This window comes from Macaca fascicularis, chromosome 16 (assembly GCF_037993035.2).
Source record: "Macaca fascicularis isolate 582-1 chromosome 16, T2T-MFA8v1.1".
Lineage (NCBI taxonomy): Eukaryota > Metazoa > Chordata > Mammalia > Primates > Cercopithecidae > Macaca > Macaca fascicularis.
The window spans coordinates 83,561,388-83,687,259 of record NC_088390.1 but is presented as its reverse complement, the minus strand read 5'-3'; the positions used below and the strand labels follow the sequence as shown (position 1 = coordinate 83,687,259).

The 125,872-nt window shown below is 48.3% G+C and overlaps 1 protein-coding gene, 1 long non-coding RNA gene and 1 pseudogene across 8 annotated transcripts; 2 read left to right on the top strand and 1 right to left on the bottom strand.

The window, feature by feature from the left end:
- Window positions 1-15,597: 15,597 nt before the first annotated feature.
- LOC123569552 (uncharacterized) lies at window positions 15,598-21,447 on the top strand. Of its 2 annotated transcripts, none has more exons than XR_012426215.1 (3): window positions 15,598-15,856; window positions 16,036-16,203; window positions 21,112-21,447. It is a non-coding gene; the product is annotated as an uncharacterized lncRNA (long non-coding RNA). The 2 variants fall into 2 exon arrangements; XR_012426216.1 differs by lacking the exon at window positions 21,112-21,447 and adding an exon at window positions 17,309-17,829.
- Window positions 21,448-45,141: 23,694 nt separating this feature from the next.
- On the bottom strand, window positions 45,142-121,078 carry SEC14L1 (SEC14 like lipid binding 1). 6 transcript variants are annotated; one of them, XM_065532048.2, is made up of 18 exons: window positions 120,972-121,078; window positions 119,383-119,487; window positions 118,481-118,573; window positions 70,651-70,800; window positions 70,395-70,526; window positions 67,728-67,856; window positions 66,350-66,584; window positions 64,948-65,057; window positions 60,900-61,089; window positions 57,861-57,949; window positions 56,200-56,270; window positions 55,087-55,258; window positions 54,637-54,771; window positions 52,042-52,176; window positions 49,297-49,548; window positions 47,998-48,176; window positions 47,473-47,574; window positions 45,142-45,698 (listed from the first exon to the last, which is right to left on the bottom strand). In XM_065532048.2, exons 3-18 carry the CDS (start codon window positions 118,541-118,543, stop codon window positions 45,683-45,685), a joined length of 2,160 nt encoding a protein of 719 aa, XP_065388120.1. In that variant the 5' UTR covers window positions 118,544-118,573; window positions 119,383-119,487; window positions 120,972-121,078; the 3' UTR covers window positions 45,142-45,682. The 6 variants fall into 6 exon arrangements, with proteins under 6 accessions (XP_065388120.1, XP_073876758.1, XP_073876756.1 ...); XM_074020657.1 differs by lacking the exon at window positions 67,728-67,856; XM_074020655.1 differs by lacking the exon at window positions 119,383-119,487.
- LOC123569677 (U4 spliceosomal RNA) lies at window positions 109,546-109,678 on the top strand (annotated as a pseudogene).
- Window positions 121,079-125,872: the final 4,794 nt, after the last annotated feature.

Below are 125,872 nucleotides of genomic sequence, written 5' to 3'. Positions count from 1 at the left end.
AAAAATGAGGCAGGGCACTGGAGCCACACCCAGGGGTAGGGACAGGGCTTCCCAGCCGTGTACCTGGAGAGGGGAGGAAGTAGCCATGGCCTCAGAGCCCGGGCACCCAGGGACTCAGCACCTGGATGGCAAAATCCCCAGTAGGCCAGGAGGTGGGAACTCTGAGCCAACAACACACGACCTCACCATGTGGGGGAGAGAGTTAGGGGGAGAAGGTCGGGGGAGAGAGAGAGAAAAAGAGGAGAAAGAGAAAGAGAGAAAGAGGAAGAGGAATAGGAAGAGGAAGAAAGAGAGAGAGAGAGAGATTAACTGAAATGAGAGAAGCATTTACCCAAGATAAACCTACACACCTCACCCCAACCACATGGCAAAGCTGCTGGTAATAAAGACAATTAAGAAAACCCTTAGGCCGGATGAGGTGGCTCACACCTGTAATCCCAGCAGGTGAGGGTGCCTGTAGTCCCAGCTACTTGGGAGGCTGAGGCAGGACAATGGCGTGAACCCGGGAGGCGGAGCTTGCAGTGAGCCGAGATCGCGCCACTGCACTCTGGCCTGGGCGACAGAGAGAGACTCCATCTCAAAAAAAAAAAAAAAAAGAAAGAAAGAAAGAAAATCAGCCCTTAAATCACTGCAGGTGAAATGGAAATAACGGAAGAATTGGAAAATGATTTCAAATTAAAATGTTTAGGATCATCAAAAGAAAACAAGAAGTTATAAAACCAAAACTGGTTTAAGCTGGGCACAGTGACTCACACCTGTAATCCCAGCACTTTGGGAGGCCAAGGCAGGCAGATCATGAGGTCAGGAGTTTGAGACCAGCCTGGCCAATATGGTGCAAACCCCGTCTCTACTAAAATAAAAAATTAGCCAGGTATGGTGGTGCGTGCCTGTAATCCCAGCTACTCAGGAGGCTGAGGCAGGAGAATCGCTTGAACCCAGGAGGCAGAGGTTGCAGTGAGCCGAGATCACGCCACTGCACCCCAGCCTGGGCGACAGAGCAACACTCCGTCTAAAAAAACAAATAAACAAACAAAAAACTGGCTTAAATGAAATAAGAACAGGTGGTCATGAAAAATAATCAGTGATAAATCCTGGAAGTTAAAGGTATGATTTTTATTTATTTTATTTTTAGTTTTTTCTTCCTTCTAAAATTTTTTCTCTTCTATTTTTTAAAAATGCTTTACATGGGCCAGGCATGGTGGCTTACACCTGTATTCCCAGCACTTTGGGAGGCCAAGGTGGGCTGACTGCTTGAGCCCAGGAGTTTGAGATCAGCCTGGGTAACATAGTGAGACCTCATCTCTACAAAAAAAATTTAAAATTAGCTGGGTGTGGTTGATGCATACCTGTAGTCCCAGCTACTTAGGAGACTGAGGCAGGAGAATCACTGGATCCCAGAAGTTTGAGGTTGTAGTGAGCTATGATTGTGCCACTGCACTTCAGCCTGGGTGATAGGGTGAGACCCTGTCTCAAAAAATAAAAAAATAAAATAAAATAAACTTTACATTTTAGTATTTATATTTATTTTACATTTTTCACCCTTTGTGGTCTGTGTGCAAAAGGTATGATTATTGAAATTAAGAAGCCAACAGACAGAATGTAGTTGGCTGGATACATTGAAGAGAGAAGTTAGTTGGCTGATGTCACTGAGAGTGTGGCAAAGAACAATATAGATGAAACAGGCTGGGTGTGGTGGCTCACACCTGTAATCCCAGCGCTTTGGGAGGCTAAGGCGAGTAGATCACTTGAGGTCAGGCGTTCGAGACCAGCCCGGCCAACATGGTGAAACCCCATCTCTACTAAAAATTCAAAAATTAGCCAGGTGTGGTGGTGTGCACCTGTAATACCAGCTACTCGGGAGGCTGAGGCAGGAGAATCACTTGACCTAGGAGGCGGAAGTTGTGGTGAGACCATGCTACCACACTCCAGCCTGGGTGACAGGGCGAGATTCCATCTCAAAAAAATAAAAGGAGCAGGATTGCTTGTTCACCTCTTTCTCTGGGCAAGTGTTGAGTGTTGGCAAGTGTGGTCCTCAGGCCAGTTTCTGTGGCCCCAGGACACGCTGCAAATGCATGAATAATGGGTCAGGACCCACAGTCTCGGTGATTCAAAGCTCACAGGTGATGCACGCTCCTGCAGAACAGAAAGAAGGGACAGTCGTGGCTCCTGGTGGCGCTGATGGTTTGTTTTCATAAATGTCCATTTAACAGCTGCGACAGCTAGAGGTGATTGTTCCTGGGGCATCTCGCTCTACCCTAACTATGGTCCCTCTGAGCAGCCCCTACAAACACGGGAACGCACCAGAGGCTGAAGAGCCCTAGAAGCCCTAGAAGGGACCAACTTTGGCAGTCCCATAACTGCACTAAATTCCTGTCTTATTGTCCCCAAGGCAGATGGTTCTCTTGCTCCCTCCAGGGGACCCCCATAGCCCCAAGGGGCCACCTGGCTGCAGAAGGCCCCTGCACGGGGATGATTCTCAAGATTCTAATTTAGTCATACTCTCTCTATATTTTCCCAGGCCCTATTCTAAGATGCCAGGGATTTTGTGCAGGGCACAGGGCAGAAGCTGATGTGAGATATGGGTACCTCCTGTCTCTTGAGAAGAGCTGTGCTCGCTGGCTGCACATGGTGGATGAGGGAGGGGTGTGTCTTAGTCCGTTCTCATCCTGCTATAAAGAAATTCCCTGAGACTGGGTAATTTATAAGAGAAAGAGGTTTTTTGTTTTTGTTTTTGTTTTTCTGAGATGGAGTTTCACTCTTGTTGCCCAGGCTGGAGTGCAATGGCATGATCTTGGCTCACCACAACCTCTGCCTTCCAGGTTCCAGTGATTCTCCTGCCTCAGCCTCCTGAGTAGCTGGAATTACAGGCACCTGCCACCACGCTCAGCTAATGTTTTGAATTTTTAGTAGAGATGGGGTTTCACTATGTTGGCCAGGCTGGTCTGGAACTCCTGACCTCAAGGGATCCACCTACCTGGGCTTCCCAAAGTGCTGGGATTACAGGCAGGAGCCACCGCGCCTGGCCAGGAAAGAGGTTTAATTGACTCACAGTTCTGCATGGCTGGGGAGGCCTCAGGAAACTTCCAATCATGGCAGAAGGGAAAGCAAGTACCTCCTTCACAAGGTGGCAGGAGAAAGACGAGTGAAGGAACTTGCCAAACGCTTATAAAACCACCAGAGGTCATAAGAACTCACTCACTCACCGTCCTGAGAACAGCACGGGGGAAACCACCGGCAAAATCCAATCACCTCCCTCCCTTGACACCTGGGGATTACAGGTCCCTCCCTTGACACGTGGGGATTATAAATCGAGATGAGGTTTGGGTGGGAACAGAGCCAAACCATATCAGGGTGCCTTGACAAGGAGAGAAACGGGAGATCCCAAGCCGAGGAGAAGTTGGAGGTTGATCTTGAGGGCAGTAGGGCTGGCCTGGGGCATCTCTGAGGGGAATAGCCATATGGTGCCTGCGGGAGGGGGCCCAGGACTGGGTGCTAGTCTCTCCAATGTGGACACAGAGCCACGAGGCAGAAGGTACCATGAGACTGTGACCATGTTTGTTTCAGCGGACCCAGCCAGGGTGGAGAGTGATCAGGGCCCACTCTGAAAGGCCTGGGACCTTTGCACAACCACGGTGGTGGTGACAGCTGTTGGGGGGAGTTGGGAGCAGGAACTCTAAATGACAGATGGTTTCCTGTCCACTCAGCAGGCTGAGGGTCCACCTGGAAGATGCCAAGGCAATGAGCTTGGTGCCATCCTGAGTTTGCAGGCCGAGGCTCACGTGGCTCTGCCAACATTTACGTACAGTATCCACGTAAGCCAAATAAAACTCCCCGAACTCAGGACAGGCAGCTCCTTGCCGTGGGCCACACACTGGCTCGGGAAGGACCAGTTACTCAGGGGCTTTCATTGTTCCAGATCAAAGGCTGAGTGTGGCCAAGTGAAGGAGAAAGCCCCTGTGTGGGCACCTGCAGAGGCATCAACCCTGCCCAGGGGCCTCTGGGGACGCAGCGACTCAGTGACCAGTGAGCACAGATGGGCGACTGTACCTTTCTGCTTCAGCTCTTCATGGCCAAATGGAAGGACAATCCCCACCTTTCAAGGTGGCATCAAGGACTGAGAAAGAACCGGCACCAGGCCTGGCCCCCTAAGCGCTGCTGGGGTGTGGATCCAGGTACCTTCCACTTTCCACCTGGCAGCACTAATGTTTCCTCCCCAGCTGCACTGGCCCTTATCTGGGGGTCAGGAACTCATGTGCTGGATAAGGAGGAACCCTTTCCCAGACAGGAATGTTGGGTATGGTAGGGACAGGCACTGGGGCCGAAGTAGCTTTTCCAAGGAGACGGTTTGGAGTGTGTCTTCCAGAAAGGAGCATGGTAAGGTCAAGGAAAGGAAGCTGGAGAGGGCGAGGAGGGCTGTTTCAGGAAATGAAGCTGAGGGGAAGTGGCTCAGGATGTAGAGGTGGAGGAGGTGATGGGGATGGAGGAGGTGATAGAATGCAGGAGGTGATGGGGATGGAGGAGGTGATGAGGATGAAGGAGGTGGGGAGGTGATGGGAATGGAGGAGATGATAGAATGGAGGAGATAATGGGAATGGAGGAGGTGATGAGGATGGAGGAGGAGATGGGGATGGAGGAGGTGATGGGGATGAAGGAGGTGTGAGGTGATGAGCATGGAGGAGGTGATGGGGATGGAGGAGGTGATAGAATGGAGGAGATGATGGGAATGGAGGAGGTGATGGGATGAAGGAGGTGAGGAGGTGATGAGGATGGAGGAAGTGATGGGGATGAAGGAGGTGATGAGCATGGAGGAGGTGATGGGGATGGAGGATGTGATGGGGATGAAGGAAGTGGGGAGGTGATGGGGAAGGAGGAGGTGATGGGGATGGAGGAGGTGATGGGGATGAAGGAAGTGATGGGGAAGGAGGAGGTGATGGGGATGGAGAAGTTGATGGGGATGAAGGAGGTGGGGAGGTGATGGGAATGGAGGAGGTGATAGAATGGAGGAGATGATGGGAATGGAGGAGGTGATGGGGGTGGAGGAGGTGATAAGAATGAATTCCACTCTGGCCTTCCCTCATACCCTATGGGTCTCCTTCATCACCTTCGTTAACAACTTAGGCAGTTCCCAAAACTGTTCATCTAGCTTCAGCAAATGAACCATCTCATCTTGGCCAATCCAGGTTTGCTCACCCATATTAAAATAATCAAACCAGTCTAAGTCAAAACTTCCATCTCACATCTGATAGCAAGCTGCCGGGGGCAGCAGTGGGGATCAGCTCTTCCACCTCCTTGCTCCCCTCCACCCTCGTGCATGCCTCCTCTCCCCCAACCCCTGCAAAGGACATCCTCCAGGGCACCCCTCCCCCAGGCAGCCCCACCCACCCCAGCTGCTGGTCCTGGTGGTTCAATGCCATCCAGGCAGTGAGCCCTTCATGAGCCTCCCACCTGACCTACCCTCCTGGTGTTGCAACTTCGAGCATCTTTCCCTGGGAAACGCTGGAAATGTGGAGGGTGACCAGCCCAGGCAGCTCCAGCCACCCTTCAGAAGGCTTCAGTGGCAGGGCTGCTGTGTCTCTGTACCCAGCCCCAGCCGCAGGTGGCCAAGCCCTCCCAAGAACGCTCCCCACTTCTGCCTGGGGCCAGGACTCAAGTTCAGAAAACCACCGGCTGAGGCTCCTCTGCCAGTTGTGCTCGGGAGGGGCCCCCTCTCCTGGTTTGAGGCCCTTCACAGTCCCATCTCTATTCCTCAAAACTTGCCTCTAGCAAGCCCCTTTGATTTGAGCCCTTGCGCGCAAGTGGCTTTGGCTCTGGGCTTTATGCTGCAGATTCACTGACACCTCATCACAGTTCCTCTATCACCCATTTCACAGATGAGGAAACAGAAGCACAGAGAGCTTAAGTCCCCTGCCTGAGGTCTCACAGCTTCTCAGCAGGGGAGCCCAAACTCAGTTCCTGGCAGCAGCATGCTTCTCGGTCTGTAACCCCACTGCAACTCTCTGCTGGGGCCTTATGCCACCTTTTGAGATGTCAGACACATCAGGCACGCTGTCTGCACTGAGTAGGCACGCCGGGCGCCCTGTCTGCACTGAGTAGGCACGCCGGGCGCCGTGTCTGCACTGAGTAGGCACGCCGGGCGCCCTGTCTGCACTGAGTAGGCACGCCGGGCGCGCTGTTTGCACTGAGTAGGCACGTCGGGCACCCTGTCTGCACTGAGTAGGCACGTCGGGCACGCTGTCTGCACTGAGTAGGCACACCGGGCGCCCTGTCTGCACTGAGTAGGCACATCAGGCACGTTGTCTGCACTGAGTAGGCACGTTGGGCGCCCTGTCTGCACTGAGTAGGCACGCCGGGCGCCCTGTCTGCACTGAGTAGGCACGCCGGGCACGCTGTCTGCACTGAGTAGGCACGCCGGGCGCCCTGTCTGCACTGAGTAGGCACGCCGGGCGCCCTGTCTGCACTGAGTAGGCACGCCGGGCGCCCTGTCTGCACTGAGTAGGCAGGCCGGGCGCCCTGTCTGCACTGAGTAGGCACGCCGGGCACGCTGTCTGCACTGAGTAGGCACATGAACATTCTCTGCTTTCCAGCTTCATCCAAAGTCCCAGGCATCCGGGAAAGTCCCTGGTCACAGGGAGCCCAGCCATTCCTGGCGTGGGAGGGTGAGGGAATAGAGGAGTGGTTCTTCTCCACCCTGCCTCTGCCCTGAAAGACTTATTCACTGGCAACGTCCCCTAGAAAGAGGCCTCTGAGCTCCTAACCACAGGGTGCAGGACCCAGGAGCTCATGTCTGTGCCTCGTGCAGGGTGGCACGTTGACCCAGCTGCAGCCAGCCAGCCAGCGGTGACTCAGAATTGGAAATGACAGGCTTCTATGGAGACAGAGGGCGCCGGGGTCGGGGAGGCAGCCCACAAGGAGCCTAAACCCCCACTGGGGGAAGGACAGCAGGACAGAGCTGGATGGCAATGCGAGAGGCCGGGGGTGGGAGTGAGGCCTCTGCCCACAGGTGACCAGGGTCACACCTTCCGGGAGCCACAGACAGGCCCCAGCAGGAGGAGCTGGGGAACACACACAGGCCACAGCAGGAGAGGTGGAGTGGGTGCAGGACAGGCCTGGAGGGCAGGGGAGGGGCTGAGCCTCCGAAGTGGGCAAGAAGATTGGCCTGGCAGCGCTGACGGTCAGGAGGCCTGGTCTGCTACCCCATGCTGTGCGCCTATGAGGCCCCACGGGCCTCAGCTTCCTACTGTGACAGGGAGCAGCCCTCTTACCTGGCCAGGTGCCAACTGAGAGAGAGCTTGGCCCTGTGCAGGGCCACCTTCCTGTGTGACGAATCATTACCTGGAGGCAGGACTGGAGAGTGTTCTCACTGTATTGCATTCCTGGGCCCGCGGAGCTCTCACAGGGCTGAGCCGTGGATTAAGTGCTTATGAATTGGCACAAAGAGGGGGCCGGGCCTGATTCATCCGTGTGCCCCATTCGCACCCCACACAGGATCGGGCACAGAAAGACATTTCCCACGCTTACGGGAGGAAACAGAGTAGGATGGGGAAGAATTGGCCTCTGAGGTCCCTCTTTCTTCCCACTCTATCCCCCAAAAGTTGCCTTCCTGGACCCCCTGCCCCCATGTCACCCACATAGGTGTTTACACACTGATCAGTGACGGAGATTCCAGGTAACAAGGAGCTGGGAGGCTGAACAGGTGCTGGAAGCCAGCAGCCGATCCCCCCGGAACAGAGGCCTGTGGCCGAGCTGTGAGCTCTCTTAGGTCTCCAGCTTATGGCTACCATGAAGGGCCTTGCCCTCCTGCCAGGGGCAGGATAACGATCTACCCAAATGCCCGTGGACCCCTCTGCAGGCTTGTAAAGACCCCACCCCTGTTTGCTGCGAACTTACCAGGCTCAGCCACGGGGGCAGGGGGAATGTGCGGCTGGAGCGCAGGGAAGGAAGGTTGGGTCTCCGGAGTCCACGGGCATGGGGGGCTACCTCCCAGGTCTCACCCTTCAGCTTTTTTGTTTCCCACTCCAGGGCCACTCGTCCGTCGTTCTGAACCCCCAGTCATATTGGTAACCATCATCATGGGTTCCCAGTGGCCCCATTGTGGGATCTTTTCCCCAGCGGTCTCCGCTGGGGCTTCTCCCTCTCCTCGCTTCTGGCCATCCCCTTCACTGGGGAGCAGTTGGCTGCTTTTCCCCAGCCAGTGCCTTTCACAGGCCCAGTTGATCCTATGAGATGAATCACGGAGGGGCAAATGCAGCCTGGGCTCCTCCAGAATCCAGGGCGCCCACCGCTGTGCGGAGATGCTACCAAGCGTTCAAGTCGTGCGGGTTGTGGAAGAAACTGGCGAGCCCTGGAGTTGGGCCTGGAACTCGGAACCCAGCATGAGTCAATTCCTCCGCTTTTCACCCAGAAAAGTCTTCCTGGCTCAAGGTCCTGGGTTCATCACTTTCCTTCAAACAAACACTCAATCAAACACTTAGAGACTTTCAGTCTGGGTAAGATGGCCAAACCCGACCCTCCCTGTTCCTGTCTGCTAAGCCCTATGCAAGAGGCAACCACAAGAGGGCCCCGAGGTGGAAGGAGAAGGATCGCTGGTTAAGGACCCCAAGGCTGGCTCAGGAATGTTTAGCAGCAGGGCATCATGACACCCCTCACCCCCACCCAATACAGGACCCACCCAGGCATGCATTTCCCAAGTCCCAACCTAGCAACAGAAGGCAGCCCAAGCAGCCTCCTTTCTCTCCTAGATTAAAGGCAAGTCGCCCCAACGCACTAGGCAAATCTGGGCATGATTGCTCACAGCTGTAATCTCAGCACTTCAAGACGGGAGGATCTGTTGAGACCAGGAGTTTGATACCAGCCTGAGTAACCCAGCAGACCCTGTCTCTACAAAGAAAACTTAAAAATTAGCTGGTCATAGTGGCACACACTTACAGTCCCAGCTACTCAGAAGGCTGAGGTGGGAGGATCACTTGAGCCCAGGAGGTCAAGGCTGCATTAAGTTATGATCACACCACTGCACTTCAGCGTGGGCAACAGAGTAAGACCCTGGCAAAAAAAAAAAAAGAAAGAAAAAAAAGCCAGGCGTGGTGACTCATGCCTATAATCCGTAATCCCAGGGATTACGAGTTTGGGATTTTGGGAGGCCGAGGTGGGCGAATCACCTGAAGTCAGGAGTTTGAGACCATCCTGGCCAACATGGTGAAACCCCGTCTCTACTAAAAATACAAAAAATTAGCCTGGAGTGGTGGTGGGTGCCTGTGGTCCCAGCTACTAGGGAAGCTGAGGCAGGAGAATTGTTTGAACCTGGGAGGCTGAGGTTGCAGTGAGCCCAGGTTGTGCCATTACACTCCAGCCTGGGCGACGGGAGTAAAACTCTGTCTCCAAAAAAGAAAACAACAACAACAAAAAACCCACCAAGCAAGCCAGGCAGAACCACCAAAGGGGTTGGCCCAGCAACCTCCTGCTAATTATCGGCCAGGGTTAACCCTCTCCTCCTCACTGGGCCTGAAATTCCGCTTCCCCACCCAAAATCACTGCACAGCAGAGAAAGGGGGAGACATTGATGGCAGGGAGAAAGCCCACCACAAGCAGCCTGCCTGGGAAGTACTGTCTGTCCCGTGAGCGGAAGACTCCCTTCTCCCACCTGGAGGCAATGAACGTCCAGCCTGGGACCAGCCTGAGAAAGCTCCTTCTGCCCACTTAAGCAGCACCACACAAGCCGAGCTGACCTCAGCAGCACCGCAGAGGCTCTGCAAATTAGATTTTCATTGGAACCACAGCCCCGCAAAAGTCGCCCAAGACCTGCGTGCTAAACCTAAGCAGAGCAGCTGCTACTAAAATAAAAAATGTAAACAGGACCTGGAGCCTCCTCACATAATAGCCACAATGACCAGGATACAGTGAAATTCACTCATCCCACCAAGAACTTGGAAAATCACAATGTGAGTGGGAAGACCGTCAACTGAACACTCAGATGAATCAGATGTTGGAGTTATGTGACCAGGATTTTACTTTTTTTTCTTTTTTGGAGACAGAGTTTCACTCTGTCACTCAGGCTGGAATGCAGTGGTGCGATCTCAGCTCACTGCAACCTCTGCTTCCTGAGTTCAAGCGATTCTCCTGCCTCAGCCTCCTGAGTAGCTGGGATTACAGTTATGTGCCATTATACACGGCTAATTTTTGTATTTTTAGTACACAGGCTTTCACCATGTTGGCCAGGCTGGTCTCGAACTGCTGACCTCAAGTGATCCACCCTCCTCGTCCTCCCAAAGTGCTGGGATTACAGGTGTGAGCCACTGAGCCCAGCCATGTGACCAGGATTTTAAAGCAACCATCAAAAAACAAAACAAACAAACAAACATAAAAATAAAAAATTCAACAAGCAATTACAAATTCTCTTGAAACAAATGAAAATATAGAACTTCTCAGCAAAGAAATAGTAGGTATTAGAAAGAACCAAATGGAAATTACAGAACTGAAAAATGTCATTGCAGAAATTTTAAAAACTCCCTGAGGCTCAGTTGTAGAGTGGAAATGACAGAGGACAGAATCAGTGAATTTGGGGACAGATCAATCGGAAGTACCCAATCTGAACCACAGGGAGAAAATAGACGGATAAGAAATAAACAGAACCTCCAAGTCCAATGGGACCATAACAAACAAATCTGACACTCACATCACAGGGGCTAAGGAGGAGAAGAAAGAGAGAGAGGCTGAAGGAGTATTTGAAGAACTAATGGCTGAAAACTTTCCAAATTTGGTAAACAACAGAAGCTTACAGATTCAGGAAACTGAACTTCAAACAGAATAAGCCAAAGAAATCTACAGTAAGATATCATCATTAAAATTCTGAAAACTAAAGACAAAAAAAGCTCTTGAGAACTGCCAGAGAAACAATACATTACCTATAGGGACACCAGTTCAAATTATCTCATCTGAAACTACGGAGGCCAGAAGTGATGTGATGATTGAAGCAAACAAGGGAAAGAAAGAAGGCCGGGCGCCGTGGCTCACGCCTGCTAGCCAAGAAGCCTGGCAGGCTGAGGCAGGTGGATGACTTGAGGTCAGGAGTTTGGGACCAGCCTGGCCAACATGGTGAAACCCTGTCTCTACTAAAAACAGAGAAAATAACCAGGCGTGGTGGCATATGCTTGTAGTCCCAGCTACTTGGGAGACTGAAGCACGAGAATTGCTTGAGCCTGGGGTTGGCGGGGGCAAGACTGCTGATGGGGGTGGGTTGAGCTGTGGTCGTGCCACTGCACTCCAGCCTGGGTGACAGAGTGAGACTCTGTGTCAAAAAAAAAAAAAAAAAATCAGTAACAGAAAGACTACAGGAAAATCTCTAAACACTCGGAAATTAAACAATACACCTCTAAATATCCACGTCAATGAGGAAGTCTCAAAGAAAATTAAGAAATCTATAAAACTGAATGATAATTAAAGGACAGCATACCAAAATATGTGGGATGTAACCGAGACAATGCTGAGAAGGAAATTTTCTTATTTTTATTTTTTATTATTTTTTTGAGACAGGGTCTTGCTCTGTTGCCCAGGCTGGAGTATAGTGGTGTGATTACAGCTCACTGCAGCCTCGACTACCCAGGCTCAAGCAATCCTCCCACCTCAGTCTCCTGATTAGCTGGGACTACAGGAACATGCCCCCCATACCTAGCTTGCTTTTTTTTTTTTTTTTTTTTTGGTAGAAACAGGGTCTCACTTCGTTGCTCAGGCTAGTCTTGAACTCCTGGCTTCAAGTGATGTTCCTGCCTCAGCCTCCTTAAGTACTAGGATTACCAGCGTGAACCACTGTGCCCAGTCGAGAGGGAAATGTATAGCACTAAATATTTACATTAAAAAGAAAGATATCTCGGCCGGGCGCGGTGGCTCAAGCCTGTAATCCCAGCACTTTGGGAGGCCGAGACGGGCGGATCACGAGGTCAGGAGATCGAGACCATCCTGGCTAACACAGTGAAACCCCGTCTCTACTAAAAATACAAAAACTTAGCCGGGCGAGGTGGCAGGCGCCTGTAGTCCCAGCTACTCGGGAGGCTGAGGCAGGAGAATGGCGTGAACCCGGGAGGCGGAGCTTGCAGTGAGCTGAGATCCGGCCACTGCACTCCAGCCTGGGTGACAGAGCGAGACTCCGTCTCAAAAAAAAAAAAAAAAAAAAAAAAGAAAGATATCTCTAGTTTCAGCTACTTGAGAGGCTGAGGCAGGAGGATCGCTTGAGACCAGGCATTTGAAGCTGCCATGTGCTGTGCTGGCACCTGTAAGTAGCCACTGCATTCCAGCCCGAGCAATGTGGTGAGACCCTGACTCTAAAAATAATAAATAAATACAAATTAAAAGAGAGAAGTCTCGGCTGGGCGTGGTGGCTCACGCCTGTAATCCCAGCACTTTGGGAGGCTAAGATGGGTGGATCACCTGAGGTCAGGAGTTTGAGACCAGCCTGACCAACATGGTGAAACACTGTATCTACTAAAAATACATAAATTAGCTAGGTGTGGTGGTGCACACCTATAATCCCAGCTACTCGGGAGGCTGAGGCAGGAGAATCACTTGAACCCAGGAGGTGGAGGTTGCAGTGAGCCAGGATTGCGCCACTGCACTCCAGCCTGGGCAACAAAGTTAGATCAATCTCAAAAAAAAAAAAAAAAAAAAAATTAGCCGGGCGTGGTGGTACATGCCTGTAATCCCAGCTACTTGCGGGGCTGAGGCAGGAGAATCGCTTGAACCCGGGAGGCAGAGGTTGCAGTGAGCCGAGATCCGTGCCATTGCACTCCAGCATGGGGGATGAGAGCAAAAATCTGTCTCAAAAAAAAAAAAAAAAAAAAAAGAGAGAGAGAGACAGAAGTCTCAAATGAACCATTTATTGAGGTGGGTTCTGTGCTTGGTGCTGAGATGATAATTGTGAAGGCCCAGTCTCCTCCAAAGGGGCTTACAGCTTGAATGGGCGCAGAAACAAGGAAAGAAGGAATTCACACACAGTGTGGTCGGGGCATTGGTCGAGGGTGGCCTAGGCCTAGGGTGTTGGCTTAGTCAGGTCAATACAGGCAGATGGCATCAAATCCGGGCTTGGGGAGCAAAGAAGTCTTCTCAGAGGAGAAGCTGCACCCTGATAGGTGAGGTGGGCCCCCCAAAATGGGGAGAGGGCTGTCCGGGCTCAGGAAGCTGGAACACACAAGAGTGCTGAGGGGAAGAGGACACGGCCCATCAAGGCACTGTCAGTGTGGCCAGACAAAGCAGGCAAGGCAGGGGAAACCCTGGGAGGCAGAGCCAAGCCCAGAACAAAGGGCCCCTTCCCAGACTCTGAAGGAGTTTGGGCTTCATCCTAAGACAATTCAGAGCCAATGAAGAGTTTCAAGATGACAAGGTCTCATCGTGTTTTGAGAAGACCCTTCTAACTGTTGGAGGAGGGCCGCTCCTAGATGCAGGGGGGCCATTTGGGAGAGGTGGATGCTGGACAGGGCAGGGGCGGTGGGCAGAGAAGAGGGGTCCACGGCTCCTGGGAGAAGATTGCCAGGATTTGAAGATGAGATCTGGACATGAGGGCCCGGGGACATCCAAGCTGAGCCTGGGCCAGTGGGTAAATAAGGGATCATTCACTGAGTAGGGGACATGACAGGACAGATGGAGACGCTTTGTGTTGCCTTCGGTGGGGACAGAGCAGAAATACAATGATGGCACTTCCATCTGGGAGATGGCACATCAGGGGCCAGGAGGCACATCTTAGTTGGGACATGGAGGTGACCTAATTGACATGTGACTGTGGCTGCAGTTGGGGATCTGGGAGAAACGCCACTGAGATGATTCAGAGAAGAAGGGCCGGAGATCAGGTCCTGGACCTGGGGATGTCCACCTTTAAGGGGAAAACAGAAAAAGAAGAGCTGGGGGGAAGTCAAAGAGCCGGGAAGAAATCCAGGCGAGAACTGCACTAGTAGCCAAGGGACAGAAGGTTTAGAGAGTGACATGCCAGGGAGACCCGCAGATCGCTGGGTTAGCAGAAGGGGCAGATGGTGAGTAGGGGGAGGTCATGGAGGAGGGATGGGGTGGAGGGGCAGGGAGTTCACAAGAGAGAGGAGGTAGATCTGGGAGAGGAGACAACTCCTTGCTTTTAGAGCAAAGCGCCTTGACAACATATTTATGCTAGGAGAGAGAACGTCTAGGCTTGAAGTGGGAGGTGAGGGGTGATGGCACAAGGCTTCCAGCAGAGGACAGACAGCTCGGCCTGGAAAAGAGAGGGGGACGCAGCTTCCACGGAGGTGGAGGAGGGGACACAGTCCCTCGTCTGTGATTGGATGTCAGTGGAATCCAGGCACAGGGGAAAGGGGCAGCACCTGCCCTCTGGAGGCTTCCAGTCTAGCAGAGGCTCCTGAGTGGGAGGCAGGTGCAGAAAGATGGGGATCAGGCCTGGGAAGCAGTGCGGGAGCTAGGAACACCCAGCATTCTTCCCGTCCCTGGGGTGCCCAGCACCTGGGAGCATGAGTGGCGACCAGAGGGGCAGGTGGGTCCCACCTGGTTAATGGGAGAGTGGGGGAGGGCAGATGGAGTGGGGAGTCTTGAGTGACAAGCCAGCGCCCCGGCACCCATCTCTGAGTATGGCAGACATGGTCCTGCCTCCACGGTGCTCCAGGCCTAGCTCAGCATCTTCCTTGGAGGGACACCCCCAGAGGGCCCCCAGCCACATCCAGTAAAAGATGACCCTCTGACCTGGCTCTTCCTCCATAGCTCTCAGCCCCCTTGGAAATCAATTTATATTGTGCAATTAAAGGTTTGGTTCACTACAAAGGGCAGGTGAACAAGACAGACACAAATGATCCTTGGGAGCCCAGGACAAGGGGTAGAAGGCGGACAAGTAAACAGACTGTAATGATCCAGCCTGCAGAGGGCGGGTAGGCCCGCACGCAGCAGGAGCGCCCACCCTCGTGGAGGGGGAGGGAGGGCTTCCTGGAGAAGGCAACATCCAATGCCACCCAAAGAGTAAGCAGCAGCTCATGAGTTAGGCTGGTGAAAGAATCTTCAGGCAGAGAGAACCACAGGTGACGGGAGCCAACACGCTTAGGTTCCAATCCCAGGCCCTTTCCACCCCGACCCCAGGCGGTGGGACTGCTCTGTGCCTCAGTTTCCCCCTCTTTAAGAGGGAGCCAGAACAGCACCAACTCCATAGGTCTGAGAGGACCGCATACTTGGAAGACAGCCCTGCGTCTACTGTGGCAGCCACTCTGAGAGCGCCCGTCACCATCGCCCGGAGGAGGAGGGAAGTCGCTGTCGCCAAGAGCCCGAGGACCAGAACCGGCGGTCAGACCCTTCTCCACGCCCTCCGGGTTCCCGGCCTCAGTCCTCAGAGGGCAACGGCAGTGGGCCCTTCCTTCCAGAACTGCTAAAACGTCGCCCTGCGGAAAGGGCCCCTTGCCGCCCCAAGCGCCGGGGAAGCGGTGGAGGCTCCGGAGACCGGGTCTGGGGTCTCGGGCGCAGTCCCACGACCTTCGGAGCCCAGCCCGGTGCACAGACGCACACACTCCAGCAGGTGGCGCTGCCGCCCCTGGAACGAGGCGTGTCCCGCAGGCGGTGCTCGGGGCGGGAGGGCGGGGAAGGGAAGCACGGGAGGGCTGGGAAGGGAAGGACAGGAAAGCGGGACGCTTCCCTCCGCCCCGCCGGCCCAGGCGCCGGGTGCGGTCCCTGCGAGCCCCTCCCCGGGAGTTCTCATTGCCTCCCCCTGCCTCAACTCCCGGCCGCTCCGATGCCTGTGCCAACCGGGGTCCTGCGTCCCCCTCACCTGGGTGCGGGCGCGCAGGGTGACCTTTCGCGCCGGGCCAACCCCAGTACCCGCTTCTCAGCACACCCGGCTCCCCGAGCGGGCCAGGTGATTCCGTGGGGGCGGGCGCCATCCGCACAGCTGGGCTGGATGCCCGCACACCTGGGGCTGGCCGCGCTGAGGGTGGGCGCTCCTGTCGCTCCTGTCGGGCTCGGGTTCAAGTCCTGGCCGTGACACCTGGACCCCTCCGCAGTCCTGCGGCCCCTCACTTTCCCCCCTGTAATAAGATCCCTGCAGGGCTGGTTAGAGGAGCCGCTCTAACGCACCTGGAAGGTAAAGGGCCGTTCACAGTAGTCGTCCACGGACACCTGTCGCCTTCGTGCTGAAGGACTTTGGGGACAAGCGGGCCTCATCCAAAACGTGGGGAGACTGACCATTGTCATCCCAGGGAAGAGGTAAGAGGGAGCACAGGACTCGGTAGGGGCAGTTGTTACAGGGATGAGATGGAAAAGAGTCATGGGACTACCTATGGCCCTGTGTCCCCACAGCCACATGCCACAAATATGCACACATACAAACGTATACACATATGCATAGAGACACACATACACATGCTCATATGCACACATTCATACACACATATACAAACATACATGCACACATACATGCACACACACACGCTTGTATGTACACATTCATATACACACATATAAACACGTGTGCACAGATATACATGCACACACATATGCACACATTCATATACATATATAAACACACATGCACAGACACACCTACATGCACACACACTCATATGCACACATTCATATACATATATAAACACACATGCACACACTCTCATATGCACACATTCATATACATATATAAACACACATGCACACATACATGCACACACATATGCACACATTCATATACACATATAAACACACAGTCATACATACCTGCCCATACACATGCTTATATGCACACATTCATATACATATATAGACACACATGCACATACAGACACATGCTCATATGCACACATTCCTATACACACATGTACACATACATACACACGTGGACACAAACATACACACTTGCATACACATACACATGCTCATATGCACACATATAAACGTAAACACATACACACACATACACATGCTCATAGCACACATACATATACACATACATGCACATATACGTGGGCAGATACACACATGCTCATATGCACACATCCATATACACATAGGTACACATACACACACATACAGACACATATACTCATGTGCACACATATGCACATGTATGTGTACACAGATATACACATATATGCATGCACACATGCTCATACATACACATACTGATATACATACATACTCATATAAACATATGCACACATACAGACACACACACCAGGCCAAAGGCTGGTCTCAGCCACAGGGAAGCCCAGGGCTGCTCCCTGGGGCTCTGTGGAGGAGAGCGAGGGGTCTGGGTCTGGGGGGCGCTGTGCGTGCGCTGTGTCCTTCCAAAATGACTTGAAACCTTTCTCTCTTCCAGGCACTGTGTTGTCTCAGTCACATCACCTCCTCACCATGCACTTGACCTTTGCAGAGATGAACTATGACACTTGTCCCTCACCTGCACGAACTCTCAGAGTCTGGCTGGGCCCTCCATATTTCCTTCCCAAAGCTCTGACCACACCCCCTCTCCTTTCCCCAACTCCCTCCGCTCCCTCTCTTTTTCTCTCCACCCTCCTCTGTCTTCTACAATGTTGATCACCTCTGCCCTCCCCTCCACATCCCCTCTAGCACCCTACTCTGATTCTTGTCACTCTGCTCCAGGCTCCTGACTGAGCCCCCCAGTCCAGCCCACCCTCCATGCCTCACTGCTCTGATCATGTTAAAACCCCACTAGGCCACAAGGTTTCAAAGTGGATTTTTTTTTTTTTAATTTTTGTTTCATACTAACATCATTATGGGGATTTTTCAAAAGTAACTTATTTTTAGTTATGATTATTATTACTTTTTGTAGAGACAGGGTCTCACTGTGTTGCCCAGGCTGTTCTAGAACTCCTGGCCTCAAGCAATCTGACCACCTCAGCCTCCCAAAGTGCTGGGATCACAGGGTTGAACCACCGCATCCGGCCTTCAAAGTGGATTCTTAAGGAACCAGTTTTATAGAATATGATACACAGGTGGCCCTGAGGTTTGGAGCCAAGGCTGTAAATGCATCTGGGGACCTCCTTCCATTAAGAAATGCTTTGAATGCTGGAAGAACGTTTATTATGTAGTGGGGTGAATGCTCTGAGCCCACATGGGGTTCAGCCCCTGGCATGATGAGCGTGCAGGGAGAGACTGTGGAAGCCCAGCCATGTGTTGCCATGGATTGTTTTGGGGTGAGGGGATATTGGTGACAGACTGGCAGGGAACGGTCACCCTGTGCCAATGTGTCCTCCCGGGTTTACTTGGTGCCCTCAATAGGGAGAGGTAGCTCTAACGATGGAGAGGACCAGCTTTCACCTCAAAACTAGGGACTAACCTTAGAATCCCGAGAGTCATAATGTGCCTTCATTTTTTTTTTTGGAGACAGAGTCTCACTCTGTCGCCCAGGCTGAGTGCGGTGGTGCAATCACAGCTCACTGCAGCCTCAACCTCTTGAGCTCAGGAGATTCTCCCACCTCTGCCTCCCAAGTAACTGGGATTACAGGCACATGCCAACACACCTAGCTACTTTTTAAAACTTTTTTGTAGCAACAGGATCTTGCTGTGTTGCCCAGGCTGGTCTCAGAACTCCTAGGCTTAAGCGGTTCTCCTGCCTCGGCCTTTAAAGTGCCGGGATTACAGGTGTGAGCCACCACATCTGGCCCGTAATGTGCTTCTGATGACCTATAAGACCCTCTGGCCTGAAAGTCCAACCTTAATCTTATCAGACCTAGTTTAGCTCTAACTTCGACTTCATAGGCCACATCAAGCAACAGAGTATGTATACCACAGCCAGAGGAGGCAGCCAGGCTGACCCTGAAGGTTGGATGCCTTGCAAGCCCACAGCCCCCCTAACCCAGTCTCTTCCACAGTCAGCCATGAAAACAAAGGACGGACGGCTGCGGTGGCTCACACCTGTAATCCCAGCACTTTGGAAGGCCAAGACGGGTGGATCGCCTGAGGTCAGGGGTTCGAGACTGGCCTGGCCAACATGGTGAAACCTCGTCTCTACTAAAAATACAAAAATTAGCTGGGCGCGCTGGCAGGCACCTGTAATCCCAGCTACTCAGGAGGCTGAGGCAGGAGAATCGCTTGAACCCGGGAGACGGAAGCTGCAGTGAGCCAAGGTTGTACCACTGCACTCCAGCCTGGGCAACAGAGTGAGACTCCGTCTCAAAAAAAATTAAAAAAAAAAAAAAGTGGCAGCATATTAAAGGTGATTAAGAAATGAAACCACCAAATGCATTGCATTTGCCTATCAGGATCCTGGGTTTTGTTTATTTTATTTTTATTTTTTGAGACAGAGTCTTGCTCTGTCGCCCAGGCTGGAGTGCAGTGGCGTGATCTCAGCTCACTGCAAGCTCCTCCTCCCAGGTTCAAGAGATTCTCCTGTCTCAGCCTCCCCAGTAGCTGGGATTACAGGCATGCGCCACCAGTCCCGGCTAATTTTTTTTTTTTTTTTTTTTGTATTTTTAGTAGAGATGGGGTTTCACCATATTGATCAGACTGGTCTCAAACTCCTGACCTCAGATAATCCACCCGCCTTGGCCTCCCAAAGTGTGGGGATTACAGGCGTGAGCCACCGCACCCAGCCTGGGACCCTGTTTTGAACAAGCCTAGCGGGAAAAGCCATTTGGGAGACAACCAGACAAACATGGACCGGGCAGGACATGACATTAGAAAATCAGGGTTAATTTTGTTAGCTGTGATAATGGCATTGTGGTTCAGTAAAAGAAAATGTCATTTTTAAAAGAAAATGTCTAAAAAAGATTTAGGGGGAAATGTCACACAGACAGTAACTGACTTTAGTTTAGAAAAGAAAACCAGATGAAGCAAATATGGCAAAATGTTAGCAACTGTTAAATATAGAGGCTGGATCTGGAGGCGTTCAGAAGGCTGCTGTCTGCACTCTCCCGAGGTTGAGATTTTCCATAATAAAGAGTTGTTGTCAATGTTTAATAAAATGTGCACATCACAGGGGAGGACGCAGGCGTGAAAGGACGATGTTTAGAACACATTTAAAGTCACACAACAATAGAAAGCGAACTACCAGCTTTCCGGAAGAAGTGACTGGGTTTGAAATTCCACATGGGTGCCTGGGGGAGTGTACACTTGTCAGAGGACAAAAGGCCTCGATGCTCCTGTAGTTCACTCAGCAGCCATGGTTCACACGCCCCACTGCGAGTGCTACGAGGGGGACAGACACAGGGAAATGGCCCAGAAATGGCACAGGGAGGTGCCCAGGCTCCGAGCAGCCCGGAGGATTCTGGAACCATGGGGAAACCACCGCCAGTGGAGCCTAGTGAGCTCCTGGGACAGCAGCGCCACTCCCCAAGACCCCTCCACCCACTTCATCACTTATGGCACCTGCTGCAGGGCCAGGTGCCCGTCCACCTGCCAGGCTTCTAACCCAGTTCAAGCTGTTCCTCCAATCACATGACCCTGCAGACCAGCCCTGTGCCCTGCCAGGGGGTGCCAGTCACCCCAGCTCACTTCCAGTGCCCTTGGGAGGGTTTTGTCCTGTTGTTTGAGGCTGGCAGAGGTTTGTTGGGACACAGTGGGGTATACGACAGGCCCCCCGCCGAGCCACTTCTGTTGAAGAGGTGTTTACTTGCCCTCCCAGTTACTTCCCAAGAGACTGGAGGTGTTGGAGTCTTGTTAGGAAAAGTGTGGATAAACTGTCAGCGCCTAAGAAAGGTCTCTGGACTGGAGGCTTTCTGGTGGTGGTGGCCAAAGGGTCCTCCAAGGCTAGCTCCCCACAGCGTGCAGAGCAGGCTAGTCCACAAAAGGAGCCACACTCGCTCATCTGTCCCCACGTCAACATCCCCAAAACCGGACTCAAGGACAGAAGTCTCTTAGGAGCGCGGGCTAGTTCGGGGGCCGCTGTGTTTACCTGAGGTGCCGCTCACAGCCCAGACGTGCTGGGGAGTGAGCCATTCTAGGGCTGGCCCTTTGGAAACGCCAGAGGTGTCCTAGCTCGGGGGCAGTGCCCCCAGGAAGAAGGCCTGGTCTAGGGGGCTAGACTCTTGATTTTTAATGATCCAGTGCAATTCGATAGATATTGGAGAGTGAATTTTAAACTGTTGTGGTCATTAGCTTGCCTCTCAATTATCAGCAGAACTTATGGCAGGATAGAAGTTGATTTATGTTTGTTTGCAGGGAGGGACCCCTAAAATCCCACCCCGCTTCAGCCCTGGACGGTCCAGTGCCTTTTCTAAGAGACGGAGTGGAACAAGCTGAGTCACCCCACGCCGGGCCCGCTTGGGAACGCCGGAGTGGGGGCACTGCTCGGCTGAACCCCGGGTTTGGGTTTGCTGAGCAGGGTGGACAGGCCCACAAAGGAGGTCTATCGAGGTGCTGGGTTGGGGAGAAGCAGCGTCCAAGGGGGCTCACTGGAGAGAAACCTGGTGTCCTCTAATGGGCTCCCCACCGCCCCGCACCCGCTGCCGCCACCATCTTCCCACAGTGTGTTCAAAATAAATTCTCACTAATCCATAATGGAACTGGTTCTCTTTGGGGCCACATCAGAACTGAGAACAACCTCAAGGCAGATGCCGCTGAGAGGGACTGCCCGCTGCGGGCGCCACCATGCACACTGGGAGCCTGCCACGTCCAAGGGACTGGATATACTTCTTCATCCCACACCTGCGCCCCCCATCCCCAGATGGCTTCACACCCTCAGCAGCAGCTGGAGAACAACCTGGAGGCTCAGATAGTAAACTCCTAGAGGCACAGATGACGCTCCTTAGGAAAATGCAAAAATGAGGCTCATGCTTTCATCCAGGCTGAAGTCCCTCTTGCTTGAGCACCTAAGCCCATAGGGGCTATTTCCCCAGGGGGAAACACGGATTCTTACCATGCACACGGTTGAGGCTCCATGTTCTACTCCCTTCCTCATGGAAGAGATGATCTGACTTTTAAAATGACAGTATGCAGGCACGGTGCAGTGGGTCACACTGGTAATCCCAGCACTTTGGGAGGCCAAGGCAGGAAGGTTGCTTGATCCCAGGAGTTCAAGACCAGCCTGGGCAACATGGTGAAACCCATCTCTACTTAAGGCGTGGTGGTGCACATCTGTATTCCCAGCTACTCGGGAGGCTGAGGCAGAAGGAGCGCTTGAGCCCACGAGATCGTGGCTGCAGTGAGCCCTGATTCCACCACTGTACTCCAGCCTGGGTGACAGAGTGAGACCCCTTTAAAAAAAAAAAAAAAAAGAAAGAGAGAGAGAAAGGAAGGAAGGGGGAAGGGGAAGGAAAGAGGGAGGGAAGAAGGAAGAAGGAAGGAAGGAAGGGAGGGAGGAAAAGAGGGAGGGAGGGAGGGGAAATTTGGTAGACCTTCCCATCACTGGCAGACACAGTAGAAGAGTTAGACACAGTAGAAGAGTTAGCACAAAGCACGTCCCCAGGTAGCAGCATGGATGTGTGTTCCAGTGATGGACTGCCTGGAGGATGGCTGAATTCAGATTTTTTTTTTTTTTTTTTTTTTTTTGAGATGGAGTCTGGCTCTGTCACCCAGGCTGGAGTGCAGTGGCGCGATCTCAGCTCACTGCAACCTCTGCCTCCCGGGTTCTAGCTATTCTCCTGCCTCAGCCTCCCAAGTAGCTGGGACTATAGGCACCCACCACCACACCCGGCTAATTTTTGTATTTTTAATAGAGACAGGGTCTCACCTCATTGACCAGGCTGGTCTCGAACTCCTGACCTCAGGTGATCCACCCGCCTTGGCCTCCCAAAGTGCTGGGATTCCAGGCGTGGGCCACCATGCCTGGCCACTGCATTCGGATTTAGCCAACTGCTCCTTGTTCCTTGCAGCAGCCTAAGCTTCAGGAGGTCCACCCAGCTCACACCTCAGCCTCTCCAAAGCTGTCCTGTGGCAGGAGACCTGCAGTCAGGCCTGTCCTGGGTCCTGCCCCTGGCTGTGACTGATTGTCCCTGATTGTCTGAGTCCGTCAGATTCCCCAGCCCGGAACTTTGAAATTGGGACGGAGAAAGCCCGGGAGGTAGCGCAGGCCCACCACGGCCTTTGCTGTAAGCTGGGACGCGCTAACCATTGCTACTCTGTGTGGAGCTGGAGCAGCAGAAGTTGGCCCAGCTGCAAGGAGAGAGAAGAACCACGCCAAGATGCATTTGGGAGCAGGCCTTTGAAATGGAGCCGCAGTGCAGGCAGCTTTCTGGCTCTCCATTCTAGGTCCTTCTGGAAGCCTGACTTATTCCCACCCCTGGGCCCCAAGATCTCGTCAATCACCGTATAATAAATATCCCCAGCCCCGCTGACATCTCCTTTTCTTTTTTCCTCAAGTGAGTGCATTAGTTTCTCATTGCTACTGAAGCAAATTACCACAAACTTAGTGGCTTAATACAAGACCAGTGATCTGTTGTATTTCTAGGGACCAGAAGTCCAAAACCAGTCTCACTGGGCTGAAGTCTTGGTTTGAGCAGGGCTGGCTCTCTCTGCGAAATCCGAGGGGAGACTTGTTTCCCTGCCTCTTCAGCCTCCAGTGGCCACCGGCAACGCCCACCACAAACACGCGTCTGAACACAGAGCTCACTAGCTCCTGCGGTGGGTGTGAACCAGGTTTCTCAACACAGTGCAATTGAGATTTGGGCCCAATCGTTCTTTGTCACAAGGGCCTGTGCTGTGCATTATAGAGTATTTAGGAGCCTTCCTGGCCCCCACCCATACGATGCCATTAGAAACACCCCCCCTCACACACAGACACACACATGTGCACACACTCCATGTACACACGTGGACTCACACACACACATGTTCACACACTCCCCGTGTACACACGCAGACTCACACATACACACAGACACACACGTTTACACACTCCCCCATGTACACACGCACACACAGACACACACACAAACACAAACACACACGTGTACACACACTCCCCCACATACACACACACACACCCACCTAGACACAGACACAGGCACATCACACAGACACACACGTGCACACACTCCCCCATATACACATGCAGACACAGACACACAAACACATACTTGCACACACACTCTCCCATATACAAACACACACCTAGACACAGACACAGGCACATACACGTACACACAGCCACACTCCCCTGCATTTAGACACACATACACACCCTTAGACACAGGCACACACAGTCCCACAAGTTGTGACAACTAAACACGTCTCCAGGGTGAAGAGCCGCCGATGGTAAAGAACGGCCCCTGCCCTCGGCAGCTTCAGTAAAGAGGGACGCGGAAGGTGTGGCCGGACACGGGGCTGAGTTCCTGGGAGCACAGAGGTGAGGAGAGAGGACGCCAAAGACTGAAGCCCCCGAGGCTCCCGCAGGTCGGCCTGTGTGCTCAGCCCTGCTAGGTCCTGGTGGTCAGCGTGGGATGTGGAGAGAGAAAGCAGGCAGGTGGGGCGGGGGGACAGGCCGGCTGGCGCCAGGATAACCAGCGAGGCCGAAAACCTCATCTCATGTTCTGCTCCTCCACCCACCTCATTCCTCTAAGACCAAACGGGCTTCCTGCTGGCTGTGAAAAGCCAGAGCGAGAGGAACAGCCCCGCAGACAGCCTGTGACAGCGCCCAGCACACACACACACACACACACACAGACGGCTGTGCGAGGGACTCGGGGGTCCCAGCTGCAGCTGAGCCTGCGGAAGATCCGGATCCGTGGTTCCCCTCTGGGAAGGGACTGAACCTTGAGCGTGGGATCGGAAGGGCGTCGAGCGTCAGGCCTGAATCGTCATCGTCCTCCTCCTGTCACAGCAGCTGATGTTCACAGAACACCCATTGCCAGGCCGGAAGTGAGGCACACTGGGCGTGTGTGTGCCAGGCCGGAAGTGAGGCACACTGCGCGTGTGTGTGCCAGGCCGGAAGTGAGGCACACTGCGCGTGTGTGTGCCAGGCCGGAAGTGAGGCACACTGCGCGTGTGAGTGTGTGCGCTGGCTTTCACCGGAGAATACCCTCTGGAGATTTAAAGAGGTCTGGAGCTTCCCCAGGGTCGTGCCTCTGGCTGATGGCAGAGCTGCGGACTGCAGCCACACTGCCCTGCAACCACTCCCAGCAGGAAAAACGCCCACACCGGGGCTGCCCTGTATCGGTCCAGCCCAGCGCAGCAACCTAGTCAGGAGGCAGGACTCGGCACTGACCCAGCACTCTAGGAGGAGCTGGGGGAAGCTAAGAAACTCCCGGCCGGGCGCGGTGGCTCACGCCTGTAATCCCAGCACTTTGGGAGGCTGAGGCGGTTAGATCACGAGGTCAGGAGATCAAGACCAGCCTGGCCAACATGGTGAAACCCCGTCTCTACTAAAAATAGAGCCTGGAGGACAAAGCGAGATTCCGTCTCAAAAAAAAAAAAAAAAAAAAGGACATTTCGACCGGGCGCAATGGCTCACGCCTATAATCCCAGCACTTTGGGAGGCCGAGGTGGGCGGATCAGTTGAGGTCAGGAGTTCAAGACCAGCCTGGCCAACATGGTGAAACCCCGTCTCTACAAAAATACAAAAATTAGCCAGGCGTGGTGCCACATTGCTGTAATTCCAGCTGAGGGAGGCTGGAATCGGGAGGCTGAGGCAGGAGAACCGCTTTAACTCAGGAGGCGGAGGTTGCAGTGAGCTGAGATCGCGCCACTGTACTCCAGGCTGGACGACAGAGCTGGACGACAGAGCTAGGCTCCAGCTCAAAAAAAAAAAAAAAAAAAAGAAACTCCCATGGGCTCTGTTGCATGCCTGCCGGGGAGGCTGGTGAGCCCAGCCTGGGAGTAGAACCTCCGCTGCTCAGTGCTCTCCACTCTCCATGTTTTGTGCCAGAGTCACTAACTATAGGATTCTAAAATCGAATGCTTGCATGAATTCATGGATCCTGTCCTAGTACAGACTCAATTCTTAGGGTATGTCTGATCCCCCAGTGCACACACACCCCCGTCTCCAGAACTCTTTTTTTTTTTTTGAGATGGAGTCTCACTCTGTCGCCCAGGCTGGAGTGCAGTGGCGCGATCTCGGCTCACTGCAAGCTCCGCCCCCTGGGTTCAGGCCCTTCTCCTGCCTCAGCCTCCTGAGTAGCTGGGACTACAGGCGCCCGCCACCATGCCCGGCTAATTTTTTGTATTTTTAGTAGAGTCGGGGTTTCACTGTGTTAGCCAGGATGGTCTCGATCTCCTGACCTCGTGATCCGCCCGCCTTGGCCTCCCAAAGTGCTGGGATTACAGGCGTGAGCCACCGCGCCCGGCCTCAGAACTCTTAAATAAATGTGTGCGTTTAGAAAATTCCATACCATGTGTAATTTCACATATTAAACAGAAAATCAGGAAGCGATCACAAGAGAAGTCTGGCATTACAGAAGGATTCTTACTGGGGGTTCTTTCAACAGCCTTTTCCCAGAACACATTTTAAAATATGAGTTCACGCACTGGAAAGGTGTTTATTGAACAGACTGCGGTCTGCCTGCCTCACGAGAGCAACATGGTATGCATCTGCATGTGGTTGAAGTGCTTTTTTGTGTTTTTTTTTTTTTTTTGAGACGGAGTATCGCTCTGTCACCCAGGCTGGAGTGCAGTGGCGCAATCTCAGCTCACAGCAGCCTTAGCCTCCCAGGTTCAACTGATTCTACTGCCTCAGCCTCCCGAGTAGCTGGGACTACAGGCGCACACCACCATGCCCGGCTAATTTTTGTATTTTTAGTAGAGATGGGGTTTCACCATATTGGCCAGGCTGGCCTCGACCTCCTGACATTGTGATCCGCCCACTTGGCCTCCCAAAGTGCTGGGATTACAGGCGTGAGCCACCGTGCCCAGCCTGAAGTGCTTTTTTATAATGACGAAGACACCACCATGAAGCTAAGCGACAGAAATAGGATGGACGCTGGCATTATTCAGAAGTGAACCCTTTGCCATCTGTCCCCAGCGTCCCAGTTCCTGATCTGGAAGGCTATGTTCGCTGCCCCATCGGGACGTGGGCCTTCCATCTTAGGAGAAGCCGCTCAGATCATGCCAACAAGGACAGGATCTGGTGGGAGAGTGTCTAACATCTGCCGAGCCCTTGGAAAAAGCTTCCGAGGGGGCCTGGAATGGAATCATGCTTGGCTCTTTGTATGACCAAGGAGATGAATGTCCTGTCTCAGCATTGTGACCTCAGGTCGTCTATGGGAGAATTCGACCTTAGGTGGATTCCAGTCTCATATTTCATCAAAATCATGCACACCACACCTGCTGCCCCGTTTCCAGAGATGGAGCCCCAATCTGTGAGCCTGCTCTAGAGGCCCAGCCCCAGCTCCATCCCTAGGGCTCACTGTGTGACTTCGGGCAAGTGTCTTAACCTCCCTGGGCCTCAGTTTCTTCCTCTCAGTGCTATAAAAGTGCTAGATTAGATCAATGATTCCTAACTAGGGGCAGTTTTGCTCACACAGGGAACATTAAACAGTGTCTGGCCAGGCGCGATGGCTCACGCCTGCAATCCCAGTACTTTGGGAGACCAAGGCAGCCGGATCGCTTGAGGTCAGGAGTTCAAGACCAGCCCAGCCAACACGGCAAAACTGTCTCTACTAAAAATACAAAAATTAGCCAGATGTCATGGCGGGCACCTGTAATCCCAGCTACTCAGGAGGCTGAGGCAGGAGAATCCCTTGAACCCAACCCAGGAGCTGAGATCGCACCACTGCACTCCAGCCTGGGTAACAGAACAAGACTGCATCTCAAAAAAAGAAGAAAAAAAAACCAACAGTGTCTGGAGACATTGATGGGTGGGTGCTAGTGGTATCTGGTCGGTAGAGGCCAGAGATGCTGCTAAACATCCTACAGTGCACAGGACAGCTCCTCCCACAGATAATGACCCTGTGTAACACATCAGCAGTGCCTGCTGATAAATGTGCCATAAACAAACCCAGCCCATTGCTGGCTGCCACCTGGTCAGGACAGCCCAATAGCACCAAGACCATCCCTAACTCTCGATGGGCAGGACTTGAACTAGGGAGGTGGAGAAGGCTCACTGCCAAGCTCACCACTGTCCCTGATGCCTTCCAGGGAACTCTGGTGATATTCCAGTAGGATTACCTTGGAAACATCCTCCTGCTCTGCAAACACTGGAGATTGCATGAGGAGCAGTTGGCTGAGCCCTGAGCACATGACAGCCAGCGCTGGGAACTCAGTGGGACAAAATGTCACACTGGGGCATCAAGGTGAGCTACCACGCCCGGCATGTTTGTTTGTTTTTTGAGACAGGGTCTCTTGTTCTGTCACCTAGGCTGGAGTGCAGTACTGCAATCTTGGCTCACTGCAACCTCCACGTCCTGGGCTCAAGCGATTCTCCCAGCTCAGCCTCACAAGTACCTGAGACTGCAGGCTTGTGCCACCATATCTGGCTACCATGTTCTATTTAGTTTTTTTAAAATTAAAATCTGGGCTGGAAGCGGTGACTCACGCCTGTAATCCCAGCACTTTGAGAGGCAGACACGGGTAGATCACGAGGTCAGGAGATCGAGACCATCCTGGCTAACACGGTGAAACCCCGTCTCTACTAAAAATACAAAAAATTAGCTGGGCGCGGTGGCGGGCGCCCGTAGTCCCACCTACACGGGAGGCTGAGGCAGGAGAATGGCATGAACCCGGGAGGCGGAGCTTGCAGTGAGTGGACATCGTGCCACTGCACTCCAGCCTGGGCGACACAGCGAGACTCCTTCTCAAAAAAAAAAAAAATCCGCATGCCTCTTTCAAATCTGTGGTGGGAATCAGACCCTGCACAGGAAATGTCCATCACCTCTAGGGGCCCAGAAATGACGGTGGCCAAAAACACGTGCCTGGCAGAGCCGAGCTGGTTTCCGGAAGGATGTCTCAGCAAAGCATCCCCACTTTTCTCCAGCTTGCATTTTCTCTTCAGCTTTCTCTTACGCTTTTCCAAACCACACAGCTTCTTGGGAGGCATGTTGAAGTGTTTAAAAATGAAGCAATAAAAATAAATCACTTGTTCTCAGAAGACAGCCGGTTGGTTATTTAGCTGCATGTTTCAACGGACTAAATGCTGACACAGGTGTTACCCAGGCACCCAAGCAGCTGTGCCTGCAGACAAGGCGCCTCAGAAAAGACCATTGTCACGTCCACCAAAGGACATTCTGCTCCCTGTGGTGGCCAGAAACCCCTTCACGCTGGGGCTGTGCAATGTGATGTTAGCACTGTGCTTTATTCCTGGGATATTGCCACACTCCTTTTTTTTTTTCTTTTGGAGACAGAGTTTCGCTTGTTGCCCAGGTTTGAGTCCTATGGTGCGATCTCGGCTCACTGAAACCTCTGCCTCCCAGGTTCAAGTGATTCTCCTGTCTCAGCCTCCCAAGTAACTGAGATTACAGGTGCCCATCACCACACCCAGCTAATTTTTTGTAGAGATGAGGTTTCACCATGTTGGCCAGACTGGCCTCAAACTCCTAACCTCAGGTGATACACCCACTTCGGCCTCCCAAAGTGCTGGGATTACAGGCATGAGCCACCGCGCCCGACCACCACACTCCTTATAATTGTCTAATTGTCCCAGGCAGCCACCAGCCGGCCCTGGCCCTCCCTGGTGATCTGCTGGGGCTCCTCTCACCACCCCTGATGCCCTTCCCACCCCAGACCCAGTTCCCTAAAGGGTTTCTCCAGAGGGTTTCAAAGAGCTGGCCATAACCTTTGTCATGCAGGCACTGAATCTAGAGGACCATTTGGGACTCATTAAAAGCTCGACCTCACTCCTTACACAAAACCCACCAGATGCATCAGGGATTTCAATGTAAAAAAATAAAGCCATGAAGGCCGGGTGCGATGGCTCACGCCTGTAATCCCAGCACTTTGGGAGGCCAAAGCGGGAGGATCACTTGAGTTCGAGACCAGCCTGACCAACGTGGTGAAACCCCATCTCTACTAAAGATACAAAAATTATCTGGGCATCATGGCACGTGCCTGTAATCCCAGCACTTGGGAGGCTGAGGCAGGAGAATCGCTTGAACTAGGAGGGGAAGGTTGCAGTGAGCCGAGATCACACCACTGCACTCCAGAATGGAGTGAGACTCTGCCTCCAAAAAAAATAAAAATAAAATTTTAAAAAGTCATGAAAGTACCAGAAGAAAAGGTAGGAAAATTAAACATGCAAAAGTCCTCTCCAAGCTGATACAAAACCCAGAGGCTACTGAGTAAGAGAATACATTTGACCTCATAAAAATTACAACTTTCACTGCAGGGGGTGGGGGTGAGGGGATGAAGTCAAAGTCAAATGACAAAAGGCAGCTGTTTCCCACCTCACTCAGAACTCAAGCCAAAAAGCTGGTGTCCTTACCAAGACCCATAAGGCCTTGCAGGACCTGACCGGCCCCCTACACCCGCCACGTCCCTCTGACCTCATTCCTGTATTTGTCAGAATGAACTCATTTTTGCTGACCTCATCCCTGTATTTGTCAGAATGAACTCATTTTTGCAGTGGTGACAAATAAGGCCTGATGTCTCCAAGACGTGATGTGCTACAGATTTACTTCTCGCTGACGCTAAGTCCCGAGCGAGCCAGGCCCCTCCCCAGAGCAGCAGCGGCTCCACGTGGTGACTCACCCCTCCAGGCTGCCACAATCTCGTGCTTCAACAAACTCAACACGTGGCCTCCAGCGATCATCAAGACACAGAAGGAATGCCAGGCATCGCTCACCTGTTCCTCAATGCCTCTGCCCAGGAGTGGCCCATGTTCCTTCCCCTCGTGGGGGCCTGGGCCAACTGTGCAGTGCCGCCTGTCTGTAGGGGGCTGGTTATGGGGTGGGCATGAATTATTTGGTGAACGTGCCTTTCTGTCCCCATCTTCACTGACTCTGGGTCTTGTGGCAAGAGAAGGTGCACAACACCGTCACCAACTGAGCACAGGGAAACGCGGCGCATCTCCTCAGCTAAGTCCTAATTAGCTTAGTTCTGTGGTAGCAAAACCAAATTCCACAGGAGTGGAGAGTATCAAGAGGGTGCCGTGCACAGAATTACAGTATGTCCCTGTCCTTGCTCTTCTTGCAGAGCTCAGATGTTCTCTATTTTGCTTTCAAAAGCAAAGGGCCTTCCACCCCTTCCATCCACTGAACTCTCCAGAGTCAGCAAAGATCAGTAATTCCTAAACCAGGAGCACAGTAGCATGTGGGTCCTTCATTCATCTACACCCTGAAAATGTTCTTGAAAATGTCTCAAGCAAGAAGCCAACAGCTCCTCTTCCTGTGGCCCCAGCAAATCTCAGCAGCGCCCCAAAGGCTGGAACCAGCTTTGGAACCAGACAAGCGGTCCATGCACCCCCATGTCCTAGAGCAGGAACCTGGGCCACTGCTGCAGGAATCCCTGAGGATCAGGAAATCGGTTCACCAGAGTGGCTCATCATCCACCCCCCTACAGGCGGGTTTCAGATGAGTGACATTCCCAGAAGCATTTCCTCTCCATTCCCAGGTCACTGGCTGTATTAGCCCATTTCCACACTGCTATAAAGATACTACCCGAGACTAGGTAATTTATCAACAAGGGAGGTTTAACTGACTCACGGTTCTATGTGGCTGGGGAGACCTCAGGAAACTTACACTCATGGCAGAAGGGGAAGCAGGCACCTTCTTCGCAAGGCAGCAGGAGAGAGAGAAGGAAAAGGAAGGGAGAAGAGCCCCTTATAAAACCATCAGACCTTGTGAGAACTCACTCACTATCACGAGAACAGCACTGGGGAAGCTGCCTCCATGATCCAATCACCTCCCTCCCTCCACACGTGGGGATTACAATTCAAGATGAGATTTGGGTGGGGACACAGAGCCAAACCAGATCACCTGGCTCACCCAGACCTGGGACCTGGATGCCCCCTGACTTCTCAGTGTCAGGCTACTCCTCCATAAACAGGCATCCAAGGACCCTCAAGGACCGTCGGTGGCTCCCTCCCTCCTTCCATCAAGCCTTCACCTGGTGGTTGGCCCCAAGACCCCCACGCATGGCCCCTGCCTGCCGCTCTCTTCTGGGTTCCCTGTGCTCGCCTTCACAGAGCTCCCAGCCTTCTGGCTATGTGCCTCAGAGTCCGGGGCTGTCTCCTCCCTCGGGGTCCTGGAATTACCTTTCTTGCACCTGCCCCCTCCCAGGCAGGCACCTCTGAAGTCCCCCGAGTTGGGGTCCCTTGTGGTCCTAGGGCTCCTTTCCAATCCACTGCCTGCTGGGGGAGGGATGCATCCTCAGGGGCCCCACCTGTACCTGGTGAAGCCAGACCACCATGAAGGCCCATCTCACCTGGCAGAGGCCTGGTGAACACCGGCTGGCCACAGCACCACCGAGCCTTCCAGAGGCGGGGTGCCGTCTCCATAGGCCGGCACGGGCAGCATCTGCTGTTTCCGCTCTGGCCAGCATGAAAGAATCCCTCCCTGAGTCCCAGGAAGGGAGGGAAAGTCCAGACTAGCATTGAGACACTGAGGGCTTTGGGGCGGGCAGGGGCATGCAGGGGAGAGGCTGACGCCAATTCCCCGACTCCCCTGCACGTCTCAGCGCTTCCCTACTGTGTCTCCCAGGAGCAGCTGTCACTATCTGCTCCAGAACGTTCCTCTCCATCTTACTCCATGAGGGCAGGGAAATTGGACGGTCTATTTGCTGTCATGTCCCCGTACCTGCAGTGGGAGAAGCTGAGAGGAGCCAGGGCCTCGCCTGGCTGGGATGGGCCTGCCAGGAAGGCTGCTGCTGGTTCCCTGTCCCAGCTGTGGGCACGTTCCCCGTCCTCCGGTCGGGCTCTGTGGCGGGCCCTGAGGAGCACCCCAACCTCTGGGCCCCGGGTGGGAAGATAAAATAGAGGTCAGCAGAGCAGGGCGTGGGGCCAGACTGGATCCTGTTCTCCATTTTGTTGGCTGAAACTGTGGGTAAATTTCCCCAACCCCTCCAAGCCTCAGTTTTCCCATCTGTGCAGTGGGAACAGTAGGACTGACTCTGCAGGGATGGGTGGGGACTAAAATGGTGGGGGTGAGGCACTGAGCTCAGCATATGGCCAGAGGGAGGGCTCCGGGCACTCCTGGGTTGGGTTGTTCAATCAGAACTGCGGGAGGGCCGGGCGCGGTGGTTCACGCCTGTAATCCCAGCACTTTGGGAGGCCAAGGCGAGTGGATCACCTGAGGTCAGGAGTTCGAGACCAGCCTGGCCAACATGGTGAAACCCCGTCTCTACTAAAAATACAAAATTAGCCAGGCGTGGTGGCACATGCCTGCAGTCCCAGGTACTCAGGAAGGAGATAGGAGAATTGCTTGAACCCAGGAGGCAGAGGCTGCAATGAGCCAAGATCGCACCATTGCACTCCAGCCTGGGCGAGACAGGTAGAGACGCTGTCCAAAAAAAAAAAAAAAAAAAAAAAGAAAAGAAAAGAAATACTCTGGCCTGTGAATGCAGACTGAGAAGCCTGGACTAGAAGCAGTTCAGCTTCCTTCCACATCCCAGGCGCCCACCCCTGCTGTGGCAGGACCTGTCCTTCTCACTGGGGAAGGGAGGCCCTTCTGACCTCCACCCTCCAATGCACCAGCACCTGCTCTGTGTCCAGCGCACCTTGAGGACCCAGTCACACAGAGGTAGGAAGGAGAAGGAGACAGACCTGGGACAAGTCAGTTCCGTGAACATCACAGGACCGGGCACTGTGCCTTTTGGGAGGCCAAGGCGGGAGGATCACTTGAGCCTAGGAATTTGAGACCAGCCTGGGCAACATGGTGAGACCCTTTCACTACAAAAGATAAAAAATAAAACAAATCATCACAGCGTTGCACAAAAGTCTGTGCAGGGGACAAGGGGGACACAAAGGGAGGCTGGCCAAGCCCCCACAAATGTCTTCAGAGAAGAGCTTCCTGAGTTCTCCTTCTCGAGGGGCGGGAGCGTCCCAGGCAGAAGAAACAGCAGGAGCACAGCGCTGGCGGCCTGGGTGGGGAGGGGAGGGGTGGGGAGGAGAGCGGCATGGTCAGCCAGGGACCTGCATGGAGCTCCCACGGCCAGGTGACACTCAGCAAGCTCAGATCCTTTTACAAATAACCAGCTGCTTCTAGGAGAGAGATTAGTCCAGATTCCCTGGGAGCTTTAGACTTTCAGAGTCAACAAAGGATAAATGAATGCATCACTCCCTACTCTTTCGGAGAACACATGTCTAACCGCACCGGCTGCACCTTTGAGGCTGAGATCAGATGGAGCAGCTGAGGACCCAGAGTGATCCCGAATGAGCGACTCCGGGAGCTGGGTGAGACGGGGCAGCAGGGAGGGTGGCCGCCATCCATCATGACCTCTGGCCTTCCCGTCCAGCCTCTTCCAGCACTGTGTGCCCCCGAGCTCTCCTTACTCTGGGGACGGCAGGAAGGCTGAAGCCAGGAGGCTCTCAGGTATGTCATGAGTCAACCTGGGCAGAAACGGAAAACGAAGGAGAAAGGAGCAGGTGGGAGGGAGGGAAGACCTGGAGGGCCATGGGGAGGCTCAGGACAGGGGTGGCCCCAGCCCATCACTGGGCACCTCACTGAGACATCACACGAGGGCTTCGCTAGCCGCCCCTGTCTCCCCAGGGCAGAGAATGTGGGCAGCCCAGGCAGAGCTGTCCTGATGCCTACACCCTCAGCACCCAGCCCTTCCAGCTATGCCACAGGAGGCTCATCGAACGGTGCGGAGAGAAGCGAGGAACAGGCCACGACTCACTGAAGGTCTCCAGAGGCGTCTCCCGACCAGCCGCGGAGCCTTCTGGAAGCATTTGGTCCATGTGCTCCTCTGATGCCGCCAGAGCTAGGGCTGGCACCTCCCGCAGGGAAACAGACAGCATGCGGCCGGAGGGGCGGGTGCCAGGCCTAAGAAAGCGGCAGCCCTCCAGGAAGCTGAGCCCCATGACCAGCCCGGCCCATGCCCAACAGCCGGCTCACCTCTCCTCCTCTCCTCCAGAGCCTCCCTGGCACAGCTCACAGTGGCAATCCGGGCAGACTCTCCCAGGAACGCCACAGCTGCCAGATGCTGCCCCATCGGGGACGCAGAGGGTGAGCACAGACCCAGCACAGCCCCACACCGACGCCCACGGCAGGGGGCGAGCGGAGGCAGTGCCCTCCCTTCAAGGAAGAGCTTGTTCAATCTTTCCCCAGATTCTAGGTTCTGGGAGCGCAGAGGGCAGGGCTGGCTGGGGCAGGACTCAGGGACTACCTGTCTGTTGTCCAGCTCGGCCACTGACCGTGACACTGGGCAGGTCCTCTTCCCTCCAGCTCCACAGAGCAGGGCTGGGGGCTCTGAGGAAGGGAGGAGGGCCACCTTCTCCACTGGGCCCATGATCCTTTAGGGGTCCAGAAAAATGTTGTAATTTTCTTTTTCTTTTTCTTTTTTTTTGAGACAGAGCCTCGCTCTGTCCCCCAGGCTCAAGTGCAGTGGTGTGATCTCGGCTCACTACAACCTCTGCCTCCCAGATTCAAGTGATTCTTGTGCCTCAGCCTCCCGAGTAGCTGGTATTACAGGCACCCGTTACCACACCCAGATAATTTTCGTGTTTTTAGTAGAGATGGGGTCTCACCATATTGGCCAGGCTGGTCACAAACTCCTGGGCTCAAGCGATCTGCCTGCCTCAGCCTCCCACAGTGCTAGGATTACAGGAGTGAGCCACCACAACTGGTTGGGATAAGCCTATTGATGGGGAGAAAAACCCCATACACACACACACACACGCATGCACACACGCACACACACACACATGCACACACACATGCACACACACGAACCAAGGAGAGATGATTCCAGATTAACCCATTTTTTGTAGAAGTCAAAGGTTTTGCAGTGCCAGGATTTTGGAGCACACTTCCTATAGAAACAGAACAACAGGATGTATGTACATATGTGTAGAGAGAGACAGAGAACCACATACACACAGATGATAAGGATTTGGCTCATGTGATTTCAGAGGTTAAGTCCCAAGATCTGCCGCAGTCAGCAAGCTGGGAGGCCCAGGAGGGTGGACCACATGGTTCGTCTGAGGCTTGAGACCCAAGAAGAGCCAGCGTTCAAGTTCAAAGGCAGGAAAAAGCCCCTGTCCCAGCCTGAAGATAGGCAGGCCGGAGAATTCTCTTCCTCTGGGGAGGGTGAGCCTTTCTGTTCTCACACTAGGGAACACAGTCAACTCTTCTCCCTGGTACTCTACTCTACTCCACTGGTTTAAATGTCAAACTCGCCCACAAACACCCAGAATAATGTCTGAACACACATCTGGGAACCCCGTGGCCCAGTCAAGTTGACACATAAAAGTACCCAGGTAAGGCTGGGCGCAGTGGCTCAAGCCTGTAATCCCAGGACTTTGGGAGGCCGAGGTGGATGGATCACCTGAGGTCGGGAGTTTGAGACCAGCCTGGCCAACATGGTGAAACCCCGTCTGTACTAAAACTATAAAAAATTAGCTGGGAGTGGTGGCAGGTGACTGTAATCCCAGCTACTCAAGAGGCTGAGGCAGGAGAATCACTTGAACCCGGAAGGCAGAGGTTGCAGTGAGACAAGATCACGCCATTTCACTCCAGCCTGGGTGACAAGAGTGAAACTCCGTATCAATAAAAAACAAACAAACAAAAACTCCACACACAAAAAAAGGACCCAGGTAAGACTCCAGTGGACATGAGGGCTGGAGGATCTCCCCCCCGTGGCTCTGACTCCAAGGGCAGAGCTAAAAGGGCAAAGGCTGTCACTGCCCCAAGCTCTGAGAGCTTCAGCCAGGTTACAAGAGACACAGGATAGTGCCGGGGAGGAGTGGCTCTTGGCAGAGCCAGGGCCACCTCCAGAGGGCTCCACCTTAGGGGGCTGCTGCTTGACTTCACTCTTGGGTGTACACGGGCTGATATGGTTTGGATCCATGTCCCCACCCAAATCTCATTTTGAATTGTAATCCCCAGTGTTGAAGGCAGGGCCTGGCAGGAGGTGACTGGATTCTGCAGGTGGTATTCCCGTGAATGGCTCAGTGCCATCTAATATGGTTTGGCTGTGTCCCCACCCAAATCTCGTAATCCCCATAGTCCCCGTGGTGAGTGGGACCCAGTGGGAGGCAACGGGATCATGCGGGCAGTTCCTCCATGCTGTTCTCATGATATTGAGTTAGTTCTCATGAGATCTGATGGTTTTACAAGGGGCTTTCCCCGCCCTCACGCTGTATTTCTTCCTGCTGCCATGTGGAGGGCCTGTGTTTGCTTCCCCTTCCGCCATGGTTGTAAGTTTCCTGAGGCCTCCCCAGCCATGCTGAACTGTGACTCAATTAAACCTTTTCTGTTTATAAGTTACCCAGTCTTGGGTATGTCCTTAGCAGAACGAGGATGGACTAATACACCATTCCCCCTTGGTACTGCATAGTGAGTTACCAAGAGATCTGGTTGTTAAAAAGTGTGTGGCGGGCCGGGTGCGGTGGCTCACACCTGTAATCCCAGCACTTTGGGAGGCCAAGGTGGGCAGATCATGAGGTCACGAGATCGAGACCATCATGGCTAATATGGTGAAATCCCATCTCTACTAATAATACAAAAAATTAGCTGGGGGTGGTAGCACCTGCCTGTAGTCGCAGCTACTCGGGAGGCTGAGGCAGGAGAATTGCTTAAACCCAGGAGGCGGAGGTTGCAGTGAGCCGAGATTGCACCACTGCACTCCAGCCTGGGCGACAGAGCAAGACTCCATCTCCAAAAAAAAAGAAGGAAAAAAAAAAAGTGTGTGGCAACCTCCCTCTGGCTCTCTCTTGCTCCTGCTCTGTCTTCCACCATGAGTGAAAGCTCCCTGAGGCCTCCCTGGAAACAGATGCCGCCATGCTTCCAGTAGCCTGCAGAACCGTGAGCCAATGAAATCCGTTTTCTTTATAAATTACCCAGGCTCAGGTATTTCTTTATAGCAGTGCGAGAGCAGACTAATACACTGGCCTGGCAAAGTGGAAAGCGCAGGGCTTGGCAGCCAGACAAGGACTTCACTTTCAACTTGGGACTAAACATGCACTCAGCAGACATGAGATGGCTCTGCAGATGGAGCCGGAAGGGTCTCCCTTCTCTCCGAAGCCCCTGTTCTCTCCATCAGGAGTTGCACCAGGCCTCTTGCCCTCACTGGTTCTCAGGTCAGAGAGGGCAGGCAGCAGGTTTTCCTCTCCCTCGTGTCTCTAATCAGACGTAAAGTGGCTGGGGCCAGTGCAGAGACTCGGTGAGGGTTCATGATGATTTGTCACTGTCAAAACTGGGTCCTGTCCTGGTGACAGTTTCTTAAGCCCAAAGGCAAGGTCGGAGTGGGAAATAGTCTGGTTGCTTCTATCTGACGGCAGGACAGGTCACAGACAGCACACCGCAGGGGACAGAGCTTTACTTGGAACAACCTCAGATTCTCTCGTGGGGAACAGAAGCGACCACGAACATGGAAGCTGCCGCCCTCGGCATAGCCAGCAGGCACACCGGACCAGACATGAGCTACTGCAGGGCACATCCCCGATGGCACCTGTACCACAGGTCACAGCAGCCCCGTGATTTGGATAGAAGAAGAACACCTGAGTTCCTAAGTAAATAACCAGTGTTACTTTTCTTCAAGACAAGCTAACCTGTCTAAAGCCGTTAACCAAAAACAAAAACAAAAAAACAAAGAATAACAAACCTTTTTATTGTAAAATAAAACACAGAATATAAAACACAGAAATGCACAAGCTGCACAGAGGACCCCAGGAGCCCGGGCTGCCCAGACCCCACACCACACACAGCCTCCCAGGGAGGAGCCGCCTTCTGGCTGCTGTGATGATCACTTCCTCGCGTTTTAAAACTTACAATAGATCTGCTGTAAGGAAAAGAAAGGAATTGGGTGGGACATTTCCTATAAATTAAAGACACAGCTTTCTGGCCAGGCAGGGTGGTTCACGCCTGTAATACCAACACTTTGGGAAGCCGAGGCGGGTGGATCATCTCAGGGGTTCGAGACAAGCCTGGCCAATACGGTGAAGCCCTGCCTTTACTAAAAACAAAAAAATAGCTGGATGTGGTGGCATATGCCTGTAGTTCCAGCTACTCAGGAGGCTGAGGCAGGAGAATTGCTTGAACCCAGAAGGCAGAAGTTGCAGTGAGCCGAGATCGCACCATTGCACTCCAGCCTGGACAACAGAGTCAGATTTCATCTCAAAAAAAAAAAAAAAATGATAAAGATAAAAAGCCCGAGCCTTCTGACTTCAGTTTCCCACAGTGCAGTTCAATGGGTTCCTTGGTCTCTATTTCTTGCAAATTGGCAGCTGGATTCACAGACTGGATCTACCCAAGGTTGGATAACAAAACTCTAGCAAGACTAGATCTCTAGGAGACACAGGACATCTGCTTGTCTTTTGTGTGTGTGATCTTAGCAGCTGATGCTTAATACCTGTATCTATTTATTCATCGGGATTACAGAATGATGTTATTCTATCATTTCTATAGTTAGTGAAATTTGGAATACTTTCATAGATACTAATCTTCATCTATTGTGCATTTAGGAAAGGCTGGGATAAATGCTTGCTTCTTATTTACCAGTTTTCAAAATAATTGGTTCCCTATCACTCAGAATTACATTATATATTAAAATTATGAACTCATGAATCTTAACATTCAATGGCGTCCTGCAATTATTATTATAGGACAATAATAATTGGGACAAGTTGAACTCGTCTCGTTGCTGGCCAGTGAAAGCCTCTTTGAGTCTGCTGAGTCCTTTTGACATGAACCTATTTTTTTATTTTTTATTTTTTGAGATGGTCTCACTCTTTCACCCAGTCTGGAGTGCAGTGGCACAATCTCAGCTCACTGCAACCTCCACCTCCCAGGTTCAAGTGATTCTTCTGCCTCAGCCTCCCGTGTAGCTGGGATTACAGGTGCCCGCCACCATGCCTGGCTAATTTTATATTTTTAGTGGAGACAGGGTTTCAACGTGTTGGCCAGGCTGGTCTCGAACTTCCGGGCTCAAGCAATCTGCTACGTTTGCCTCCGTAAGCCACTGTGCCCACCCTCTGATAGTCTTTGATCGCTTCTTTCCCAACTGATATATGACAAGATGTCCCAGGCTCATCTGGTACATTTCCTGTCCCAGACCTGGAATGAGCCATTTTAACAGGAACGCCTGGGTTCAATCTGGATGCTAGAGATTCTCTTTGTAATGGGCTTGTTTCTAAGTAAATTCACTTAAATACACGCCCACACACATTTAAAGATAAAAATACCTGAGTTCATATTAACCTTCCAATTCAAATCTGAGATTACAGGGCTTCTTTTTATTTATTTATTTTTTTGAGACGGAGTCTTGCTTTGTTGCCCAGGCTGAAGTGCAATGGCACAATCTCAGCTCACAGAAACCTCCGCCTCCCGGGTTCAAGTGATTCTCCTGCCTCAGCCTCCCGAGTAGCTGGGATTACAGGCGTGCACCACCATGCCCAGTTAATTTTTGTATTTTTAGTAGAGATGGGGTTTCACCTGGCCAGGCTGGTCTTGAACTCCTGACCTCAGGTGATCCGCCCACCTTGGCCTCCCGGCTATGGGATTACAGGCGTGAGCCACTGCGTAGGCGACTATAGGGCTTCTACTTAACTGCTCCCTGCTGTATCTTCCACACAGAGAACCTTCAACACAGGACCCCGGGGAAAGCTGGCTGAGGACAGCCCCTAATTACTCACTTGTTACCATACAAAAACTCAGCATAACAATGTTAATGTTGCCACTAATATAACCACTAAAACAACAGATGTTTGCAAATGTTCCCCCTATTCTCCTCCCACTTTAAAACACAATTTCCCGGGCCAAGTGTGGTGGCTCAAATCTGTAATCCCAGCACTTTGGGAGGCCAACGTGGCAGGATTGCTTAAGGCCAAGAGTTCGAGACCAACCTAGGCAACACAGCAAAACCTCATCTCTACAAAAATAAAAATAAATTAGCTGAGTGTAGTTGCACATGCTTGCAGTCCTACTTGGGCAGCTGAGGCAGAAGGATCATGGGAGCCCAGGAGGTTGAGTTGGAAGCTGTAGAGAGCCGTGATTGTGCCACTGCACAGTCTGGGTGACAGAGCAAGACCGTCTCAAAAAAAAGAAAAAAAAAAAAAAACCGGCCAGGCATTGTGGCTCACCTGTAATCCTAACACTTTGGGAGGCCAAGGCAGGTGGATTGCTTAAGCCAGGAGTTCGAGATCAACTTGGGCAACATGGTGAAATCCCCTCTCTACCAAAAATACAATAATCAGCTGGGTGCAGTGGTGCATGCCTGTAGTCCCAGTTACTCAGGAGGCTAAGGCTGGAGGATTGCTGGAGCTTAGGATGTTGAGATCACAGTGAGCCATGATTGGTCTACGGCACTCCAGCCTGGGCGAGAGCAAGACCCTGTCTCAAAACAAACAAACACTTTTGTGTGATCAATACATTGTTGGAGCCACTACACACTGTCCCCTTGCCCTCATTAGTCTTGGCTGCACAGATGAGCAGGACCCTGAGCCCGCCGCCAGATCTCATCATGGCTCTCCCCGACACTACCCGAAGCCCAGTTGCTGGATAGCTCAGGAAGGAAAGGTGGCAGGCCCAAGCTGCTGCACACTGATAGCTTTATCAGCGCCAACCTTTTTTTCTTTTTTTTTTTTTGAGATGGAGTTTCGTTCTTGCCGCCCAGGTTGGAGTGCAATGGCGCAACCTCGGCTCACCACAACCTCAGCCTCCCGGCTTCAAGCAATTCTCCTGCCTCAGCCTCCCGAGTAGCTGGGATTACAGGCCAGCTACCCACCACCACTCTGGGCTACTTTTTGTATTTTTAGTAGAGATGGGGGTTTCACCACATTGGCCAGGCTGGTCTCCAACTCCTGACCTCAGGTGATCCGCCTGCCTCGGCCTCCCAAAGTGCTGGGATTACAGGCAAGTCAACGTGCCTGGCCTGTATCAGTGCCCTTTATACTTGGAAGTCAGTTTTGCTGGACATAAAATTTTTGGCTTACTCTTTCCTTGAAAAGTCTTAATTAATCCATTTTCTTCTGGCAGAAAGCTCAGTCCTCAAAAAAACTTGATTCCCAGGATGCCCCAAGGATTTTTTTTTTTTTTTTTAAGTCCAGCACTTTTCCTAAAATATTCTTGGTGTTGGTCCTTCTCAGGCCCTCGTTCTTTCAATGGCACCCATGTGTTTGCTTATTTTCAACAGCATCCCTTTTGAAGGCTTTCCATCCTTTTATTTTGATTTATAAAATCATCCTCATTTTTCACTTGGCATCGTTTTTTCACTTTGTGTTCCCTCTAATTTGTCTCAATTTCTGAAAGGATTCCTGCATTTCTAATCTTTCTTGAGTTCTGTCACTTCATTTCTGAGTTTTTCTGACTCTGATTATGCTTTTCACATTTCATATCATTTAATGCTTTTTAGTTCATTTAAAAAATTATTTTTGAGCTGGGTGTGTTGGATCACGCCTTTAATCTCAGCACACTGGGAGGCCATGGCAAGAGGATTGCTTGAGCCGAGTTTGAGACCAGTCTGGGCAACACAGCAAGCCTTGTGTTTAAAACAAAATAAAAAATGGGCCAGCACGGTGGCTCACGCCTGTAATCCCAGCACTTTGGGAGACTGAAGTGGGTGATTACGTGAGGCCAGGAGTTCGAGACAAGCCTGGCCAACATGGTGAAACCCCATCTGTACTAAAAATACAAAAATTAGCCAGGAGTGGTGGTGCAAGCCTGTAGTCCCAGCTACTAGGGAGGCTGAGGCAGGAGAACTGCTTGAACCCAGGAGGCGGTGGTTGTAGTGAGTGGAGATCACGCCACTGCATCCAGCCTGGGCGACACAGCAAGACTCCGTCTCAAAAAATAAAAAATAAAATAAAATACAAAATAAAAATAAAAATAGTTTTTGAATGTGTTTTCTTTGGTCTGTTTTGCAGGCATGCCTTTCTGGCTTGCTTTCATTGTTGGTGGGAGTGTTACTCTACTCCCCAGTCTGAGCCTTCTATAGGTTTGACTCTGCTACTTTCCTGATGCTCAGTTTTATGGAAAAGTATTTCATAAACATTCAGAATGAAGTATGCTTCAAGAAAGCTGCTCTAATTTTGCAGTGCTCCCTCTCTGTTGTTTTGTGAAACGTTTAAAACACCACGTCCCATCTGCTTTCATGGCTGCCCTCATGACCCTCCCAGGTACTTGCACAGACTTGGTCCCCATCTTGCTTGACTTGATTCACTCCAAGTGGTGGAACATGCTTTATTTCCTCACTGTGAGGTTCCTTCCAGAAGTGAGACTTGGCACGTCCAGGGAGTCCAGAGGCAGGGCCTGGTCTGCTCCCCTCAACCCTATCCTCTCTCCAACGGCCTCCATGTCCCCAGGCTCCAGGTGCAGCCCAGTTGGTCCGTGTCACCTGCTGAGCACACACTGGCCTTCCCCTGGGGTTCATGTGCCTCCCACTGGGGTTCATGGGGCCTCGTGGCTTCTCCTGCTCTCCCATCCATCAGACATTGTGCGTGTATCCTCTGCGTTCTCCTCCAGACGCAGATAACCTATGGGTCTGGTAGGTCTGGGAACTATTGGTGGTTTACCCCAACACGCCTCTAGTTTGGGGTTTATGGGGATACTTTATCACCTAGTTTTGCTGTAAATGATGTCCATAGGTTTCTCTATTACTGGCTACAAAACATGTAACAAACGCCGCCATTTCAACCATTTTAAAGTGACAATTCAGTTGTCTACAGGTTTTGGGTTTTGCAGTCTAGTTGTACTACCATCTTCCCAGAATCCCTGGCTTTCCAAGGCCTTCGCTTTTCAAGTAAAACTGATTCCAACTGGTTTGTTTCATGATGACATTAATAAGAACACCTCCACCACAACTTAAGAACTGGAAGACAACCTATGGTTTGGGCTCTGCCAAAGCTCTGCAGAGATGGAGTATTAAAGGAAACATGATGTATTTTAAGAATCATCACATTGGCCGGGTGCAGTGGCTCACGCCTGAAATCCCAGCACTTTAGGAGGCTGAGGCGGGTGGATCATTTGAGGTCAGGAGTTCGAGACCAGCCTGGCCAACATGGCAAAAACCCATCTCTACTAAAAATACAAAAATTAGCCAGGCATGGTGGTGGATGCCTGTAGCCCCAGCTACTCAGGAGGCTGAGGCAGGAGAATCACTTGAACCTGAGAGATGGAGGTTACAGTGAGCCGAGACTGTACCACTGTACTCCATCCTGGGTGACAGCAAGACTCTGTTTCAAAACAAAACAAACAAACAAAAAAAAACACAAAAACACAAAAAAACACAACAACAACAAAGAACAAACGCATTACTAATGGTTTGGTGGCCCAATATAAACACGCTGCTGTTCAAGATACTCCATTTCCGCGTGGCCCTTTCTGAAGGTGGTCAGGAGACGGGCTGGAGGATATCATCCTATAACCCTCGCTGACTTTCCAAGCTGCCGCTGGCTTCCACCCTGAGAACCGGATCGCCAAGCCAAAAGCTTGGTAACAGCAGGTCCAACTTGACAACAGACACAGAAATATGAGGACATAAAGGGAATCCAGGTAAAAGGCCTCTTCCTTCCTTCCATCGCAGGTTGGCTGAGTCATCAAACTTCAGCACAGCTAAGATCCTGCCTGCCTGTGGACACACTCACAGCCCAGGCCCAGTATGGACGTGCAGGGCACCCTCGGTCTCCCCTGCTTCCCACCCAGGTGCCAGCCAGACCCCTTGGCTGTGTCCTACCAAGGACTGACTACTAGGAAAGTCAATGATCCTGCAGTTCCCAGTTGGGGAGGAACTGGCTTCTGCACCTTGGCACGCTGCCCTGAGCTGCCTTCTGGTCTGCCCTGAGCTTCACCAAGCCAGCAGCCTGCTCTGCCCGCTGAGTTACGACCGGAAGACCCACTGACTGGCAGGGGAGTGGAGATAAGGTAACCCAGGCTTCTAAAGGTCCACACCTGCCTATTTTATTTTCTTGGAGGTGCCTGATGAAAGCAATCCTTTTTACCACGACAGAAACATCACAGCGGGGACCGCCCCATCACAGCGATGTCTGATCTGGCTGCGTTTAAGAAAAACCATGTCATGTCTTCTTACAGAAGCGAGGATTTCAAACACTGGGTTCGCTTCTGCATCAGCAAACATATGGCTGTGACCTGAGGACGGGCCACTCACCTGTGAAACAATCCCACACAAGCTCTGGCTTCAGAAGCTCTCTTCTTTCTTCAATCTCTAAAATTCTCCTAAGAATTTCAAACTATTCAAGGGAAACTGGTGTTTCACAATAAGAAAAAGACATTCTTTTCTTTAAACAGTTCACATTTATTATTGATAACAATAAAAAAATCTTTTAAAGACTATCAGTATTGTATTACCAAGTGAGGTAATATGTTTACAAAACATTTACAGAATTTGATATGCAAATAACAAATTTAGGAAGGAAAGTGAATTAAGACATAAGTAATAGAGGGAAAATCAAAGAATCATTAGTACTAAGAAACGGGAAATGACAGCAGCGTTTTAAAAGAGTGGCAAGGTACTAAAAGTAGAGACACGATGCCAACTGCATCCTCAAACCATAGCTGCCCCAGAATTCCCTTACAAGGGGAGTGAGCCTGGATTACTCAGGAGGAAACCCTGTAAGCATTTGTGCCATCATGTGCTTTGAGCTCTTCACGATGCACTAAACTCTTTGGGGAGAAAAGAATGCCACTCCCGAATCAACTTAAAAAGAACAGATCTTCAGCCTGGGAGGGGGCAGGGGATGGCTGCAATTCAAACAGTTCTATAAACATCTCTGGGCACATGAGGACTGTTCAGTGAAGCATTTTCTTGGCAGCTGTCAGCAAAATCGCCATCTGAGACACAGAGAAAGAGAGAGAGAGAGAAAGCAGGGACCATCTTCAGGTCCTTGTGATTTGGGAATAGGAAGCACCGGGTGGAAGCAGCACAGATGCACTACTAACCCTACCTACTAACCCTACCTACTAACCCTACTGCGCTTTCTGGAAGCAAGGCTTCGGGTACCACTGAGGAGCTCGATCTCTAAGAGCAAACACACAAATGTGGTCCAAACGCAGGCGATCACAGCAGAGGCCCCAGGACATCTACAGTGTGCAGGCAGCCACTAGGGCAGACCCGGCCGGGCCAGAAGGCTGCTTGGTCCCTCCCCTGCCCTCCTGATCCCTGCACGGGGCGCACACAGCCTCCACACAGCTCTCCAGTCACGCAGCACCCACCCAGTGCCTTCAGAGCGGAGCTGAGACGGCACAACCAGGATTTCCATGCCTACCACGCACACAGGTGACAGCCGCGTGGGGTGTGGCATGACAAACACGTCCTCTGCTGCACACAGAAACACACGTTCCATGTCCTTATTGTGGAGGCCATCCCCTATGCAACTTCCGGACAGATTCTCAAATAACCTGCTTTCCCATAAAAAGCTGAAAAAATAAGGGCCTGTACCAGCTAGAGCAGGCTTTAAAATCAGGAATTAAACAGAAAATGTAAAAGGCAAACAAATCCCATATTCTGATTTGCTTCTATGAAGACTCCTTCATTACTCAAACTAAGTTTCTACTCACCCCGTCCCCCCAGCACCCCCACCGTCATGCACACATGCACACACACAGTACATGCACGCACACACACGCATGAGTCCGCAATTCCCATGTACACAGAAGCAAGGCTCCTACACACCACAAGCCACCCTGAAGTGGACGCGGGAGATGCTGCTTAGCTATTAATAAAACCCCGTGGACAGTGTCAAGCGGCAAATGCGACTTGCTGGTTCCAAGACGGCCTCCTAGCGGCTGAGGACAACGAGCCACCAGAGGGCACAGAGGAGATGGGCTGCACCGGGCTGGGAACTGACTGCAGGTGAGAAGGGCGGAGCGGAAGGAAACAGGGAAAGAACCCCCCACCCAAGTTCACATACAGAAAAATCCTGCTCTAAAAAGTATCAAAGAGATTTGAAAAGGACGAAAGAGAAGGTCACGTTTAACGATGGCAGCATTTTCCTAGAGTCACCAGGAGTCCCCGAGAGCCCACTTCAGGACAGTGGGTGGTGTGGGTGGGTCTGGCCCTGGGGCAGGGTGCTCCGCAGGTGGCCTCTGAATCCTCAGAGGAAAAGGGCCTCAAGGGCTGGCCCTAAGTCCACAGACCATCTCGACTGTGGCTGGAGGCGTGGGGGCCGCAAGGCAGCTTGGGGGCAGCGAGCTGGCAGCTTCCGTCCTGGGTGAGGAGGGGCCATCTCTGGACGGTGTCACAGGAATTCATTCACTAATGGACAATGTGGAGTTCGTTGGAAAAATTTTTTGCATCAACATCTGAGACCACGTCAATCCTTTAATTGGTATAGAAACTACTTTTCTTTCGAGAGAGCCCTTGTGCTCTGGTTTGATTTTGTGCACAACGTATACAAAATCTATGGCTATTGAGTTAAGTTAGGATCAGAGTTAAAACTACCTGCCAAGGTAGTTTTGGGATCAAATGACTACATTTACCATCTGAGAGCTATCTGCTATCTAGAGGTGAGAGGAGTCTGTACAATGTCGCCCTGGGCGGGCAGGCGCAGCTGGCTGTCCGAGGAGGGGCGGCCGTCACACACTAGGTGCAGGCAGCGTGCACTACCTGGAGATCATGGAGCTGGAGTGGGACTGGCTGGAGGAGGTGGTGGCGGCACTCAGCTGGGAAAAGCCGCTGTGGCTGGACTCCAGGCTCGTCATGGAACCTCTGTAATGGCACAGGGAGGGGCGAGGCGTGAGGACCACCCTGCCAACCACCCGCATGCCCACACTGCCTGCTGGACTTCGTGGCCCACCCTGCTCTCTGCTCACTTCTCAACCCCATCAGTGCTTGCAAACGGGGGATGGACCTGAGTAACCCACCCAGGGGGCCGGCTTCCCACAGCCTGCACACAGACGGCAGCGTGAGCGAAAGCAAAGGCAAAGTCGGCTCTGTCTCTGACACTCTCCCTCTGCAGACATGCAGGGAGTGACGGTGCCAACAAATGACCCCCAAGCCACTCCCTTCTGGTCCCCCGAGCATCCCCGAAACCCGACGCCACTGCTGATCCTGCACACAGCGTGGGACTGCAGCCTCCCTCCAACCACGCCCAGCCGTCCGCAGCACCTGCTGTGGGGAGAGCGGCCGCACCTGAAATCCTCCGAGCCGATCACCTCGGTGTAGTACATCACTTTACACTTGTGTGAAGAGACCTGCAGGGATGCGAGCACGTCGTCCACCCTGGGCAGGCTGCTGGCAGCGCACGCGGGCATGCTGTGGAATTTCCACTGCAGGATGTAGAAGCCCGGCCACCTGGTCACATGGGAACCCTAGAACAAGTAGAGCAGTGGCAGCTGAGGGCAACCCACTTCCGACCCCTGGCCCGCCACAGGCTGTGACAAGCGCCAAGGGGGACTGTCTTTAGGATTTCATGTAGCTACAGGAACTATCTCAACGGGATTCAGAACTTATTTTGCTTCACCGGCAGGTTTGACAATGTCCTTCCCTCTACTGAGTGTAGTCACTCCCGGGTGCTGGGAAGCCCAGAGGGACAAGCTCCGTGTCCGTGGCCCTCACGAGGCCACCCCAGCCCACCCCACCTATGAAGGCAGGAGCCTGGTGGGCTGGTGGTGCTCATGCTGGAGGGCGGGCTCAGCACAGCCTCCCTGGACCCGGCCTCACTTTCTCTGACATGCTGCCAATCATCCAGCATGTTCGGGGCTGAAGGTGCGTCACCCTAGAGAGAGACGTCAGTCCGCGGAAAGCTCCTTCTCCATTCTCTCTGAAATTCGTGACTGTGGTAACACAGCTTAGCTGTTGTTTTTAAAATGGACAAAGGATTCTTTTACTCTGCCTCTAAGACCACTGAAACACTGACAAGGCTTACCCCTGAAAACTGTAAAGGCAGCAAAATGATGCATCTATTATGAAGGCCAGAAGCAACCCCCGCCCCCGCCCCAGGGCTACTGTGAGCATAGGCACCCAAAATAACCAGCCACAATGTGAAAAGGGAACTGAAAGCATTTGAAACAAATTAGGAGGTTTGGTAATGAGAGTTAATAGTTCTCTAAATACTTGTCCCTCTTACTTCTATTTAGGGTGATTTTCCTTTGAAAAAGACAAATGCAACCCGGTGAAATGAGGCTGGGGGGAAAATCCTCTGAAGCCCAGCTGGGCCTGTGCGTGCGATGCCTTCCCTTCCTGTCACACGCTGCTTTTGGGAAAAGTCACAGACTCTGTCCAAAACCACTGCGAGGCCTGAACTCTTTCCTGGGAGACCCACTTGGCCTTCTGATTCCCTCTGCTCCCCCAGGCGAGCTGCTCCTCCACAGGCAGTGCCTCAAAAGCTACACAGGGCTGCTCAGGGAGCGAAGCAAAGACTCCTACTCAAGACAGAATCAGCAGCCGCAGGGAGTCACAGATGCGCGATCTGCCCGTGTGTGGTTTTACCTGCACGCTTTCTCCTTCTTTGCAGATCAGCGGCGACTCCACCATGCTGTAGTCGCGGCCCAGCTGCCAGACTTTGTCTATGAGCTGCACGTTGTTCCCACCTGGAGAGGTGATGCTGTGGGCTCCCAGGGAGTCCTTTTTGGCTGGCTGTGGCGACCTCTTGGAGTGATAGATGTTAAAGACAATGTCCCCTTTGCACACGTCGAAATCCCAAGTGATAACTGACGAGGCATCCACGATCTGAATGAGAATCTGAAAAAGAGGCAGCGTCAGGCGGCCACGATCCACGAGCACCAGGCCACGTGCTGCCAGCGCACCGTCCCCCCAGGGGCTCCGGCGTGCAGGTGCTGAAGCTGGGGAGGGAAAGGCTGAATGTGTACGGACGGATCTCTTTCCCCAGAGTCACACGCCACCATCCATTCAACTGCCGGATCCCGCTACGTGTCATGCACCAAGCTCTGTGCTCTTTGTGACCTGCACCTATAGGCCCAAGATCTCCCATACACCATCTTCAGACACACTCTAAGAGGCCAGGTCTTAGTAACACCAAACACTGTGAGCTCACACATGAGTGGTTCAGAGGATTGCCCTCGGCTGGAGAGAACAGAAGGCCCTGGAGAAGGTGAGAGCTAAAGAAACAGCAGGCGGGGGAGCCGGAGGACAGCGTTCCCTGCGAGCGGGAAGCAGGGGCACGGAACCGGGCCTCCCGTGTGAGGCTCGCACGGGAGAACAGTGGCGAGGCTGGGTGAGTGGGATGAGCCCCTGGCATGGTAGAGGTGGGGTTGAGGCGGTCAGCCCCTGGATGCTGAGAACCAATCGAAAACTGAACTTAGACACAGCGCCGACAGAGCTTCCCCACAGGGAATGATCAAAGTTAGTTTCAAAGATTAGTGAGGGAGGGACGTGAGAATTAAAATCAGCTGTGCAGAGTTCTGCCCTCACTGAAAACTCCACCTAAGGAAGCAGCAGAGCCAGGCCCGCGGCCCCTCTCGTCAGCCCACTGCACACTGCCTGCTGTGCCCTTCGGCAAGTGGCTGCTCTACAAGCCGGGCTCCCTTTCAATCCCGCCACTGCCACCTCACCACTGAAATGCCACTTCGGAATGTCCTTCCACGGCAGATTCAGTGAGGTCCAAGAGTCCTGTCTAAGAACAGCAGGCAGCACTGTGTGGCACAGCCTGCTCTTCAGCAAAGCGGCTCCCCAGGCAGCTCCATCCTGAAGCCTCAACCCCCTGTGCTGGCGGCACCTCTTTCCTGCATTCACAGTGCGGCCTCTGCTTCAGCCTGCCTTTAGGTTTGTTGCCATCTCGGATCTGTGCTTTATTTAATAGCCAAAGCAGAAGTGAAGTTTTTACCATGTGGATGTTTACGATGCCCGATTCACATGAAACACACTGCATCCCAAGTTCCTGAAACATGGACAAGAGCGATAGTGCCTGACAAACAAGGAACAAGGACTCGGCCCCTGGAGCCTGCCCTCCTGGTAAGAAACGAATACAGAGAATCCTCAAGACGTTATGAAATCTGAGATTCCCCTGCGTGTGTATCTACAAGTAAGGCACACCAAATCTGTCTCTGCTCGTTCAAACCATGGCAACAGCATTCCCTTATCCACCTGCCTGCAAGCACCAGGTGAGCTGCTCAGGAAGACACCCCAGCAGAAGCCACTGGCAGATGGCTGACCCAGGCGCCACCACGGCAGGAAGCAGGCCGTAGTCAGCTCCTGACCAGCACCATTGCCCAAGCCAGCACCACATCCTCACCGAACACCTGCTCTGCACAGAGCGTCACCGTCCTCTCCAACAACTCTGGGCCACGAACCTTGACCTAGCTGAGAAGGGAGATTCCGGTGCAGGCCCCTCCTGCTTCAGGTCACTCGTGACGCTACAGGACAGACAGACGGCGTGCACAGGACCGCGGAATGCCCGGCTTCTCTACCGAAAGTGACAGCAAGAAAGGAACACAAGAACATGCTCCTTGCTCCATTAGACTTACAGAAGCAGGAAAATCCCCAAAATATCTATAAACAACCAAAATTCACTCAAGAAAAAGTAGCAAATGGGCCAGGCACAGTGGCTCACACCTGTAATCCCAGCACTTTGGGAGACCGAAGTGGGTGGATGACCTGAGGTCAGGCGTTCGAGACCAGCCTGGCCAACATGGTGAAACCTCTCCTCTACTAAAAATACAAAAATCAGCTGGGCATGGTGGCGGGTGTCTGTAACCCCAGCTACTTGGGAGGCTGAGGCAGGAGAATTGCTTGAACCCGGGAGGCGGAGGTTGCAGTGAGCCAAGATCGAGCCACTGCACTTCAGCCTGGTCGACAGAGCGAAACTCTGTCTTAAGAAAAAAAAAAAAAAAAAAAAAAAAGAAAAGAAAAAGTAGCAAATGAAGCCTGTTCAATATAACCATGAAATAAACTAAATTCAGGAGTTAAGTGCTGCAACAAGGAAAGATTAGCTATTCCTATCTCTGCGTTTGGTGGCTTTAGTAAAATGGAGGTCAAGAGATCCATTTCCTTTCCAGGCACTCTGACCAAGCACTGCTAGTTTCTATTCTGAGAGAGACCCGCTCTTCGATGTTGACATTTACTGAAACTAAGTATCGAGTGTCAACAAAAGCCTAAAGACAAAGAGCAGGAAAACAAGTGGACTTTTCTGAAAGAAAGGCTGCCAGGAAGCCCTGCGAGTGCCAGGCTCTCTGCTGAGGAAGGGCCCGCCCAGGTGCAGGAAGGCGGAGGACCTACCTCGTGCGGGGCTCCTTTGAAGACACTTGCAGACTGGTAGATGGTCTCAGTCCAGAGCTTGAGGTCTTCGTTCTCCAGCTCCTCCGCAGTCCGGTACAGAGATTTGGGGACCAGTCCGCCCTCTGGCACTTCGCACTGGAAGCAGAAACACAGTGGTGAAACCTGTGCAAACACAAACCAACCCCACGAAACCCCGACACGCCAGCCAGCACCATCCTCCTGCGCTTAACTCCTGGAAGTTGCTGAGAAAACGGAAAACACTGGCAGGGTCGTAAAATACTCTGCACTGCTGAGCAATATGTTTTTAAAAACCACTTAAATACATGTGTTTTACTTTGCATAAACAGGAACAAGTTGAAGCTGAAGTAGCACAGAATTCCTACTAACACGCGTGAGGCACTGCCCCCAGTTACTGAAGCTGGCTCACAGAAGCACTAGCGTCTTTATAATGCGCTATAAAGGAAGCGTGTTACTTTAAGAAAAGAGTTTTGCTCTCAATAGCCACAGGCATCATTTTTATGGTAGGAAATTATAGTCAAGATATAGAATCAATGAATAATGTTTTGTGTCTCAAGTCAAATGACTGGTCTATAACACCAGCCAAAAACTAATGAAGAACTTCTTTTGAATTTGCCTGAAACAAGTTGAATTAGAATTTGTACATATCATAAATCTCCTAATTGACCTTTATACAATGACTCCACAGTAAAGTTCATAAAATCGAAGTCCTCCTTTCTATTAGCCTTGGGAAGCAACTACATAGAAAAACACTTCAGTCTTCAGCCTGCAAAGTGTCAAAGCAGCGATGTCGTGTTGGAAAAATACCAAACTGACCCCTGGTTAGTAACCTCTAGCCACCAGAGAGCAGAAGTGAACAACCTCCTTTCAACTACCAGCCTGAACAGCAGCTCAGGAGGGTGGTGAAGAAGTCTTAGAAGGCCCGAGTTTTTAGACAGCTCAATTAACCACAGACACGCTCGGCATTACAAACACACTACGGAGGTCGGCATGTGACAAACAGGTGCGACTGGCGGTGAGGCAGGTCTCCTTGTGCTCCGGCTCAATTCTTTGCGTCATAATTGAACAGCAACAGCATGGGACGGCTAGCTCATATGAAAGGAGTTCAGAGGTTTCTACAAACCTGAGCCTGCAGTTTAACCTCACAGGCACTTGCTAAATTCTGGTCCTGTAACTTTTACTGTAACTTACTTGCTCTTTGCATTGCACTGTGAGGATGCCTGTAATTTCCTTAAAGTGGAACTGATGAAGGGAAAGCTAAATTCGTTTTCTAAATTTCTCGAACCATTCAGAAAGTCCAAAGTCCCGAATGTCCAATTCATTAGCTAAATACCTGAGTCAAACCCAGTGGGTACACATCTCTAACGGGTAACTGTATATGACGGATGACTAGAGAGCCCTTCTGATAAGAAGCTTCACCCCCTGTGCGTTTAGCCGCCACAGTGTGCCATGGAACAAGTCACTGGGACTTCTACAGGCTTTGGCTTCCGCAATGCTCCCACGGCACAACGGTGCGCCATGGGCTAGAAGCCTACAAGGACCCCAAGGTTCTGAGCTTCTCTGAATACAGGGTAAAGAAGAGAAAGCCTCTGCTTCGTCACCCAGCAACTCAGTGTATTAAAAACCCCAAACATACGTTGAGAACCACTTCCCTTCGTGTTTTTACTTTAAAGATGTTATCCAGGCCAGGCGCAGTGGCTCATGCCTGTAATCCCAGCACTTTGGGAGGCCGAGGTGGGCGGATTACTTGAGGTCAGCAGTTTGAGACCAGCCTGGCTGACATGGTGAAACCCGGTCTCTACTAAAAATAAAAAAATTAGCTATGGGTAGTGGCACATGTCTGTAATCCCAGCTACTTCAGAGGCTGAGGCTGAAGAATCGCTTGAATCTGGGAGGCAGAGGCTGCAGTGAGCTGAGATCACGCCACTGCACTCCAGCCTGTGCAACAGAGCGAGACCCCATCTCAAAAAAAACACAAAAAAACAAAAAAAAGTCATCCAGCCTGGGGCAATATAGTGAGACTCTTGTCTCTACAAAAAATTAGCTAGGTATGGTGGTGCACGCCTATAGTCCCAGCTACTTGGGTGACTGAGGTGGGAGGATCACCTGAGCCCACGAAGTCAGGCTGCAGTGAGCTGTGATCGTGCCACTGCACTCCAGCCTGGGTGAGAGCCGGACAACGTCTCCATAAAAAAACAAGGAGGGGGAGGGGCAGGTGGGACATTTTGAGAACATTCAATTTTTTAATAGCATTTTTAAAAATATGACAGCTCCTCTAAAATGGTTTAAAGATCTGATTCACACAAAGCCGTGTGAATAAAGCAAGCTACAATTGTATTATATTCTACAACAAATTCTCATTTTTATTTAATAATGAAGAAATGTACAGTATCAACAATTACTTAAATGGTTCTCTTTAACTTAACCCTGGATCAGAGAAATGGCGGCCAAAAGAAACAAAACAAAAACAAAACATCCAAATGACTGGAAGTTCTGAAAATCATTTGCGCAAATCAACACCGACCTCTCCCACCTGCAAAAGGGGCCAAATGTGCAGTTCCTCGCCTCAAGACATACCATGCACTCTCCACTCAGGAAATCTGGAATAATCTCTTTGTCGATGTAGTCCAGCAGGCCTCCAGGACCCTGGTAGTCATTTCCGGCATAAATGAGGAATTTCCTTCTGGTGTTGTCATCAATGAACGGACTAACCTGTGAGGAGGAGAAGGCCATGCAGTCACATTTCTCTGCTGCCTGAGTGTCCAAGATTAAAATGACAATGTGGTATTCTGAGTGGGAGGGTGGGGGGAGGAAATTCAAGTTTATATACTTCTTCTGTAAAGTCTAGTTGCATGGCATTAGGACACTCAAATTTTGTTTTTCCCCTCTCTTAATTTGAAAAATCTTATAGCTTTGCATGCTTTTTTCCTAAGTAGTCAGGACTTTAGGTCACAGACACATATATGAATGCATGCGTGTCTGCTTTCCAAATGGCTCACAGTTACTGCAAAAAGCATCTCAACGCACCAGCGTCCAGAGCACAGGAAACACCCTGGGCGCCCGCAGGATGAGCAGGCGGCCCAGTGTCTCCGGGTAGTTGGCCTCCACCACCTCGATGATCCGCAGCAGGGCTTTCACACCAGGTCTCCACAGGTGGCGCATGTTCAGCCCTTCCAAGTCCACCAGGCAGGTCCACGAGCTGCGGTTGTGCAGAGAGGTGTTTCATTCGACAGACAGCACACTTAGCAAACTACGTCTTCTTATTTTTTTTCCTTTTTGGTCATTTATAGCTATTTCCAAATACATCATAATCAGTTTTTTAAAATTATAGTGCTATGAACTCTGTTTATATCTACTTATACAAAACACACAGGATCAGTGTGGTAGGACCAAGGCCTGAAACTGCAATTAAGGCTGATTGATAATGCATGAAAAGCTCTCTCAGATATGCTCAGTGAGCCGGCAAGCAAAGCCACACTGTGCTGTCCTTGACGTGCTAAACCGCCCCACTAACCTGCCATCAACAGGGCACACAGCTGGTATTTTAACACATATTGTGTCTGAACTGCAGTGGGCTATGCTTCAACAGAGAGAGAGAGAGAGACAGAGAGAGAGAGAGAGAGAGAGAGAGAGAGAGAGAGAGAGAGAGAGAGAGAGAAAGAGAGAAGCGCTGTCTCAGGAGCTGAGAATACAGCAATCAGCAAAAGGCCCTCAAAATCCCTGTTCTCACGGAACTTATATCCCAGCGAACCATCTACACCCTTATCAATGTCAACCTTTGAATCACTAAACATTTTCAGAACTCTTTACTATAACTTAAAGCTTGGTTTAAGAACACAGAGTCATCTGAGTGGGGAGGGGAGGCAAAAACAAGCAAAGGACCTGCAGCCCTGGGCTCCCACAGCCCGCGCAGACTAAGCAGACAGGCCAACCCACTCAGGCTGATGTGACAGCAACGCCTGGGGTCAAAAAACCCTAAGTGTTCTGTCCCTTGTCACTAGCATATTACATGTTCACCTCTTTTCTACCTTTTAGAGCACCCTGGAAAATAATAAGCAGATTTTAATTCCAAAAATCAACTAGAAATATTTAATGCGTTTTCTCAGTAAGTTGAAAGGAAAAACAAAATCCCACATCTACCTGATAGGCCGACCGAAGACTTTTGTATTCTCTTCGCATCGCCTTAGCCCTTCTTCATTTATGGAGAGAACCTACATACAAAAGGGCATGAAAATTGTCCATGATTAGTCTAAGACTAAAACTACCCCGTCCAGCTATGGAAGAGGGACACTAACAGCGTATTACAGATAAGTATGTAAACCAAAAAAGTGACCTATGCAGATTTTCTTACACATTCACATGCGCTAACTAAACACATCACCACCAACAAAAATATTTTACTCTTGACAGAGAACAAACACTGTCGTGTGCGGCAAATCAAAGGTAACGACTATCCAAAGTGAGGTGCAGAGGAATCCCCAGATGAGCAGGGGCCTGGCTCTGGGGCTCTGTCTTCAGAACAAGCGCAGGGGAACAGCAGATGAGCGTCTGTGAGTGTGGGAACACTCTGATACCACATGTGCCAGCCAAGAGAAAAGGCAGCCTTAGAACAGACGTAAGGCATGGCTCAAGCGATCCTTTGCTTTAGGTTAACAAACCCTTCCCCTGTAGATAAAGACCATCCCCATTTTTATGTGTGATCGTGTGCATATGGGGATATATAAACACACATGGCGGTGGGGGCAGACTAACACAATACACAAGGGAATACCAACAGTGAGCCAGGCTCAGTGGTAGTGTTTGTAGTCCCAGCTACTAAGGAGGCCGAGGTGGGAGGACCGCTTGAGGACAGGAGTTTGAAGCTGCAGTGAGTCGTGATCACACCCAGGAATAGACACTGCACCCCAGCCTCGGCAACAGAGTCAGACCATGTCTCTTTAAAAAAAAAAAAAAAAAAAAAAGCTGGCCAGGCAGGGGGAGCTCATGCCTGTAATTCCAGCACTTTGGGAGGCCGAGGCGGGAGGATCACCTAAGGTCAGGAGTTCAAGACCAGCCTGGCCAACATGGTGAAACCCTGTCTCCACTAAAAATACAAAAAAAATTAGCTGGGCATGGTGACGGGCACCTGAAATCCCAGCTACTCAGGAGGCTGAGATAGGAGAATCACTTGAACCCGGGAGGCGGAGGTTGCAGTGAGCCAAGATCACACCATTGCACTCCAGCCTGGGTAACCAGAGTGAAACTCCATCTCAACATAATAAAAAATAAAGTCAAAAGTGCATATTTCAGGATAATGGGGTTATAAATGTGCCTTTTTAGTTTGTTTGTTTTCAAATTGAAGGACCATCATCTTCTCTGCGAGGGGGACGCACCGCTGCCAATGGCAGCAGCAGAGGAGCGGGGCCTGGCTGGAGTCAGCAGGCATTCAGGACGGTCTAGAGAAAGATGCCAAGAGCTCGCGTTAAGGGCCAGTGGAAAGAAAGCTATCAAGAGGTCTGCTGTGAGTGGCGTCCCAGGAGAGGGCAATTCCATGTGGCAGTGAATAGAAAGACTCAGAACCGCTGCTACACAGGCATCTCGGGGGAGACCTGACTGCCGCGCTGATGCTTCCACTGTGAGAGACACTGTGATAACTTCTGCGTCTTCTTTTGAAATTTTAAGATGATATTAATGTATTTTCAGTTCTAACTACAAAAGCAATTCATGTTTGTTTTAACAGGTTGGTTAACACCCCAATCCTACTGGCAGAGAAAGAAAGTGACGCCACAGTGAGGCCTGGAGTCTCGCAGCCGCGCACTTACGTATCTCAGCAGGGCTTCCTCCCCGAGCGCTCTCACCAAGCCTTTGGTGTCCATCTGCCCCAGCCTGAGCACGTAGAGGGGCCGCCCATCTGCAGAGGAGGGGAGGAATGAGTTATCGGCACCATCCCAGTTGAAACTGAGGATACAACTCTAAGACCCTTAACAGGGAAATGTGTTCGCCTATATTCTAGGAGTACTTGAAGATCTTTCTGATTCTCAGAAGCAGCAACTGATTTATGTGTGTGATGGGGGGTGTGTGTCCAATATTTACCCCAAAAAGTTGTAAATGAGAAAAACAAAAACCAACTGACAGAGTAGCTGTGCAGGGTCCTGGAAATAGAAGGCTGTGCTGGGACGAGGGGAATCCGGCTGGAGCTCAGCTCGGGCTGCCTATATGCTGGGCTCAGTCTGAACCACTGCCCATAAGCTGGGTTCACCTTGAACAACTGGGGCTGCCCAAGAGCTCTGATTTTCAAAAGCAAGGGAACATCAAACTATCCAGACACTTCTATGACTACAGAGTACTTTTAAATTTTTCTTTTTTAGAAAATCATTTTTTTTCATATCACAGATTACTAAAAACTGAATGCAAGATTTTTAAAAGCCAGCTTCCTTCAATTCCCACTCTAAGGACCAAGATAAATGAGAACATTCTAAAAATCCTTAAAACCCCACCAGGCAGCCTGTGTTGGCTCGACTGTTTTTTTTTTTTTTGGAGACGGAGTCTCTCTGTTGCCCAAGCTGGAGGGCAGTGGTGTGATCTTGGCTCACTGCAACCTCTGCCTCCGGGTTCAAGCGATTCTCCTGCCTCAGCCTCCCAAGTAGCTAGAACTACAGGTGCACGCCACCACGCCTGGCTAATTTTTTGTATTTTACTAGAGATGGGGTTTCACTGTGTTGCCCAGGCTGGTCTCAAACGCCTGAGCTTGGGCAATCCACCCGCCCCGGCCTCCCAAAGTGCTAGGATTACAGCCATGAGCCACCGTGCTGGGCCTCCTTTTTTTTTTTTTTTGAGACGAAGTCTTGCTCTGTTGCCAGACTGGAGTGCATTGGCACGATCTCAGCTCACTGCAACCTCCGCCTCCCAGGTTCAAGCAATTATCCTGCCTCAGCCTCCCAAGTAGCTGGGACTACAGGCGTGTGCCACCACACCCAGCTAATTTTTGTTATCTTTAGTACAGACGGGGTTTCACCATGCTGGCCAGGATGGTCTTAAACTCCTGACCTCAGGTGATCTACCCGCTTCGGCCTCCCAAAGTGCTGGGATTACAGGTGTGAGCCACCGCACCTGGCCTCCATTTTTTTTTTAGTAGAGACAATATCTCACTGTGTTGCCCAGACTGGTCTGGAGGTCCTGGGCCCAAGCCATCCTCCTGCCTTGGCCTCCCAAAATGCTGGGATTACAGGAGTGAGCTATCGCACCTGGCCTGGCTCTACTTCTTTATAGCCTGGAGGTCTAATGGGTGCCGCCTGAGAGAAGCCTAACTCGTCCCATACTGCCCTATCATCATGAGCCATCCACACAAAGGGAAACAGATCTTGGTGGCCACAGTGTATCCCCGGAGTCAGCACTACCCAGCCTCCTGCCGCACTGTCCCAAAAGGGGCAGCAGAAGGAATGCAGACGGATCGTGCTCCTGAAAAGGAACCAAGACTTGTCTTCTGTGGTTAACAGAGGACCAGCAGTGCCATGCTGACATGGGACGGAGGGTTGAAGGGTAACATTTATCTTGTATTTGTCACCTAGTGAACTTCATCTCCCAGGAGAATCTAGCTCTAGACCTGGTCTACTTAAAGCAAAACATTTTTATGTGCTCCAAAATCTTATGGAAAGGTCTATTTACAGAAAGTTTCTCCCAACGTTTAATAAGACACATTTGTTGAGGCCAGGCACAGTGGCTCATGCCTGTAATCCCTGCACTTTGGGAGGCCGAGGTGGGCAGATCATGAGGTCAGGAGTTCAAGATCAGCCTGGCCAATACGGTGAAACCCCATCTCTACTAAAAATACAAAAAGTAGCCGGGCATGGTGGCGCATGCCTGTAGTCCCAGTTACTCAGGAGGCTGAGGCAGGAGAACTGCTTGAACCTGGAAGGTGGAGCTTGCAGTGAGCTGAGACCTTGCCACTGGATTCCAGCCTGGGCGACAGAGCGAGACTCTGTTTCAAAAAAAAAAAAAAAGACACATTTGTCAATGACTACAAACTTTTTAACCTTTTACGGGCAGGCCTATAACAAAGTGGAATAATATAAATATACATATTATGTTTCCAGTAAAAATTAATAACGTTACAATTAACCTGGAGAAATACAAAACATGAATTGGTAATTCCAGACAAAGCAGAGCTTTGAGCAAGTCCTCTGAAAGGACTTGCTTAGAGGGAAAAAGCCAGTTCTACAGTGCTTCCCTCCCGCCGATGCTTCCAGTTCCACCCTGCCCAGCTCTCAAACTTTGGCTCAGGAAAGAGAGCGTAGTTTTGACAGTGAGGTCTTCCTGCAAGGCAGGGTATGGAAGGCATTCGGGGAACTGTGTTTCACGGTTCTCATTTAAACCACTCTTCATTTTAGGTGCATCACCTTCATCCAGGTCTTACTCCCAAAGCAGAACTGAAGTGCTCACGGCTGTGATGTAGAAAACCTGGCTGAACCTTTTTAAGCTCTCATAGGGTTTAGGTCATTGAAAAGTCCCTTTGTTAACACTGCGCTACTGAAAACACTCTGCCATAGGCACTGCTGCCTTTTTAATAGGTCAAAACAAACTGTACTGCACCGAGGAAATCAAGTCATTTGCCCAAGGATGACGAGCATCCATGAGGAAAGAGCAGTCCCAGGCCCTTCCTGCCTGCCCAGGGCGGGATGGGAGTGTGCCCGCGGGGAAGCGTATCAGTCTGTTCAACTTGGGGAAGGTGCCAAATTCTCAGAGTGAGGAGAAACGATGCACTCAAGGGGCCCCACTCAACTCCAGGGAAGGAGGCCTTGGAAGATATCTTCAACCACACATCAAGACAATGACGGAAACACAGTTTCAACTCCATCTGGTACCTTTGTCGTGATGATGCCAGCCTCCTGCGTAGTAATCCTGAAGGACCTGAGGAGGGGTCCAGGTTTCAAGAATGTAGTCTACCTGGTGCTGCTTTCTCCACGTCAAAGACTGACACATGATCTCTCTGGCTTTGTCAATATTAAAATCCCGCGCACGGAGAAACCGAAGAATATGCTCATCTTTTGGAATCTATTGAGAGAAAAAGATGTTTCTAAGCAACGTTAACAGATGTGAAGGGAACTTTGGGAGGCCGAGGTGGGTGGATCACTTGAGCTCAGGAGTTCGAGACCAGCCTGGCCAATATGGTGAAACCCCATCTCTACCAAAACTACAAAAATCAACCAGGCATGGTGGTGCATGCCTGTAATCCCAGCTACTCAGAGGCTGAGGCAGAAGGATCACCTGAATCTGGGAGGTGGAGGCTGCAGTGAGCTGAGATCACATTAACTGCACTAAAAAAAGTTGTTAAGGGAATAAGACCCTAAAATTTCCACTTTTCTTTTGCAGACAGGGTCTCTCATTCTGTCACCCAGACTGGAGTGTTGTGGCACGATCTCAGCTCACTGCAGCCACCAACTCCTGGGCTTAGGCAATCCTCCCACCTCAGCCTCCTGAGTAGCTGGGACCACAGGCACACGCCACCACACCCAGCTAAGTTTTGTATTTGTATAGATGTGGTTTCCCCACGTTGCCCAGGCTGGTCTCAAACTTCTGAGCTCAAGCGATCCTCCTGCCTTGGCCTCCCAAAGTGTTGGGATTACAGGCGTGAGCTACCAGGTCTGGCCTAAAACTCCCACTTTTAATCAACAGTGAGCTGCATTATTATACTATTTAAAATGAGCTGGTACCAGAAAAATCTCCCTTACTGCTCTAGAGAAAATCAGCATTATCAGTTTGAATAATCGTTATGGTATTTCATTTTAGTTTCTGCAAAGTAGAGCGAAGGCATAAATAATTCCCTAAACATGAAATGCTTCAATTCTATGAACGGATCTATGAATGACTATGATCTGTGCACTTTTCTGTACACATACTGCATTTAAATAAAAAGTCAGAATAAAGAGAGAGCAGGACACCTGGCTTCTGAATGGAAACCTTCATAGTGCCAGCAACAAAAGAGAATTAAACATGGATGATGTTGAGAAAGGCAAGATTTTTGTTCCGAAGGGTGCCCAGTGCCACACCACGGAAAAGGGAAGCAAGCACAAGACTGGGCCACATCTCCACAGTCTCCCTGGGCAGAAGACAGGCCAGACTGCCGGATTCTCTTATATACAGATGCCAATAAGAACAAAGGCATCACCTGGAGCGAGGACACACTGATGGGGTATTTGGAGAATCCCTGGAACAAAAATGGTCTTCACTGGCCGGGTGTGGTGGCTCATGCCCGTAATCCCAGCACTTTGGGAGGCCAAGGCAGGCGGATCACTTGAGGTCAGGAGTTCAAGACCAGCCTGACCAACATGGAGAAACCCTGTCTCTACTGAAAGAACAAAATTAGCCGGGTGTGGTGGTGCACACCTGTAGTCCCAGCTACTTGGGAGGCTGAAGCAGGAGAATCGTTTGAACCCGGGAGGCAGAGGATGCAGTGAGATGAGATCGCACCATTGCACTTCAGCCTGGGGAACAAGAGCGAAACTCCATCTCAAAAAAAAAAAAAAAAAGAAGACGACGACAGAAAGGGCAGACTTGAAAGTTTATCTCAAAAAAGCTACTAATGAGTAGTAATTGGTCACTGCCTTATTAGAAAACAGAAATGTCATAACTTTTTGATGTGTATCATAATTTAATAGATCTCATACACAAGAATTCAGATCATGAACGATCATCAGAATATTTTTGTTGGGCAATCCTGATTTAACTAAGGCTGGCTTGTGGTTAAAGGACTATGTTCACTTTTTTGAATTTTAATAATTCTGATTCAGTAATGCTACACTGCTTTCCCCTTCTAAAGACATGATTAGACTTCACTAGTAATGTTCAACTTTCACAAAGATCGTAAATGCCATCTTAAAACCTACTGGAGATTGGTTTTATATCTGGGTTTACATAACTGGCTATATGACTCTATTTAAATACCAAGGAAATCCCTTCACTGCCTCAGAATCCAGCAAGACTCACCTGTATTTTCTATTTATTTGCCTCTTAAAGGCAAAGGCTGAAGATAAAGCAGCAATATTTACTTTATATTTCTGGCCTTAACTATGGCAATCTAATTAGAATTTCCTGTATCCAAAATGGTTCCCTTTACTTATTAAAAGGCATTTTAGTGTAGTTTATGTGTAATATCAAATAAGGAATATTTAACACTTCTCACATTTTATAGATAATCTATAAGGTCAGATGCTTTTAAAAGTCAGTATGACAAGAAATAGTAGCAAGTTAAACTTCACTTTTCAATTCTTTACTACTTAAGTCAGACTAAGTCATAATTTAGCATTGTCTTTAAAGTCATTCGAGGCTGGGCCCAGTGGCTCACACCTGTAATCCCAGCACTTTGGAAGGTTAAGGCAGGTGGATCACTTGAGGTCAGGAGTTCGAGACCAGCCTGGCCAATATGGTGAAACCCTGTTCTCTACTAAAAATACAAAACTTAGCCAGGAATGGTGGCAGAGCTAATCCCAGCTCTCAAGAGGCTGAGCCTCAGCAGGAGAATAGCCTGAACCTGGGAGGCAGAGGCTGTAGTGACCCAAGACTGCACCAGCCTGGGTGATGGAGCAAGACTCTGTATAAAAAAAAAAAAAATTCAAAAACATAAAACTGTAGAACTACCATGTGTCTATGTGATTGGCAATGGTGCTTTTGCCAACTTATTAGAAAGATTAAAGTAGAGGAGATACACACACAGTTAAAAATTATGACTGATCATAAGACTTAAGATAATTAAAAACAAAAACCACAGAAAAAGTCAGAATACAAAAAAGCATGTTGGGTTTTCATGGTGTGGCAGTATTGCTGACTAACATATAGGAATCTTCTCCAGATTCCATTACTGTCAATCAACAGGTTGGCCTCCCGGAATGAAGAACAAGACCAAGGCCATGTTCTGAGTGTCGCTGGACTAAGTGTTTTCCTCCGTGGCCATGTGCTCACCAACTCAGAGGCTGGCCCGTCAGGAGAACAAGAAGGGGGTGGGAACATGAGCTACTCATGACCCCAACTCCTGGGAAATAACTCAAAAGCATGTGGCCTACTGATGTGGCATCATCTTCACTCAGAAAGGACCACACTTACGTGGAAGTGGTTAAGAATGTAGGTTCTGGAACAAAATGGCCTGGGCTTAAATCCTGACCCCACCACTCGCTGGCTGTGAGACCTCAGGCAGGTTACTTCACTTCTCTCTGCCCCAGTTTCCTCATGTGTAAAACCAGTGGAAAACACCACCAGAGAGAGCTGCTGGAAGGACGGAATAAAGGCCTGAAAACAGTGTCTCATACGCAGTAAGTAGACAACAAATGGCGACCATCATTACTGCAGCGGTTTTCTTGATGACTGGTATTCAACGGCACTCAGTTATTTGTTCTGTAGCAACCAGGCTGACAGAATTAGAGATCAGGCCGACTACAAGTCACGCCTAGTTTTCCTTTACTAAATAATGCCAATAACTTGCTAGATACATACCAGGCTCTGCTCACTACAAAAGGCTTACCATAAAAATCTACACCCTTATGAGGCTAAAATTTCACCAAAAACCTGAAAATTAAAGCTCAAACATTTCTAATCTCTGATAAATCTCTGAACTCTTTTTACACCTTCTGAAAATTCGAACGTATGAATACTTGGAACACATGCTGCTTTGTGATGTGACACTGTCTGTAGCCAGACCCTGCTCTGTAAAGTCTAGAAAAATGTAGTTAGTCATGAATCATCACTTGCTATGAAGGACTTAGATTCCACAGAGACACAAATTCAATGACTTCTAAACTGGAAGAAAGCTTCCCAGCTGTGGAAGTTGGGAATATTACTCTTGGTGACCATGAGCAGGAAGAGATTCCATGATTTCACGTAGCTCTGGCCCTGCACACTGGGCATGGTACCGACACTCACTTTGCCCTTGTGGGTCTCCTGGAGCCACTGGCGAAGTCTAATGAGGCAGCTCTCCTGCAGCGGAGTCAAATCGCCCAGGTATCTCTTGATGTAGTCGGCATCTAGTTTGTCTGGAATGTAAGTGACATTTATTTACAACAAAAACACTGGAGCTTTAGGCTCCCAAAGTCTTCCTGCTCAGTGGAGTTAACGTGTGGTCCTAGAGTCTTAGAGGCAAATGAAACCACAGAGATGGCAGATGTAAACCAGATACCCTAGAGGACTCTAGGGACAGGCTTTGAGATCAATCACTGACTAAACCACAGGTCAACTTTCTGACTCAATTATCTTTCCCTGATTACCACTGAGTTACCTCTATTGCCAAATCACAATACTATTCGTGACTATAAGAGATATTAATGACTGTTTTAATTTCAAGAGGAACATAACACAAAAAGGACTCACAAGATATAAAATTTATGAAAAAAAAAATCCAGGAAATCTAAATCTATTTTGAATAAAGCTACTGTGTTCAAGAATGTAAGAAATCTGGTGGCTCACGCCTGTAATCCCAGCTACTCAGGAGGCTGAGGTGGGCAGATCACCTGAGATCAGGAGTTCAAGACCAGCCTGGCCAACATGGTGAAACCCCATCTCTACTAGGAATATAAAAATTAGCCAGGCATAGTGGTGCATGCCTAAAATGCCAGCTACTCAAGAGGCTGAGGCAGGCGAATCACTTGGACCCGGGAGGCAAAGGTTGCACTGAGCTCAGATTGCACCATTACAGTCCAGCCTGGGTGACAGAGCAAGACTCCACCTCAAAAAAAAAAACAAAAAACAAAAATTAGTCGGGCATGGTGGCACATGCCTGTGGTCCCAGCTACTCGGGAGGCTGAGGCAGGAGAATCACTTGAACCTGGGAGGTGGAGGTTGCAGTGAGCCAAGATCACACCACTGCACTCCAGCCTGAGCAACAGAGTAAGACTCCGTCTCAAAAATAAATAAATAATAAATAAACAAACAAATTCCTTCCTTAGGCCAGGTGTGGTGGCTCACACCTATAATCCCAGCACTTTGGGAGGCCAAGGCAGAAGGACTGATTGAGCCCAGGAGTTCAAGACCATCCTGGGCAACACAGTGAGACCCCATTTCTTAAACAAACAAACACCTTCCGGTATCTATAAAAGAATAAAAATAACTTGATATAACCCTTCCAACCTATTAACAAAAAATCTAATGGAAAGTAGAATGAGTGTGTTACATACGTTAGAGGACAAGGGCCAGAAACGAGAGATAGGTCTTTTCTTTATGAGTTATCTAATGTTCCAAGGAAGCGGGAACAGGCAGAGCGAACAGAGAGAAAGCGGCCATGCTGACTTCCCTAGCCTTGCTCTCGGGATGAAGTCCCTGCCAGACCCACCGTCAGGGGTGCCCACCACGGGCTCAGGCGCACTGGGGCTGCTGAGGGCATCACCACTCAGCCCCTCCTTGAGGGCAGCATCTGGGATGACGACGGCCATGGACGCTGCTTGTTTCTTGCAGGATGACAGAGATGTGTCTGAACAGGGCGTGATGGAAGGCGCAGTCCAACGGGGCACAAAGGTTATGCCTTCTTCTTCTAACTGGCGAAGGTAGTATTCAATGATTTCCTTTCCCTTTAAAACAAAAGCAATTTAAAGGTGAATATATATTCAATATTCAAATCATTCATCCCTCCCAAGATTTTTCTTTTTTTCTAGCCAACAGAAGATGGTGAGCCTCAAAAGCTTTTTTTTTGAGACAGGGTCTCGCTTTGTGGCCCAGGCTGGAGCGCAGTGGCATGATCACAGCTCACTGTACTCTTGACCTCCTGGACTCAAGCCATCCTCCTACCTCAGCCTCCCCAGTAGCTGGGATTACAGGTATGTGCCACCGCATCTGGCTAATTTTTGTGTTCTTTGTAAATATGGGGTTTCGAAATGTTGTCCAGGCTGGTCTCGAACTCCTGGGCTCAAGCAATCTGCCCACCTCAGCCTCCCAAAGTGCTGGGACTACAGGCACGAGCCAGTGCGCCCAGTCCCTCACAAGCTTTTTAAACACCAATAAAACTGAATTGCTACCAAATTAAAAAAAAAAAAAAAAAAAAAAAAAAAAAAAAAAAAAGGCCAAATGGTTTTGTGTGTTTATTTTACTTGTTCTTTTCCAAGGTTTAGGAACTAATATCTAAAGAGATGGAATTTTTATATGACTATTTTAAAATGCTGATTTATGGTACTTGTACTCAATATATGATTTCTGTCTCAATTTCAATTCTTTTCAACGCAGTACCCTGAAAATGAGCCTTCAAAAACCACTCCATAATCCCACATGGATAGATTTCAAAACCACAATTCCATAACAACTGATGAGCAACAACACAAAAACGAGAAAGGAAGGTCTTCCGTGGAAGAACTGACAATCCAAGGGGGGCAGCCTGCCTGGCAAGCACCTCCCCAGGCCCCCAGACCTCCTCCCGATCCTGCTGCAAGGCCTGGGTGCTGTGTGCCAGCTGCTGCTGCCTCTCCCCAACTTCTACCTCTCTCAGCAACTCCAGGCAGACAGTGTCATAGCGTGAGCGACAGGCACCTCCTTCCCCCATCAGCAACCAGCACCACCTTAACCCCTATACCTAAAGATGAGGCGGGGGTAGGGATCACAGCGTCTTCCACCCAAGAAATGCTGCAAATCCTTCGCTAAACCCACCCCCAGCCTTCCAAAAAGACGGGTCATCTCAGAGACTCCTGCCCACCCTCTGCCACAAAATCCCAAGATACACTCACTTTTTTAATGTTGCTGGTATATTGTTTCATTGCAATTTTTTCCACAGTACTTTCAAAACCAAAGAAAGATTTAATATCTAAACTTGCAGACTGTTCAAAACAGGTCCAGTCTTCATTTTCAGGGTGAACCTGCAGATAAAGAGAAAGCACTCTCACTGACTGAACTGACAACAGAACATCATCTCACTGACTGAGCTGACAACAGAACATCATTTGTCTGCTCCTCAGTTTAACCAGGAACCAGAAGAAACACTTACTTTACTAATAATGCTACTATCACAAAGACAGCAGATGGAAAAAATGCCAAAATCATGTTCAAAATCAGGACCAACATTCGAAATCATGAAGAGATCCAAATAATTGTTCAAAAACACTTCAAAGATGACTATAAAAAGAGAGCTTCGGCCAGGTGCGGTGGCTCACACCTATAATCCCAGCACTTTGGGAGGCTGAGGTGGGCGGATCACGAGGTCAGGAGATCGAGACCATCCTGGCTAACACAGTGAAATCCTATCTCTACTAAAAATACAAAAACTAGCCGGGCAAGGTGGCGGGCGCCTGTAGTCCAGCTACTCGGGAGGCTGAGGCAGGAGAATGGTGTGAACCCAGGAGGCGGAGCTTGCAGTGAACCGAGATCGCGTCACTGCACTCCAGCCTGGGCGACAGAGCGAGACTCTGTCTCAAAAAAAAAAAAAAAAAAAAAAGGAGAGCTTCATTTTCATTCTTGCTTCATTCATTCAACATACTCACTCAATAGTCTTCTCCATCATGAACAAAAAGGTACTGGCCTTGGAAGCTTTCAACAGAGTCTAACAGAGGAGACAATCAGCCAGAAACACAGTATGTAAGAAAATTAAAGATAAGTAAGTGCTATGGAAAAAAGAAACCTTGAAGCAGGCTGAAAGAACCAGGGATAGGGGTCAGGCACGATGGCTCACACCTGTAATCCCAACACTTTGGGAGGCCAACGTGAGAGGATGGCTTCAGTCCAGGAGTTTGAGCCCAGCCTGGGCAACAGGGCAAGACCTCATCTCTACAAAGAAATTTAAAAATTAGCCAGGTGTGGTGGCATGTGCCTATAGTCCCAGCTACTTGGGAGGCTGAGGTAGGAAGGATCACTTGAGTCTGGAAGGTGGAGGCTGCAGTGAACTGTGATTGTGCCACTATACTCCAGCCTGAGTGACAGGGCAAGATCCCATCTCTGAAGGAAAAAAATAAAGACTGGGGGTTGGGGTGTCGGGCTGCAGAATTAAATGGGTGGCTGGGGCTGGCCAAGAAGGGGTAACCTGAGCCGAGATGGGAGGAGGTGAGACTAGAGATGTAGGGAGGAACAGCACAGCACGGCAGCGAGCACCTTGGAGCCAAAGCCCCTGAGGGATGCCCACCGCATGGCAAGGAGGACAGGAAAGGTGTGACCAGGAGAGAACTCAGGCCCTTGCAAGCCACCATAAGGACTCTGGGCTCTTCCCCTGGGTGAACTGCGGAGACACTCCAGGGTTTTGAGCCCAGAGAAGTGACTTGATCTGACACACTTTAAATAGATCACTTTGAATTCAGTGTTAAGGATACACTGCAGGGGAGAAGGGCAGAAATACAGCAATCTGGCAGCAGAGTATTCTAAAATTCTGATAAAAGAAGTTCTTGACACAGGGTGGTAAGCAGTGAAGACACTAAGACAGATAAACACTCGCGGCACTAATCTTAAAGGCACACATCTTGGTACTTCATTAGATATTTCTAACACATTACAGTGAGACTAGAAAAGAAGTGGCATATGAAAGTAATATTTAAGGCTGGGCGTGGTGGCTCATGACTGTAATCCCAGCACTTTGGGAGGCTGAGGCAGACGGATCACAAGGTCAGGAGTTGGAGACCAACCTGGCCAACACGGTGAAACCCTGTCTCTACTAAAAATACAAAAATTAGCCAGGCGTGGTGGCAAGCACCTGTAATTTCAGCTACTTGGGAGGCTGACAAATGAGAATCACTTGAACCTGCAAGGTGAGGTTAAAGTGACCTGAGACTGTGCCACTGCATTTCGGCCTGACTGACAAGAGTGAAACTCCATCTAAAAAAGAAAAAAAGAAAGGAAAGAAAGAGAAGAAAGAAAAGAAAAAAAAGAAAAGAAAAGAAAGGAAAGAAAAGAAAGAAAGAAAGTAGGCCAAGGGGTGGATCATGTGAGGTCAGAAGTTCCAGACCAGCCTGGCCAACACGGTGAAACCCCTTCTCTGCTAAAAATACAAAAATCAGCCTGGCGTGATGGCGTGTGCCTGTAATCCCAGCTACTAGGGAGGCTGAGACAGGAGAATCCCTTGAACCTGGGAGGCGGAGGTTGCCGTGAGCCAAGATCACGCCACTGCACTCCAGCCTGGGTGACAGAGGGAGACTGTGTCTCAAAAAACAAAACAAAACAAAACAAAACAAAAAAAACAAAAGCAAAACCAAATCAAGGCATCACTTAGCTGCCTTAACTGCCACAACAACATAATCTACTCTGCAGGAGACCATACCTGGTACCCTTCCTCCTACACATGAGAAATAAGTGACAACATCTAATGAAGAACTACCCTCTAAGTCAAAAAGATGCACTGTTTAAAATGGTGATCAAACAATCCTCAGAAGCCACATGTCAGCAGAACGTCTTCCACGGAGTGACAGATTACTCACGGTGTAGCAGCAATGCTCGTTAATGATGACCCGATTGGAAAATGTTTCATTATAAGCCTCAATGTGCAAAGTACGTTCCCGAGAATTCAGTGAGTTTTTCTGGACAAAATAAACATAATCAACTCCTGCAATCTTAAAAAAAAAAAAAAAAAAGAGAAAAAGTGTTAACTAGTAACATCCAATTGCACAGAAGCTGTAGTGTAACTTCGTGTTGTCTTCGGGAGGTGCCCTCCAAGACGCCCTTTCTGCCCGTTACCTTCTTCAGCAGTCTGGGTGCATCGACATCCAGCTTGCAGCGCCTTTCAATGACATGAATAGCCCCATCTTCACTCTTGAATTCATTCACAGTGTCACTGCCCACGAACATCGGAATCAAAGGACACGTAGGGAACCTCCTTTCATAGGCCTATAAATTTAAAAACAAAAAAAGCGGAAGTGAGCAAAAGACACATCCTGATGTCCTGCCGCTGAACGTGTTCTCCCTGGAACAGCACCTCTCGGTGCACGGCAACGGGCAGCGCCACAACTGTCTGTCTTCACATCTGAAGCTTTCATTAAAGAAGAGAAAGACACCCGATGTCCATGGATTGGAAGATTCAACCTAGTAAAGATCTCAATTCTCCCCATAACTAACATCATTCCTAACAAAACCCCAGCAAGATGTTTTGGTAACTATAGATGAGATTGTTTTAAAATTTATATAGAAAGACAAAGGAACTAGAATAACTAAAACAACTTTGAAAAGATGAATAAATTGGGAGGAATCAGTCACCCCAGCATTAAGGCTTACTATACAACTACAGTAATCAAGACCGTCTAGTATTAGGAGAGGGGTAACTGACATACAGATCAATGGGACAAAATACAGAACCCAGAAACAGACTCAAACAAATACACCCAACTGATTTATTTTTTAGTATCTGCACCTTTGTCAGGAAACACCAATTGATTTTCAACAGAGATGGAAAAGCAATGGGGAAAAGAAAGGAGGCCAGTCTTTTCAACACGTTACTGGAGCAATTACACATCCATAGGCAAAAACAATAACAACAATGAATCTTGACCTAAACCTCACACCTTGTATAAAAAGTAACTCAAAGATCAGGGACTTAAATGTAAAACACAAAACTAAAACTTTTAGGAAAAAAGATAGAAAATCTTTGGGATCCTGGGCTAGGCAAAGAATTCTTGGATGTGACACCAAAATCACAATCCATAGGAGAAAAAATAGATAAAATGAACTTCATCAAAGTTAAAAACATTTGATCAGCTAAAAGACCCTGTTAAGGCCAGGGGCAGTAGCTCACGCTTGTAATCCCAGCACTTTGGGAAGCTGAGGCGGGCAGATCACAAGGTCAGGAGATCGAGACCATCCTGGCTATAGACACGGTGAAACCCTGTCTCTACTAAAAATACAAAAACATAAACTGGGAGTGGTGGTGGGCACCTGTAGTCCCAGCTACTCGGGAGGCTGAGGCAGGAGAATGGCGTGAACCCGGGAGGTGGAGCTTGTAGTTAGCCACTGCACTCCAGCCCGGGTGACAAAGCGAGACTCCGTCTCAAAACAAAACAAAACAAAACCCGTTAAGAGGATGAAAAAACAAACTACAAAATGGGAGGAGGTATTTACAAACCACGTATCTGACAAAGGACTAGTGCCTAGAATACATAAAAAATTCTCAAAACTCAACATATGTATAGTGAACCAGGAGAACACTGGTTTGGACTGAGCTCCTGCACCAGGCCCAGCAGACCAAACCAAAATGGAGTCCCTCTTGGTAACCTCCACACTACCAAGCCAAAAGTAAGCTGTTTATCTGACTTCCCAAGAAATCAGGAGAGAGAGAACAGCGAATCCCCCAAACGGGCCAGTTTGGGCCAGCGTGATAAGGAAGTCCCCTCTGTGTTAACCTTTGCAAGGAAAGCCACTCTGAAACCACCCATCTGCTTGCTGTTCTCTGTGCCTGTTTCCCTCACCCCTTTTCTGTCTACAAAGCCACCTTCCTCTGCTGGGCTCATGAAAACACTCACTCTATTTCACAGAATTCTATTTTATAGAATGAGGTGTTGCTTGATTCTGGAACCAAAAAAGCCAATTTAGATCCATACACTAACATACACTAAATTTGTTGTAATTTTGTCTTTTGACACACAATTGAAATTTAAAAATGGTTAAGATGGTAAATTTCATGTGCTTTTACCATGATCAAAAAAAAAAAAAAAACTCAAGAGTTTACAAAAGTCCAATTAGAAAATGGGCAAGAGACAGAAAGTGGTATCTCACCTGAGAGGATACACAGATGGCAAATAAGCACACGAGAGATGTTCATTAGAGAAAAGGGCCATTGGCCGGGCACGGTGGCTCAAGCCTGTAATCCCAGCACTTTGGGAGGCCAAGATGGGCGGATCATGAGGTCAGGAGATTGAGACCATCCTGGCTAACACGGTGAAACCCCGTCTCTACTAAGAAATACAAAAACTAGCCGGGCGAGGTGGCGGACGCCTGTAGTCCCAGCTACTGGGGAGGCTGAGGCCAGAGAATGGCGTGAACCCGGGAGGCGGAGCTTGCAGTGAGCTGAGATCCGGCCACTGCACTCTAGCCTGGGCTACAGAGCGAGACTCCGTCCCAAAAAAAAAAAAAAAAAAAAAAAAAATCACAAAGGAGTATCACTATACGACTAAGAGAATGGCTAAAATAAAACACAGTGACACCACCAAATGCTGGTTAGGATGTGGAAGAACTGAATCCCTTACACATCACTGGCAGGAATGTAAAATGGTGCAACCACTCCAGAAAACAGGTATCTTCTTAAAACCTACACATGCAACGGTATACAACCCAACAACTGCGCTCCTGGGCATTTATCCCAGAGAAATGAGAGCTTATGTTCACACAAAACCCTACACAGAAACATTCACAGCAGCGTTCCTCATAATAGAAACTGGGAACAACTCAGAGACGTCCTTCCTGAGCGAGGCTAAACGAACTGCACCGCGGCCACACCAGACAACACTGCTCAGCAAAAAAAAGAATGAACTACTGACACATGCGAGGAACTGGATGGATTGTGGGAGAATGACGCTAAGCTAAAAAAAAAAAAAGCCTCAGCAGTTACATACTGTATGATTCCATGTCCAAAACATTCTTCAAAAGACAAAACTTTAGAAACCGAAAACAGATGAGTGGTTGCCAGGGGCTAAGGAAGGGGTGGGGGCAGGAGGGAAGCAGGTGTGGCTGTAAAAGGGCCACAAGAGAGACACCTGGGCGCCTGGGAAACACGCTGCGCCTCGACTGTACGCACGGCAGCATCCTGTGACAGTGCACGCAGTTCTGCGAGATGTTATCACCGGGGGAAGATGAGTAAAGAACACATGAGATCTTTCAAGATTATTCCTTGTGAATAATTAAATTATTCAATATTATTCCTTGTGAAAAATTTACTCTGTAGCAATCCACAAAGATTACCAAACTAAAGATGTTGCAGAATTCATATTAAAACCTAATTGATCCAGAGGCCCAGGTGTGCAGATCACTTGAGCCTGGGAGTTTGAGACCAGCCTAGGCAACACAGCATAACCCCGTCTCTACAAAAAATATAAAAATTAGCCAGGTGTGGTGGTACATGCCCGTAGTTCCAGCTACTCAGGAGGCTGACATGGGAGGACCACCTGAGCCCAGGAGGTGCAGGCTGCAGTGACCTGTGACTGCACCACTGCACTCTCCAGCCTGGGCAACAGAGTAAGAGTAAGACCCTGTCTCAAAAAAAAAAAAAGGAAATCCAGTAGCTCATGGTGCATGTGAACAGGAAACCATAGGATATAGGGTAATAAGGTCGGGTGCGGTGGCTCACGCCTGTAATCCCAACACTTAGGGAGGCCAAGGCAGGCAGATCATTTGATGCCAGGAGTTTGAGACCAGCCTGACCAATGTATCAAAACCCCATTTCTACCAAAAATACAAAAATTAGCAGGGCATGGTGGCACACACCTGTAATCCCAGCTACCAGGGACGCTGAGGTGGGAAAATCACTAGAACCTGGGAGGCAGAGGCTGCAGTGAGCCAAAATGGTGCCACTGCACTCCAGCCTGGGTGGCAGAGCAAGACTCCATCTCAAAAAAAAGGGGTGAGGGGGGCATAGGGTAGTAAGAATCTAGGCTGTAAGAAGGAACCTGAAAAAGGAAATCCAGCGCCTGCCCCTATGGTTAGCCTCATTATAAAGGAAGGTACTGCAGGATGACTCTTGCTTGACTGATAGATGTCACCCCTCTGTAAGACTATATGGGTTGAGCATCCCGTCTCCAAGATGCCTGGGACCAGAAAGGGCTTCTGATTTCAGATTTTTTTCGGATCTTGGGAATAGCTCTATTATACTTACTGGTCAAGCACCTCAAATCCACAGATCCGAAATCCAAAATGCTCCAATGAGAATTTCCTTTGAGCATCGCGTCAGTGCTCAAAAACTTTCTCATCTGGAGCATTTCGGACTTCGGACTTTTAGATTTGAGATGCTCAACATGTACTAAAAAATGAGGTGGGGTAAAAACTGTGAATTCCCATCTTAAATTAATCACAACCAAAAACAGAGTTAAGGAAGAAACCTCTGGTGTTAAAAAATATTAACGAAAATGGCACAAACGGCTTTGATTTTACTTCTGACAAGTTACAAGTAGCTTCAGAGCATTATCATACTAAAAACACTCCCTTTCTGGCAGCAATTCCCTGATGTTTACCTTCAACAGGACTGCCCTTCTGAGTAGAAGTAATACACAGATCACAAACATTGCCGCCAAGATCCCAGAAGGACTAGAGAATCACAGGAATTCCTCCGCCTAGGTTTTGACTACAATTCCTTCAAAGTCACCCTCAGTTTTCTTGCGTGTATCTCACTTTCTCTCCACAACGTTACAAGGTTAAATCAATGTGAAAAGCACACGCTACACTCCAGCTGCCTATGTACAAGGGACCAAGCTAGTCAGTACAGGAGGGAGGGAAGGGAGTCAACAGCATCCATGAGGGTGAGAAGGATAAGCAGCTGCCAGGAGGCAGAAGAGGGAGAACATGCTCTGCATGGAGGGGTGGGGTGGGGAAAGCCTTGAAAGAGAGGAGGCACACATGCTGAGCCTCGAAGCGTGCCAGGGTCTGTTCACAGTCAGCGAGGTGGAGAGCGTTTCCAGGAAAGAACTCAGGAGTGTGACTGCAAGGCGACCTCCAGTGGGGGCACGGACCCAAAGCCCCCACGGGAGGGAAGTGGTGGGAGGTGAGGCCAGGGGTCTCTGTGGTGCATGACGATGAGGCACAGACCATGCCTTGCCGGGCGCAGATAGAAGGCCCTGGCCTTCCTCTCCAGGAGCTGGGATGGAGGGAGCGTGAACAGGTGGCCAGAGTCACATTTTCAGAAAATTAATATCAGAGTCAGGCGCAGGATGGTCTGGAAAGGATGCAAAACCTACATGTGGTGGCCAATTATATGTGTTTCTTAAGTGTTCTTACTTTGGAAGTTAAAAATATATTCTTTTTTTATATATATACTACTCCCCTCTTCTACTCAATATATCTACTCCCCTCTTCTACTCAAACGTATTCTGAATCCTGCCAGAGTCTTGAAAAATCACTCAGTATCTGTCTCTTTATGCACTTTATGTAAACAACACTTAAGAAGTTTAATCACCTGCTCAGATCCCACCACAGATAAGTCCCATTCAAAGGCCTAAGAATTTATTAAGTACCGAACAAGAACAATCCAGGAAAACAGGTTGGCTACCATTTGTTCTACACGGACACTGAAAACCATCTAAACTGACTTCCACTGCACTCTACTTAAAAAAAAAAAAAAAAAAAAAAAAAAAAAAATTGGCTTTGTACATTCCAGTACTATGACGTACCAAGAAACTGAGACAAAGGTTTCAAACAAAATGAATCTTTGTAAGTGACATAAAGGGCAGAGTAAGCACTTACTAAGATGTAGCCTTAGCTAGGGTCTCTCCCATTTAAGCACGTGAACTAGGCCATTTTCAAAATACACACACCATCCTTCCAAATCTTGAAATAGAGTGGTCAGCAGAAGGTGTCACCCACGCAGCCTCACCTTGAATTTCAACGACACTAAAAACGTTCCCTTCCCTGTAAAATTATCCATCCATGTAGACTCATATTTGCATAGACATTCACTCTACCTTGGCATGACCAACCAGATGGCATTTAAGGTATCCAGGCTAAGGAGCAGCTAACTCAGAAGCTGCGCTGACCTCTCCAGAGCTCTGTCAGTGTCAGGGGCAGTTGGCAAGCGCCTCTCTCACCTCCTCCACATTCTCTTCCCAGCCTGTCACTCTGCCACCAAATGCACTGCTAGGCTGCAGGGCAAAGACTTTTTATCCTCAGCAGAACGAGGACTTCAATGCCTAAAACAAAGTCATTGTTCAATAAACATGTTTTGAAGCATAGAATACAAGCTTACTCAATAAAAAGATCAGTCCCGCCTTTTGTTTCTGCACTCTCTTACCCTGACTGTCTTTCAGAGATATGTTAAGGTCAGTGAATTCTGCATACTGTCAGCATATACAGTTCTAACTGTGGACGGTTCTGGAAATGAAAAGACTGCAAAAAGTCGATGTAACTTTCATCTCTGGGGTGGCTTAGGTGCCAGAACCAGAGTTTTTCAGCATGAGCTACAAGCCACGAAAGTGTCTACTAAGTGTGTAAGCAGGCCCTGAAAAACAGAAGCATTCTAATTTGATTAAAAACATCAATCTACGTCCTAGCTCCTAGCTCCTTCCACTGGAAGGGGCGAAAAGCAATGACATCTGAGTTCCTGATGAGCACACTTGGCAACCAGATCTTGATTTCCAAATAACATTCCCTATGACAAAGGAATCCGTGCTGCTTGGAGAAATGGTTGATTACGCGTCTGGAGCACGGGAAGGTCAAGGTGAGGTAGAAACGTTTCCCACCAGGAGGCGAGGGAGTGCCCAGTGACAGACAGGGATACGCCTAAGGGACAGAGGAACCAGCCTGAAGGGGCTCCACTCACCAAGTGTGGGATAATTTGAATACCAGAAAGAAAAAAGGTGGCAAAGCATTATAAACCACACAGTGATACTCAACAGGGGAGAAAACTTTACAGGTGAAAAAATAATCTAATAAACACAGAGGGAGTGTTTAAGAAATCACCATTTTCCAGCCGCCAATGTATAATAACTGACTCAGACAAGGATCATCAATGACGCTAACGAAAGGGGTTCAGAAGAGACAGAGTCTCAAATTACCATCCTGCAGATCACAGATAAATTTAACACAGGAACAAGGGTGGGTGCCTTTACAATGGAAAGACCTCACGGGCACCACCTTCACCAAATGACTGAACTGAGCCCCAGCGACAGGACAGCCGGACAGCCGGACAGCCGGACAGCCTGGCGCGACGCAGCAGAAGCAGACACAAACACCAACACCACAGGCTTCTGCAGCCCTCAGGACAAAGATGGTTGGCCCTTAGCTAATAACCATGAGGACATCAGGCCGGGTGCAGTGGCTCATGCCAGCACTTTGGGAAACTGAGGCGGGCGGATCACCTGAGGTCAGGAGTTTGAGACCAGCCTGGCCAACATGGTGAAGCCCTGTCTCTATTAAAAATACAAAAATTAGCCAGGCATGGTGGCACATGCCTATAATCCCAGCTACTCGGGAGAAAATCATCAGACAAACCCAAATTATGGAACATTCTACACAACCACCCTAGACGCTTAAACAAACAAATAAACAAACAAAAATGTCAGTGTCTTAAAAGATAAACAGAAAAAAGCAAGGAACTGTCTAGAATAAAGGCATCTAAAGAGAGAACAACCAAATGCAATGCTGCATTAGCTCTTGGATTAGAGTAAAAATAGCTATTGAAACATCTGGGGAACAACCGAGGAAATGCAACCATGCGTTTCATATAATAACATTTTTTATTTTGTATTTGTATTCTTTTGAGACAAGGTCTCACTCTGGTCACCCAGGCACAATCTTGGCTCACTGCATCTTCCACCTCCTGGCTCAAGCGATCCTCCCACCTCAGCCTCCCAAGTAGCTGGGACCACAGGTGCACAATTCTTTGCCTGTGATAAAAATCACAGCTAGACAGAAGAATATCTATTCTTAGGCAATACATGTTTTAGTATTTAGGGGTAAAGTGTCATGATATAAAGCAACTTACTTTCAAATGTTTCTACAAAATGTATGTGCACATGTGTTTGTGAAAGAGAGAGAGAGAAAGCAAAGGCCGGGCGCGGTGGCTCAAGCCTGTAATCCCAGCACTTTGGGAGGCCGAGACGGGTGGATCACAAGGTCAGGAGATCGAGACCATCCTGGCTAACCCGGTGAAACCCCGTCTCTACTAAAAAATACAAAAAACTAGCCGGGCGAGGTGGCGGGCGCCTGTAGTCCCAGCTACTCAGGAGGCTGAGGCAGGAGAATGGCGTGAACCCGGGAGGCGGAGCTTGCAGTGAGCTGAGATCCGGCCACTGCACTCCAGCCTGGGTGACAGAGCCAGACCCCGTCTCAAAAAAAAAAAAAAAAAAAAAAAAAAAGAGAAAGCAAACGTGCTAATTTACCTAGGGGACATGCATACAGGTGTTCACAGTACTTCTCTATCAACTTTTTAAAAAATGAGCATTACTCATAATAAAAAGTCTGGAAAGACATCACTAGTATGAAAAAGGTAGCTTTAGGGGAGAAAGTCCACATATAAAATAAAACCTGCTTTTATTACACAAAGTCAGAGCGTACACAGATTGGTACAAACCAAGAAACCAACCTACAGTTTTTACTGTCTTCTGCAATAACTGATTAAATACACCACCACAACGTTTTAGATGTGAAAACGTGTACAAATTTTAGGTCTGCCCGAAGCTCTGGCCGAGGTGGTGGCAGGCCTGGTGAGCAGCACAGCGGGACAGGGCCTTCTCCCGGGGCCTCAGCACCGGCTCCAGCTCCTTGGGGTTCGGAGGAGCAGCAGCCTGGGGAGCTCATGCTTTTCAAGCACAGTCGGCAACCTGGACTTTTCTGGAAAGCTTCTCTATTTTTAAAACCCCGTTTGAGCTACAGAGCCCACATCAGCAGGCCTTCACGTTTTATCTCCGCACTAAAAGAATGTGGGAAGAACCCTTTTTTCAACTCTCACCAGGTTCGAATCGCTGTGCCGGAAGAGCAGCAGCAATTTCCAGGTATCCAGAGTGTCATCCAGCCATTTCCTAATCCCGCCCAACATTTACCAAACACACAATCAAGAAGGGCTGAACAAAATGAACTCTCCCAGAAGTAGTTCTTCAGAGAGGGAGAAAGGCTCTTTGAGGTATCCTTTTTAAAGGAAAAATTACTTCTGTAAGACAAATAGCTACTGTAGGCATTTGCTCACTCATTTTTACACAGCAATTGTTTCAACAACAAAAACAAAACTAGGGCCTCATCAACCTGATCCTGAGAGGATGCTCCTCCCGGGTAACTGCTTCCTCCCACCTTCCTACACCCACTCTCCTCCTCTTTCAAAAGGATTTCTGAGCCTGCAACTCAGAAGGCTGGCAACAGCACTTTCAGCTTTTAACCAACCTTTGAATGCAATTTTGACATATTACAAGCTAGTACTGTGCTAAAGAAAGTCGTATTTTTGTGAAGACATTTCAACTTGAAAATTAATGAGCTGGATGCTGCACTCCACCGGAAAAACCCTTTTAAAACAAATTCAACCTAAAGAGCCTACCTTTAATGTGGACTATATTCATACCCAATTTAGCCAACACACCAAGCCAGCTGTTTTCCATGCAACAACTGGGATATTCTATAGCATCAGACCTGACCCTCAAACTCATTTATACACAGATCTGGTTTTACCCTGGAAACAAACAGTAAGTAAAACAACTAACTATGGCCTAAGTCTCTATTACAAGCTGCCAGTGCTCAAAGAAACAAGTATTCAACCTATCAAGAAAATGTGTCCAACTCTGTAGGCTGCATTAAAAAAAAAAAAAAAAGGAAGAAAGAAAAGAAAGAAAGAAAACGTGGCAAACTGACCAAAGCCCCTCAGAGTTCTAATTCTGTAATTCTCACACTATCAAAGTAATTCTCACACTATCTCTGTTTACAGAGGGCCTACCACATGCAGGCCCTAAACTAAAAATTCTAAGGAATATAAAAGTGGAAGGCACAGGATCATGGCTTATTTAGAGAGGCAAGACATAAAAACTCATAACTAGCTGCGTGGGGTGGCTCACGCCTGTAATCTCAGCACTTTGGGAGGCTGGGGTGGGTAGATTACCTCACCTGAGGTCAGGAGTTTGAGACCAGCCTGGCCAACATGGTGAGACCCCATCTCTACTAAAAATACAAAAGTAGCTGGGCGTGGTGGTGCATGACTGTAATCCCAGCTACTCAGGAGGCTGAGGCTGGAGAACCACTTGAATCCGGGAGGTAGAGGATGCAGTGAGCTGAGACTGCGCCATTGCACTCCAGCCTGGGCAACAAGAGCGAAACTCTGTCTCAAAAACAAAAACAAATGTATAACTATATACAACAATAGAAAAAAAAGACTGAGAAAGGAGGTGATTGACACCAAATGGACTGTATTAACAAAAAAACCTGCTTATGCTATTCAGGGGGAACCCACTTCAGGCTGGGTGGTTACAGAGGGCTTTGCTAGGGAGGTGATGTCTGCAGAGGGCTCTAAAGAGAAACCCAGAGAGAGAAAGCAACATTCCTGGCAGGGAGGGCACCAGCAAGAGGGAGCAAGGCAGGGGCCGATCGCAGAGAAGCCTCTCAGCCCCACTCACAGAACATCAGTTTCCTCCAACGCTGGCTCAGACACAAGCGGTCACTCCATGAACAGCTTCAAGCACCACGGTCTGCCGCTGCAACTCCAAGCAAATAAACATCGAAGCTACTTCTAGACTGTAAGAGTGACAAGGACCCAGGAAGACTACACGTAATCACAGTTCAGTCCTCTGTAGGCTCCTGTAGCCCACCTCGTTTCCTCATCGGAAGGCTACCAAGAGAAACGACTTGTTTAGTCCACTGGTAAATCGAGGTTTCAAATTGCATACTATTTGTGAATATGTGTTCATACCTAAAAAGGTATTTATAAAAACTAAAATTCATAAAAACTTGAGCCCTTTCAAAGAAAAGTCAGGATCCCAGTATTTTCAGCATACCCATCCACTTCTCCAAATACTGACAGCCCAGAGCATCTACAGCTAGATCAAAGGCTGCTTTGGCAAACGCACAACGGTACATGGCATGCACATTACACTAGGGAAAGAAGTGCCACATCTCAACCAAAGTCATCTGCCTCAGGTACCAGTCTTCAGTGAGACAAACGCATCAAGTCACAACAGCAGACTGGTAATCTGCACTTAGATCAAACCAGAAAATAAGGCTGAGGCGGGAGGATCACAGGAGCCTAGGAGATGGAGGCTACAGTGAGCCATGATCACACCACTGCACTCCCACCTGGGTGACAGAGCCAGACCTTATCTCAAACAAAAACAAGAAAATACAATGACTATACTAAAATTAAAAACAGGCTGGGCACGGTGGCTCACTCCTATAATCCCAGCACTTTGGGAGGCCAAGGCGGGCAGATCACCTGAGGTCAGGAGTTAAGAGCCCAGCCTGGCCAACATCTCTACCAAAAATACAAAAATTAGCTAGGAATGGTGGCAGGCGCCTGTAGTTCCAGCTACTTGAGAGGCTGAGGCAGGAGAACCGCTTGAAACTAGGAGGCAGGAGTTGCAGTGAACCAAGATCACGCCACTGCACTCTGACCTGGGTGACCAAGTGAGAATCCGTCTCAATGTAACAATAAAATAAAATAAAATGAAACAAAACAAAAACCTAAAAACAAATATATAGGCCAGGCATGGTGGCTCATGCCTATAATCCCAGTACTTTGGGAACCCAAGGCAGGTGGATCACAAGGTCAGGAGATCAAGACCATCCTGGCTAACAAAGTGAAACCCCGTCTCTACTAAAAATACAAAAAAAAATTAGCCGGGTGTGGTGGCCGCGCCTGTAGTCCCAGCTACTCGGGAGGCTGAGGCAGGAGAATGGCGTGAACCCGGGAGGCAGAGCGTGCAGTGAGCTGAGATCGCACCACTGCACTCCAGCCTGGGCAACAGAGCGAGACTCTGTCTCAAAAAAAAAAAAAGTAAAAATTTGACATAATCCAAGACATTTCTGAGATCAAACACATACGAAGCTTAAATTATGAACTTCATCTTAGAAAACCTCAAACTCCATGGTTCTGATGATACCTGTCTCCAAAGCTAACATTTAGTATGGAAAGGTAAGTTCACTGTAAAGAGCTATAAATCCAAGGAAAAAGCATCATGATAGATGTGAAGTAACCCAATAAAACAGGCTGGGTTTCTTTTCTAGGGCCTTCTCATCAAGGTATGATGATGATGAGTATCATGGAAGGCATTAATTATCGCTGAAAGAACAGACGGTAAACATGCTGCTCACATACCACACACCAAAACATTTGCACTTCCAAGTATTTTAGCATTTTTGACCAGGAATAGGTTCTTTTTACCATCTTTCTCTCAATGCCCGCCCTCACAGTTTACCACGCAATGGTATAAAGCAGCTATGTTTACTTTTGATCAAGGAGCCATTTCAACACACATCATACTACACAACTGACAAGGGAATGGGCCAACACCAGGAGGGCTGTGAGATATTCTGTATCAACCCATCAGAGCTTCTTCCATTTGTACACCCACTCCTTTGCTCCAAGAGTTCCAGACATGATATATATTTTTGCTAGAGGACAGGAGAAAGAAACTTCAAAATCTCTTCCAAATTCCATGTTTTCTCTTAGGAAACAGCATGGCTCTTTGAGGTATCCGTGCCACCTGGGGTGTTAAGCCTGTGTTAAGGAAAGGTCACTACATCCAGTGACTATTTGTGTGTTCCACCCTCCAGCCTACGCTGAACTTCACCTGGACTACCTTCATTTAACAGACAGAGGTCCCCAACTCCTGCTGGTCCGTGGACTGCTGAGAGCCTGGCCACACTGCCGGCGCACCTGCATCACTGCCTGAGCTCCACCTCCTGTGGCATCAGTGGCAGCATCAGACTCTCGTAGGAGTGACAGCCCTATTGTGAACTGCACATGCGAGGGATCGAGGCTGCACACTCTGTAAGCTGCACGCTCTGTAAGAGAATCTAATGCCTAATGATCCGAGGTGGAAGAGCTTCATCCCGAAACCATCCCCTCCACCCCACAATCCATGGAACAACTGTCTTCCACAAAACCAGTCACTGGGGCCAAAAAGGTTGGGGACCACTGCTTTAACAGAGACCTTCACATGACTTTATTAGCAGGCAACAGTGACACAATTCTAAAGGACCTGGGAAAAACTACCCACAAAATTTAAAACTTCACACATAAAAAGTTTTAATTCCACAGACAGGTCACTCATCTGATTTATCCACATTATGATATTTTAAAACAGTGTCAAAAAAAACCACAGTAGTAGGGTTTTTCTTCTGACCTCTTAAAATAATTCAAGTTAGTGACACCCACGCTGTGTTTCACTCTATTCTGGAAGGCTGTGTTCTTGCAGATCTGAGTGGCAGGTGGGATGCAAGTGCTATGAACCAAAATTACTGACGACAGTCTCCTCCTCAAGAGCAAGAGAAGCTGCTACTAAATACAGCTCCATCCGCTTTAAGATTTTCTGCCATAAATTTCTGTAAACCTCTGGGTCCTAGAAACAAGTGCTAGTGCATGAACACTGCACTCAAAAAAAAAAAAAAAAAAAAAAAGGAGGCGGGGAACAAAGGGGAAAAGCCACAGGTACAAAGGAGCAGGCAAGCAAACCTTAGCAAAGAACTAGGGCATTACCTACCAAACCTAATCTGACAGTTCTGTGACACCCCCAACTCTGTCCCCCAATGATAGTGGCTGTGATTTTATACTGTTCATATGACAGCCATGTGTCCTGTCAAAATTGTTCCTGGTCCACACAAAAGAACTAGGTGTATGTCAATATTTCACAGTATCCAGCAGAGGATTACAGCTCCTAAGTTTTGAACCACTGCTATAAACACAAAACAAGCACAAAAACAAAAAATTATGCTCAAAAGGAAAATAATCATCTGCTAAAACACTAGTATGTCTACATTTGGCTAAAGCAAGACTACTATTCAGATCTAGCTTTAGATATAATGTTTTAGGAGGAGGACAGTTTCAGATTGTTCTAGTTAAAGACAAACACTATTCCTTCTCTCCTTGCTGAAACTAACATACATGCAACTAACCATAGCTAAAACTGGTTTAACAAGGTCTTCTGGAATACTTTCTCTTAAAGTACTTTTAATGTATTCTTCTTCAAGAATTTCCAGCCAAGACTACCTGGAAACTTTTGTTAACACTATTTAACAGGCTGACATAGAGTTACTGAGCTTTCAAATGAAATTCAAAGTATAATCTAGTATGCCTGATTAACTGTATCTTTTGCATTTTAATTTAAATTAGAAAAATAAGGCCCATTATTGTTCTACTGTCTGTTACACTTCTGGAAGATCTCAAGATGGACATCTCAGACGTTAGCCTGGGGGCTCCATGTTTTAAATGTGCTCACTGTCCTGAACATAATCATCTCAGACATTCCTGACCGGCTCGTCTGGGTACATTTGTCCTTCAGCACGGTCACATGTGTTCCTTGATGTCTCAGTAACTTCCATGGTGGCTCAAGGCTAAAAAAATGTACCATTTATTATTAGGTCCAAACAATTTAAAAAGCATTTATGTCCTAATAACTTAGTAACCATTTGAAAACCTAATAAACTTAAGTTGAAGAAAAAATGTCTTTGCTTCATTCTTAAATAACCAGAAGTATTTCTAAGGATGTGTAATGGTGTATATTGTCAAAATCCAAAGACATGTACAACACAGAGTGAACCTAGATATAAACTACAGATTCTAGTTAAAAATAACATAATTGGCCAGGCACGGGGGCTCATGCCTGGAATCCCAGCACTCTGGGAGGCCGAGGTGGGCGGATCACCTGAGGTCAGGAGTTTGAGACCACCCTGACCAACATGGAGAAACTCCGTCTCTACTAAAAATACAAAAATTAGCCGGGCATGGTGGCAGGCGCCTGTAATCTCAGCTACTCATAAGGCTGAGGCAGGAGAATCGCTTGAACTTGGGAGGCAGAGGATGCAGTGAGCCAAGACTGCACCACTGCACTCCAGCCTGGACAACAAAGCAAGACTCTGTCTCAAAAACAAATGAACAAACAAACAAACAAAAAACCACAATTATTGTGTAAGAGACATCCAGTGGGGAAAAAATAATGTTATCAATATTAGTTCATCAACTTTAACAAACATACTGATAGAGGCACGAGGCAGACAAATGCCTAGGCAGACAGGAGCAGGTCCCCAGTGAAATTCAACCTTCAGTCTGGAGAGAGTCTTCGGTAAATCCTCAGATGCGACTGAGAACCCACCTTCTCGTTTGGCACAGTTTCCTCTGATTGATCCCAATCCTTCACCTATTTTACATATACCTACCCTTTCCCTAATTGGTCTCCCTCCCTCCCTTTCCTCCCCTTCCTCCCCTTCCTCCCCTTTCTTCCCTTCCTTCCCTCCCTCCCTTCTTTCTTTTCTTTCTTTCTTTCTTTTCTCTCTCTCTCTGTCTTTCTTTCTTTTTTCAAGACTGAGTTTAGCTCTTGTTGCCCAGGCTGGAGTGCAATGGCACGATCTTGGCTCACTGCAACCTCTGCCTCCCGGTTTCGAGTGATTCTCCCGCCTCAGCCTCCTGAGTAGCTGGGATGACAGGTGTGCACCACCACGCCCAGCTAATTTTTGCCTTTTTAGTAGAGACAGGGTTTCACCATGTTGATCAGGCTGGTCTCAGACTCCTGATCTCAAGTGATCCACCTACCCTGGCCTCCCAAAGTGCTGGGATTACAGGCGTGAGCCACCACGCCCAGCCTCCTAATTGGTTTTCTACACTATCATGCCCACCTTTGAGTGATGTCTTCTCTTTAACCTTTTATGCATATTCACAAACCAATCAGCACACACTCCTTATTCTGAGCCCATAAAAAGCTCTGGGCTCACCTATACTGAGGTGGGAAATTAAAGAAAAATAAAATCTAAAAGAAAGAGAAATAACTTTTCCTGTATTAGGCTGACTTGTCCCAGAGGTAGCAACAGGCACAGCCCAGACCCAGGAAAACTCTTGATAATATTATCTTAATGTGCTCTGGAGACTTTTCCAGCACTCCCCCAACACAGGGAGAAGAAGAAAAAACTTTTTCTTTGTTTTATACAATGAGTTTATGGATTCCTGTTCTCTGTAACTAGTGACTTCAAGTATTCTGTTTTATCTAAGAAATACAACGAAGGTCATGAGAAGCCTGAGTAGGCCTGAATTACAGCTGCCCGGGCACCACAATGAAGGTTATATGATAAGCCCATGCCCAGGCAAACGCAGATAACAGACATCTGGGTTGCACAGCAACAGGGATGTGCAATCCTGAGTTATGAACCTGTTACAATTGAATTAACTGTCTTTGTCCTGCCTCTGTATCCCTGCTTTCACACCACTATGCACTTGCTTCAAGCTAGCCCACCCCCTTTTGTGAAGTGTGTATAAAAGTCAAGTGCTGTCTTTGTTCCAAGCCCAATCTTTGGATGTGAATCTGCTGGGCCTGAGTGCACTCAATAAAAGATCCTCCCGTTTTAACCCGAGGTCTCTCTCTCATCCTCCTGAATCCTGCAACAATACTAATGCCAGAGATGATTAATTCCTCTTCAAAGGGTTTAACTGTGTAATGTCCTTGTTCTTTGTTCAGAAGCCCAACCTCCTTATACTCCCTTGTTTCTGGCCTGCAAACAACCCTCCTGCTCCTGTTGTGCCTGGACATGCTCAGACAAGTCTGGACATGCCTTGTACTGTAACAGACAAGACTACTCTTACCCCCTCCTTCTCTTACAAATCACGTGTTTATCCTATTCAAAAAAGTTTAAGTCTCAGCCAACTGGGATCAGTTTAGACTGTACGGTCCAACCCTAGCCAACACAGGAAGGATACAAGGACAGGAACTGTGTTAGGGATAAAAACCCCTTCCCTCCTTTGTTCAGGGTGCTCTTGCGGTCGGAAAAGACGCAGGCAGCATCTTTCTGCAGAAGTAAATTGCCTTGCTGAGAAATCCTTTGTCTCAGTGCTAGTTTTTCTCTTCAGCACCGCTTACTTGTTCCCAACAATCTGGGGGCCTGTCCAGGATTCTCATTCTCCTCTGGGGAAGGGTCTTCAGTCCCCACTCATGAGGAGACGCGTCCCACTGCCTTGCTGTGGTGGCCTCAAGGGTTAGGGATTGAGACGCACCTGGTGTGACAAATAAACCCAGACTCTCGGCAACGCAGGAGAAAAAGGCCTACAAATACCACAGCGACCAGGTAACTCTGCGCATAAACAAAGGTCAGAAGAACCACAAGGGCAATAAGTATTTCCTTGGTGGTCGGGACATCCTGAAGGTTGAAAAAGTGTGTGAATGAGACACACAACTGAGTGCAAAGCGAGTGTGGAGTCTGGATCTGCAGTTCCATGGTCACCTCATATGGCTTAGGGTGGCTTGCCTGTCTTGCCTGTCAGGGGATTATACTGAACCGCCAATGCTAAGAGGGACCTGAAAATTCCCTCAGAGGAAGCAACCAGAGAAGGAATAAGTGGAAGCAAAAGAGTGCAAGAAATCTCAAGTAAAGGGGGTTGAGCCTCTAAAGAAAGAGTGCAAGAGGCCGGGCGCAGTGGCTCACACCTGTAATCCCAGCACTTTGGGAGGCTGAGATGGGCAGATCACAAGGTCAGGAGTTCAAGACCAGCCTGGCCAACATGGTGAAACCCCGACTCCACTACAAAAAAAAAAAAAAAAAAAATTAGCTAGGTGAGCAGAGATTGTGCCATTGCACTCCAGCCTGGGCGACAAAGCAAGACTCCATCTTTAAAAAAAAAAAAGAAAGAAAGAAACAGTGCAAGAAATCTCTAGTAAGAGAGGTTGAGCCCTGCAAACTCAAGAAAACACCTTCTCCAGTATGGGAAATACCCCAAGCAAGACAACAGAATTCCCCGATAGTCCCTTAGGTCTCATGCTAAAATACTGTAAAGATAATGAAAGGACTAAAAATAAGAAGCAACAAATGATAAAATATTGTTGTTTTATTTGAACTAAGGAAACTATCCTCGAACCATCAGTTTTCCGGCCACAGTTTGGGTCAAACGAGGATTGGATTTGTCAGCTTTTAATAGAGTATGTAAATAACAAGAGTCCTGTCTCTCAGGAGGAGACACACTATGCCCTGTGCTGACGGCAGGGGCCTGTCCTCCTCTACCCCTTCAAAGCCAGTAAGAATAAGCCAGAAACTACTTCCCCTATAGAAACTAAGGCCCCCACCCCTAAGCAACCCACATGGGATCCTTCAGACCATCTACTTCAGCCAGATACCTCTCACCTCCCTCCCCCTCAGGCAGCCGCTCCGAACCCTTCCCCCGACTCACATTGTGCCCCCTCTTTATAATCCTAACTCTTGGAATCATTCCCAGCCTGAGGGCCCTCCCCCAGGAAGGCTTCCACGTGAGATAGAACAATGTAGAGAGGATATTCAAAACTTCCCTTTCCCCACCACTTCCAAAGAGTCAGCTCCAACTCTCTTCCCCTTAAGGGAAGTGCCCCTCAGAGGAGGCTGCGCTGGCTTTGTAAATGCTCCATTAACTAGCTCAGACATCTGAAACCTAAAGAGGGAGCTCAAACCACTCTTAAGTGACCCTTATAGAGTGGCTGACCAGATTAATCAATTTCTTGGACTCCCAGATATATACTTAGGCTGAGCTAATGTCTATCCTATGTATTCTCTCTTCAGAAGACAGGAGCATGATTCACAGGGCTGCTATGACAATTTGGGAACGTCAGCATCCCTCAGGTCAGAATGTCCCAGCAGCTGAACAAAAATTTGCAGCCACAGATCCTCAATGGGATAATAACAATGCAGCCCACTGAAGAAATACGTAAGACCTTAGAGAACTGATAATTAAAGGAATTCAAAAATCTGTACTCCGCACCCAAAGCATTACCAAAGCTTTTCACATACAACAAGGGAAGGATGAAGGACCTACAGAGTTCTTAGAAAGGCTCAAGGAGCAAATGAGGAAATATTCAGGTCTAGACTTAGAAGTGTGTTAAAGCTCCATTTTGTTACCAATAGTTGGCCAGACATCACCAAAAAAAGTTATAGAAAATGGAGAACTAGAAAGATAAAGCTATAGACTAGCTTTTGAGAGAAGCTCAAAAGGTGTACGTACGAAGAGACAAGGAAAAGAAAGAGCAAAAGGCAAGGATCATGCTATCCACCCCACAACAGAACACTCAGGGGCCAAAACCTATAAAGAAATTAAGCCCCCACTTTCCAGGCCATATAAAAGCTACGAAACAGCACAGCCAAAGAACCCAAAAGTAGGAGGGAAAAAAGGGCAAAACGAATGTTTCAAGTGTGGAAAAATAGGCCACTTTAAAAAGGAACGTCCCAAATGGGAAAAAGAGAAAGAAATTCCACTCATGACCTTCAGGGAAGAACAGGAGGTCAGGGGCTCTACTCTTTTGACCTCAAGTCCCACCAAGAGCCCTTGATAAATTTAGAGGTGGGACCCAAACCTGAGCTTATCACCTTTTTCCTTGATTCAGGAGCTGCTCACTCCTCAGTTTGTTATCTTCCCCGATGTAACTTGTTCACGGGAAAAACTTTTTATTTCGGGAGTAAAAGAAGAGGGGTTTAGCAAAAATCTTAGAAGAAACAGAAATTAAATATAAGGACCACACAGTAAATATTACACTTCTGTTAATCCCGGAGGCAGGAACAACTATTAGGGAAGAGATTTAAAGCTAAAATTAAATCTAGGCCTCTATGTTAATCAAGAAAAATTCCTCCCCTCCCTAAATTTGCTCACTACCCTCCATAAAGGGTACATCCATTCAGATGTATGGTCAAAAGAAGGAAATCGAGGCAAGTAATAAAAGAAAAAAGGCGTAACGGGTACTCAGTAGTAAATGAAGATACCCCCACAGAAATAAAATTAGGAAGATTATCTAATAACTGGTCTGCACAAACATGTGAGTTGTGTGCATTAAATCAAGTCTTAAAATTTCTGCAAAACCAGGAAGGAACTATTTATACAGACTCCAAGTATGCTTTTGGAGTGGTCCACACCTTTGCAAAAATTTTAACAGAGCAAGGCCTCATTAACAGTAAAGGCCAAAACTTAGTCCATAGGGACATAATAATTCAAGTATTAGAAAATCTACAGTTGCCAGAAGAAATAGCTGTTGTTCATGTCCCAGGGCATCAAAGAAATCTTTCCTTTGGAAGCCGAGGGAATAATCTTGCTGACCAAATAGCCGAGCAAGCTGCCTCTTCCCCAGCGGGAACCCATTTTCCATTTAACTCCTTGTCTCCCTCCCCCAGCCGCGGTCCCCATCCTTTCCCATAATGAACAAGAAAAGTTAAAGGAAATAGGAGCCAAAGAAAGCTCAGAAGAAAAATAAATATTACCAGATGGGAGGGAAATGTTGTCTAAACCTCTCAAAAGAGATATGTTGTCTCAACTCCATCAAGGAACTCACTGAGGTCCCCAGGCTATGTGTGATGCCACTCTCAGAGTTTATGGGTATATAGAAATCTATACCCTTGCTAGGCAAATTGTGGACAGTTGTATAATATGCAAAAAAAAAAAAAAGTAATAAATCAACAAATAAGAGGCATCCCCTTGGGGGAAAAAACCCAGAGTTAAGGCCATTCCAAAAAATTCAAATTCATTATACTGAAATGCCCCCAGTAGGCCATCTTAACTATTTATTAGTAATAGCAGATCATCTCACCCACTGGGTAGAGGCCATCCCTTTCCCAAACATAACAGCTAAAAATGTAGTTAAAACTTATTAAAACAAATTATACCAAGGTTTGGAATTACAGAAAACACTGATTCAGACAATAGAACCCATTTTACTGCCCTCATTATTAAAGGACTCACTCAAACACTAGGAATAAAACGGGAATATCATATACCAATGCATCCAACCTCATCAGGAAAAGTAGAAAGAATGAACCAAGCTTTAAAAAATCATTTAACCCAATTAATTTTAAAAACTCACCTACCTTGGACAAAATGTCTTCCTATTGCCCTGTTCAGAGTCCAAACAGCCCCCCAAAAGGGCACTGGCCTCTCCCCTTATGAAATGCTTTATGGACTGCCTTACTTAAACTCTAATATTGACATTCCCACTTTTGAAACAAAGGATCAATTTCTCAAAAACTATGTATCAGGTTTGTCTTCCACCTTTTCCTCTTAGGACTTAAGGCCTTTTAGCACAACTCCACCCCTTGAATTTCCAGTCCATCATCACCCGCCCAGGGATTACGTCCTCGTCAGAAGTTGGAAAGGAGAAAAACTCGAACCTACTCAGGAAGGACCTTATTTAGTACTTCTAACATCTGAAATGGCAGTCAGGACCACCAAAAAAGGTTGGACTCATCACACCCAAGTCAAAAGAGCACCATCCTCTCCAGAGTCATGCACTACGGTTCCAGGACCCACCCCAAACAGAGTAACATTAAAAAAGAAAGTTTAATCTGTCTCTTCCTCCTTATCTTCCTTTCCCCAGCTACCTCACATCTTATTATTAATATAACCAGATCTAGCTCCCCTCAAACCATTACTTTTAACGCTTGTCTTGTTATGCCTTGCGGGGATCTCCAAAGCTGGCCTCTTCAGAAAAGTACCTTTGCCCTTCCAGGATAAATAAAACTGCCTGTAGAACTGACTTTTGCACAGACTGAGCCTGATCCTATAACTGGTGGTTCTGTGATACTTGGGGAGATGTAATGTAGACCACCAAGTATCGAGGCTGGACCTCCTCAATAGGTTGTACCTCTCTAAAACCTTATATTCACTTTACCAAAGGTACAACCCCCGCCACTTGTCAACTCCAACAGTGTAACCCTGTGCAAATCTCTATTAATGTCCCCACTTCTACTGACACCAACCCCACTCTAGGTCATTTCTATGGCCTAGGAGCTAATATTCCTGGAAAGGACCCCACAGGATTCTTTGAAATGTGCTTCATTACTCCTCCACCCCCTTCACCTTCTTCTCCTTCTAAACCCTCTTCCAATCAAACAGCTGTTCTTTCTGTACCCCATGACGAAACTGGGGCAATGAGGCATACAAGACTCTCTCACTGCTATTCCCCCAAGTTAAAGGCCCTGCAGGTCAGCCCCCAAGGGCCATCCGGCCTCCAGCTTCTGATGTTAATTTTACCTCTGTCTCTCATGGCAGGGGAAAGATTAACGTCCCTCAGAGACCTAAAAGGGTGCAGTGAAACCAAGCCTTCCCAAGAGCTTACCAGTCAAGCTGCCTTTTGTCCATTCTCGAGCAAATGTATAGCGGTACTGTGGCAAACTACTGTTAGGCACTCTGCCTAGAAACTGGAGCAGCACTTGAGCCCTAGTCCAACTGGCCATCCCTTTCACTCTGGCATTCTAAAAACATAACAGGACAGAGGATTAAAAAAAAAAAAAAAAAAAAAAAAAAGACAAAAAAGGGGGGGTTGCCCCTCATGGGTCTTTTAACCCTCACATTTATATAGATGCTATTGGGATCCCAGGAGGGGTACCAGATAAATTTAAAGCCCGAAACCAAATAGCTGCAGGATTCAGATTCAAATCTTCACTGTTCTGGTGGTCAACTATAAACAAAAATGTAGATTGGATAAATTACATTTACTATAATCAACAGCGGTTTGTCAATTACACAAAAGATGCCATTAAAGGGACAGCGGAACAATTAGGCCCCACCAGCCAAATGGCCTGGGAAAACAGAATAGCCCTTAACACAATGTTAGCAAAAAAAAAGGCGAAGCCTGTGTCATGATTGGAGTCCAATGCTGTACTTTCATCCTTAACAACACAGCTCCCAATGGAACAATTACGAAGGCTTTACAAGACCTTACCTCTCTATCAGATAAGTTAGCCAAAAATTCCAGAATAAACGACCCCTTCACAAGTCTCATGGAAAAGTGGTTTGGTAAACAAAAAGGGTTTATGACTTCAGTATTAACCTCTCTTGCAATTGTTACAGGTGTACTCATTCTTGCAGGATGCTGCATCATGCCCTGTATCCATGGGTTAATGCAAAGACTTATAGGAACAGCTCTCACAGGCCGGGCGCAGTGGCTCATGTCTGTAATCGAAGCACTTTGGGAGGCCGAGGCGGGCAGATCACGAGGTCAGGAGATTGAGACCATCCTGGTTAACACGGTGAAACCCCGTTTCTACTAAAAATACAATAAATTAGCCGGGCACGGTGGCAGGCGCCTGTAGTCCCAGCTACTCGGGAGGCTGAGGCAAAAGAATGGTGTGAACCCAGGAGGTGGAGCTAGGAGTGAGCCGATATCGCACCACTGCACTCCAGCCTGGGCGAAAGAGTGAGACTCTGTCTCAAAAAAAGAAAAGAAAAGAAAAGAAAAGAAAAGAAAAGAAAAGACACAGCTCTCACAAAACCTCCCCACCTCTCCTCCTCTATACTCAAATAGGCTCTTGTTCCTAGGTGATCCAGAAGAACAGCAGAGCCAAATCATGTTAGAAAAAATTTGAAGAGAAAGAATTATCAAAAGACAAAGGGGGAAACTGCCAGAGATGATGAATTCCTCTTCAAAGGGTTTAATTGTGTAATGTCCTTGTTCTTTGTTCAGAAGCCCAACCTCCTTACACTCCCTTGTTTCTGGTCTCCAAACAATCCTCCTGCTCTTGTTGTGCCATGACACACTCAGACATATCCAGACATGCCTTGTACTGTAACGGACAGACCATTCCTACCCCCCCTTCTCTTACAAATCATGCATTTACCTATTAGAAAAAGTTTAAGTCTTAGCCAACTGGGATCAGTTTAGATTGTACAGTCCAACCCTAGCCAGTAGGGGAAGGACACAGGGACAGGAACTGCATTAGGGATAAAAACCCGTTCCCTCCTTTGTTCGGTGCGCTCTTGCGGTCGTTAACAGGTGGCACCTTTCTGCAGAAGTAAATTGCCCTGCTGAGAAATCCTTTGTCTCAATGCTGGTTTTTCTCTCCAGCACGCTTACTTGTTCCCAACACAAGGAACACTCTTGCCTTTGGGTAAGGGGACTACCCCGTGTCCCCTCCCCACTAAAAACTGTTTCATCACTCAATAAAACTTCCCGCCTTGTTCACTCGAGTGTCCACGTGCCTACTTCTTCCTGGTCATGAGACAAGAACCCAGACCTAGCTAAGGAGCAAAAAATCCTGCATCAATACCACACAAGATGTTAATAATAGGGAAATGTGTAAGGCAGAAGGAGAAGGTATATGGAAATTCTCTGTACTAGTTGCTCAATTTTCTGTATACCTGTAATTGCTCTAAAAAATAAACTCTATTAAATATGATAAAAAGAAACAAAAGCAATCAAGTAACACATTGGCCAAAGGTAAAAACCTATTGTGCTCATGGTGTAAGAAAACTGGCCAGGCGCAGTGGCTCACGCCTGTAATTCTAGCATTTCAAGAGGCCAAGGTGGGTGGATCACTTGAGGCCAGGAGTTTGAGACCAGCCTGGCCAACATGGCGAATCCCCTTCTCTGCAAAAAATACAAAAATTAGCTGGGTGTGGTACTGCGTGCTTGTAATCCCAGCTACTCAAGTGGCTGAGAATCGCCTCAACCTGGGAGGTGGAGATTGCAGCAGTCGCACCACTGTCCTCTGGCCTGGGTAACAGAGGGAAACTCTGTCTCAAAAAAGAAAAGGAAAAAGAAAAGAAAGCAGAAAGATAAGCTTCTTTTAAGAACCTAGAAAAGTTTCTAACATTACTGATTCAACATTCACTCCCTTCTCCAACAGGCACAGTGCTGAGGACACACGAACACAAGACAAAGGCCCTATCTGGGAAGAGCTTTCATCTGGGGAGACACATCAGAGAGATGATCAAACCAACGTGTGTACATGGAGAGCCTAGTCACGCATGCACCCTAACCAGCTTCACAAAGATTACTGCATTTAATAGGTATAATCTTCATTTTTTTGTTTTTTGTTTTTGAGACCGAGTCTTGTTCTGTCATCCAGACTGCGATGCAATGGCACTATCTTCGCTCACTGCAACCTCCACCTCCCGGGTTCAAGCCATGCTCCTGCCTCAGTCTCTCAAGTAGCTGGGACTATAGGTGCTTGCCACCCAGCCTGGCTAATTTTTGTATTTTTAGTAGAGATGGGTATTCACCATGTTGGCGAGGCTGACCTCAAGTGATCCACCTGCCTCAGCCTCCCAAAGTGCTGGGATTACAGGCATGAGCCACCGCACCCGGCCCTTAATAGGTATAATCTTTCCATGAAATAAGTATTTCTCCCATTTTAAAATGAGAAATCAGAGGCTGAGAGGATTTGAACCCAAGTCTACCCCACTCCAGTTACCATTCTATTTCAGAGCACAGGCTTTAGAAGAGGCAGATCTGGCTTCAAATCCCAGTTCCACCATTAAAAGTGGTCCTTGGGGAGGCTATTTAATTTCATTAAGCTTTAATTTCTTCATCTTCTTCAACTTACAGCATTGTTGAAAGATTAAATAAGAAAACAAAGTGTTTGGCAGGCCCTGACACAGAACAAGTATGGGGACGGGCACGAGGGCTCAGGCCTGTAATCCCAGCAATTTGGGAGGCCAAGGTGGGAGGATCACTTGAGCCCAGGAGTTCAAGACCAGCCTGGGCAACATAGCAAGATCTCATCTCAAAAACAAACAAACAAAAGAGTAAGTACAATACTCAATAAGTATGGCTACTGTTTCATGCGGCACATGGACCTCTCAAGGAGGAAGATACTACTGGCAACGAAGTAAAGCCGCTGTTAGGCCCACAGTCCAGGAACCAGCTGAGCTCTGCACAAGATGAGGAGGGGGACCTTCTGAATGCAAACAGCTTAAAACACTAAATATTTTCATTGGACATTTATCTTTTCCACTAAACTTTGAAATGCACCAAATAAAACCCATGTGTTCACCACACTAAAATAATTATCTCACTCGAGACCCTAAAAATACAAGATGTAAATCTCACAAGACTTTGTTAGAAACCAGTTATTTTAAGTATATAATTAGCTGACTAAAAAAAGGAACTAGGTATAAATAACAGCATATTAGGTCTCCTGCCTTCCACAGAGAAAAGAAAAGGCCAAAGGAAGATAATGGCAAAAAAATGATCATACTTCAGTTCAGGCACTGAGAATAACACGCTCCCTTTATAATATAAATTGTGAAAGGAAAATAAATCTTGGGGCCCCCAAATCACTAAGCTAAAAGGAAAAGTCAAGCTAGGAGGCAAACCCGCTTCCACTCCACTCAAAGCCACCCCTCTACTCACTGAGAAAAATGCTAAATGCTTCTGGCTGCCTCTCTTACCTACCTGCCACCTGGAGACCCCTCCCTGCTTCGAGTTGTCCCGCCTTTCTGGACAGAACCAATGTACATCTTACATATGTTGATTGAGGTCTCACGTCTCCCTACGATATATAAAACCAAGCTGTGCCCTGACCACCTTGGACACATGTTGTCAGGACCTCCTGAGGCTGCAGCGTAAAAGGTGCACGTCCTCAACCTTGGCAAAATAAACTTTCTAAATTAATGAAGACCTGTCTCAGATATTCGGGGTTCACAGAATAGAGAAAATACAGAGGAAATATATGAATTTAGTTATCTAATTCACTGATTAGCTACAGTATACTATATTTGGTTGACAGGAGAAAACATGGCCCTGAAGATAAATATCAGTCAAGTGGAAAGGGAACTTTCATAAAACAAATGAAGGAGAAGGGGTACTGAGTAACAGGATGTTCTCTGCAGAGGTTTCCGTTACAGGTAGCCCTGAATCTGGCTTCTAATGGCATTAACGTTTTCCACAGAATAAGGAAACCCGATCTACTTGGAAAAGAAAGATTGCATGTCAGGAAGCGAATTGCTCAGCTCCATTGTGGCCTGAATAAATGTAAACATGAGACTGTTATTCCCACAGTTCTGGGAGGTCATCTACTATCCTCAGGACAAAAGCTTTCTCCGCCACACAATTATCTGCCAGACTCCACACTGCACCAGTATCTACGGCCTTCAGCTATTTTAAGCCCAGCTTTCCTAGCAACTTCCTCCCACTCCCCACCACCACCCTCACCCACACCCACCCAATTATCATGTCTGCCCGGCTATCCAAGTGTCCTTTCCCTCCACTCCTCCAGCACTGTCATTCTAGGACTAAGACACAAACCGGGGAGGCATACGGCAGAGCAAATTAGAGCCTGGGCTCTCGTGTCAATGGACCTTGATTTGGATCCCAGCTGAACAACCGGGAAACAAAGGCCTCCTGTCCAAGTAAACAGAATGAAAGCCACCAACAAAGATGGAGCGCTGGGAAAAAGGGTTACTGCCCAGCAAGGAGACAGATCAGACCAGACAGAGCAAAAGGGAGAAGAGGTGGTGGGAAATAGGGAGGTTTTTCAAAAATTGAGTTTAATTGACCAAATTGGGCAGTCCCCCCTCAAACCAGAATTGGTTCAGAGTGACTCCCAGAGAGGTCTTTTAAAGCAAAGACTGCAAACTGGCCCCATTAGGAATTACGAAAGCCAAGTTCCTGAGCGCTGTGGGCTGATGGCCTCCAGATAGGCACAGGCGCCCTGCCTGCTCAGGGGCACGGCACCCGGTCAGCCCATACCACTGTCAGCAGGTGAGGCAGCCAGGTCAGGGCAATCACTTGGTAACCGATTTCAACCTGTTTCTTCACTTGTAAAGTGGGATAAAAGAGCCTACCCACAAAGTAAGTGTGGGCAATAAATGAGATACTGCCACACAAGCACTCTCTAAATGCTGTTCCTAGACCTCTTGTATGTTAAGTATTTTGCAAATTGCGGTTCAGTGGCAAGATCTCTGGCTGCCACCCAGGAGCCCAGGCTCCTCTGCAGGCCAAGGAGTATCATCTTCACCCTGGGCTTGTCAAGGTCAAATAAAAATAAAGAGCTGAATCCCTAAAACAGTTTCATTTGGGAAAAGAGAATTGCAAGTTGGGGCATAGAGAGAGACCAGGGTGCTCTTCGGTATGTTTGAAGAAAAAACAGAAGGTTGGGGGTTTAATGAGAAAGAGAAATGTCACTCATCTACGAGGCCCTGCTGCGAGTCGCTCCTTTGATCTTAAAGAAACTGGACAGCATATGAAGACTGAATATCCATGTGAATGCGTGACACGAAGAACCTGGTGACAGCATCTACTCTCTGCATGTGAACAGGCTCAGAAGGGTCTGAGGGACTCTCTGAATGAACTTAAAACTTCTGCCTGTTAAGAACAAGTTTGACTCTGGTAAATGGCCTTCGTAGCTAAACTATAAAACCAAAGAGGAGGGAAGGGGAGGAAAACAAGAATGAAAAACAAAAGAAAGAAAAGCAAGAAAGGTGACATACTGTTTTGAAAACTCATTGGTACTAGTGAAGTTTCTGGGAGCTGGCAAGCTCTGACTGATGAGTGAGTGACGGCGCTGAGAACAACCAGTCTTAGAGTCACAGCAGTTATTTCAGCAGCAAGGAGGTAACACTGGTTTTAAAGTTACAGCAGGTCATTCTGGCAGCCGGCCTTCAAGATAATGCCGGGGCAGACGCTCTGTGTCCCAGCTTTTCTTCTTCCCTGGTCTCTCGACTCTAGTTTAGTTGGGTGTGACAGGGTAAGTCCAATTCATATCATCGATCTTCACGGACTGTATACTTGCTGAGAGCAGAACTCAAGGGGCTCAGTTGTCACTGCAAGCTCCAGACCAAGCACAGTGGCAGGAGCTACGTCAATCCCCTCCAGAAAATAACAAAGAGCCCAGGAGGCAGAGGCTGCTGGAGAATTGTCCCATTGGCCGATGGCATACCGAACTCCCGTCTCCCTGGTACATGGCCAATATTCTCAAACTAAATAGCTTTGAGTGCTTTAAACTTTTAAAGTTAAAAATATGATATAGTTTTATGTGAGGATAGTAACAACACCTACAAAGCACTCCAAAATATCCTTCATGAAAAAGAAAACATGACTATGAGAATTCACAATACTTTTTTTTTTTTTGAGACGGAGTTTTGCTCTTGTTGCCCTGGCTGGAGTGCAATGGCACCACCTCGGCTCACCGACACCTCCACCTCCCTGATTCAAGTGATTCTCCTGCCTCAACCTCCCGAGTAGCTGAGATTACAGGCATGCACCACCACACCCAGCTCATTTTGTATTTTTAGTAGAGATGGGGTTTCTCCATGTTGGTCAGGCTGGTCTCAAACCCCCGACCTCAGGTGATCCACCTGCCCTGGCCTCCCAAAGTGCTGGGATTACAGGCGTCAGCCACCGCGCCTGGTCCACAACGTATTTTTTAACCTTTCCACCATATGGTAATAATGCAGTCAAAATACACGTCATGTTCATTTCCACAGATGTAAATACCACCCAGAAGAAACTGAAGACACTGTCATTTCTATTTTCCATTCTCATCTCAGCCTTACCAGTCAATATCAACTTCAGTTAAAATGACTATCAAATCAGTACTAATTTGATTCCTTGCATTGAAGGGTTGCCCATATTTTAAAATACTTGAGCCACAATAAGGAGCCGATAGGGCGAAGCGACCATCTGTGGGATTATGACTGAACGCCTTGAAGTCAGAATTCCACTCAGGCAGACGGGTACAGCAGTGCCCGCAGGGCCTCGATTGGCCTCCAACGGCCTCGGACAGCCGGTCCCTCCCCCACCGCGTGCCAGGACCAGGGTCCGGTGCAGAGAGCCCCTCGTCCTGGGAAATGCAGCCGCCCCCTCGCCCGTTGGGCCACCCCTGTTCGTGGGGAACCTGGCTCCAAACCATTCGTAGACGACCTGCAGAATTCAGGGTCGGGGATTCGTACGTAGCAGAGCAGCTCCGTCACTGCGATCTATTGAAAGTCAGCCCTCGACACAAGGGTTTGTTTAAAAAAAAGAAGAAAGAAGAAAAGAGAGAGAGAGAGAGAGGGAGGGAGACAGAGAGAGAGGGAGAGAGGGAAGGAGGGAGGGAGGGAGCAAGCAAAACAAAACAAATTAAAATTAAAATACAGTACTTGAGTCAACCAGGCACTCGCATTAAACACAAATAGGATAACAAGGATGTTTATTCCCCTCCCCTCCTTAACTTCTGTTTAAAAAAAAAAAAAAAATTTAAGGACCTAGCTGATTTGGATTCATGAAAGTAAAGCAAAATCTCTATGGCAAAGAAATCCTTTATGAAGCTTGAGTAATGCACAAACCCTCCTTTTAAATGAGAAATGTTTCCTTGAACCTTTAATGTTGACCAGTTATTCTTTTCCCTTTGCAGAACTCAGTCTATTGACCAGTTATTTTTATTTTTATTATTATTATTTTTTTGAGACAGAGTCTCGATTTATTGCCCAGGCTGGAGTGCAGTGGCACAATCACAGCTCACTGCAACCTCCACCACTCCCCACCCTCGCGGCTCAAGTGATTCTCTCGCCTTAGCCGCCCTAGTAGCTGGGATTACAGGCGGGTGCCACGACACCCAGCTAATTTTTGTATTTTTAGTACAGACAGGGTTTCAGCATGTTAGCCAGACTGGTCTCAAACTCCTGACCCCCAGTGATCTGCCTGCCTCAGCCTCCCAAAGGATTGGGATTCTAGGTGTAAGCCACCTTGACTGGTCAGTTATTTTTATTATAACGTTACTTAAATAGGTGCAAACAGTTTCAAAAACAAAAAAACTCATGCAATTATAAAATGTGAACGATGTACACTTAATGGGGAAAATGACAATTTGTCGAAGACCAATTTCCCCTTCAAAATGAATATGGAACTGAACCGGAGGGGCACAGCTTCTTTCAAACTGGGCAGAAGCTGTCTGATGAGTCACTACTCTCATCATTTTACTCTATTTAAATCTATATTTGTACAGCTCCCCATCTGCAAAGTAAGTACCCCAGTCTCTAGTCGGCTCAAATACATCATTTACATAGTAATTTCATCCCTATTCTTTTTGTATTTACTTTCACCCATTAAAATAGTATTATTTGTTGCACACAAAAAATAAAAGCCACGCATGTGCTGATGGTACTCAGCTGTAAGCATGCTACACAGATGATCTCAACGTGCCTATGTAGTTTTTCATTATCAAAATAAAAGTACAAAGACAACCAATCCCCGCTACAGAATTAAAGACACCAGTTAGAAAAAAATGGAAGCATACATATCTTTAGATAAAAATCTTTATACTTAAGATGCCTGATCTCTGTCAATATATCTTGAATGTCAAATGCTTTGCATGCCACAATTGCTTAAGCCCTAGGCAAACAAGAATGTCTACAGGGCCATGAAAGGTTTTATTTCTCTTTGCTTTTCATGCATTTAAAGCAATCACATGATACTGAAAGCATCCAACGGAAACCAAAATATGCATGATATTCAAAAACCATTCCTAATCTGAAATTTTTTTGGTCTAATAAAGAGCAAACTGAGTATAAATCTCTCTCTAACAACAAAATAGCAGTGTGCATATTCCCCTTCAGATTCGCTTGGACTTGGCAGAATACGGTTTTACTTTCCAGAGTGTAAAAGAGAAATTTATGGACTTCAGAAAAGCATTTGGTGTTCTAGGGAACTGCAGCTGTCAGCTTTTAAAGATGCCATGTGTTTGCCCACATAAAAGAATGCAATGAGCTATGGAAATATTATCTGGTTTCATGAACCAGAATAATAACTCCGCAGAGTCATAGGCTGCCAATAGGAGTGGTTTAATCCACCAGGAAAATATTGATCATTCACTATTTATTAAATATCTACTGTGCGGGTTGTACCTCATAGACCTTAAAGCACTTAAAATTTAAATCACACTCTGAAGAACAAAGAAAAGAAAATCAGGAGTAACACTATGACTTGAACACTTAACAGGGTAGGGTCATCTGTAGAATTCTCTATCTTCTCTACCACCTCCATTCCCTCAACACAGGAGTTCACGCTTTTATTTAAGAGAGTCACCACTCAGCTCATCATTCCACAACGGCTTTTACACGCTATTCTTTCTTTGTTAAAAAATTAACAACAACGGCAATCATGAGATGTAAATTAAAGCTGTATTTTCAACAGATGGAATAAAATAGTGGTTGAATTCCTCAAGGAACTTGTCTTTTGGATCTGGAATCTATCAAACATAAAAGACAAGGGCCAGGAACAGTGGCTCATGCCTGTAATCCCAGCACTTTGGGAGGCCAAGGCAGGCGTATCACAAGATCAGGAGTTCAAGACCAGTGTGGCCAATATGGTGAAACCGTGTCTCTACTAAAAATACAAAAATTAGCCGAGCTTGGTGGCAGGCGCCTGTAGTCCCAACTACTTGGGAGGCTGAGGAAGAAGAATCGCTTGAACCTGGGAGGCTGAGGTTGCAGTGAGCCGAGATCATGCCACTGTACTCCAGCCTGGGCAACAGAGCGACACTCTGTCTCGAAAAGAAAAGAAAAGAGGCCGGGTGTGGTGGCTCATGCCTGTAATCCCAGCACTTTGGGAAGCCCAGGCAGGCCAATCGCCTGAGGTCAGAAGTTTGAGACCAGCCTGGCCAATAGGGCAAACCCCCATCTATACTAAAAATGCAAAAATTAGCCAGGTGTGATGGCTCACACCTGTAATCCCAGCTACTTGGGAGGCTGAGGCAGGAGAATTGCTTGAACCCGGGAGGTGGAGGCTGCAGTGAGCCGAAATTGTGCCACTGCACTCCAGCCTGGGTGACAGAGTAAGAGTCTACCTCAGAAAACAAAAAACAAAAAACAAAAAAACACTACAGCTGGGCGGATCACATGAAGCCAGGCATTCTAGACCAGCCTGGCCGACAGGGTGAAACCGCATCTCCACTAAAATTACAAAAATTAGCTGGGCATGGTGGTGCACATTTGTAATCCCAGCTACTCGGGAGGCACGAGAATTGCTTGAGTCCAGGAGGCGGAGGTTGCAGTGAGCCGAGATCATGCCACTGCACTCCAGCCTAGGCAACAGAGTGAGACTGTCTCAAAAAAAAAAAAAAAAGAAAGAAAAAAAGAAAGAAAGCTATAAAATTAATTTAAATTTTAAAAATGTACAATACAGACAACAGCCAAAAGGTGGAAACAACCCAGTGTCCATCGATAAGTGAATGGATGAGCAGAATGTGGCAGACACAATTGAGTACGATTCACCCCTGAAGAGGAAGGGAATTCTGCACATGCTAAAACACAAATGAACCTTGAAGACATTAGGCTAAGTGAAAAAACCCAGTCACACACAAAGTCAAGTACTGTGTCATTCTACCCATAAGAGGTGCCGAGTAGTCAAATTTATAGGGACAGACAGAATGGTGGCTGCCAGGGGCTGGGGAAAGGAAGAATGGGGAATGAGTGTTTCATGGGGACAGAGCTTCAGTTTGGGGAGATGAGAAAGTTCTGGAGCTGGATGGTGGTGGTGGCTGCACAACGATGTGAATTTAATTAGTGCCACTGAACTCTGCACTTAAAAGTGGTTACAGGCCAGGCGCGATGGCTCATGCCTGTAATCCCAGCACTCTGGAAGGCCAAGGAGGGTGGATTATGAGGTCAGGAGTTCGAGACCAGTCTGGCCAATATGGTGAAACCCCATCTCTACTAAAAACACAAAAATAAAAGTTATGGCCAGGCACAGTGGCTCATGCCCAGCCCACATGCTTGTAAATATAACGTGGACATCGCTAAATAAACTCAAGAACAGCAATTTGGAGAAGTACATAAAGCAGTCTCCTTCTAGTGTATGTTAAATCCGTCACATGAAAACATGATGTAATAAGAGCCTATTTATACAGCCTGTTGAAAAAATCATTCCTCTGAAAAACTTTTAAATAAAAGTTATGGCCAGGCGCAGTGGCTCATGCCTGTAATCCCAGCACTTTGGGAGGCCAAGGCGGGCGATCACGAGGTCAGGAGTTTGGGACCAGCCTGATCAACATGGTGAAACCCCGTCTCTACTAAAAATACAAAAATCAGCCAGGCATGGTGGTGCATGCCTGTAATCCCAGCTACTCAGGAGGCTGAGGCAGGAGAATCGCTTGAACCTGGGAGATGGAGGCTGCAGTGAGCCGAGATCATGCCACTGCACTCCAGCCTGGGCAACAGAGCAAAACTCCGTCTCAAAAAAAAAAAAAAAAAGTTATAATGGAAACCACCCTCCTTTCTTCCTGTCCCATGTACTACAAATTCAAATGATGCAAATCCACACCAGGGGTTCTCCGCGCTGAAGAGGCACAGAATCACCTGGAAGGCTTGCAAAGCCACAGACTGCGGGACCCACCTCCAGGAATTCTGACTCAGTGAAGAATTAGGATTCGGAACTCTTCGAATTTACATTCTAAACCAACTTTGTGTGAAGAAAATTCAAATGAAGGTAATAGGTGTTTGGAGAAGAGCTTTCTAAATATTAATGCCATAAATCCTGCAACATACCACTGACCACTTAAATCAATTTACTTCTTAAAATATGTACTTGTAGCTTTTAGTTCTGGCCTTGTTTTTTAATACACACACAAGCATTAAACTAGGAAAAAGAAAAGAAACATACACATTTTGTGATTAGGCCTACCTCACGTTATAGAATAACTTATTAATTAAGAAAACAAGAATTATGTAATAACTCTTGGGTTTTAAATTTGGAGAAATCTTAAAATCAGATTACCATTCTACCAGAATCAAGAATTTTACTTAAAATAAATTTATGTTCCATAGGAGAACCAAAGAAATAGGATTTTGTATATACTTTGTATTCATCACTACAGGAGAAAAGCCACTCAAAACGCTAAGTGACACATAAACCAGGACACGCTTTTCAGGCAACTAGAGGGATTATAAGCTTCAGTTCACTGAACTATTTCACTCACAAAACATGATTTGCATCAGATTCTTTTGAACCATAAACAGTAAACACACCTGACCAAAAGACTATGTTCCAATGTAGCCTTTTTTCAAAATTTTCATTATGTCATGGGATTAGAGTAAAAAAAAAAAAAAAAAAAAATTTCACTGACAGAGTACAAGTGATGCAAGAAACAAAAACATACACTGCAAGACCCATCTACTCTTCAGAGAAATTTTTTTTTTTTTTAAGACTGAGTCTCGCTCTGTTGTCCAGTCTGGAGTGCAGTGGTATGATCCTGGCTCACTGCAACCTCAGCCTCCTGGGTTCAAGCAATTCTCGTGCCTCAGTCTCCCCAGTAGCTAGGATTACAGATGTGCGCCACCACGCCCAGCTAATTTTTGTATTTTTAGTAGAGACGGGGGTTTCACCATGTTGGCCAGGTTGGTCTCGAACTCCTGACCTCAAGTGATCCACCCGCCTCGGCTTCCCAAAGTGCTGGGATTACAGGTGTGAGCCACTGCACTTGGCCAAGAAATCCGTTTTTGAGGGCACGATGATTTGATTCTCACCCTGGGAACACTGGCAGTTGCAGGGAAGGTGACAGAGAGAGGCAGAGAGACCAGTGGAGTGTCAGGACCCTACAGCGGCTGCCAGTGCACAGAAAGGACTCTCTACCAGGAGCAGCTGCACGCGGCCAGCTAGACCCAGCCCGGTGAGAAAGGAGGAGAGGTGTTCCAGGCAAGTATGTGGTCAAGGCACCAAGACCTGACAAAAAATGGTATACCTAGGAAACGGCAAGAAATTTGACACAATTAGACTGTGCAGTGGGTGTGGAGGCCTGGCCGTAGAGAGGAGGCTGCCGGGACAGGCAGAAGGCCAATGACAAAGGATTCTGGGAGCCAAGCTTAAGCTGGGAACCTCATCTCAAAGATGAGGTGCATGGACTGGGCAAAGTGGTTCACGCCTGAAATTCCAGCTACTCGGGAGGCTGAGGCAGGAGGCAGGCGGAGGCTGCAGTGAGCTGAGATGGTGCCACTGCATTCCAGGCTGGGCGACAGAGCGAGATTCTGTCTCAAAAAATTTAAAAAATAAATAAATAAAGATGAGGTACAGCCACTTCATTATTTGAGACTTGCAGGCAGCAGAGTCAGGTTTACAATGCACTGACCTCTCTGGCAGCAGCCCCGAGGAAGAGCAGAAGAGTGAGGGGTAGACTCAGGGTCCAGAGGCTGTTGTCGGGAGGAGTGGTCTGGGGCTAAGCCACCAAGGCTACAGAACAGCAAAGAGAGCGCCCATCCAGGAGACATCTCTGCCAGCTCCCATCTGGGCACCACCAAGACTGAGGGGTGAGGAGGGAAGGCTGCCAGGGATGCCTGGGTTTCTGCTCTGCGGGTAAGGTACCTGTGAGGCCGAGCATCTAAAGCAGCAGCTCAGGGGAAAGGGAGAGCTTCCGAGTGGTGTTTTATTGGTTCGGTTTTTACTGGGGTGGGTGGGTGTGGTGGGTGTTTGTTTCTGGTGGGGTGTGTTTGCTGCGCAGGCAGGAGGAGATGAGCTCTGTTTCAGAGGCATGAAATCTGCCTGGGACAGTGAAATGGAGATGTCTAGCAGGCAGATGGTTTGGAGTTTGGAAGCTCCTGGGGGGTATCTCGGGTGAAGATAAAGCTTTGAGATCTTTGGTTTACAAAGTGACAGGTGAAGCCACAGGTTTAAATGGGGCTGCCCAGTTAAGAGCCAGACAGCTATGCCTCAAAGAGCATTAACTGCTCATTAAAACACCTATTATCGCCAGAAAATGCAAAATATACAACTGGGGGTCCCCAAACAGCAAAAGCAGAGGAAAAGGAACAAACCGTCCGTCTGCACCTTAATAAGGCAAGAAAGTGGAATAAAGAAAGTCCAAATCAGAAGGGGAAGGCCGCACACCTAAAAGGAAAAGAAGTAAGGATGCAGCCATCTACTGAAATACACAAGACATTTACAAACTGGATGCTTATCAGTACCTCAGATACTCTACTGATACACCTGGCAGTACAGATCACTGAAAAACAGGTCAGATTTCTGAATGGAAAATGGATCCAGTACATATAAAGACACACACAGCAATTATTTTATATATTGATCCATAATTACAGAGAGAGACTTTCCTTAAAAAAAAAAAAAGGGGGGGGGCGGGGAAGGGCCCAGCAGAGTCCTCCCTCGGTATCTGTAGGGGACTGGTTCCAGGATGACCCTCCAATCCCAAAACCCGTGGATGCCCAAGTCCCTGATATAAAAATGGAGAGGCATTTACATTTTATATTTAACCTACACACATCCTCTCATATACACAGACACACATCTTTTAGATACAGGGCCTCGCTCTGTTCACACAGGCCAGAGTGGCACAGTCATAGCTCACTGCAGCCTCAAACTCCTAGGCTCAAGCAGTCCTCCTGTCTCAAGTCTCCTGAGCAGCTAAGACTACGGGCATGCGCCACCACACCCAGCTCATTTTTCAAAAAATTTATCATAGAGACAGGGTCTTGCTATGTTGCCCAGGCTGGTCTCAAACTACTGGCCTCAAGTGATTGTCCCGCCTTGGCCTCCCAAAGCACTGGGATTACAGACGTGAGCCACCACAACCAGCCCTCCCATATATTTTAAATTCTCTCTACATTACTTATAATACAAAATACAATGTAAATGCTATGTAAATAGTTGTTACATGTGTTTTATTCATATTATGTTTTATTGTTACGTTGTTTTTATTGTTTCTCCTGAACATTTCTGATCCATGGTTGGTTGTATCTGTGGGTACAGAACACGAGGATACAGAGGGCTGCTGTCCTCTTAACATCAAACTGTATCTTTCAAGTCCTCTTAACATCAAACTGTATCTTTCAAGAAAATTACAACGCAGTATATGCTTCTTGTTACAACATGCCAAATAATTCCACTAGAACTATACAAAAATGTCTGCTTAACTAGCATACAAGTCAAAAATCAAGAGAGATGGATCAATTATAACATCTGCCAACCAAAATCCTCTCTACGGTGAACTTCTCTGGGGAAGCTTCCCCAGGCGGCCCAAGAGCCCTATCCAGAGATCTAATAAAACAGACAACAGAAAAGGGCAAGGACTGACTGCCCAGCACAACTGGGCACCTCGGACCACAAACACCACCCACCTCCTCAACCCCAGGCCAGACTCCTGCCAAGCGCCTGCTGCGTGCACTACACAGAAACGCTGCCAATAAATTAATCCCTCTCACCTGCTTTCAGTACAAAATATGAGGACCCATTCAGTGGGTTAAAAAGTAACTATAAAAATAAATAAATAAGGAGTAACCATAAATAGAATGGCCCAGTTTAATTTGGGGAAAAAAAAATCTTGCATCTTATTTGCAACTCAAAATTACACAGAATAATCCTAGGAAGAAGAGGGGAGCAGCTGGTTTTAACTATTAGTTTCCATCTCTGCCAGCAAATGTTTAAACGAACTGCTAGCCAGGCTCAGTGGCTCATGCCTGTAACCCCAGCATTTTGGGAGGCCGAGGAGGGTGGATCACTTGAGGTCAGGAGTTTGAGACCAGCCTGGCCAACATGGTGAAACCCCGTCTGTACTAAAAATACAAAAATTAGCCAGGTGTAGTGGCACATGCCTGTAGTCCCGGCTACTCGGAGGCTGAGGCAGGAGAATCGCTGGAACCCGAGAGGCGGAGGTTGCAGTGAGCCAAGATTGTGCCACTGCACTCCAGCCTGGGTGACAAGAGTGAAACTCTGCCTCAAAACATAATAATAATAGATACATAAAGAGAACTGCTAAAGGGTGGCTGCACTGATTGAATTTAGGTCCGCACCTTCTCCTTACAACCTATTTGCTATAAGGAACAATTAAATCAGCAAAAGGTTAAGGTAACTGAACAGGACAAATGACCCAGTTTCTCTAACAAATCAATGGCATGAAAGGAAACAAAAGGAAAGGGAGAATGTTAGAGAATAAAGGAGACCCAGGAAACATAATAACCAAATACAAACGGTTTTATTTGAAGCAGGATCCAAGCAACTTACAAAAGACATTTTTTAGACAAGTGAGAAAATATGAACATGGACAGTGCATTAGATGAAATCAGGCATTATTATTACTTTTGTTAGGTGTGATACCAACATGGTGGGTTTTTTTAAAAAGGAAAAAAGGCTCTTTGCACAGTGGCACTATCATAGTCAATGACGTTTACCCGAGGCACGATTATTGCTAATTGAAAACTTCCCAATACCACAAGACAACTTGCAATAGAGCTGGCACTGGCCATTTCCTTTTTCTTTTGAGATGAAGTCTCGCTCTGTCGCCCAGGGTGGAGTGCAGTGGCATGACCTCAGCTCACTACAACCTCTGCCTTCCGGGTTCAAGCGATTCTCCTGCCTCAGCCTCCCAAGTAGCTGGGATTACAGATGCCTGCCACCACACCCGGCTAATTTTTGTATTTTTAGTAGAGACAGGGTTTCACCATGTTGGCTAGGCTGGTCTCAAACTCCTGACCTCAAATGATCCACCCACCTCAGCCTCCCAAAGGGCTGGGATTACAGGCATGAGCCACTGTGCCCAGCCTGCACTGGCCATTTCTGACAGTCTCTATGGAGACTGAATATAAAAGGTTTTAAAAAAAAGTCCGCCTTAGTAATCTTAAGCAACAGGAATATAATTTCAAATTTAAAAAAAGAAAAAGAAAAATTAGCTGGCACAGTGTGAGCCTGCAGTCCCAGCTACTCAGCAGGCTAAGGCAGGGTTCCTTGAGCCCAGGAGTTCGAGGCTGCAGTGAGCTATAATCATGCCACTGCACTCCAGCCTAGGTGACAAAGCAAGACCCTATCTCAAAAAAAATAAAAATAATAAAAGCAAAAGGTTAGAGATGCACGCTGAAGTATTTGTCAACCAATTAACAAGACACCTGAAATCTGCTTTAATACACCAGGAAAGAAAAAAGTGGGGAGAACCGATAAAAATATTGGTAAGATTTTATTTTGTTTTTTAGAGACAGGGTCTTACCATGTTGCCCAGGCTAGTCTCAAACTCCTGGCCTCAAGCCATCCTTCCACCTTGGCCTCCCAAAGTGCTGGGATTACGGGCATGAGCCACTGTGCCAGGCCCGGCAACATGCTGATAACAGTGAAACTGTGTGGTGGGTAAATGGCATTTATTATATGATTCTCTCTACCTGTGTATGCTTGAAATTTTCCATAAAACAAGGTTTTGGGGTTTTTTGCTTGTTTTTATAAAACCAGGTAAATAAGAGAGGCAAGAAGCTGAATCTGATCCATTTTATTTCTCCTTGAAATATTTTCCTACTGCACCACAACTGCCTTCACTCCAGCACATTAAAAACACTTGGATACAGCTCAGGAAGAGCATGGGGAAAACCAGCCGGAACGCACAATGCTCAGACGGAATACAAGGGAAAAGGTCTGGCTCTCTACAAAGCGGCACGTAATGAAAGCTCACTCCAATTGTCCATTTTCAAAACCAAGTAAATCTGACTAATTACACCCCAGCTTTGATTAAATGCAACAGGACTCACACGATGGCATTCACAACTTTACAAATGAGGACAGCACAATCTCCCACTAATTGGCCAGGTCCTTTTATATATCATCAGAGAAAACAGAACATTTCCCTCCACTTCTAGACTTGAACAAAGTTGGGTTTTAAGACAGCTACCCCAAAAAGTAGATTGCTTATTAGTTTGGGTAAAAACAAATTCTACTGCACATTAGGCTGCTGGAAGATCTAAGGATACCTTGATGAATGAAAAAGATGTATTTCAATATCACATCTAACCATCAGAAACTAAAAAAAACCGAATCAGAAATACAAAAAGGCCCAAGGACGAAATATAGGATGAGAGAAAGAAGATGTGTGCTCTGAGAAGATGAACGACGGACTGAAAATATTTCCTAATAACTAAAACAATGCTGAAAATCTGATGTGCACAGGACCTCAGAGTTAGAAAACAATGTTAGAGAAAAGGGGACAGGCAGCTCAGAGAATATTCAGGCAAGGAGCGGGTGGGAAGATGGATGGTTTCTGAACACAGCTAGCTGCCACGAAGATGGAGAAAGGGCAAAGCAGGACCTGTGCCCCCTGCCCAACCAACCAGAGGAACAACATGGGCACAGCTCCACGTCAGCAAGTGTTCTCCCTCGGCAATTCCACACTCCAGGAAGGCCCCAATTAAGGAAAAGCAGGATCTCCTCGCCCTGAAGTAGGATACATGAGTCGCGAGTCCATCCCGGGATCCCTCACGTCTCCCTGTTTTGTATATGAAATTGGAACGGATGAAATAGCTTCAATGTAAATGCCTATTTGATGTAACAGAGATACACGTTCATAGTCATTTACTCACTTATAAACTGATTCAGTTACCCTGGCATTTGGAGGTGGGATGGGGCAGGGTATCTGGAAGGCAGAGGGGGAGGCTGTGGCACCACCAGGTCACTGTCGCCTACCCTCACCCCTGCTGTCTGTCGCACTCCAGCACCTCCTCACAACAGTCTTACACTAGTCACCGGCCTAGTAGGTTACAGAGCTGGTCTGTGGCAGGCACAGATTTGTATCTGGCCTCAAAGCAAATCTCTTTTTCTTCCTTCCTCTGGTCTTAGTGGGAAGACATGAGACACCTGAGAGGAAAGGGGAAAAAACCCCAAATGCCAGAGTACAAAACAAAATAAAGCAAAAGGATCGGGAGAGCGAAACAAATTCTGCTGTACTTAGGCCGTTTAATCAACAGCTGTGGTTACTCCGAGAGCACTGCCCGTGGGCCAGCCCCGCTCCGCAACGAGTAGTATTTAAAACCAAAACAAAACCTATACACTGCTAAGCAGGTTTTTTGGTTATTCAACCTGGAAAAGCACACCACTTAAACGGCCATGAGAGTGTTTACCAACAAGGTTTTGCAACATTTATGAAAATTAAAAACAACAACAAATTAGCCAACTTTATCACAAAAGGGCTTTGCTCCCAGGTGACATACTGGTTAACTGAGAGACCATAGCGTGTTACTTCTGTTCCATGTAGAAAACATAAATCCCTTGTCTGAAAACAGAAGCAGAGATGCACTTTATTTCCTTATTTATTTGTGAAACAGCGTCTCGCTCTGTAACCCAGGCTGGAGTACAGTGGTGTGACCATAGCTCACTGCAGCCTTGACCTTCTGGGCTCAAAGGATCCTCTCTCTTCAGCCTCCTGAGCAGCTGGGACTACAGGCCCACCACCATGGCCAGTTATTTATTTTTATTTTATTTTTTTGTAGAGACAGGATCTTGCTGTGTTGCCCAAGTTGGTCTTAAACTCCTGACCTCAAGAAATCTTCCCACCTCACCCTCCCAAGTTCTCAAGTAACTGCACTACAGACAGGTGGCGTCATGCCCTGGAGATACAGTTTAGATCTGAATGTCCACCATTCACCAAGTCCTCATCCTCACAGTTTGTGTGAACAAGTCACACACATCTGCATGCCTACAGACTATGTCCTTAGCACCCGTGCTTGGGAGAACAAGACAAATAACCGGCAAGGTCACTGCCCTGGAAGGACACACAAAATAGTTGGAGAGCAACACTCAAGAGGCTTTGTGAATAAAGAAACTCCCACTGCAAGTGAAAGTACCTAATACCGACTCCAACGTTAAGAATGTATCCTGGGGAAGGGAGAGAAACATGAATGGAGTCTTCAGAGGCAGCGGGGAGGCGGGGAAGGACAAGATGGGTAAGATCTGGAGAGACAGATGGGGAATGGCAAACATCTGAGGCAGAGAAGTCTGAAAAGAAAAAAGAAAAGAGGGGGCAGGAAACGGCACTGTGCGTCCGGGCCAACGGGAACAAGACAGAAACAAACGTTCAAGTTCAAGCTGGGAAGTGTGCATAATTATGAAATAAGGTTAAACGGACCGGGCAGAACACAGCCACAAAGGGCCTTGCCCAAAAAAGCACAGGAGCTGAGATGTGCGAGGACAGATAACAGGAAAGCCTTCAACACGGGACAGACACAACGGAAAGTGTGTGGCAGGCGAGCGCAAAGTGACCTATGGGATGGAAGATGTAAATGCGCAAAGGAACAAGGGACCCCTGGTCTTTCCCTGCAAAGAGAGGGGCTTACGCTGCAACGATGGCAGTGCTGGGATAGAGAGGGACAGAAGCAGGTGCCTTGGTTCCTGAAGGCACAGTCTAAAGGGTGTGTCTGTTGAAAGGACGGAGACACTGAAGGGGTTCCTGGAGAATGCCAGCACTCCTAGAGCACAGTGAAACTGGGATGAGGGAGAGGAAAGGAGAGAGCAAAGAATGAGGTGACCGCATCTGCTGTGTCATGGAAAGCCCAGGCAGAAACGGCACTGGACAGGGCAGCAGCTTCTGGGATGCACAGGAGCTAGTGGAGCCTATTCGTGTGTTCCCACCGGTCACAATGAGGACAGCTGTCCTCAGCAGAAGACAGACCTGAGTCCAAGCCATCGTCTCACCTGCGGCTGTCACCACAGAAATTGGGTCCAGAAGGTGGCCTCTCATGTTCTTCCCTCTCTCCCACAACTCTCCTTAAGGGCTCCTGACCTTGACCTCTCCCACCCTGCCCTCCTACACTAGGTGGCCTCCCGCCTCCTTCATTTTCCCTTTGAAGCCTTTATTGAGGAGCCATTAACATGGGGGGAGGGGGGGAGTTGCATTTGACCATGTTTAACTTTTAAAGTTTGTGCTTTATCTTAGAAATTTCCAAAAGAAACACTTCAACTCAAGCACCCTAGAATTATACCTCCCACTCTACGTTCCTAATCTGTGGGATCATATCACTATGCCCCCATGAGATCGTAAAGCCTTTAAGGCACAATCAATCAGCGTGTTCTTCACTGATTCATTTCTCCTCCCCACAAGCCAGGAAGCGTAGCCCTTTTGTTAAAACTGATCAAACTGTACACCTGACATGTGACCATTTCACTGTATGTAAATTATAACTCAATTTAAAAAATGAGTCCCTCACACCTTTGTCAAAACACAGGACATGCACAACCATCCCACCAAAAGGCTCCCGGTGTGCCCTCCCTGTCAGGTGTGAGGCTTTCGTTTGTGTGTGGCCAAGAAGTTTTGATTTCTCTTTCCTAAAATGTTTCAGGTACACACCCGTGGGTAGGAGGAAGAAGCACAGTATGAGAAAAGAACACCAAATCCCAGAATCAGATCTCGGCACTACCTGTGTAAGTTTCACCACCTCAGAGTCTCAGATTCCCCGCCCTCCTTCCCAGGGAGGGTTGAGCTAGGTGATTTCTCCAACTCGCTGAAAGCTCTGACATTCTGTTTCTGGGTTGGTATCTAACGAAAGAACACCACGCAAATGCCCACTGAAAAACCTCCACTTCAATTTTGCCTATGTAAATATCACTGAAGCGAGTTAATGAGAACTTTAACATTTTTTTTTAATGGTACTGACCTCAAAACAAATGGTAAATTTTCATTAAATCAAGTGAGATGCAATTAACATATCTGACCCGACTGTGTACCTATTTATACTCGACACTTTTTACCTAAACAGTTTTCTGGCAATACTAAATTACAAGTAAACTCTTGGTTAAAACAAACAAACAAGGGCATTAAGTTGAGTGGGTGGCATTTTTCCCCCCTCTCTCACCTCACAGGACTCACATAAACCAGGACTTGGACCCACCTCCTGTGACTGCGTGCCGGGCACCTGCCAGCCACTCCTGACGCCATCATGCATTCTAGTGAGGCACGTTCGCTTTCTGACGTGCTCACAAATACGTCGGCGGAATACAGTTCCGTTCTCACCTTAACTGTATCTATACCTCTTTCCTCACTCTGAATGCTGAACTGGAAAGGACATTTTCAGGTTAACTCATTTTACTGTTTTCCTCAATGAGAAAAAAATAAATACTGAGGATTTTATACCATACAACTACAGTAAGAAATGTGAGCAAAACACACCACACAAACATCACCCACAGTCTACTTCTGGAAGGAAAAAGGTAACATACTTCATTTTCGGATTTCAAAATGTTTTCTTTATACTACAGGGTGGAAGAACATACATGCGTGTGCATGCGTCTGTGGGTTTATTTATTTATTTATTTTTGTCTAACAATTCAAAAGAAATTTCCTGAAGCTGGTGAGGCAAAAAGAAAAGTTTCTAACTAGTAAGTTTTAAATCATAAAAAAAAGGAGAAGAAAGAAAAAGAAGGGAAATTAGCCACTACCTCAGAACAAAAATTTTAAAATGGTTTAATTGTAAAAACTTGGTGGCAGCTCAGAATTTGAATTTCGAGTTCTGTAAAGTCCTGCATAAACCGGCAAGGCAAACGTCACAATTTTGAAAATAGTGAAGTAAGGGAAATAAGGAAGTCCAAACCGTAAACAATCCAAACACCTCCTCTTTATTAAATCTAACGTTTGGCAAAGAAACCAGCCTTTGCCTCAAACTATGAGGGTTGCGTGAAGCTTTTTAAGTCACACTCAAGTGTTTTGGAAAACATCCGCCACTCCACCCAACTCTCTGTCCTGTGTCCACCCCGGGCCATGGGCAGCCACTCTGCCTTACCCGGCGCTGCCCACTGCCCACAACCCCAGCGCCTCCTCCCCAGCTCCACCAGCCCAGCTCACTGAACACGGGTCAGGCCTCCCACCCAGGGCAGACAATCCGCAGGCTAGCCAATATCCTCAAACCCAGGGCCAGGGCAGGGGTGGGGGTGGGGAATGAACTAGATCAAGTTTCTCTCAAGGATGTGAACTATGAAATGTGACAGGAATTGGTCACTTAGAAACTGAAAGAATGCAACAAGAAATGCCACAGAGTTGAACTGGGGCCAGAGGGCTTTTGGACAGCTAAGCAAGTCCTCCAGCTGAAGCCACAAGGAAGGGAAAGCAGGACAGAGCAAAGCAGCCAGCTGGTGGCGGGGGAGAAGGCTCCAGCACATGGAGCCAGGCACAGTCCCATGGGACAAAATCCTAGACAAAAACTGTGGCTGAGGCCCCCAGAGCAGCGAGGAACCTCCCTCCACCACCAGGCTCTGGAGCTCAGCCCATCCCAGCTCGAATTCCCGGATTCCTGTGCGATTCCTATCACACTATACATGTTCCCACTCACAAAACTCCTTCCCAAGCTGGCTGGAGAGAGTCTTTGTCTCATACAACCAAAAGCCAAAACAGCGCAGATAACATGCAAATGGCAAACATGGTAAGTCAACAACATAAAATACTCAACAGCCCTAGTTACACATATTTAAGAGTAACACAGAACTTCTTACCCACACACACAAACCAAAACCTCATACCTGAAAGGGAAGGCACACCAAGGAACCTTCACGGGGGATGGACGCAAATGTCCTGTCTTTTGACAAAAGTGTTAGGGATTATTTTGTTAAAATTGATCAAACTGTACACCTGACATGTGACCATTTCACTGGATGTAAATTATACCTCAATTTAAAAAATGGGCCAGGTATGGTGGTTCACACCCATAATCCTAGCACTTTGGGAGGCCGAGGCAGGAGGATCACCTAAGGGCAGAAGTTCGAGACCAGCCTGGCCAACATGGAGAAACTCCATCTCTACTAAAAAAAAAAAAAAAAAAAAATTAGCCAGGTGCGGGGGCAGGCACCTGTAACCCCAACCTGTTAGGCACCTGTTCGGGAGGCTGATGCAGGAGAATTGCTTGAACTCAGGAGGCGGAGCTTGCAGTGAGTCAAGATCATGTCACTGCACTCCAACCTGGGCGACAAGAGCAAACTCCGTCTCAAAAATAAAAATAAAAATAGGCCAGGAGCGGTGGCTCACGCTGGTAATCCCAGCACTCTGGGAGACTAAGGTGGGTGGATCACCTGAGGTCAGGAGTTCGAGACCAGCCTCACCAACAGGGAGAAACCCCATCTCTACTAAAAATACAAAAATTAGGTGGGCATGGTAGTGCAGGCCTGTAATCCCAGCTACTTGAGTGGCTGAGGCAGGAGAATGGCTTGAACCCAGGAGGCAGAGGTTGCAGTGAGCTGAGATCACGCCATCGCACTTCAGTCTGGGTGACAGAGCCAGACGCCGTCTCAAAAGAATAAATAAATAAAAATAAATTTTAAAACAAACCCTCTCATGTAAATTGTTCCTATAAGAGGACTTTTTGTTTTTCAAAACTATTGATCTAGATAAATCCCACAAACATACACTGAGCAGAAGCAGCCAGCTGCTAAAACACCTGTGTTTCTATTTATAGAAGGAACAGAAACAGGTAACAGTCCCCTGTGTGTTAGGAGTCAAAACAGTGGCTCACTTGAACCAGGGCGGACTTCTTCCTGGGTCGCCTACGTTCTGGTTCCTGACTTCCTGACCTTGGTGCCAGTATCCCAGGTGCGCTGAGTGTGACACACGTGTTTTCATCAGGTGTGTGCTCATGAAAGACACATTCTCCTGCCTGTATCATATTTTCTGGTATGTATATCTTAATAATAACACAAAAGAGAAAGGAAAAGAAGGAATACCCTACAGTAATCTAAAAATAACTGGAAAAGGTTTGCTTTGCATCTAGTAATATGCTTATTTTCAGTCAAATTCTTCAGGTAAATAACAAAGAAAATTAAGACTTTACCCCATGTGTGGAATTCTAACTGAACTCATGGATTTGATACTGGGGGAAAAACTCATTCAGCTGAGTCATTTGAATCAGGTGAGTAAAACTCCATCGCACAGTGCTCAGTTCTAACACTACCTAAAGTGAATTCACCCACAGGCAGAGCACTCTTCCACGTGAGCAGCAGAGACCACACTCCACATCCCTTTGCTGCTCTAACAAAGAAAAAAAAGAGCACAATCCCGAAGAAGAAGTGCTTAGAATCCCACTTCCGTGTGTTCAAAGGGAGAATTAACTTCAATTCATACATTACCCTGAAGTGCCTTTTTTTAACGCGCAGATTTTTATTTTCAGAGGCTTACGTTTTAAAAACATTTTACACACTCTCGATACAGTTCATAAGCATAAAAACAGAATAAGTACAAGTGACGCCATGGAAACAAACAATAAATCTATAGATCATCAAATTCTAACACCGTATTTTATAAATAAGAAGCCAAAGAGTAAATTGAAATGTCAAGTACTTACAGCCATAATTAATTCAAAGGGGTATTTGTACACCCTCACTGGCGACTGGTATTTCTGCACCATGATTGAAATACAACAGCAATCCTCTCACACCTGCAAAACATAAATATATGTGATAAATAACCACAGAGCAGAAACAAATTATTAGTAAGTTTGCACTGACACATCATACCACATTCTAACGACAGAAAGAGACCACAATAGGTCATAATTCTATGCACATGAAAATGAAAAGATGATATTTAAATACACAAGGGCAGGGGGAGGTAATTAAACAATAAGAAAAAGTGAACAAAGTGCAATGAGGCAAACAGTACTGGTGTGAGAGGGGCTCCAATCCCCTCATCGACTTACTGGGATTCGGCATTCATTACATGACCTGACCTGAGTCCTTTCCAGCAATGAACTGTTATGATTCTATTATTCTAATAACCAACATAATTAGTGCTTGGATCATTTTCTCTTAAATAACTTCTACCAGAAGCCAAATAAAAATGATCTCGTGTTAAGATATTACCTCTGGGAAAACAGAAATAAAACTGGAAAAAAATACTACTGTATCTCAAATTATGGTATACTCCTCAAAAGCTAGCTTCAAAGGAAAAGTGTCAATTCCTATTTTCTAACTGTGTACACTACAGCTTTGGCGACCTGTCTTCAAGTGGCAGAGATGCCAAGTACTCTGGCTAAAGAGGCTCCACTGAAATCTCTAGCCTCAAATAGCTACTATCTGTAAGGAATCGGTTAAATGTTCACACCTAATTCACAGTAGGGGAGCCATCCTTACGGGCACAATCATTCTCTAGCGTCAGCCTACACAGTTTGCTCTAAGAACACACTTGGACTTGCCAGTCCTCTGTCTCCTCTATTTAAAGTGAGAAAGAAAAATCGAATGAGCCTACCTGTCTTGTTGAGGATAATCATTAAGAATGGTATTTTCCGCTGAACATGGTGAGAGGATATTCAAACGTATAAAACTGAATATCCTCAAGGAGCCCAAAGTCTAGCTGTTAAAAAAAAAAAAACAGATTACAAAGATATATTTTATTTCAGAAATTTCCAAGATTCCTTCTTTTTTTTTTTTTTTTTTTTTTTGGAGACAGGGTCTCTCTCTGCTGCCCAAGAGTGGCACAATCTCCGCTCATTGCAGCCTCCACCTCCTGCGCTCAAGTGATCCTCCAGCCTCAGCCTCCCAAGTAGCTGGGACCACAGGAACGCACCACCATATACTTTCTTTTGTAGAGGGTTTCCCCATGTTGCCCAGGCTGGTCTCAAACTCCTGGGCTCAAGGGATCTGCCCACTTCAGCGTCCCAAAGTGCTACGATTATAGTCATGAGCCACCGCGCCGGTATCAAATTCCTATGTATACCACTACGTTTAAACAGTTTTGGAACTTTCTCTGGTATGTCTGGCATACCTCTCAGAGGAGAAGGTCATGGTGGAAACCACCACCATCTGACAGTGTGAAAACGGCTAAGGAATAACTCTGGGTGACTACGAGTAAGCCATTTGCCTTCCCTAGGACTCAGTTTCATCTCTGTAACATGAGGTTTTCGGGAAGATGATCTTGAAAGACTTCCACCTCTAAAATCATGAGAATCAGAGCCAAACTCCCAAGTTCTCCAAACTCGACTTGAAGCTTTCCTAATATTGATCTTGACTGCGAGACTGACACATCCTGATGTGCTGGGACCACGTTCTTTTTACTTCTGCAAACCTTACAGTGTTGGTGCACAGTGGGAATCCAATCATCTTTTAAAAATTTTATTGGGAAAATTAATTTTAGGGTTATCTCCCAGATAAGAGGACGATCACCGGGTACAAACAAGAGTGGGGGGAGGAAGCAAAAAAGGGTAATGCTCGTTTAAGAAACTATAACATCCATTCAGGATTCCACCGCCTGGTAGAACTGGCTACACTCACTTAAGAACCTGCTAATTCACGAGCTTGTGAACCACAGCCAGGTCCCAGCTGCCGATGCTCTGGTCCAGATAAACGCCCTACGCGGGCATCCGGAGTGACAACGACCAAGTGGCATCCAGGACCCGGGCGGTTTCTATTGCATGACAATCGCTGTTTAAACAGGAGCCAATGGCCAGACCCACTGAACGCATCCCGAGCAGGCTCGAGGGGCGGCCAGCGCCCGGGGCCGCTTAGCAGGGGTCCCGCGCGGCTGCGCCCCACGGGGCCAAAGCCCCGGCCGAGGGGAGCGCGGGGCGGGCACTGGCTCCGGACCCGAAACTCCGCTCTCAGCAAAATGCGGTTCCCGGGAGCTGGAAGCCTCGCGGGGTGGGGGCGGGGGCGAGGGGCGAGCAGGGGGGCGGGGGCACAGCCCGTTTCGGGCGCCGAGGGCAGCCGGGGCCGGGAAGGGACGGGCGCAGCGGGCGGGCGGCCGGGAGTTCCGCTGGGCCCGTCCGAGAGGCGCCGGACTCCACGGAGACCGGGACCGGGGCAGGGGCGCACTGGGACCCGCCGCGACGACGAGCCTACCTCTTGTCAGAAAGGCCGGGCCTGGGACGCGGGGTGGCGAGGGACGCTCATACCGGCGGCTCCGCTGGGCAGTCGCGGTTCCACTGCTCGGCGGCCGCAGCTCGACCGCCGGTTCCGGGGAGGGGGCCGGGGAGGCGGGAGGGGGAAGGGGCGCGGCGAGGGCACTTGTGGTTGTTACGGGTGACGGGGTGGGCGGGGCCGGGCGCCGGTAGGGGCGCGCGTGCGCGGCCGCGACCGAGGGAGCGGGGGCGGGAGCGGGAGCGGGTGACGGTTGCTAAGGAAGGGGAGCGGGGGGGTGGTGACACCCTGGGTCCAAACTGCGCAGGCGCGAGCTCCAGACCCGCGGGCGTGGGAGGAGCTCGCAGAAGGCGCCGGCCCTGACGCACGGCCTGTTAGGCCCGAGGTCTTAGTGGACCGCCCAGTTTTGCGTCACGTGTTGGGGGGCGGGGCACGGGTGGGACTTCGCGAGTAGCGGGCGGAGGCTGAGTGAGGCCCCTGGGGACTGCCAGCATGCCTGAGAGGGGTTCCGCCGAGCGGGAAAAGGGAAGTCGGCGGGAGGTTAGAGCCACCGAGGCCCTCCCGCCTGGCTGCTGCTCTGAGGCCTGCCTCTGGTCGGTCGCCCTGGCGGCTGCCCCCGTTCTTCCTCATTTCTTGTTGACTGTTCACGAGCACCAGCCTCCTCGCGCGCAGTGCCCCGACCGCATTCTCGGCGACTAATGGGGAGGAGGCGGACGCCGGTGCTGCGCGGCCCAGGGCTCGGTAGGGCCCGGGTGGAGCCCAGCGGCATTCTTGTCAACACATCCAGACGGCTCTAGTGTCCGGCCGCGGGCTTGAAAATGAGACACGCGCCCAGAGTCTGCCCCTCGGAATCGAGGGGTCCTCGGTGGGGTTGCTAAGGACCTCGCGAATTTCAGCAGGAGAGCACAGTCCAGCTCCAATTTTCAATCGGGTACACTGAGACATTTTGGGGTCCTTAAGAGGAGCTCATGACCAGAAAGGGGCACCTCGTATGTCCACCCACACAGCAAAGCTGGTTTTATAACCAACATGCAATTTCACCGTCAATGTCACTGTTGTTCCGTTCACATTAGTCACCCTGGGTGGCTGTACATTTCATGCTGCCATTGGACAGAACGTTTTTGGGCCTGTTTAGGAATTTCCATCAAAGCCAATTTACCAGACACACAAGCAAATCATTCATGGCCTCATCACCCCTTGTGTTCCACGTTAAACCATCATCTTCCAGCTTGGTCACCCACATTATTCACTACACTCAGTCTGACTGGCTTTTGCCTGTTTGTGGAAATCACATCCACTTTCAAAAGATGCTTTAAGGCTGGGCGTGGTGGCTCATGCCAGTAATCCCAGCACTTTAGGAGGCCAAGGCAGGTGGATCACCTGAGGTCAGGAGTTTGAGACCATCCTGGTCAACATGGTGAGACCTCCTCTCCACTAAAAATACAAAAAGTAGCCGGGAGTGGTGCCAGACGCCTGTAATCCCAGCTACTCAGGAGGCCGAGGCAGGAGAATTACTTGAACCTGGGAGGTGGAGGTTGCAGTGAGCCGAGATCACGCCACTGCACTCCAGCCTGGGCAACAGAGCAAGACTCTGTGTCAAAAAAAAAAAAAAAAATTTTGACCTGACCTGATGAACTTCTAGATGTAACCACCAATTTACAGGAAGTACAGAATAGAGGAACATGCTAAATGACACCACGAAAAACAACTGGCAAAGTACAGACTGTGGGAAACAGTACAAGACAAATACATTCTTTATCAAATTCCAAAGGAAAAAAAGAGGGGAAGGATCAATCTACAGATTAAAAGAGACTGGCAAATTTGTTGAGCCATACATTCATTTATGATTTGCAAGCTTTTATATGTGTATTATACTTCAATTAAACATTTTGAAGAAAAAGCAGACTTGAGACATCAACCAATCACAAAAAACTTTATTTCCTTTTTTTTTTTTTTTTTTTTTTTGAAACGGTCTCACTCTGTCCACCAGGCTTGAGGGCAGTGGTGCGATCTGAAACCCTCCGCCTCCTGGGTTCAAGTTATTCTCCTGCCTCAGCCTCCCGAGTAGCTGGGATTACAGGCGAGTGCCCAGCTAATTTTCGTATTTTCTTTTTTTTTTTTTTTTTTGAGACGGAGTCTCGCTGTGTCGCCCAGGCTGGAGTGCAGTGGCCGGATCTCAGCTCACTGCAAGCTCTGCCTCCCGGGTTTTTACGCCATTCTCCTGCCTCAGCCTCCCGAGTAGCCGGGACTACAGGCGCCCGCCACCTCGCCCGGCTAGTTTTTTGTATTTTTTAGTAGAGACGGAGTTTCACCGTGTTAGCCAGGATGGTCTCGATCTCCTGACCTCGTGATCCGCCCGTCTCGGCCTCCCAAAGTGCTGGGATTACAGGCTTGAGCCACCGCGCCCGGCCAATTTTTGTATTTTCAGTAGAGATGGGCTTCACCATGTTGGTCAAGCCGGTCTCAAACTCCTGACCTCGTGATCTGCCGGCCTCGGCCTCCCAAAGTGCTGGTATTACAGGTGTGAGCCACAGCGCCCAGCCCGCCAACCTCCTACTTGTCTGGGGACTAAATTGCCTTTGTAGAACTAACTTTAGCCACAAGATTAGAAATTATGGTTTAGGAGTCATGCAGCTGGAGGCTACAAGATTCTGACCCTCCCTAAACTGCTCCTAAGATCAGTGCTTGAGACATTTTGCAGATCCTGCACTTGATGGCTCAGCTGGCACCACCCAGATCAACAAACTGGCTCATCTGATCTTGTGACCCCCCACCCAGGAACTGACTCAGCACAAGAAGACAGCTTTGACTCCCTATGATTTCATCACTGACCAATCAGCACTCCTGGCTCACTGGCTTCCCCCCACCCACCAAGTTGTCCTTAAAAACTCTGCTCCCTGAATGTTCGGGGAGACTGATTTGAGTAATAATAAAACTCCAGTCTCCTGCACAGCCAGCTCTGTGTGAATGACTCCTCCTCTATTGCAATTCCCCTGTCCTGATAAATCAGCTCTCTCTAGGCAGCAGGCAAGGTGAACCCCTTCAGTGGTTATACTATCATTCAGAGAAGGGGGTTAATTGCCAAGATGAGCAATCTTTGTTATAATAAATGCTTTTTCATGAATTTATTGAGGCAAACAGTGAAGGCACATACTGGTTTACAGTCTAATATTCCTGAACAAGAATCTCCTGGATCAAATAGAAAGTCATGCTGACCCAGAGGTCTTAGGTCTCAGTCCTGCTGGCTAAGCTGTGTGGATGCAGGTGGTCTTATTCCTCATCATCAGGACAGTAGGCCCTGAGATAGTCTGAATTCAAATCTCATGTTGAATTGTAATCCACAGTGTTGGAGGTCCAGCCTGGTGGGAGGCATTTGGATCATCAGGGCAGATCCCTCATGCATGGCTTGGGCCATCCCCTTGGCCATAAGTGAGCTCTCTCTGAGTTCACATGAGATCTGCTCACTTAAAAATGGGTGGCACCTCCCCCTACTCTCTGGAGCTTCCTCCCGCTTTTGCCATGTGACCTGCCTGTTCCCTCTTCTCTCCTTCCACCAAGAGTAAAAGCTCCCTAAGGCTTCACCAGAAGCTAAGCAGATGCCAGCACCATGCTTCCTGAACAGCCTGTGGAACCTCTTAAGCACTATTCGAACATATAATGATACTAAGAAATTATTGCTTTCTTGTTGCTGAGCACGGTGGCTCATGCCTGTAACCCTAGCACTTTGGGAGGACAAGGCAGGCGGATCCCCTGAGGTTGGGAGTTTGAGACCAACCTGATCAATATTGAGAAACCCCGTCTCTACTAAAAATACAAAATTAACCAGGCATGGTGGCACATGCCTGTAATCTCAGCTACTCGGGAGGCTGAGGCAGGAGAATTGCTTGAACCTGGGAGGCGGAGGTTGCGGTGAGCCAAGATCATGCCATTGCACTCCAGCCTGGGCAACAAAAGTGAAACTCTGCCTCAAAAAAAAAAAAAAAAAAAAAAGAAAGAAAGAAAAGAAAAGAAAAAGAAAAAAAGAAAAAAAAAGAAATTATTGCTTTCTCTTAAGAATGCCAATTAAACCTTTTTTCTTTATAAATTACCCAGTCTGAAGTATTTATTTATAGCAGTTCAAGAATGGCCTAACGCGGGCCCCTTCTGTATTGCTACTTTGCCATCCACACAATGTGTCTTCCCTCTCCAGCCAGCAAGTTGGAGGAAAAGGTGAAGAAGAGCAAACCTGCTTCCCTGATGAACACTTCCTTGGAAATGATGTGCATGTACGAACATGCGCGCACACATGCGTGCACACACATAAGCACACATACATACTTCCCATTGGCCAGAACTTAATCACATGGGTACACCGAAGAGCAAGGAAGGCTGGGAAATGTAGCCTGTGCCAAGTGACCACACACCCAGCTACAAACTGTGAGTTCTGTTGCTAAGAAAGAAGCAAAGGATGTATGATATTGGTGGCAACTAACAGTCTCTCTCATCAAGGATATAATCAAACTATTAAAATGTAGTGGTAATGTATGTTTGAAAAATTTCAAAAGAAGGAAGGACAAAGAAAAAAGAAAGGAAGGAAGGGGAGGGGAGGGAAAGGGAGTGCAAGGCAGGGCAAAAATGAGAGAAAGGAAAAGAAAGAAAAAGAGAGAAAGGAAAGGGGAAGGAAAGAGAAGAAAGAAAGAAAAAGAGAAAGAGAGAGAGAGAGAAAGAAAGAAAAGGAAGGAAGGAGACAGAGAGAGAGAGAGAGACAGAGGTGCGAGGTACATGGCTTATGCCCGCAATCTTTGGGAAGCCAAGTTGGAAAGATTGCTTGAGCCCAGGAGTTCCAGATCAGCCTGGGCAACATAGCAAGACCACTATCTCTACAAACAATAATTAAAAAAAAA

Bases quoted from the DNA above. Each gene is read 5' to 3' on its own strand.
- SEC14L1 (XM_065532048.2), bottom strand. From the start codon at position 118,543: ATGGTGCAGAAATACCAGTCGCCAGTGAGGGTGTACAAATACCCCTTT. The intron at 66,585-67,727 runs GTGAGTGTATCT...TTTGTTTTAAAG, and splicing joins ATACCAGCAACATTAAAAAA to GGAAAGGAAATCATTGAATA. The intron at 47,575-47,997 runs GTGCGGCCGCTC...GTGCCATTACAG, and splicing joins ATCGGCTCGGAGGATTTCAG to AGGTTCCATGACGAGCCTGG.